Here is a 144,179-nt window from a genome sequence, read left to right as displayed (position 1 = left end):
GATTGACCGACTAAGACGAGAGCTGAAACGTATTTCGTTGTGTGTGTCTTATTTGACTGTAAAGCTTAAGTGACTTCCCCGATCCCGCACCTCAAGGGAACGAGATATAGAGACGAGACGAGATTCCCCCCTGGCAAGTGTGGAGAACCCAGAGGAGAAGAATTTCCCCCTGATAATACAGATAAGATGTTATCATTTAAACCCTTCTAAAAATAAACATTATGCAAATATGCACGAAACTGCAGTTGTATTCTTTTCTGCTACAGTTTTAAAACACTAATTTGAGCAACGTTATTTCACAATTTCGATCTTTTGAAAAGCTGGGATGATGTATCAAGGTCTAGGGTAACCGTTTTATCAATTTTTGAAAAAATCTTTCTACCTTAAAGACACGAAGGTATAGATCGGGCGTGGAAAGACAGAGTATTTGTTTTTCGTATCATGTCATCACCCAAGCACAATGTAGATGGACAATTAGCAATATCATATCAATCAATTATTTTCTTGGTTAGTTTGTTTAGGTGATATTTTACAAATATACATGTGAAAATATTGAATCTGTTGTATCTTGCACAGATCCTAGGCCAACTTTAACATTGGGCATTATATGCCTGCCGTTTCTCAATCATTAAGGGATGGTCACTTATTCTTAGCTTGCATATTCTTTTTCTTATTCCACCATCCTTAATATTATTTATATACTCCATTTTGAATAATTTACATGGACTAGAGTATATGTATATATGCATTGAACTATATCAGCTTATCAGTTTTAAATGTTCCTGCGTTACATAGGTGTCATTTCAAATTGGTTAAGAACGCGCACGCGAGGTGGAAACATTGATTATTGGGCGTTTTGGATTAATAGCTTACATTTTAGCCTTGTGACACAATAAAAAATGTTGGTTCAGTGTTTCATCACGTATTAATTACATATATGTAAACAGTTTACATATAATTAAGTTTAAAACTCTTGTTTATATGTGCCAGGCGACAGATAAATCATAGTAAATGTTTAGAATATTGCGACATGGCAGTGTTTTCATCTTCCTACAACAAGAAATTTTGGCAATCTAATGTGCAATTATATGTAACGCAGTTGACCCTTATGTGTACACCTCGTTATTCGAGTGAAAACACAGTCACGATGTCGACTGAAATTTAAAACCATTCTGCCACCAACAAATACACATATCAAATATCCACCCTAAGCGGCCACTTTGACTCCCCAAATCACCCTCCCCTCCTTCCTTCACCATCTCACCCATTATTATGATTTCGGACCCCTCCAAATACAAAGCTCTTGAACGCTCCCTTATCCTCAAGCCCAACACAACTTGCCCATCAGACATAAATTACCACCCATTACACATCCGCCAGTTCCAAAACTATGAACGATACACATGTGGGAGAATTCTTTGAACGCTCATTAGCCCTCGTCCTCTTTAGATCTAGAGGAATGTTTTGATTGCTTTGTGGATGAGTCCCTCATGGACATATCTCCAACCAACTCTCCCTCACCCTATTCACCACCATTCACTACCTTACACATAAATATCCCACCCAACTAGAACCTGACCTCCCATACCCTCTTCATCAGAACAGAACAGAGCAGAACAATCTCCTCTTCTCCAACCCCTGACCTAAGGTAAGTTTTCACTTTGCCCAACCTAATAAATTCACTACACTGCCACAGATTCCTCCCCATTTCTCCGCCTCCCCACAGAAGATGAAAGAAAAACTCTGGAATGAAAAGATTGACCCAACACCAAACTCTACAAAACACATCTCTAAGCCATCGAAAAACTGCTGGACACCAAAAACTGTTTAAACCAAGTTTTTATAGATACATACATATATATTCTGCACATATTTTATTATATTTTTATTGTATTTTATTACTGCCTCCATTACCCTTTATTCCCCTCACACTGTAATGTCAACAGTTATTTTCTTTGGCCATCATCCCCTACCATGCCAACCGCTCCCACCTCTTAGGCAAACATAATTTTACCGCTTAAAACACATCTACCCTACTCTACCAATCATATCACATTGATTTCACCCTCGCCATATCCCAGCCTTTACTCTAAGCATACCGCAACCTTTCTGACCCTCACAACTCACCACATCCGAGCCTTTACCCTAAGCATACCCCAACTTCTTTGACCCTCACAACTCACCATATCCTAGCTTTTACCCTAAGCTTACCCCAACCCCTTTGACCCTCACAACTCACCATATCCCAGCCTTTACTCTAAGCTTACCCCAACCACTTTGACCCTCACAACTCGCCATATCCCAGCCTTTACCCTAAGCATACCCCAACCTCTTTGACCCTCACAACTCACCATATCCTAACCTTTACCCTAAGCTTAACCCAGCCTCTTTGACCCTCACAACTCACCATATCCCAACCTTTACCCTAAGCATACCCCAACCTCTTTGACTCTCACAACTCACCATATCCCAGCCTTTACCCTAAGCTTACCATAACCTATTTGACCTCACAACTCAACATATCCCAATCTTTACCCTAAGCTTACCCTAACCTCTTTGACCCTCACAACTCACCATATCCCAGCCTTTACCCTAAGCATACCACAACCTCTTTGACCCTCACAACTCACCATATCCCAGCCTTTACCCTAAGCTAACCCCAAACTTTTTGACCCTCACAACTCCCCACATCCGAGCTTTTACCCTAAGCATACCCCAACTTCTTTGACCCTCACAACTCACCATATCCTAGCTTTTACGCTAAGCATACCCCAACCTTTTTGACCCTCACAACTCACCATATCCCAACCTTTAACCCAAGCTTACCCCAGCCTCTTTGACCCTCACAACTCACCATATCCTAACCTTTACCCTAAGCATACCGCAACCACTTTGACCTCACAACTCACCCAATCCCAGCCTTTACCCTAAGCATACCCCAACCTCTTTGACCCTCACAACTAACCATATCCCAACATTTACCCTAAGCATACCCCAACCCCTTTGACCCTCACAACTCACCATATCCCAACCTTTACCCTAAGCATACCCCAACCTCTTTGACCCTCACAACTCACCATATCCCAGCCTTTACACTAAGCTTACCCTAACCTCTTTGACCTCACAACTCAACATATCCCAATCTTTACCCTAAGCTTACCCTAACCTCTTTGACCCTCACAACTCACCATATCCCAGCCTTTACCCTAAGCATACCCCAACCTCTTTGACCCTCACAACTCACCATATCCCAGCCTTTACCCTAAGCTAACCCCAACCTTTTTGACCCTCACAACTCACCACATCCGAGCCTTTACCCTAAGCATACCCCAACTTCTTTGACCCTCACAACTCACCATATCCTAGCTTTTACGCTAAGCATACCCCAACCTTTTTGACCCTCACAACTCACCATATCCCAACCTTTACCCCAAGCTTACCCCAGCCTCTTTGACCCTCACAACTCACCATATCCTAACCTTTACCCTAAGCATACCGCAACCACTTTGACCTCACAACTCACCCTATCCCAGCCTTTACCCTAAGCATACCCCAACTACTTTGACCCTCACAACTCACCATATCCCAGCCTTTACCCTAAGCTTACCCTAACCTCTTTGACCCTCACAACTCGCCATATCCCAACGTTCACCCTAAGCATACCCCAACCTCTTTGACCCTCACAACCCACCCGATTCCAGCCTTTACCCTTAAGCATACTCCAACCTCTTTGACCCTCACAACTCACCATATCCCAGCCTTTACCCTAAGCTTACCCTAACCACTTTGACCTCACAACTCACCATATCCCAGCCTTTACCCTAAGCTTACCCCAACCACTTTGACCTCACAACTCACCATATCCCAGCCTTTACTCTAAGCTTACCCCAACCTCTTTGACCCTCACAACTCACCATATCCTAACCTTTACCCTAAGCATACCCCAACCTCTTTGACCCTCACAACTCACCCGATTCCAGCCTTTACCCTAAGCATACCCCAACCTCTTTGACCCTCACAACTCACCATATCCCAGCCTTTACCCTAAGCTAACCCCAACCTCTTTGACCCTCACATCTCACCATATCCCAGCCTTTACTCTAAGCTTACCGCAACCTCTTTGACCCTCACAACTCACCATATCCCAGCCTTTACCCTAAGCTTACCCTAACCTCTTTGACCCTCACAACTCACCATATCCCAGCCTTTACTCTAAGCTTACCCTAACCTCTTTGACCCTCACAACTCGCCATATCCCAGCCTTTACCCTAAGCTTACCCTAACCGCTTTGACCCTCACAACTCACCATATCCCAGCCTTTACTCTAAGCTTACCCCAACCTCTTTGACCCTCACAACTCACCATATCCCAGCCTTTACCCTAAGCTTACCCAACCTCTTTGACCCTCACAACTCACCATATCCCAGCCTTTACCCTAAGCTTACCCTAACCTCTTTGACCCTCACAACTCGCCATATCCCAGCCTTTACCCTAAGCTTACCCCAACCTCTTTGACCCTCACAACTCGCCATATCCCAGCCTTTACCCTAAGCTTACCCCAACCTCTTTGACCCTCACAACTCGCCATATCCCAGCCTTTACCCTAAGCATACCCCAACTACTTTGACCCTCACAACTCACCATATCCCAGCCTTTACCCTAAGCTTACCCTAACCTCTTTGACCCTCACAACTCGCCATATCCCAACGTTCACCCTAAGCGTACCCCAACCTCTTTGACCCTCACAACTCGCCATATCCCAGCCTTTACCCTAAGCATACCCCAACCTCTTTGACCCTCACAACTCACCATATCCCAGCCTTTACCCTAAGCTTACCCTAACCACTTTGACCTCACAACTCACCATATCCCAGCCTTTACCCTAAGCTTACCCCAACCACTTTGACCTCACAACTCACCATATCCCAGACTTTACCCTAAGCATACCCCAACCTCTTTGACCCTCACAACTCACCATATCCCAGCCTTTACCCTAAGCTTACCCTAACCACTTTGACCTCACAACTCACCATATCCCAGCCTTTACCCTAAGCTTACCCCAACCACTTTGACCTCACAACTCACCATATCCCAGCCTTTACTCTAAGCTTACCCCAACCTCTTTGACCCTCACAACTCACCATATCCTAACCTTTACCCTAAGCATACCCCAACCTCTTTGACCCTCACAACTCACCCGATTCCAGCCTTTACCCTAAGCATACCCCAACCTCTTTGACCCTCACAACTCACCATATCCCAGCCTTTACCCTAAGCTTACCCCAACCACTTTGACCTCACAACTCACCATATCCCAGGCTTTACTCTAAGCTTACCCCAACCTCTTTGACCTTCACAACTCGCCATATCCTAACCTTTACCCTAAGCATACCCCAACCTCTTTGACCCTCACAACTCACAATATATCAGCCTATACCCTAAGCTTACCCTAACCACTTTGACCTCACAACTCACCATATCCCAGCCTTTACCCTAAGTTTAGCCTAACCACTTTGACCTCACAACTCACCGTATCCCAGCCTTTACCCTAAGCTTACCCCAACCTCTTTGACCCTCACAACTCACCATATCCCAGCCTTTACCCTAAGCATACCATGTTTTGGATCTGTTGTTTGATATCAGTATTTTGAATCTGTTGTTTGATATCAGTATTTTGAATCTGTTGTTTGATATCAGTATTTCGAATCTGTTGTTTGATATCAGTATTTTGAATCTGTTGTTTGATATCAGTATTTTGAATCTGTTGGTTGATATCAGTATTTTGAATCTGTTGTTTGATACCAGTATTTTTGTGTTAGTTGATGCATTTGGAGATATTATTATATTGCATGCGCCGAGACATTGATCATGATTTAGACACAAATATATCTTAAAACGAGTGTTGATTGCTAAATTACGAGGGGTGTTCAATAAGTAATCCCACTGACCCACTTCCATTTGTCTGATCTAGATGAAATTTTGCATGTGTAATGATTCACATTTCTCTGGGTTATGTTGCAAACAATAGGTCTGAACTAATTGTGGTTTCTGATTTCCAGGTGTTTGAACTGAGTCAGTTGTGAAATAGAGCCAGTTGAGTGTCACGCAGTGATCAGGTTTTTGTATTTGAAAGGACGCACACCAAATGAGACTTTTGATGAAATGAAAGAAACTTATGGTGATTATGCCCAATCATATGACCTTGTAAAACGCTGGCATCGTGAATTCAAACATGGTCGGAAGTCTGTGGAAACAGCTCCCAGACCTGGTCGTCCCTCTTCTGTTATTGATGAGACATCTGTCCGTCAAGTTGAGGTAGCCATGTTGGAAGAGTGCTCGAGGATGAACTTGGAGATGTGCCAAGAAGATGAGTCAAAGATTTTTCAAAAGACTGATTACACAGGATGAAACTTGGATCCATCACTATGATCCAGATACCAATCAATGCAGTGGAAGCACTTGGACTAACCACCTCCAAAGAAGGCAAGGGTGCAACCCTCCACTGGCAGGGTCATGCTCACAGTCTTCTGCGACCAGGACGGAGTAGTGATGGCAGATTTACTAGCAAATGGTACCACAATTACAGGAGCCTATTACGCTTCACCTTTAATGAAATCAAGAGAAGCTATAAAAATCAAGAGGCGGAGCAAGATCAGCAAAGGTATTCTCCTCCTGCAGGACAATGCTCGGGTCCACAACTCGCCAGATCAGAAGCACGGACGTCTGGCTAATGAAACCCTCCCCCATTCCTATTACTCTCCTGACCTTGCACCCTCTGACTTTCATCTCTTCCCAGCCATGATGTTGCAGCCTTGATTTCTGAAGTTGCGACGTGGCTGGAGGACCAACCTGGGGTGTTCTACAAAAACGGTGTCCGGAGCTGCATCAAACGATGGGATAACTGCATAACTCTGGGTGGTTCGTATGTGGAGAAAAACTAATAACTGTGCCAAGTTTCATTAATCTTCTGCTATGGGAAATGGGAAATGGGTCAGGGGCATTACTTATTGAATGCCCCTCGTATATAGGTAAGTGACAGTGTGTAAATTGTTAATTAATGTGCATATAATACTACATACTCTTCTACACAAACAACGAAGTTTCAATCCATTTGAGATATTGTTGCAAACAAATCTTTTCATATGCAAATTATCCAATTGAAATGCACAAATCGTTTCAGTCATTAAACTACACTAACGGTGTTACACAAACTGTGCAGATACTTGATTTCAATTCCTTTGCGCAGAATATCACAAAACAAAAAGATAAAGTCGCTATAAAATCATCATCTAATTAAATTAAATAGAATAATCAGAAATTTGTATCAGCCAATCAACTTCCCAATATATGAGTATGTACAAAGTGTCAAACCACTGAAACAAAACAATATTGCGATACAGAATAAACAATTTGAAAACAGTTAATTTGAATGTAAATGTTCTAATGATTATTAAAAGACTAATTAAAATATATTATAATATATTAAAAAATAGCAATTGAATGTTAATACTTTTAACTTTCAATAAAGAGCGAACATTATAATTCTGGAATTTTACCAACATAAAATCAGGTCTGACGGAAACCGTCAGTATTCATTTGTGCCGTCTACTTGTGTATTTTCTGGTAATTATGATACAAGGGAGTCACACGGTGTTCCTTAGACCAGCAGTGGTCGCTCCACTTAGGCGATTGATGAGAATAGAATGAGTGGCTCATGAGAAATAAATGCATGAGTCATGTGGGTGACGTCATGAAAATCTTTTGTTCAATGCATTATTGTATTATTCACTTTTATTCTTTAGAGTTGAATAGAAAAAACACTCAGAAAATGGTCTTCAAAATATCTCATATACGAAATTCACACTTACAAAATGTAATTAAAATTTGTGAAATAAGAATTGAATATTCACAGAAACCATTCCGGACGTGACTCGAGAAATGAAATACTGCTATCGTTAAGCAAGTTGTGTCTGCCATCAACCAATCCATATCCAGTGTAGTTCATAAAAACACGACAGGCTTGTATATTTTCAATTCGTTGAATTGTTCGTATCGACAAATTTCTTCTCCACGCATGCGCTGTGACCTTGGAGTCACGAGTTGTTGAATATGCGTTTCCATGCCCATCGTGGCTAGTATTGATCGTTAACCATGGGATCAAGTCTGGAGGAAGCTCCAAACCCAGGGTCGTGTATAGTTTTTGTGTCACCTCTATCGGCTTATTTGCAAAATCCTCGTACCGTACAGCTATGTAGTTATGACGCAGCCACTCGTCCATCGATTTCCCAATAGCTATGTTTTCCATTCCCAGGGAACAGTAATGTTCGATTGACCGTAAAAGCATTTTTTCTGAAAGTTCGTCTTTAATTGTTAAAACTGACGAGGCCTTACCTCTTGGGTCCCGAACAAGGTCTATCACTTTGAGGTCAATTTTGGGGTCGCGCATCAATGGCACCACCTGACTTATCTTTTCGACTCGGATCGTTTTAACCGCTGTGATCGGATGCTGTAGACAATATTCCGTTAGGTTCATTTTGCTAATATTTGCATAATTTAAACCAAGACGCATTTTGATTGTCCACCGTACGTTAAACCTAATAGTACCACGCATCACTTCCGCAGCGTCGAAGTAGCACTGTGACGTTTCGTTTTCAAAGTCACAGGTATATAAAACATTCAAAAACCGCGTCAGTTCGGCAGACCTTGTAAACGTAGAAAACTCGTGGCTACAATTGTCTAATTCCAATAAGAAACCTGGTTCAAATATGTAGTAAGCGTCGGGATTTCTCATGAATAACTCTGAGAGGATGGTAGAGCCGGTGCGATATCCTGCCAAAATCAACACGTTTACGTTACGAGGAACCTTCGTTGTCGATTTCATACTCTGGTATTCTTCCCTCCTGGAGACAAATACATACATTCGTGTGTTAATTGGGTGAAATTGTGTAAGGAAATATATATATATATATATAACACGATAATAAGAGATCTCAAGACCCCGTGATTTATTAGGTGATTAAATCATTTATTTTTGTTTTACAAGATATTAATGGGTTTTATATTAAGACACTGTAAATAAAGAAATAATACATGTTTTCGTCAATTTAACTTCATTATATTCATTATGAAAATAAAACAATGCATTACAGTAGTTTGTAGTTTATAGACTCAGTTCGAATATGTTTATATTTATTAAAAAGCGGGACCCAGTATCTTTCAGATAACATTCAACCAGGTAACCCGTATTATTATAACCTAATTAGCATACGATATTTAAAGCGCCATACAGCACGGTTCTATCCAGCGGGTCTACGCCGACGCTGCTTTACATATTTATTTGCGGATTTCCGGGTCCGGATTGTGCACGATTCATGCTTCATTTTTATAATAAAAGTTGGTAAAATTAGTCTATTAAAATGGTAATGAGCAAATCGCAGTGTTCATTTTGATTTGTATGAACACTCGTTCTATCAAAAACAGGCAAATGATATTACACAGTTATCATAATTATTGTAATATTAGCATGTATATACATTTTCCTATATTTATGTTGCACGTAACATTTAACGTTGTTTACGTTTTATATATCAGTTCCATAGTTAGAATAAAAAATGTTATAATAAAAGTTGGTAAAATTAGTCTATTATTAAAATGATAAATATTAACACGTATATACATTTTCCTATATGTATTATATGTTGCACGTAACATTTTAACGTTTTTTTCTATAATCAGTTCCATAGTTAGCATAGAAATAATAAAAATGAAATACTTACGATGTTGTAATTGATTTAAGCGTCCCCATATCGCCTGGGTTATTCGGTGGCCTGTGTAACGTGAATTGAAATGTGACGATAGAGACTCGTAGTAGCACACCAAGCGTTATTAATAATATCACAATTGCTAACGTCCTGATCACTCTCATGATTAAATGTATCCCAACTATGAACAGTAAAGCATTTGATTACCTAAACTTTAAAAGTCCTATTGGTGTGTAGTGGCACAAACTCACAAATGGTCTCACCAAACAGATAACCATGCGTTCCAATATTAAACTTGTACTGGTGTAAAACACCTTTCTGTTGTCGGATATCCCTGCAATAAATGGTATCGCCAACAACTGCTATTTACAGTGAAAAATTAGCTGGTCGCTATAAATATAAAGATACATGAAAGTGACGGTGGCAAACGTGTGTATGTTCTTAGTGCAAATTTGTGTAGCATAATATAATACAAACATAAATGTTTCAGACCTCATGTCAATATTACTATTTCTGTTTACATATCAATTGATGGAGAGTGACATGTATTAAACAACATATCACTTGGTTATTAATAAAATTTAATATTATTAATAAACTCAACAAGAGCTTTGAAGACAATTAATATAAGTTTTAATCTAAACAATGAATGTGTTGAATAACAATGTTTAAATAAAAGTAGAAATTCATAAGGAAGGCCTGAACGTATTGTACATCTCAATTCATGTTATGTAAAATATACCATCGTTTGCAATTAGTCAAACTGGTAACTTTGGACGGCTAGTACAAATACGGCGAATGACGTCACATGCTATGTATTGACATTATGCAGTAACGTGCAATACGAGGGCGCTGTCCAACATATGAATGATGCATGCAGCACATATCGTTAAAACAGACAGTTACCGGGCTTCTAATCGTTTTGGTGATGACGCATAAACGTGTTTCGGGCACAACTTCCATTGAATCGCGCAATATTAAAGCGGAGAAGTCGTCACCTGTGCATGCGTCAGATGGCCATGGCGTGTCATTGTTTAGAAATAAGCGTCTACCCATGAGCCTTTGCGTTTTAGCGTGTGTTATCGTCGCTTGGGACCCGATTCCCGCGCGTGCGCAGGAGACGACCCTCCCACTTTAACATATCAAGCTGTCGAAGGTTACACTGTATAACATACAACTTATAAACGTGTTCGTATTCAACTAGGGATGTTGTTTCTATCACATATGATATAACAAAATATAATAGATGTATAATACCAGGTTTTTAACATTGACAAGAGTCTGAATAGATGACGATACCCCAGACCATTCGTCCCGTTGTTATCGCTATCGCCACTCGTGTGGCGATAGCGATAACACCGGGACGAATGGTCTGGGGTAAGATGACGAGTGTGAAATTTATATATTTTGTTCAAGGGGAAATGTGATCTATATTAAATAGAACCATTCAACAACCATGTCCCACGAAAAAACAGACTCGGTCACGCCAGAAGGTGGTTAGTCACACGAGTTGTATGTTTATAAACAGTCTGCAGGGCATTATTCTGTGGAGGCGCAATCTGTATGACGAGGGCGGTCAACCTGTGAGGGCGCAATCTGTGTGACGAGGGTGGTCAACCTGTGAGGGCGCAGTGAGTGACAGTCTTCAAGAATATAAACATACTGTATGGAAACTATTTATAGCACCACAATTAAATACGATTTTTAGATGCTATTGAAAACAATTTCCCTATAAATATAACTTAACATAAAATATATAAAAAAAATGTTAGACAAATACAGATAAAGGCTTCAGTACTAGTATATCAAGAACTCAACTCCACACAACTACTCATGTAAATACTACCCCAATGGAAACCAGTCAAAGCAAGTCTAAGTTCGAACAGCTGCAAGTCGTATGCACACGACCATCAGACACTGAATCATGGCATCATCCAAAATGGGTCGCTTCTTTTGTATTGGACCCCTAAGCATTTCTAATTCCCCTTTCGAACTCTTGCCCCCAAATATATCGTTCCTTTTAGAATGTATTGTCAAACATGGCCCACGCCATGAATAAATTAGCATAAATTAAACAAATGCATAAAGTGTAGGTACACTTCTGGAATTATGTCGTCATAGCAGTACAATTTAGTTATACAATGGCAGTTCTCGTTACAAGTGCAGCAGAACAATGTTCACTCACTATCACTAGTGTTCATTGTTAATGCAACGGTAGATTTTACTTAGCCATGAATGTCTCACATCATATAGTCTGTATAGTCTGCGAGTTGTCTTTTACTAAGGTAACCAAGCATACCAGACTAAGTTGCTGGCTGATTAGTTGCAAGTGTTTAGTTTAATGACTGCATGATAATAGCAACAAACATGACTAAAAGTAAGTGATTGGTGAGTATATACACAGTGTCACGCTGACATATCTCATTTGAAGTAAACATCGGAAAGATAATTACACAGTCATAAAAAGTACATATGTTGGTGGCAACCACATAGTATGACTTAATTAATTTGTTTAACGGGTTACAGAAATAATTTATAAAATGTCTACATGCTGCATCTCAATTTCAATTAGTTACAAGACTTTAAGATTTACAAAACACGTGGCGTAGTAATACATTTATTTACACTGGATGGTTGACAGACACAAGGGTCGTATTTGACAACCTTAAGACGTGCAACTACATTTACACAAAATGTATGCACAAAAAAATTACTTATACGAGAATTGTTTCACACACTTCACGCTCAGCAACAACTCAGCCAGTGGCAGGTTCTGCTGAACCCCGCCTAGAGTTATTTCAAGCAAAACCACCACGCCGGCCACACCCAGTACTCAGCCACGCAGCCTGTGTCAAATTGGCACAATACCGCTTCTTGGAAGTACTGAACTTACTTCCATCCGAATAACAGAAAATAGTTCAGAAAGCACGAGAGCGCAACACACCAACCCATGGATACAGTCACTACCTGGACAAGTTATGCTGCGGAATTTCCTCTAACAGAGTCAGCAGGGAAACCTGACTTATTACTACTTCAAGTTCCAAATCGAAGTGTGCTGCTAACTACACTGGACAGGCTAAACAAATTCCTATCATTAGCATGACAACGCCTATTGCAGCTTCATCTCAGCTATGTGGCCACCTGGGATTCCATTGAATATACAGTCGTACAACTGTCACAGAGGCCATATATAAACTGTTACCGTCAGCTACACCGATGAGTCTAAATAAAGCCTCGCACTCTGAATAGGTTCTTTTATATGACATACACCTCTTACAATACGCACTAGTCAGACTTATTTACCAAGGAACACACGAATTGATATAAATATGCATTTAATAATTATGATAACCCACAAAATGTCTTCCCAAATACGCATGGCTCGCCATGACAATGTAAGGTATATTGTAACACCTACCGCAGTCGGACATCAGCGAAAGGGAGAAACACCGCGAAACTTACATTATCATTATTGATAAATAATATAATAAACATAGGTTTAAATTAAAGGTATAAATTTATTTTCACCAGAAAAAAACAAAAATATGTATATAAGATAATAATAATAATAATAATAATAATAATAATAATAATAATAATAATAATAATAATAATAATAATAATAATAATAATAATAATAATTTACAAGTGTTTAACTGTTGTGGAACGCAGATGGTTAAAATGAATCCACACAAGAAATGTATAAATGTATAAATGTATAAATATATCTATTAAGGTACGGTAATGTAATTAATGTGACAGGCCACGTAGGGAACTTGTTAATCCAATTAACAACACAGAAACTGCACCAATTATCGAACATTCTGCCATACTCGGGAACCGAATAATCGACACCCTCTCGACCTCTCTTGTCAGCCGTCCTTGTTCACGGCTCTGCATTACTTGTAGTTTACTGAACTATAAGTAAAAACTTCCAAAGTATTTAGAATCTGGATTTTTATTTTTTAATTGCTAATAGAATTATATAGTAGTTTATTTTTTATTACCCTAAATGTACCTTTCCTTGTGCTTTATTTTCACGCAATGAAGAAAAAAAATGGAACACTATTTGAATGTCAAGTCTCGTAGCTTTCTCGCTCTCAACGAGATCTCAGCTCCATTTGCATATAAACAAGTACCAGATTAAGGTTTACTGATATATCTATCAAATTCTATCACTGATCAATCGAACCGTAACCCCAACGTTGTTAAAGTGAATATGCTTGTATTGAGTGGGAGTACAATTTAATGTAAAATAAATACATTATGGGTATTTGTATTTGTAACTAGGATTTTAACTTGAGCACATATCATATGGTGCTTTAGTCGAGTTGGTGTTTTATCTATCGTTATATGTTCTAATACACAAAACAATGTAAGTATAAATTAATCGTAAATGGATATGTAATGTCCGTTAAACATGTATATTATATTGTTTGTGTATGTTTCCTCGTGCCTACATTCATTCATTTTTTGTTTCAAAATATCAGGAGATTATTTAGTATGGCGTACTAAATGATGCGAATGCTACTTTTATATCTAGTATACAACTAAACTCACAAGGCTGAGAAAAAGTTAGAAGACGGTTACAAACATATTTTATCTTACACCTCACATTGATGGTAATATTTTGCGTATTTTTATTGCAGTGAACACAAATATAAAAGGTCATGTATCTACCACAAACAGTTCACGTAATAAATGCCTACACGATGAACTTTGGAACAATTTTGTTACAGTGTTATTTATCCTCATGCCTTGTCTGAAAACAACTTTCGAAGTCGTTAATTATAAAACCCAATGTCTTTTTACAAAATATTACGTATGTACTACAGGCCCGAGCACAATGAATGGGCTAGAATATACCACAAAGGTAAAGTTGGAGATTAGTGTAAAGCTGTAAATAATTCATGCCAGTAACGATGTTTATTTCTTTATCATACACTTAATAGAAGGCTATCCCTCAGTCGAGAGTAAAAATCAAGACATTGTATGGTGTAATATGGAGTTTATGGGTATCCAATGCAACCTGGCAATCCCTCAATTTATTTCTTTATCATACACCTTAATAGAAAGCTATCTCTCAGAGTAAAAATCAAGACATTGTATGGTGTATTATGAAGTTTATGGGTATCCAATGCAACCTGGCAATCCCTCAATTTATTTCTTGTGGAAATATGTCTCTATATGTCGTGAAATTCACGACTCATAAATGACTGATTAATAAAACGACTCCTAAACAAACAAAGCTTTTGTCAGCGGGGACAATAGTCTATATATTATATAGAAGGTTGCCATTTATGCGGAACAAACAGATTCAAGTGAATTCCACTGTTTTGTTGGCAATATAAAATATTGGTATATGACCTGATGTGTCATGTGCTGTGTAGCCTAGCAACTAATTATCGCTTACACTTCAATTATCAAATGATAAACACAAATGAGGTATTAATCCGAAGGCCACATATGTTTCATACTGTGTCACGTGTGTACTGTGTCACGTGTCGCATGTCAGCACCGCTGTACATCTATGAACAACTGACTCGTGTTCCTGTAGTTCAAGCATACACACACTTAACGTAGATAACTGAAACCAGTGACCAGGATGTCCGAGTTTCAAAGAAAAGTGTTCGGAATGAAATCCATTTTTTTGTAAAGTAAATATTAGGTACTTTACATGATGACAATCTAGTTTTGAAACACTTCATTTTATTGTTCAAAAATATATTTATAGCTGAAGAAGATATGCTACAATCCCTTCTGCAAATGCATTTAAATCACTAGGAAAATAGAGTTGGAAATAGCGCTATACAAAGGAAAGGAACAATATCACTATCGTAAATGGTGGCTCTTAAATGATTGCTTGCTTGGTTTAATACAAGTAAATTTGTTTTTGTCTCGCCACCATATACCAGTCAGGCGTTGTCATGTACTTTTGTTTTTTTCTGCTTTGTTCCTTGGGAAAAAAATGTCATTAAAATAAAAAATAAATAAATACAATTGCGTCATTTCATGGTAACATCGAAAGCGTAGTGCAGTACAGCAATAATTCACACAGGATATTTTTCATTGCAATGGATAATACGTACCAAAAATATATATTTACGAAATACGTTTGATACGTTTAGATTAGTGCCACGAAAACACTTTTGATTTGGATAACCTCGCAAAAATTAAAAACATGCACCCACTGCCGTTACATTTGTTTATGTGTTGAAGGAATCAGCTGTTATGAAAATAAAGTCTAAATAAAAATTAAATTTGGTTTAAGGATAAAAATAGAATACAAACTTCGTCACTGACGTATGTACATCAGTTGTAACTAGTTTGCATACAACGGAATACGTTGTCTTAAGCATTTCATTCATCTTTACTGACATATTCATTCATTCATTCATTTAAATATAATTGATAGTATGGTAAAATTGATGAAAAGCATTTTTCATAACATTACTAAATTTGTAATTTATAAAATAATATAAAGAACAGCACGATACCAAAGGAAAATTAGCATCAGCGCTATCACTTAATACAACCGACATAGTAAAAATATGATGCAGTCAATAACAATAATTACCTCAAAAAACAACCCCTTGCTGATTCTTGGCAAGATAGTATGTGCTAGATTATGCTTGCTGGTATTACATCGATGACCCAATACTCGAACTAATTGACATCTCTCTCTCAATATACCTATCTCCCCATTAACAACCATAGTTAAAGGAAATAATCTCAATCCAATTCTCGATTCGGGAAAGTTGTATTGTCATTACTATGCCACTGGTATAATTACTATGTTTTATGATACAGAGGAAAGCAATTGGCTTAAAATCGGAAAAGGAAAGCTACATTGAAGTTTGAGGTGGCAACTCTGGAAATGACTTATGACCTCAAAACTGATGAGGGGGACCATTGTCATCTACTGTATAAAATGTCGTCCATTGATGATATTATATGCAACTACCAGGCATACAAATTCATAGCTCTGCCAGCAATGGTCTTATCCAGATTTTTATTCAGCTCACTTCTTGATATGACAGTCAATAACTTGCACTATGTTGTAAATGCGTCAGGAGACTTTCTGCTACAGCATAATTTCAAGTTTTGGACGAGTATGGTGATATCTTTTACGACAGTGCACATATCATTATAGAGCTCGAGATCTTTCATAAAGAACACGAAGCTCGTCATTCATCTTTCATCCAATACCCTGTTCTGTCTGTGCAGTACAGTGAGAATTTGATAGTACCATCTTTGTATACAGCTGTCATCAACACAGACAAATAATTTACTATTGGAGAGAACGCAGTTGATGGTCATCTCCAATTATTTTCAGTAAACTATGATTGTTCATACAGTGAATAAACTTGAGAACTGTATACAACTCTATTCCTTGAGTTTTATTCGCAACAGCGGATTCCACTTGTTGATCAGACCAAGTCAATCGAACGGATTAACCAATAAACTAGAATTACAGACGCGTGTATAAGGGGACAGTGAACTCCCAACGCACATATGTACCAAATTAACGTGTGACTATATGCAACATAGTATTCCTGCTATAAGCCTTATCTTTGATAATTGATACACAATTCACTGCATTCGCGTGTCAAAAACCTCCTTCCATTGTTTTGTGCGTTTAAAACATCAATATCACTATCAACACCCTGTGTTTATTTGCATTTCAATTTAGTCAGTAAGCCTCTTCCAAACGGAATGTTTTAACGCTTTGCAAATGTTTGTGTAAACACGGCAGGTTGTGGTTTGGAAGAGGCTTACTGAATGAATTTAAATGCAAATAAACACAGGGTGTTGATAGTGTTATTGATGTATTATCTAAACCTATACACCCATACATATGTGTATGACCTCCCATTAACTTGCAGTGCGGCTTTATATGTTTTGATTACGGCTATGCTGAAACGTAGCTGAGGCCTTCCCGTTCTATCTGGCATGCCCTAGGGGGAAGGATATGTCCAGTTTCCTCATTGTGTATATGGATAATCCCATGAGATTATTAAATACTAGAAAGTGTGCGTATGTGGTATATGTATAAAGTGTGCGTATGTGGTATATGTATAAAGTGTGCGTATGTGGTATATGTATAAAGTGTGCGTATGTGGTATATGTATAAAGTGTGCGTATGTGGTATATGTATAAAGTGTGCGTATGTGGTATATGTATAAAGTGTGCGTATGTGGTATATGTATAAAGTGTGCGTATGTGGTATATGTATAAAGTGTGCGTATGTGGTATATGTATAAAGTGTGCGTATGTGGTATATGTATAAAGTGTGCGTATGTGGTATATGTATAAAGTGTGCGTATGTGGTATATGTATAAAGTGTGCGTATGTGGTATATGTATAAAGTGTGCGTATGTGGTATATGTATAAAGTGTGCGTATGTGGTATATGTATAAAGTGTGCGTATGTGGTATATGTATAAAGTGTGCGTATGTGGTATATGTATAAAGTGTGCGTATGTGGTATATGTATAAAGTGTGCGTATGTGGTATATGTATAAAGTGTGCGTATGTGGTATATGTATAAAGTGTGCGTATGTGGTATATGTATAAAGTGTGCGTATGTGGTATATGTATAAAGTGTGCGTATGTGGTATATGTATAAAGTGTGCGTATGTGGTATATGTATAAAGTGTGCGTATGTGGTATATGTATAAAGTGTGCGTATGTGGTATATGTATAAAGTGTGCGTATGTGGTATATGTATAAAGTGTGCGTATGTGGTATATGTATAAAGTGTGCGTATGTGGTATATGTATAAAGTGTGCGTATGTGGTATATGTATAAAGTGTGCGTATGTGGTATATGTATAAAGTGTGCGTATGTGGTATATGTATAAAGTGTGCGTATGTGGTATATGTATAAAGTGTGCGTATGTGGTATATGTATAAAGTGTGCGTATGTGGTATATGTATAAAGTGTGCGTATGTGGTATATGTATAAAGTGTGCGTATGTGGTATATGTATAAAGTGTGCGTATGTGGTATATGTATAAAGTGTGCGTATGTGGTATATGTATAAAGTGTGCGTATGTGGTATATGTATAAAGTGTGCGTATGTGGTATATGTATAAAGTGTGCGTATGTGGTATATGTATAAAGTGTGCGTATGTGGTATATGTATAAAGTGTGCGTATGTGGTATATGTATAAAGTGTGCGTATGTGGTATATGTATAAAGTGTGCGTATGTGGTATATGTATAAAGTGTGCGTATGTGGTATATGTATAAAGTGTGCGTATGTGGTATATGTATAAAGTGTGCGTATGTGGTATATGTATAAAGTGTGCGTATGTGGTATATGTATAAAGTGTGCGTATGTGGTATATGTATAAAGTGTGCGTATGTGGTATATGTATAAAGTGTGCGTATGTGGTATATGTATAAAGTGTGCGTATGTGGTATATGTATAAAGTGTGCGTATGTGGTATATGTATAAAGTGTGCGTATGTGGTATATGTATAAAGTGTGCGTATGTGGTATATGTATAAAGTGTGCGTATGTGGTATATGTATAAAGTGTGCGTATGTGGTATATGTATAAAGTGTGCGTATGTGGTATATGTATAAAGTGTGCGTATGTGGTATATGTATAAAGTGTGCGTATGTGGTATATGTATAAAGTGTGCGTATGTGGTATATGTATAAAGTGTGCGTATGTGGTATATGTATAAAGTGTGCGTATGTGGTATATGTATAAAGTGTGCGTATGTGGTATATGTATAAAGTGTGCGTATGTGGTATATGTATAAAGTGTGCGTATGTGGTATATGTATAAAGTGTGCGTATGTGGTATATGTATAAAGTGTGCGTATGTGGTATATGTATAAAGTGTGCGTATGTGGTATATGTATAAAGTGTGCGTATGTGGTATATGTATAAAGTGTGCGTATGTGGTATATGTATAAAGTGTGCGTATGTGGTATATGTATAAAGTGTGCGTATGTGGTATATGTATAAAGTGTGCGTATGTGGTATATGTATAAAGTGTGCGTATGTGGTATATGTATAAAGTGTGCGTATGTGGTATATGTATAAAGTGTGCGTATGTGGTATATGTATAAAGTGTGCGTATGTGGTATATGTATAAAGTGTGCGTATGTGGTATATGTATAAAGTGTGCGTATGTGGTATATGTATAAAGTGTGCGTATGTGGTATATGTATAAAGTGTGCGTATGTGGTATATGTATAAAGTGTGCGTATGTGGTATATGTATAAAGTGTGCGTATGTGGTATATGTATAAAGTGTGCGTATGTGGTATATGTATAAAGTGTGCGTATGTGGTATATGTATAAAGTGTGCGTATGTGGTATATGTATAAAGTGTGCGTATGTGGTATATGTATAAAGTGTGCGTATGTGGTATATGTATAAAGTGTGCGTATGTGGTATATGTATAAAGTGTGCGTATGTGGTATATGTATAAAGTGTGCGTATGTGGTATATGTATAAAGTGTGCGTATGTGGTATATGTATAAAGTGTGCGTATGTGGTATATGTATAAAGTGTGCGTATGTGGTATATGTATAAAGTGTGCGTATGTGGTATATGTATAAAGTGTGCGTATGTGGTATATGTATAAAGTGTGCGTATGTGGTATATGTATAAAGTGTGCGTATGTGGTATATGTATAAAGTGTGCGTATGTGGTATATGTATAAAGTGTGCGTATGTGGTATATGTATAAAGTGTGCGTATGTGGTATATGTATAAAGTGTGCGTATGTGGTATATGTATAAAGTGTGCGTATGTGGTATATGTATAAAGTGTGCGTATGTGGTATATGTATAAAGTGTGCGTATGTGGTATATGTATAAAGTGTGCGTATGTGGTATATGTATAAAGTGTGCGTATGTGGTATATGTATAAAGTGTGCGTATGTGGTATATGTATAAAGTGTGCGTATGTGGTATATGTATAAAGTGTGCGTATGTGGTATATGTATAAAGTGTGCGTATGTGGTATATGTATAAAGTGTGCGTATGTGGTATATGTATAAAGTGTGCGTATGTGGTATATGTATAAAGTGTGCGTATGTGGTATATGTATAAAGTGTGCGTATGTGGTATATGTATAAAGTGTGCGTATGTGGTATATGTATAAAGTGTGCGTATGTGGTATATGTATAAAGTGTGCGTATGTGGTATATGTATAAAGTGTGCGTATGTGGTATATGTATAAAGTGTGCGTATGTGGTATATGTATAAAGTGTGCGTATGTGGTATATGTATAAAGTGTGCGTATGTGGTATATGTATAAAGTGTGCGTATGTGGTATATGTATAAAGTGTGCGTATGTGGTATATGTATAAAGTGTGCGTATGTGGTATATGTATAAAGTGTGCGTATGTGGTATATGTATAAAGTGTGCGTATGTGGTATATGTATAAAGTGTGCGTATGTGGTATATGTATAAAGTGTGCGTATGTGGTATATGTATAAAGTGTGCGTATGTGGTATATGTATAAAGTGTGCGTATGTGGTATATGTATAAAGTGTGCGTATGTGGTATATGTATAAAGTGTGCGTATGTGGTATATGTATAAAGTGTGCGTATGTGGTATATGTATAAAGTGTGCGTATGTGGTATATGTATAAAGTGTGCGTATGTGGTATATGTATAAAGTGTGCGTATGTGGTATATGTATAAAGTGTGCGTATGTGGTATATGTATAAAGTGTGCGTATGTGGTATATGTATAAAGTGTGCGTATGTGGTATATGTATAAAGTGTGCGTATGTGGTATATGTATAAAGTGTGCGTATGTGGTATATGTATAAAGTGTGCGTATGTGGTATATGTATAAAGTGTGCGTATGTGGTATATGTATAAAGTGTGCGTATGTGGTATATGTATAAAGTGTGCGTATGTGGTATATGTATAAAGTGTGCGTATGTGGTATATGTATAAAGTGTGCGTATGTGGTATATGTATAAAGTGTGCGTATGTGGTATATGTATAAAGTGTGCGTATGTGGTATATGTATAAAGTGTGCGTATGTGGTATATGTATAAAGTGTGCGTATGTGGTATATGTATAAAGTGTGCGTATGTGGTATATGTATAAAGTGTGCGTATGTGGTATATGTATAAAGTGTGCGTATGTGGTATATGTATAAAGTGTGCGTATGTGGTATATGTATAAAGTGTGCGTATGTGGTATATGTATAAAGTGTGCGTATGTGGTATATGTATAAAGTGTGCGTATGTGGTATATGTATAAAGTGTGCGTATGTGGTATATGTATAAAGTGTGCGTATGTGGTATATGTATAAAGTGTGCGTATGTGGTATATGTATAAAGTGTGCGTATGTGGTATATGTATAAAGTGTGCGTATGTGGTATATGTATAAAGTGTGCGTATGTGGTATATGTATAAAGTGTGCGTATGTGGTATATGTATAAAGTGTGCGTATGTGGTATATGTATAAAGTGTGCGTATGTGGTATATGTATAAAGTGTGCGTATGTGGTATATGTATAAAGTGTGCGTATGTGGTATATGTATAAAGTGTGCGTATGTGGTATATGTATAAAGTGTGCGTATGTGGTATATGTATAAAGTGTGCGTATGTGGTATATGTATAAAGTGTGCGTATGTGGTATATGTATAAAGTGTGCGTATGTGGTATATGTATAAAGTGTGCGTATGTGGTATATGTATAAAGTGTGCGTATGTGGTATATGTATAAAGTGTGCGTATGTGGTATATGTATAAAGTGTGCGTATGTGGTATATGTATAAAGTGTGCGTATGTGGTATATGTATAAAGTGTGCGTATGTGGTATATGTATAAAGTGTGCGTATGTGGTATATGTATAAAGTGTGCGTATGTGGTATATGTATAAAGTGTGCGTATGTGGTATATGTATAAAGTGTGCGTATGTGGTATATGTATAAAGTGTGCGTATGTGGTATATGTATAAAGTGTGCGTATGTGGTATATGTATAAAGTGTGCGTATGTGGTATATGTATAAAGTGTGCGTATGTGGTATATGTATAAAGTGTGCGTATGTGGTATATGTATAAAGTGTGCGTATGTGGTATATGTATAAAGTGTGCGTATGTGGTATATGTATAAAGTGTGCGTATGTGGTATATGTATAAAGTGTGCGTATGTGGTATATGTATAAAGTGTGCGTATGTGGTATATGTATAAAGTGTGCGTATGTGGTATATGTATAAAGTGTGCGTATGTGGTATATGTATAAAGTGTGCGTATGTGGTATATGTATAAAGTGTGCGTATGTGGTATATGTATAAAGTGTGCGTATGTGGTATATGTATAAAGTGTGCGTATGTGGTATATGTATAAAGTGTGCGTATGTGGTATATGTATAAAGTGTGCGTATGTGGTATATGTATAAAGTGTGCGTATGTGGTATATGTATAAAGTGTGCGTATGTGGTATATGTATAAAGTGTGCGTATGTGGTATATGTATAAAGTGTGCGTATGTGGTATATGTATAAAGTGTGCGTATGTGGTATATGTATAAAGTGTGCGTATGTGGTATATGTATAAAGTGTGCGTATGTGGTATATGTATAAAGTGTGCGTATGTGGTATATGTATAAAGTGTGCGTATGTGGTATATGTATAAAGTGTGCGTATGTGGTATATGTATAAAGTGTGCGTATGTGGTATATGTATAAAGTGTGCGTATGTGGTATATGTATAAAGTGTGCGTATGTGGTATATGTATAAAGTGTGCGTATGTGGTATATGTATAAAGTGTGCGTATGTGGTATATGTATAAAGTGTGCGTATGTGGTATATGTATAAAGTGTGCGTATGTGGTATATGTATAAAGTGTGCGTATGTGGTATATGTATAAAGTGTGCGTATGTGGTATATGTATAAAGTGTGCGTATGTGGTATATGTATAAAGTGTGCGTATGTGGTATATGTATAAAGTGTGCGTATGTGGTATATGTATAAAGTGTGCGTATGTGGTATATGTATAAAGTGTGCGTATGTGGTATATGTATAAAGTGTGCGTATGTGGTATATGTATAAAGTGTGCGTATGTGGTATATGTATAAAGTGTGCGTATGTGGTATATGTATAAAGTGTGCGTATGTGGTATATGTATAAAGTGTGCGTATGTGGTATATGTATAAAGTGTGCGTATGTGGTATATGTATAAAGTGTGCGTATGTGGTATATGTATAAAGTGTGCGTATGTGGTATATGTATAAAGTGTGCGTATGTGGTATATGTATAAAGTGTGCGTATGTGGTATATGTATAAAGTGTGCGTATGTGGTATATGTATAAAGTGTGCGTATGTGGTATATGTATAAAGTGTGCGTATGTGGTATATGTATAAAGTGTGCGTATGTGGTATATGTATAAAGTGTGCGTATGTGGTATATGTATAAAGTGTGCGTATGTGGTATATGTATAAAGTGTGCGTATGTGGTATATGTATAAAGTGTGCGTATGTGGTATATGTATAAAGTGTGCGTATGTGGTATATGTATAAAGTGTGCGTATGTGGTATATGTATAAAGTGTGCGTATGTGGTATATGTATAAAGTGTGCGTATGTGGTATATGTATAAAGTGTGCGTATGTGGTATATGTATAAAGTGTGCGTATGTGGTATATGTATAAAGTGTGCGTATGTGGTATATGTATAAAGTGTGCGTATGTGGTATATGTATAAAGTGTGCGTATGTGGTATATGTATAAAGTGTGCGTATGTGGTATATGTATAAAGTGTGCGTATGTGGTATATGTATAAAGTGTGCGTATGTGGTATATGTATAAAGTGTGCGTATGTGGTATATGTATAAAGTGTGCGTATGTGGTATATGTATAAAGTGTGCGTATGTGGTATATGTATAAAGTGTGCGTATGTGGTATATGTATAAAGTGTGCGTATGTGGTATATGTATAAAGTGTGCGTATGTGGTATATGTATAAAGTGTGCGTATGTGGTATATGTATAAAGTGTGCGTATGTGGTATATGTATAAAGTGTGCGTATGTGGTATATGTATAAAGTGTGCGTATGTGGTATATGTATAAAGTGTGCGTATGTGGTATATGTATAAAGTGTGCGTATGTGGTATATGTATAAAGTGTGCGTATGTGGTATATGTATAAAGTGTGCGTATGTGGTATATGTATAAAGTGTGCGTATGTGGTATATGTATAAAGTGTGCGTATGTGGTATATGTATAAAGTGTGCGTATGTGGTATATGTATAAAGTGTGCGTATGTGGTATATGTATAAAGTGTGAGTATGTGGTATATGTATAAAGTGTGCGTATGTGGTATATGTATAAAGTGTGCGTATGTGGTATATGTATAAAGTGTGCGTATGTGGTATATGTATAAAGTGTGAGTATGTGGTATATGTATAAAGTGTGCGTATGTGGTATATGTATAAAGTGTGCGTATGTGGTATATGTATAAAGTGTGCGTATGTGGTATATGTATAAAGTGTGCGTATGTGGTATATGTATAAAGTGTGCGTATGTGGTATATGTATAAAGTGTGCGTATGTGGTATATGTATAAAGTGTGCGTATGTGGTATATGTATAAAGTGTGCGTATGTGGTATATGTATAAAGTGTGCGTATGTGGTATATGTATAAAGTGTGCGTATGTGGTATATGTATAAAGTGTGCGTATGTGGTATATGTATAAAGTGTGCGTATGTGGTATATGTATAAAGTGTGCGTATGTGGTATATGTATAAAGTGTGCGTATGTGGTATATGTATAAAGTGTGCGTATGTGGTATATGTATAAAGTGTGCGTATGTGGTATATGTATAAAGTGTGCGTATGTGGTATATGTATAAAGTGTGCGTATGTGGTATATGTATAAAGTGTGCGTATGTGGTATATGTATAAAGTGTGCATATGTGGTATATGTATAAAGTGTGCGTATGTGGTATATGTATAAAGTGTGCGTATGTGGTATATGTATAAAGTGTGCGTATGTGGTATATGTATAAAGTGGAATCCCACAAAATCAAGTTTGTTGACTGCTGGGGAGATCGGCTTTCGAAGCGGGCAGCGTTCGCAGTGAGTATGACTTTGTCACAGTAACTGGTTAGAGTTGACAATTAATGTTTATTATGTCGTTAAAAACTGGTATTAATTTGGAACTGTTATTTTGTCTTTATAATTTGTGCAGTTCCCCTGGCAGGAGTTCCTGAAAATGACCCATGCTCTGACATTGCTCTCTAGTTTCTTACTTAGACCAAAAAATATTTGACCGTTTATAGAATGAGCTTTTAATCACGCATTCTTGTCATACTGATTGCTGACATACTATAAGTAATTATTATAGTGTTGCAGGATAGTCTAATATTGTTAATTAAAATTATATTATATATATATAACTACATATAATGTCACAGCATGTTGGCAAATGGTTAATTAATCCAAGATCACTTTCGATAATTTTGTTTACTCTGCATGTGTACTATGGTTGTATTTGAGGTTTTTATCATTTTAATGGTGTACATATTTAAATACAAACAGGTACACTCACACAAATACCCATTAAATATTAATTTGAGAATATAATCTGGACAAAAGAAATCACTGTATATGCGAAATCCTAATAAATGACATTTAAAATTCACAATATTCGGTTTAGCAATGTTAGGGATTGTCAACTTGTCCATGGGTTGGGAGTAAATATTGTCAAGAGTGTGTCTTTACGTACGGCGACGTGAACATTATTGATACAATCAAAGACGTACTGAACAGGAAACCCATTTGCCATTGTCAAATTTTAGAGAATAGAGGATTATTTATACGGGAGACGTTCCAGTAGGGAATTGTTAAAATTGTTCGATTGACAAATCAAAATACTTTATTGGAACGGAACATAAAACATTCATAAGAAATGTTGCTATGTTTCTAGGCATACAACGAACTCGGAACAAAAGAAATCGTCCAATTCAAACGACCTGCGGAACAAATATTAGTGTTTTAATCCACGTTGGTGGGGGAATAGGTGACAAAGGTGAAAACAAATTTGAGGGTCTCCAAACACGTAATTTACGGCACGTGAATTTGACCACGTACGGTGCAATGCGACTGCAGTCTTTGAAACAAACTTGCAATTTATGGTACGCGCGACTTAAACGCAATTAAATGCACGTGAATTTCTGGAGGAACGTTTAAATGTAAATGTTCTAGTTATCTGTGGTATGGGAAAAGTCGAATACAGTTAAACTCTGTCAGGTTAAACAGTCGAGCTCGGCGAGATGTAATCGCCGTGGTATGCAGTGGTCGCCGGCTGACGGGTCAATACTTATCACCTTTACTCATGCTTGTATCATGTGTTTTTAATAGTGTCGATTTCAGATACCACGTCACTGGTATGTTGTTGATTAAAATAACGTGCATGAATGCTAGTTGTAGAAGTTTATGTTGAATAATGGTTGATGGAAAGTGATTTTAATGTATAATATCTTTGAAAATATATCCCCACTAGTGCACGAGTGCAGGTAGGTTTAGTAAGTTATTTCGCCGAAAGTTTGTAGCACGGAGCTCCACGAATGTAGCTAGCTGACTTGGCAGAGAATTACTTGGATTGTTTGCTCAGGGTTATTAAAGCGAACCTAAATGCGTCCTTAATTTATAGTTGTGTATATTCTAAACTGTATTCGAAATAATATTGCAGTGGTTTAATTTTGTTTTAATTATAACTGTAGCTTGGATATGCATTTCAAGTGATTGCAGTTTAACACCATGGAGGCCACTCATGGAGGGGAATAAATAACGAACGAACATATTTAACATCCGGATACTTTTCAAAGCTATGACGTTTTAGTATCTGATCGTATTCGTATACGCCATTGTATATAGCCGTCCATGCTACCAAGCATTGTGTACTACTAGTATAAACTCAACTTTTATATGCACTATGTGCTTTTCAGTACTTGGGTTAGAGCAATACGCGTTTGAACCACAGTATTCTGAGAGTGGAAGCCAAATTGCGTTAAAGTACAGCCCCCCTCCCGAGTATGAAGCCCATCCCTCTATTGTTACTAGGTATTTATCGAGTTGAGGGCATTCACGATTATAAGCCCAGCGTGTTTTTACTGGGCGTCGACGATATTCTTTAAAATATGCGTGTAAAAAGTGTGTTTCATTTCATAATAATCGTGATTGGCATGGTAGTTTGGTTCGTACTTTTATGAGAAACTCACATTAATTTCAGACTGCATGGCGAACGTACACAACGTGGTTCGCATCTTTTCTATTCTGTCATTTACTTAGGATGAACCCCGATGTTGCAATACTGGAGTAATCCATATTTCTTTGAGTAGTAGCTTTCGAAAAGCCAAAAATGTGATCGTTAATTCGTGTACCTGGTTATTGGGCATGGTTTACTTTGAGACTATCATGAAAGGCATAGGGTTTGAACGATGTGACATGTTGGCGACCGTGAAAAGTGTTTAAATTCTTCCTCCACCGTTTATCCACGGTTACTATTAACCGTCGTTTACTTTTCGGAAATTGCGAATCGTCAGTTTTTAGGGAAAAAATCATCGTTTTTTTCGTTGCAATCAGTGCTACAGATCGCATTTTAACATTGCGGTAATTCATTTCCGCATTGCGTTAAAAAATCAACGTCAATAATCGAAAAATTTCATCATTACGACACATCATTTTGATTGGTTAATGAAAGACATGACCTGTTAGGTCAAAGGAAGTTGTTCCAGGTCAAATCGTGCTGAAAAGCCTCATGGTGGAAAGTTGCTTTGCGGCGAGAGTTTGCGTACGATCGAAAACATACCAAAACGAACTTGAAGATAATGATAAATGCCTTCGACTGTTTCCCGACAGACCCTACCCATTATTTCACCGTAAATTCTGACGGTATGTAAATAGTATTGTAATGAAATAAGTATTATTTTCCAGAACCCGGCGTGGTGAACGAATCATTATTTTGGATAATTTTTCGTTGTTGGCAAGATGGTTACAGTGTTTAACCCCAAAACAAAATCATCTTTTCTGAGTTGGTCCTCGAGTATAAGCTCATCCCTTACTTTTACCTTACGTGTTCATGCCTCCGGGCTTATGATCAGGGAAGTACGGTATACTGTCATGAATTCGTTTTCGCGTATCTGTTGAACGACTTAATTAGTTGATTATTAGCGAATTGCTGTGTTAAGTCTGTCATCGTGTAGGCCTATTTGAAGTTTTGGACGGAACTTGGCTCAGTGATTTGGAACTGATTACGAGATAACCGTCGCTATTCTGGCTACTCATTCTGACAGTTGGTATCCGTAGTTATTAATGTAGTGAACGATTAATCAAAAGATATGACGTTTTCAGTACTTAGTGTGATTGGCTTTATGATTGAAGGTTACGCCCTAGAGTTTTTTTCTGCTTTGTAATTGGTTAGAGTTTTGAAAATGAATAAAGTTGTTTTAGTTGGTCTTGGGGAGTACAGCAGAACAGACGCAGTCCTGGAGAGCCTTGGGGCGAGCGTTGACGCAGTCTAAAAGAGTCTTGGGTCAGCCTTGCGATAGTCTTGGGGATTTTTCCCCAGGGCGCTGTGTCTTATAGAGTGCTCCACAGATCGACTAAGACGAGAGCTGAAACGTATTTCGTTGTGTGTGTCTTATTTGACTGTAAAGTATAAGTGACTTCCCCGATCCCGTACCTCAAGGGGACGAGATAGAGAGACGAGACGAGTTTCCCCCCTGACAAGTGTGGAGAACCCCAGAGAGAAGATTTTACCCCTGATAATACTGTGAAGATTCAGATCAGTCCAGTGTGAGTGAAGAGAGTATACCGTAGACAATGCCCCTTGTTCGGATGATAGTTTTATTTCAAATTACACGGAAGTCTGTGAACAATTTGCTTGGTGCCAGTGTTCCTGCGACAATTGTCTCATGATTTGCCAGTGCAGCCCCGTGAATACATGCACGAAAATGTTTCCACCACCACCCTACGAACACAAGATTGCATACTCCAGCATCCAGATTTTGAAATAATTTGCACGCACAGTGCAGTACTGGAAACTGCATTTATTAGACAGTTAGACAAAAACAAAAAAACAAAATCCCTGTCTCGATCAATCGCACATCCATAATGTTTGTATGCGGATACGCTTGTAAATAACTTTAACATAAAAGTGGAAACAATTTAGACCAGAAGTCAATTCACAAGTCCCGCCAACTATGGCTCCCTAAGTTGTGTATATTTAATCAGATACTATTTCGTCATCATGCTTTGTTACCTTTCCTGTTCATACCTCATGAGGGCGGTTTTTATGGCAAGATGGCGCAAACGGAAGTCCTTCGCAGGTTTATGGTTTCTCATATTAAAATCATCATAACTCTGAAGATAATCATTTTTTTTTAATTTTTATTTTCAAATTTATAATCAATATACATAAGTTGATAAATACAAACACCAAATTAGGCTCTATTTAGTTCTTCTTTAACATGATGAACACAGTCTTCAAACATAGATTGACAACGTGTGATCATGGCTAGGAGTTCTACGCATACATTATGACTATGATGATGATTTAAAACAAAATGTCAGAACAGAAAAATTATCAAAACAAAAAATATAATCATATAAAAAAATGACCATAAAATTGTAAAAAAAAAAAAAAAAAACGTAATATAACAATTCTAAAAACAGTCATAGAATGAATAAGTAATATAACTTAACGCTAAAAGAAACAATATCATTTTGGCACTAATCTCACACTATAGTAAATCCATAAACAACGGACATTCTATACGTAGATTTATTAATCGAAAATGCAATATGTGCTATATAATTCACTGTGCCGTTGCTTGACAGTTCCATTCACTAGTGACCCTGCACAACACATGGTGCGTTTTTATAGTAGAAGACAGAATGCACGGCGCGGATGTCCGCGTTTCAAGAACACGTGGTCATAGCAAATTTAATATTCACTCTGATGTCGGAGGTATTTGTGATAGTTTGATTTGGGCATGCGCACAAAAAGTTAATTACATTCAATGCAATGATTATTGAATTGGTAGACAGCAAGCACAGGAACAAGCCGTATCGGACTAAGTCGATGTAAGTAATCGCCATTTTATCGTAATCCTTACGGATTATTGGTAGAAAACGTTACTTTCCCTGCAAATCAAACGTTGTATATTTCAAAATTGCGTTTAGAAACATGATCCATTATTAGTACTCAGATTATTACACTAGCTTTACGTACAACTGGGTTCATTGGATAGAATATTCACCTATTGTACGCTGTTCTTAGTTATTAACACATAATGGCATAACATTTACTCTCACCATACTGCCGATATCACTGTACTTTGTATAATAAGTATGAATTTTGTAATTGAAATTGAGTCTTTCACATTGTATCAGTTTGCTAATAATATGATGGTTTACTCACGATGTCACTAAACATAATATATATAGGATGCTTCAGAACCATTACGTACCAGCCGTAGTTTGTGTCCTATTTTATCACTCAAAAATTGTTAATTATTACTTGAAATGTATTCTACTAATTAATTAATTACGTTAACCTCAAAAACTCGGAACCACAAAATACAAACGAGCTTGTCTGGAAATCGCCCGATGCACATAAATATATAATATAATCCTTTTCCATTACAACAGCTACGCCACCCTTAATCCGATTCGAAACGACAATTCGTTCAAACTACGTCATTAATTTTGATTGATAATACCAGCTCATGTTGAAAACATTGCTTGACTGTTTATACAATTAGGCTCAAAGCTATCGCGTCCACCAATTATAATGTACAAATTTAATGACAATTTTAGAATCAAAATGAAAATAAAAAGCAGTGATTTTCGTATAGAAATTGACAACAAATCGTTTTCTAAAATTTAATAACAATTATCCTTGTATACAATACCACTACCACGTCATATCCGTCTATGATTTGCATTTTATACAAGACCGACCGGATGACAGTGGCATGCCACCAACGATTATATTTGTGATCTCAACAAATTAAATGTACTGGATTAAACAATTTGTGTTGTCAACACTGACTTGTGTCCATGAATTGCATCTCGGTTTCATGACAATTACATCGTTTTCACGTGACCCGTCTCATTCGAGCTAAAGGACTGGTCATTGTCCACCGACTACGAGGGCAGTGAAAAACGTGGGGGCGCGGTATTTTTTAATACAAAAAGGAGGGGCATGCTATTTCACTAAGTACTTTGGAGGCAATATGTTGTGTAGGACACATAAAATTACTTACAATCACTGTAATTAGTACGGTTTACATGTGACCAGTTATACATGTATATATGTTTAATTTCTTCAAAAGATCCTTTTCGCCAGTAAATATAGGAACCATTGACGCTGAAAGGTATGTGGGGTGATTGGAATGAAAGTACTGGATTCAATGGCTAACTCTTGTTTTTTCAAAAGTTCGAATTTCTTTTATTTGGGAAAGATCGTCCTCGATTGTACTGTACTGTACATTGAAGTTATTATTCTTTATGACATATGTAATCAGTGTATAACGCAGTGGATGAGGAACAACAATGTACGTACGTGCGTGCAAACTAAATGTACGTACATGCATGTAAAACCAATGTACGTACATGCATGTAAACCCAATGTACGTACATGCGTGCAAACTAAATGTACGCACATGCATGTAAACCCAATGTACGTACATGCATGTAAATCCAATGTACGTACATGCATGTAAATCCAATGTACGTACATGCATGTAAACCCAATGTACGTACGTACGTGCGTGCAAACTAAATGTACGTACATGCATGTAAACCCAATGTACGTACACGCATGTAAACCCAATGTACGTACATGCATGTAAACCCAATGTACGTACGTGCGTGCAAACTAAATGTACGTACATGCATGTAAACCCAATGTACGTACATGCATGTAAACCCAATGTACGTGCATGCATGTAAACCCAATGTACGTGCATGCATGTAAACCCAATGTACGTACATGCATGTAAACCCAATGTACGTACGTGCATGTAAACCCAATGTATGTACGTGCATGTAAACCCAATGTACGTACATTTCTCTTTTTATTTCTCAAGTATTACAAATATTTACAATTCTATATATTACAACAACAATTACAACAATCCGGTAGGCTGGTTGGCGATCCGCTCCGCTCAAAAACAAGCACCATGTTTTTGGCTGTTTCCATGGTGTGACATAAACGTGAAGCTAACGTCGGTTTATAACTAATACGAAGTTCGCAAACACCATTCAGTTTTTGGGAGTCACTTAGTTCATTACTAGGACCACAATCACTCTCCTAGTCGAGTGACTGTGCTAGGACGTATTCTGCTGTTACATTTATTATTTCCAACCGTTTTGCGATAGCATTTTCTAGAATGAAGCGTTTCCTGTAAATGCTGGAAAGCGAAATAATGAAATAACGAGATGGTAAATATTTACCTAGAGTACAGTATGTTGACCTTCATAATAATATACTTCATAATGCAAAACATTAGTCACGGTGAGTTATTTAAATATACGACTCCTAATCGAAAAATATGACCACAGTCCAGAATTTCAGACGGATATTAAGAAACCTAAGAGCATATCAAAAGCATTTACTCTAAAATATAAAAAAGAACTGCAGTCAAAAGTCAAGAATGCCAGCAAATAAAGGACTCTGCCCCACAATCCTTTGTGCGCGTTATTACGGACACCCGCAAAAAACTGTACCACGCTTGTCAAATCTGGGTCAAATATACAGTACGCTACTATCTTGCCACAGTGGAGTGTTCGGTGACCATTGAATTAGCCCGTGATTCATATTTTATGTGTATTAATTTATTCATCAATTTTCGTGACTGACAGTACTGCCCAAATTTTAGTCAATTTTAGAGCATTGCCAGGCGATGGACGCAGGGCTCTTTGGCGACGACCGCATAGAGGTCAAAATACGCGTTCTATTTTTACGCGTTAAATATGGATCTTCCATTTCGCCCCCTCCGGAATGTTCTACTTTCACAGCCTAATCGCAGGTTTTTCGAAAAACGTCAAAAAAACACAAGATTTAGTAGAAATGTTCCTGTTTTGGGCGGATTATTGATGGAGAATAATGTCTTTATTACAAAAATGCTGAAAAACCGTGAGTTGTTGCCTTAGTTATTTTTTTATTGGCGAAAAACTGCGAACTTGGCAAATTTGGTTGCACAACTTCCCTTTATCATATACACCCAGCGACACCGATAAAACTGGTAGGAGGTAATACATTTGGGGCGAAAGTATTCAAAAATCAGTTTTTGGATGTTGCAATGGCAATGGTGGGCCAGGATTGTTTTCCAATTAGTGACGGCACGACCTACCTGTGAAGTATGAACAAAACCGGCCGAGCGGAAACAATCACAGAGGAGTTAAAAGCCGTTGCTGGTGAAAAGTTACCCCAACTTTAGGGTCAAATTTCTCGGTAATGAAAACAGATATCAAAAATTCAAATGGTAACTTTGTGCCCACACTCAAGCTGAGTAGAATGAGCTATGTCTGAAGTGTTTTATCCCAAATTTGTAGGAGGAGATACATTTGGCGCGAAGCTATCCAAAAATCAGTTTTTTGGCTGTTGCTATGGCAACGGTGGGCCAAAATTTTTTGCAGATTTTTCCTAATAACTAGGGTGAAGGTGTGACCTACCTGCCAAGTTTGAACGAAATCGGCCAAGCCAAAAAAATCACAGAAATCATACGTGAAAACACTGGAAATGTACACACACAGACACACACACAAGCCGGTAGGCTGGTTGGCGATCCGCTCCGCTCAAAAACAAGCAACATGTTTTTTGGCTGTTTCCATGGTGACATAAACGTGAAGCTGACGTCGGTTTATAACTAATACGAAGTTCGCAAACACCATTCAGTCTTTAGAAGTCACTTAGTTTAGTACTAGGACCACAGTTACTCTCTCCTAGTAGAGTGACTGTGCTAGGACGTATTCTGCTGTTACATTTATTATTTCCAACTGTTTTGCGATAGCATTTTTTAGAATGAAGCGTTTCCCGGAAATGCTGGAAAGCGAAATAATGAAATATCGAAATGGTAAATATTTACCTAAATTGCAGTGTGTTGACCTTCATAACAATATACTTCATAATGCAAAACACTAGTCACAGTGAGTAATTTAAATATACGACTCCTAATCGAAAAATATGACCACAGTCCAGAATTTCAGACGGATATTAAGCAACCTAAGAGCATATCAGAAGCATTTACTCTAAAATATAAAAAAAGAACTGCAGTCAAAAGTCAAGAATGCCAGCAAATAAAGGACTCTGTCCCACAATCCTTTGTGCGCGTTATTACGGACACGCGCAAAAAACTGTACCACGCTTGTCAAATCTGGGTCAAATATACAGTACGCTACTATCTTGCCACAGATTGTTTAGTAGTGGAGTGTTCGGTGACCATTGAATTAGCCCGTGATTCATATTTTATGTGTATTAATTTATTCATCAATTTTCGTGACTGACAGTACTGCCCAAATTTTAGTCAAAAAACGCAACTGGTGAAACAGAAGAGCATCGCCAGGCGATGGACGCAGGGCTCTTTGGCAACGACCGCATAGAGGTCAAAATACGCGTTCTATTTTTAGGCGTTAAATTTGGCTCTTCCCTTTCGCCCCCTCCGGAATGTTCTACTTTTGCAGCCTAATAGCAGGTTTTTCGAAAAACGTCTAAAAAACACAAGAATTAGTAGAAATGTTCCTGTTTTGGGCGGATTATTGATAGAGAATAATGTCTTTATTACAAAAATGCTGAAAAACCATGAGTTGTTGCCTTAGTTATTTTTTTATTGGCGAAAAACTGCGAACTCGGCAAATTTGGTTGCACAACTTCCCTTTATCATATACACCCAGCGACACCGATAAAACTGGTAGGAGGTAATACATTTGGAGCGAAAGTATTCAAAAATCAGTTTTTGGACGTTGCAATGGCAATGGTGGGCCAGGATTGTTTTCCAATTAGTGACGGCACGACCTACCTGTGAAGTATGAACAAAACCGGCCGAGCGGAAACAATCACAAAGGAGTTAAAAGCCGTTGCTGATGAAAAGTTACCCCAACTTTAGGGTCAAATTTCTCGGTAATGAAAACAGATATCAAAAATTCAAATGGTAACTTTGTGCCCACACTCAAGCTGAGTAGAATGAGCTATGTCTGAAGTGTTTTATCCCAAATTTGTAGGAGGAGATACATTTGGCGTGAAGCTATCCAAAAATCAGTTTTTTTGCTGTTGCTATGGCAACGGTGGGCCAAAAAATTTTTTCAGATTTGTCCTTATAACTAGGGTTAAGGTGTGACCTACCTGCCAAGTTTGAACGAAATCGGCCAAGCCAAAAAAATCACAGAAGAAATAATAGTGAACACTGGAAATGTACACACACAGACACACACACACACACACAAAACGACAAAAGTGATTATAAGGGCAATCCTAGCGGAGCGGATCGCCAACAAAAGTGATTATAAGGGCAATCCTAGCGGAGCGGATCGCCAATAATATCAAACAATAAAGTGCGAAATATGTACATACATACTTGGCCTGTGTATACTTTTGTTTTTATATAGGCACGTATGAGTACGTCTATATCTATATTTGAAATATTGTAGTGTGCAGGTCATAAAGCCAATAGGAATTTTCAATACGGTCATACACCCAGTGGTATTTTTCAAATATAGTGCTTAGGGCAATGGAAATCTGGTTTTGTTTGTTCAGTTTAAAAACCTTCCTTCAAGATTCGAGACAACTTCTCGACATCTCCGTGTAAGAAAGAGCTTTATTGTACATTGTTGGATATTATATCTATGTACCACTGATATTATACATCTAACCATCAGGAATTGTGCACAAAAGAGAAGAATTATGACAATGAGACATGGTTATATGATTGCCTTTCTTTCCGTTCTTACTGTGTCATATGCTCTGTGGAAATATGAGCTGGATCGTCCGAAACTAGTACATAAACCCCAAGACAAGGTCAGAACATACACGCACAATGAAATTGCCAAGAATCGTACAATGTATATCCAAGCTAAGTTTGGGAATTCGTGTTATAAAACACAAGTGTATGACACTTGGTGGCAGACATTCACTCTCCCACCAGGGCTGAAAAGATCCAATCAGTCTGACTGCCAGAAACGTCTACCAAACGTTATTATTATTGGTGTAAAGAAATGTGCGAGTGACGCTCTAAGGGATTTTCTAATTGTTCATCCCTCTATCGTTTATAGCCATGCTCCTAAGACATACAACGGGATAAAAGTGACTGGGTCAGGAGAAGCTCACTTTCTTGATAGACATTACGATCACGGCATTGATTTCTATAGAAACTTGTTTCCGTACAGCAAACCAGGCGACACGCTATTGGAAAAAACACCACAATACCTAAATTTCCCGGACGATGTTCCAAAGAGAATCTACGAAGATGTTGGACCACACACAAAAATCATAGCGATTGTCTGCGACCCAGTAACTAGAGCAATTTCTGATTACGTTTTCGAGAAGAAACATAGGTTTTACAAATATTTAGTACCCAACATGATATACACAATACGCTCGAATTTTTCAGATTCTGTTACAGAAAATAGCCGTCAAGGAAATATCGATGCTGGAAATGATTTGATAAACGTCGGTATATACGCATATCATTTAGTAAGATGGACTGAGTATTTCCCACTGTCACAAATACATCTTGTAGATGGAGGTGTTTTCCGTAATGATCCATTGAGTGAGCTTCGACGCCTAGAGACATTTCTTGGATTACCTGTTTTTTTCAGAAATGAACATTTTTTTCGTAATCCAGACACAAATATGTTCTGTGTTGCATTTCCTGAACATCGGTGTTTAAGCAAAGAAAAGAAAGGACAGCATCACCCGGATGTGGATGTTAAAACTATCGATCGTCTACGCGAGTTTTATAGACCATATGATCGTCAGCTGGTGGAGATGTTTGATCGCATATTCTCCTGGATGGATACCGATATTTTGCTGCCACGTGGAAGACATTGAGAAGTATAAGTAGTATATATCTTGTGTTAATAACAATAAATAGTATTCTTCTCGCAATAGCACGTATCATGCTTCACACACAGTAAACCATTATTTCACTCACTAGGATTGTTGAATATATATGACCTATTCAAAAACAAACTATGCATATTCATCCATGATCTGCACCACCATAGACTCCCTCCGATAACTGAAAATTACTTCACTTTACCTTTATCGTCAGCACTGCACCCGGTTTTCATCGCAATCCAGCTTCAAACTTCCCCCTAAGAATACTAACCTTAGCCAATTTTCAATAGACTTCCAGGGCGCTAAACTCTGGAACAATTTGCCAGCACATGTAAAATACATTGTTAGTCGAACCGGTTTTAAAAAACAACTGAAAGTATTTGATCTCACCCTATTCCATCCCTTTTATATAAGCATGTTTTTTCTGTGTATTTTCAACATTCGCTTTTTAGTTTTTATTTACTAGTATTCGGATAACAAGGTTTGGTATGGCACTGTTTTTTTTTGCCGGTGCACTATATTATATAATTTTGCTACATGCATTTCCTTCTGATATTTATTTATTTAGTTTGTTTATTATAAAGTTACTTATTTAGTTACTATTTGTGTATATAATATTTATATACACCATCCTTATTAGAACAGTATGCCCCTTTTGTCGCCCTTATATTTCATACATTTAAGATTACTTACAAGTCAAACTCTGGGAAGAAGGCTCGACTAGGTTCGCTATAGCTTCTGCTCCCCAGCCATATTATACATATTTACTTAGAATTTTGTTTATTTATTTATTTGTTTATACATGTACATTTATTCATTTACGTACTTACTTCTACTGTAACTATTTTCACTTTGTATAACATGGGAAATAAAACAATAACAATTAAATAGTATTTGAACACAAAGCTTGTTTGCGGGCCTATGACCACTTCAATGACATTATTTTCCAATAGTATATAAATGTTTTTTCTTTTGTTAATTTACGCAATGGCGTCAGCTGAATAAAATGTATGTTTACACACTGGTAATATAATCAATATAAATATTAAGAATCAGCACTGTACATGAGGTCTGAAGTATTTCGGAGTAACGATGGGATCACACATGTTGATGTATGCGTCGTGAAGCTGTAATTATCACTGGATATGACATGTTCGCAAAACCACATTTGAAATCAAAATAATCCGTTGTTTGACATTGTGAATTTCTTTCGTTTTTATGAAGGGGATTGCAGTAAATTTACCAAGTAAAATCATATTTATTAAAATTATCGTTTATACACGAGTAGTTTTACTACTTGTTTTGCCTTTGTGACGTCAAATGGTACACCAAGAAGCACAATATCACGCGTGCAAATTCGCGTTAGAACCCAAAACGGTATGGGCGCGCATACGAACTTCCGGGAAAGTAGTCTATGGTGACACCACTACGATCACGTGATTTCATAATTAAGCCGTTAGACAATTTTATTTCTTCCATTTTAAAAAATTAGCTTTCTCCTGATTTGTAATACTGACATTCTTGAGCTGTACTGTATGTGGATATCTGTTCCACTATTATCTCATGTAGCAATCCTTGCATTTCAGTATACACATGATCTAGCTGACCTGATTAGTGATGGGTTAAAATTCTTGCATATTAATTACCTAGTTTGCATACTAATTAGTCAATAGTTAACTTTTATACTGAATCTCGAAAACTAATCATCGCATTTAAATGAAACTTGGTAGATATATAATCGTGAAAATGCCCAGACTTGATTAGTTTTAGGTTAACATCTGTATACATGTATTTTAATATACTAATTTACATAATAATTAGTCATTTTTTAACTTAAATTCCCGTTCTGAGTTTATTAATCAAAAATATCGCATAGCATCTGCTTACATAGGAGAGTGACATTGTCAAGTACCGGCAATCAATCATGATTATATTGAGAAAAATAACGAGAATTCAAATCGAAAATCCAATTCACCATAATAATACTAGAGTTGACATTTCAATGAAAGTGAACAAAAGAATAAATTAACAAAGCACGTGTCATTAACAAAGGATTGCATGGACATTTGAATCACATGGCTAGAACAATAGCAAAAATGTACATACCCGTCAGTTGGTCAAACTTAGCAAATACAACACAGTCTGGTTTGCTGGAGTCACAAACTGTACTAGTGTTAAACACATTAAGTTGAAATGAGCTGCCTAAAAACATTCGCAAACAAACTCTGGACTGAGTGGATCAGTGGCCAGAGAGGTAAAAAGAAGAGATGCTTCTCAGACGATGCTTCTCAGTGCTGAGTCTCATGGGAAATATGCAAATGCTCTATTGTTACTCTTTGTACACCCTTTATTATTTCGTAATAATTAATAAGTTACGTTAATTACAATACAGAAATCACTTATCCTAAATAAATTGTTTAAACACATATCTACATTATCAAAACAGATCAGTAGATATCATCAAAAATAATACAGATTAAATAGTGCCCTCAATTGTCAACTTTACTTAGCTCACATACGTAAACGCTACACAACACACATGTAGATTCGTTGGTTCCCGGCGTCCTTTGCGAATGACAAGTATGACGCAGGAATCAAGTAATCGCCATATCGTTCCACTGGGCCGAACTGAGTGACGTAATCTGAAAACATTTCATTCATTCCTCCTGCTTCGACGTCATACTTGAGGTTGGTTCTAATATTTCTCGCTATTTTTGTACAAAGTAATACAAAAAAAAAAGTGTTATATTCGTGCAACTTTTGAGAGCGTGGGAAACCTCTGCTTTATATAAGGAACGACCACAAGGGTAAGCGCTGATGTCAGGTAACTAAGAGAAATAAAACTAGGAACGAGAACGTGATTGACCAATCAGTACTCTGTAAGCATTACTAGTGTGCCATGACACTTGAGGTGGGAACCAGCCAAACATGTAGACAACATTTTCCAAAGTGTATTTTGGTCAAGAAATAGAATGAAAAGATTGCCCATTATTCAGTCATAGCTTAGGATATAATAAGTTTTCTGATTTTTGAGAATTTGTGAAATATGAAAAATGCCCTACTACAAATTCAACTCATCTCGCGAACATTACTGCCATTTGTGTCACGTGATTCGTCTATGGTAAACATCTCAAATTGACTGCACTTTTTTTTTGCTATATTTAATGGGATGAATCAGAAATCTTGTTTTCGAAATCATTGCACAACGGCTTGAACTTGTAGCTCACCCTTCTCAAAAACGTAGTTTTATAAATACATAATATGTGGATGTATAAGTACAAGTATGTTAAAGCGGGGAGTCGTCACCTGCGCATGCGTCAGATGGCCATAGCGTGTCATTGATTACAAACAAGCGTCTACCCATGAGCCTTTGCGTTTTTAGCGTGTGTTGTTATCGTCGCTTTGGACTCAATTCCTGCGCGTGCGCAGGTAACGACCCTTCCGCTTTAAGGTGCTGTACATATCAAATATGGTGAATACGACACCAGTTTCAAAAATGAAATTGGCAGATCGAGTTATTCCATATGTACAAGTGATACAGTTATTAACGTCTCATCCTTACACCCATGGTCCCCATGCATGGCCTTTTCTCAACTGTGGATTCGCCCACATGTCGCCAGCAGGGTAGTTCACTGGTACGGCAGTCGCATTGTAGTTCCCAAGTTTTTGCAACAGCGCCATTACTATATCAGGCTTTTCTTCTGACATATCATAGAGTTCGTTGGGGTCTTCGTATACGTCAAACAACCATACCATTTTGTCCTTCCCTTCGCTCAGACGAATATTTTCCAAGCCTAGCTCCGGGGGCGCTGTCCAATACATCTGTCCTGCGAATACAGTGGCAGAATAATACATATTAGTAGTGCTATATTTCCCAAAATGCATTATGAAGGGGAAAGTTCGCAAACACTTCCGGTTTAGTATGGAATGTACTGTATATTAAATTACATTCTATTTTGGCCTTCTATTTTTGGAATAATTGTTTTTTTATATCTTTACATATGTGTATAATGGACTCAAAATACTTGGTCGGGTCGTAGTTACATTCTTGCCATCAGAACTGAACCCAAAATATATCCTGACGTTTTTTACGATATTGGTATTTGAATGCACTATCGACTTGCATAGAAGAACGCCAACTTACGTAGAACACATCATTCACTTACATCAAAAACACTAATTTACTTCAGTTAAACACACTATTGACTTACGTGGAACGCCTGTCACCAGTTTCCATTTGCCCACTCTAATGCCGCCTCGTACGCAGACATCAAAATATGGATTTGGTCGGAATTGATTGGTGGCAAGAGGGTTAGCACATATTTCCATAGGATCTATGTTGATGAGAAACTCGTTTCTTGGAGAGAACATTCCCTGGCTGCAAAAACCATGAATAAGAATACAATATTTTTAATACGTGCATTCCATCGTGGATACTATGTCGTCACTCACTTGATTATAAGTCCTGGATCCACGACGTGGTCAGAGTAGGCGATATTTATTTTTATCGCTGCATGCCCACACCGCCATGAATCCTTCTGTAGTGAAATGGGGTGCACGCGTAAAATAGAATACATGTAATACGCATGCGTACACCAGTAGTAACCTAACTTTGATTCTCCGTACTAAATTGCCGGGCCAATTTGCACGCATTTGAAGTACTAGTATAACTGAGGAAACGAGGATCTGAGAATCACTAATTAATATTTGGAGATCTTTGTTGCACAGTTACTTCTATCCATGGCGGTGTTTGAGCATCTGATGACCGAATAACAACGCCGTGGCCAACCCATGTTCCGCAAACAGGAAGGCAACATACTGACACAGCCGTTCAACTTGAAAAACGTACACAGAGTTGTTTCACATACACGGCCGCTGAACGAAGCAGTTATACCAGTTATAATTTTACTGACCTGATTGTGTCCCATTGGTTAAATCCATCCAATGGCTTCGTTCCAGAAAGATTACCCTCAGCCAGGTGAACAAACGTCGGGAACCAATCAGTGACGTGTATGAGTTGATTATTTTCAGTTCCTCTCACAGCTTCATCTAATAAAGGACTTGTGACAAACCCAACGCCCCGTATACCGCCCTCAAACATTGACCTTTTGCCACCTCGTAATGGCCAGTTATTACCACCCACACTAGTAGCACCTCCATTATCTGAGTAGAAGATAACAAGTCCGTCGTTATATCAAACATAGAGGGCGCTCTCCCAAACTCAACGTAATTAATGAATGAGATCGTGTTATACTGAATATAGGCATCGTTACATATTACCCACTTGTTCGCATCTAATGAAAGAAGGGGTGCTCTTAGATACAGTCAACCTATGCGGGTATTTGGCTTATGTCATAATACGTTATGGGAACGCCCCGACGTCGACGGAAATTGTTAAAGCGCGGTGGTCGTCGCGCAGCGCGTGTTCGAATTTCATGTAAATAAACAATGTATTTTACATGCGTTGTATACGTCGCTATGAGTCCCATATCGAACAGGACGCGGTGCGACGACCACCGCCCTTTACAAGGGAGCCCACAAGATAACATTAGCGGTGATATGTGTACTAACGTTATTGTTTTGTTAATTTTAACTTCGTGTAAAATGGGTTATTTCAACTAGGTCATAGTCCAGTTCCCCCCCCCATTGTAACAATATTGAAGACAATATTATTGAACGCCACTGAAACGCAAATAGCTCGTTCTATGACAAACAAGTCTGTAAGCCATGTGTAGTGTACCAACCAGAGGAGAGGGCGTCTAGGTCAAGTTTTGCAAAATACTGTACCTGTTGAAAATATCAGCACTGTGTTGTCCCACATTCCAGTGTCCATCAACGCCTTTGTGATATTCCAGATAGCCTCATCCATACAGGTAACCATGGCAGCCTTCTTTCGCCGTTGTTCGTCTTCAATGATACCCTCATACATGGCTTCATACTCACGTGGTACATCTAGTGGGTTGTGTACAGCGGCGAATGGCAAATACAGGAACATTGGCTGCAATGAAAATATTACGTCCTATGTTTGTCCTAACACTTCACCATTGTCGCCATTTTGTTCATTCTATTCCGTTGAAATACTAGTTCTCCAAATGTCTATAGTGCATTCACTCGATGTAAAAATGACGGGCCGGTGAGCAATGTGCCGTGAATCATTCATTTTATACGGTCATGCATGTTTGCGACGTAATTAAACATACTATATCTTTACTAGTACTGACTCTTTAATGTGTCGGTCATGTGACACACCTTGATGTACCTGAAGAGCGGTTCGATATGGGTGCATGTAGTGTACTCAAAGCGTGTTAAGTACATTGTTTGTTTTTTTCGCATGAAATCCGAACATCTACTGTACGACGACCGGCACGATGGGGATAAAAACAAGAAGGTCACATCTTTTACACGGCTCAGTCGATTGTTTCCGTTGTTAAAGTAAGAAACCAGATTAATTGATCGAATGTGCCAGATAACTGCATTAGTATATATAGTACTGACATACACCATAACATACTAGTACCCCCCCCCCACACACACACACACCCACACACTTTCTCACATCCGAGTGAATGTCCAGAAAAACTTGAAACTTAATTCATGACGTACCGTCTCCTGGTCATGGTTCCAAATCACTCGTTGAGCCTCTTCCGCAAACAAAATGGTGGAGTACTCTCCTTTGTGTTCCTTGGCAACACAGTCATGGTTTCTGAAGAGATCCCATCCAAACATAATGGTCTTGTTTCCACTTTCAGGGGTATGCCAATATCCAAAATCGTAGGTGTAGTGGTATATTAGACAGTTTAGAAATCCTACAATGATGATAACAAATTAAAACCTTATACAAGACAGACCACACTACGAGTATATATATATATATATATATATATATATATATATATATATATATATATATATATATATATATACCCGAAATTTTGACTTTATTAAAGCGGAGGGTTTTATATTATCTTACATATTTTCATAATTTACTTGTATTTATTTAATTTAGTTATTTATTTATTTATTGATTTCCTTGTACAATGTAATACTTACAATCTATGGCGAATAAATAAATAAATAAATATTAAAATATTATCAAGACTTATTGACTTTCGTATGTGAACTACATTATCATATGGTTACGTCTTTTCAGTAGCCGAGCCAATAGGAAATCATATGAGCCAAAAATGAGAAAGATCTAAATATCTACAAATCATTAAGCAACAAAGATACGTAATTATATTTTTGTATGTAAGAGTTAGTTACCGAAAAACGTGTCGAATCCTCTATTGATGGGAAGGCACTCTTTTCTGTAGAAACCAAGATGCCATTTACCAACCATATGTGTTGCATAACCGGCTTCTTTCATCTTTTGCGCAATGGTGACTTCATCGGGTGGTAGACATGCACGTTGGTCTGGTTGAATCACCAAGTGCTGCAATCCATACCGGATCTGATGAACGAAAAGATTATGTTACTGTTATTTTAATTCCATAAAGTGAATTCAACTTTTGTACGACTGTGTCAGACTGGAGAACTTGAATTCAAGAGAGGATAGCATATATTACAATGACGACGTTCATTAGCGCCCGCCATCGACTGTACACAAACTTTTGCGTTGAGAGCCATACAAAATATTTGTATAATCCGAATTCGATTTAAGGCAGCGAGAAGGGGAAGCGAGTAATAGTTTAATTGTGAATTGCTATGACAATGTATTTGTTTTTAGAAAGCTGAAACTAGGATAATACGATCGTGTATTTTTCGTGTTAATATTTGCTCAGGGGATTAAGTTACGGACATTCCCACGAATCTCCTAAAATTAGTTTTTTTATGCAGTTTCCCGTCGTTTGTTATTTATATGAGTTCGATTTTTCAATGTTGCTTTATAAGATAATAATTGTTGAAACTGGGTCTAGGAATTGTTATATGGCTCATAGTTTTCGGGATATAGGACGAAGACTAAATTTCATGAATATCTTCGTAATAGTGGATGGACATAGTAAGTAGTATCAACTACCGCAATGACTTCTTCGTATTTGATAAATTACCAGTATATTATCAAGTTGTGAATCACGTCCCCTGATACAGATTTGCTAAATATTTTTTTTCTTTACAATTTCACAAATTATGTGTACTCTTGGCAAATGGAAGTGCCCTATAAAACCACCATTCATTGGATTATTATGACGTCATCGGTGAAATTGAGGCTCCGAACAAAAATAATCATGGTTGATTTGTTTCTGGCAAAATGTCAACACCATGAGCAAGAAAATGCCGTTATCTTGATTGAGGATAACTCACATTCGTGATTGGCTAATCATCACCATTGTCTTACGCAACAATCGTACCCAACACATTTGATTTGAAGAGAACGGCAGAGGGCGCCATTTAAGTAACTAAATCAAACTACCTGTGTAAGTGATATCAGTTATTAAAATGTCGCTTTTTTGTAGTTATTTTGGGAAAGAAACCCCTAGTACTGTAAAGGCCGGTATATTAGTTATAATTATTGTACGTGAACAACGTAACGCGGATCCACCAAACAATGAACATTTGCACTTAGCATTGAACTACACAATTGGCCATCTGCTTTTCATGTCAAACAAGAATGTAAGGATGTAACAGTTGGTGCAGTAGTAACAAAGCTAATCATGCAAATATTAACAACTGTCACGATCCGTGTGTTCTGACCTGTGAATTTAATGGTGCGGGATGAATTCAAACAATAGCTAAGAATTGACATCGTCCTAAGAGAGAACTATCGTGACCAGAAATTCTTTATCTTTATTTTTTCTGAAAATTAAAATATTCACAATTCAAACTAAAACAAGACATTTCTGTTGAGCAATTGAATAGAAAATGACGTCATTGTGCACTATTCACGTTGATTGACAGGTTGGATTCAACTACTACTAATATTGTACATGTGTTCATTTCTTTTCATTTGTTACACATATAAATCTAAGAGTATTGTACAAAATTGAATTTGAAATAGGTATAGGGGAAAGAAAATAGCTGCAGCTAATCCAGTCTGTTCCCCGTTCAAAAAAAAAATATTTGGATAAATAAATTATAGGGCGAAAAGTAACTGTACATCATACTATTAATTTGTAATGAATAAATATATATATGATAGAAATATATATAAACGCATTATAGTACGCATTATAGTATATATACATAATAAAAACTCGGATGTATAAAAAGAACAAAATATATCAGGAGAAGTTAAAGACTGGAAGCAAATACTAAATATGGTCACTCCACATATTTATAAAATTCAAGTTAAAGGAATGGGTTCGTGGTAAAAATAGTAAAGATAATCTCCATGCAAATCAGGATGCTGAATACATGTTCATTGGAGGTAACATTTATTTTAGTTTCCTAATAAAATCGCACGGCCGCCGAGATCTCGTTCAGAGCGAAAGAGTCACATGACTTTTTTCTAATTCTTGCAGCTTTACGTCATAAGTCATTTTACACTTCGGCCGTTCGTTTGCATCATGCAATTATTTTGGACCAGCGTTTGTACGTACACATATTATGAAATGTTCTTTTTATCACGAATGACGTCATTACAAACTCTATTTGTCATACACGAAATATTCATGTTTTTTGATGGTTTTAATAATTTTTAGTAGATATTGTAATCTGTCGCATACGACATATTTACCTTTCCGTGTCACTGAGAATGTTCTAGAACCGTACTGTGTCTGGGTGGAATATTCTATTTTTTTTAGAAAATGGTTGAATAGGTAATAGAACACTGTAGGAGGTAGTGGAAGGTAATAAAACATTCTAGAAATTTGTAGTAAGTGCCAGACTCATTATGTATGCTGATGTAATGGTCTATTTATAGACAGTGGAGGTATACATAGGGAAGTTGTTCAGCACTGAGTTCAGATCGGAGATCTCGTTGAATGGTATTGGAGTTTAAGTATCTAGTCATTGAAGTAGTGGAGTTTTACCGCGTTATTGTACTTGATGTTTGCAGAGTATAATAATACCAGTACCAGTTGAAACCTCATCTGTTGGCTCCGTGTTCGTATTTTATCATCGCCGCCAGGGAAGTCTTTCTGTTACTGTTGCCATTTTGGTATTTGAACCATCACACCTGTACTATACCAATTACGGTAATATTACATTGCGTGTGACATAATCATTTATTTACTGAGTTTTTATAATTTGGGTTTTGAGTGGGTCATTTACGAATTCGGTCTATTGCTAGTTATTAACTAGTGATAAACTAGACTTGTAGTTGGACATACAACCTTCTATTCATAAGTGTGGCTTAAGTATGCCTACAATTGTAATCAATAAACTGAAAATTTCACACTACATTGAGCACGTGGGATATTAATTCATGTTTTGATATTTACATATAACTCTATTGTCAATATACGAAGCTGAGACGATGAGGCAACAGCCTGTACGAATACAAAAGTGACACACTAATGGGTATACATTGCAATATTATTTATTTCAGTCGAAAATAGAATACTCGTCATACCATCTGGGACTGTGAATTGTGTAAGCCCTTCAGATTCAGCATATAATCAAACTATATTAACATGAGTTGCCTCATGCATATGTCAAAATGTCGACAAAACAATTGAAAAAATGAAGCATTAACCCTGATCAAAAAAATCCATTAATACTTGTCAATGTCAATATGATACTTCTTCCTTCGTGTTACTATTAGGCAATTACAAGGTAGCAAATAAACATGCGCCAGACAACACGTGATCTTCGGTGACCCATGGTGAATAACGTATGTTCCAATAAATTGACTTCGGTGAAAATTGATTCATCAGACTTATATCTTCAAAGAGGTCTTTTTACTATCTGTGTAAGAACACACCCAGGATTTTTTTTTCTAAATCAGTCATGAAACAAGTTACGGACAACGCGCACAAGGGTTATAAGATAACGAGTGTTATAAGATAGTGAGGGTTATAAGATAGTGAGGGTTATAAGATAACGAGGGTTATAAGATAGTGAGGGTTATAAGATAACGAGGGTTATAAGATAACGATGGTTATAAGATAACGAGGGTTATAAGATAGTGAGGGTTATAAGATAGTGAGTGTTATAAGATAGTGAGGGTTATAAGATAGTGAGGGCTATAAGATAACGAGGGTTATAAGATAACGAGGGTTATAAGATAACAAGGGTTATAAGATATTGAGGGTTATAAGATAGTGAGGGTTATAAGATAGTGAGGGTTATAAGATAACGAGGGTTATAAGATAACGAGGGTTATAAGATAACGAGGGTTATAAGATAGTGAGGGTTATAAGATAGTGAGGGTTATAAGATAGTGAGTGTTATAAGATAGTGAGGGTTATAAGATAACGAGGGTTATAAGATAACGAGGGTTATAAGATAACGAGGGTTATAAGATAGTGAGGGTTATAAGATAGTGAGTGTTATAAGATAGTGAGGATTATAAGATAGTGAGGGTTATAAGATAGTGAGGGTTATAAGATAGTGAGGGTTATAAGATAGTGAGGGTTATAAGATAGTGAGGGTTATAAGATAGTGAGGGTTATAAAATAACGAGGGTTATAAAATAACGAGGGTTATAAGATAGTGAGGGTTATAAGATAGTGAGGGTTATAAGATAACGAGGGTTATAAGATAGTGAGGGTTATAAGATAGTGAGTGTTATAAGATAGTGAGGGTTATAAGATAGTGAGGGTTATAAGATAGTGAGGGTTATAAGATAACGAGGGTTATAAGATAGTGAGGGTTATAAGATAGTGAGGGTTATAAGATAGTGAGGGTTATAAGATAACGAGGGTTATAAGATAGTGAGGGTTATAAGATAGCGAGGGTTATAAGATAGCGAGGGTTATAAGATAACGAGGGTTATAAGATAGTGAGGGTTATAAGATAACGAGGGTTATAAGATAGTGGGGGTTATAAGATAGTGAGGGTTATAAGATAGTGAGGGTTATAAGATAGTGAGGGTTATAAGATAGTGAGTGTTATAAGATAGTGAGGGTTATAAGATAGTGAGGGTTATAAGATAGCGAGGGTTATAAGATAGTGAGGGTTATAAGATAGTGAGTGTTATAAGATAGCGAGGATTATAAGATAGTGAGGGTTATAAGATAGTGAGGGTTATAAGATAGTGAGGGTTATAAGTTAGCGAGGATTATAAGATAGTGAGGGTTATAAGATAGTGAGGGTTATAAGATAGTGAGGGTTATAAGATAGTGAGGGTTATAAGATAGTGAGGGTTATAAGATAGTGAGGGTTATAAAATAACGAGGGTTATAAAATAACGAGGGTTATAAGATAGTGAGGGTTATAAGATAGTGAGGGTTATAAGATAACGAGGGTTATAAGATAACGAGGGTTATAAGATAGTGAGGGTTATAAGATAGTGAGGGTTATAAGATAACGAGGGTTATAAGATAACGAGGGTTATAAGATAGCGAGGGTTATAAGATAGCGAGGGTTATAAGATAGTGAGGGTTATAAGATAGTGAGGGTTATAAGATAGTGAGGGTTATAAGATAGCGAGGGTTATAAGATAGCGAGGGTTATAAGATAGCGAGGGTTATAAGATAGCGAGGGTTATAAGATAGTGAGGGTTATAAGATAGTGAGTGTTATAAGATAGCGAGGATTATAAGATAGTGAGGGTTATAAGATAGTGAGGGTTATAAGATAGTGAGGTTTATAAGATAGTGAGGGTTATAAGATAGCGAGGATTATAAGATAGTGAGGGTTATAAGATAGTGAGGGTTATAAGATAGTGAGGGTTATAAGATAGTGAGGGTTATAAGATAGTGAGGGTTATAAAATAACGAGGGTTATAAAATATCGAGGGTTATAAGATAGTGAGGGTTATAAGATAGTGAGGGTTATAAGATAACGAGGGTTATAAGATAACGAGGGTTATAAGATAGTGAGGGTTATAAGATAGTGAGGGTTATAAGATAACGAGGGTTATAAGATAACGAGGGTTATAAGATAGTGAGGGTTATAAGATAGTGAGTGTTATAAGATAGTGAGGATTATAAGATAGTGAGGGTTATAAGATAGTGAGGGTTATAAGATAGTGAGGGATATAAGATAGTGAGGGTTATAGGATAGTGAGGGTTATAAAATAACGAGGGTTATAAAATAACGAGGGTTATAAGATAGTGAGGGTTATAAGATAGTGAGGGTTATAAGATAACGAGGGTTATAAGATAACGAGGGTTATAAGATAGTGAGGGTTATAAGATAGTGAGGGTTATAAGATAACGAGGGTTATAAGATAACGAGGGTTATAAGATAGCGAGGGTTATAAGATAGCGAGGGTTATAAGATAGTGAGGGTTATAAGATAGTGAGGGTTATAAGATAGCGAGGGTTATAAGATAGCGAGGGTTATAAGATAGCGAGGGTTATAAGATAGCGAGGGTTATAAGATAGTGAGGGTTATAAGATAGTGAGTGTTATAAGATAGCGAGGATTATAAGATAGTGAGGGTTATAAGATAGTGAGGGTTATAAGATAGTGAGGGTTATAAGATAGCGAGGATTATAAGATAGTGAGGGTTATAAGATAGTGAGGGTTATAAGATAGTGAGGGTTATAAGATAGTGAGGGTTATAAAATAACGAGGGTTATAAAATAACGAGGGTTATAAGATAGTGAGGGTTATAAGATAGTGAGGGTTATAAGATAACGAGGGTTATAAGATAACGAGAGTTATAAGATAGTGAGGGTTATAAGATAGTGAGGGTTATAAGATAACGAGGGTTATAAGATAACGAGGGTTATAAGATAACGAGGGTTATAAGATAGTGAGGGTTATAAGATAGTGAGTGTTATAAGATAGTGAGGGTTATAAGATAGTGAGGGTTATAAGATAACGAGGGTCATAAGATAGTGAGGGTTATAAGATAGTGAGGGTTATAAGATAGTGAGGGTTATAAGATAGTGAGGGTTGTAAGATAGTGAGGGTTATAAGATAGCGAGGGTTATAAGATAGCGAGGGTTATAAGATAACGAGGGTTATAAGATAGTGAGGGTTATAAGATAACGAGGGTTATAAGATAATGAGGGTTATAAGATAGTGAGGGTTATAAGATAGTGAGGGTTATAAGATAGTGAGGGTTATAAGATAACGAGGGTTATAAGATAGTGAGGGTTATAAGATAGCGAGGGTTATAAGATAACGAGGGTTATAAGATAACGAGGGTTATAAGATAGTGAGGGTTATAAGATAACGAGGGTTATAAGATAGTGGGGGTTATAAGATAGTGAGGGTTATAAGATAGTGAGGGTTATAAGATAGTGAGGGTTATAAGATAGTGAGTGTTATAAGATAGTGAGGGTTATAAGATAGTGAGGGTTATAAGATAGCGAGGGTTATAAGATAGCGAGGGTTATAAGATAGCGAGGGTTATAAGATAGCGAGGGTTATAAGATAGTGAGGGTTATAAGATAGTGAGGGTTATAAGATAACGAGGGTTATAAGATAACGAGGGTTATAAGATAACGAGGGTTATAAGATAGTGAGGGTTATAAGATAGTGAGGGTTATAAGATAGTGAGGGTTATAAGATAACGAGGGTTATAAGATAGTGAGGGTTATAAGATAATGTGGGTTATAAGATAACGAGGGTTATAAGATAACGAGGGTTATAAGATAGTGAGGGTTATAAGATAGTGAGGGTTATAAGATAGTGAGGGTTATAAGATAACGAGGGTTATAAGATAGTGAGGGTTATAAGATAACGAGGGTTATAAGATAACGAGGGTTATAAGATAACGAGGGTTATAAGATAACGAGGGTTATAAGATAGTGAGGGTTATAAGATAGTGAGGGTTATAAGATACAAGTCTCAAAAATCTCTAAAACGGACATCTTATAATAAAGTGACGTTTTCAAATTGATTCGGACCACATAATTAGCAGATTCGTCGATTTCTCTCGACTGATCACCCGTCGACTTTAATACGGGGAGAGAGTGTGAGCACAGTCACTCTAATAGGATAGTGACTGTGGGTTGAGGAAAAACGTAAACATGGTACAGAGCTTCTGTGTGATTTGATATTAACAACGGTGATATATTATTTTAATTCCAGTGAAGTTTTGAACTTCCGATATGTATCTAATTTGCCTGTTGAACATACGTCACGGAACCAATCCTGATATACAATATTTAAACCGTACACAAATCTTATTCATAACTCTTTTATAATGTTCACTTCATGGATAGACATGGTCTAAGCTAGGCATGCAAACACGAACGAAATCCTGCTATATACAGCATGCTATATAACATTTACGTGAGCATTTATTGTTATACATATCAACCAGTTTTTACCAGTAATTGAATATCTCCCACATTTACCAAGGATAGATTTATGGTCACATGTACAATACGTTCAAGACTATCGTATTTATATAAGTCAGTATTTACAGTGACTATCACTTATAATACGTTTACCTATTAACAGATGTTATTTAACGAAGCAAATATTCGGCATTTAGAAACACAGACGGATACCGTGATACACATGCATGTTTTTGTTTCATTCCACATTCTTCGAGCAGACCGAGCGTGGTTCGTTCGGCGTAGACAACCCAATATTGCGGAGCAGTAAATAGCAGCCGAGTTATACATTATAACATTTGGTGCACAAAAAGATAATCCTGTTTTAATTAATGATAAACCACTGAATGACATTTTCTATGCTGATGACTTGGTTTTATTATCAGAAAGTGCTGAAGACCTGCAAAACTGTTTAAATAAATTATCAAATTATTGCTCACAATGGAGATTAACTATAAATATAAATATAAAGAAAATATAATCTTCACACCTATCGGAAAACTTAAACTAAATCAACAAATGCTAAAAAACAAAGCATTGAAAGCACTGTTCACTATCAGACATACAGTGTTGCGTCACAAGATGGTCACCCCTAAGTATTGTCTGAAGTTGTTTGATCAATTACTTTCACCAATTCTGTTGTATGGAGCTGAGGTTTGGGCATGTGAAATTTCAAACAATGTTAATAGTCTTGAACAAGTATGCAGTCAGTTTTATCGGTTCATACTTGGAGTAAATAAAGTAACCCCAACTATAGGTATTAGGGGGGATTAGGCAGAATACCAATAAGAATTAAAAGTTGTATTTTACAAATGAAATATTGGTATAGACTTCACACCCCGCCAAATAACCACATCCTTAAGTCAGCGTTAATTGAATCAATGAAAATAAATACTTCTTGGATAAAAAATGTTGAAAACATTTTAGAGCAGTGTGAACTGGAAGATTTAAAGTCTGACAACCCTAAAATAAATAAAGCAATTATCAGATTCAATAAAATCATAAAGTATTCTTCATTCTGGAAAGATCAACGTAATAAATCAAGCGGTAAAATGGGGAGGGAAATACGCTAAGAACGTACAAGCTATTCAAAAAAGATCTTCTATTTGAAGATTATTTAGACAACATCATTAATTTCAATCTACGGGAAATGTTATCAAGATTACGACTAAGTGATCATACTCTAGAAATAGAATTAGGTCGCCGAAAAAAGTGTAAGAAATGTAATAATGATGTGATAGAGGATGAGATGCATTTCATTCTGGAATGTACATGTTTTAAAATTGAAAGACAATCTTTATTTCTAGAGTGTAACATCACTAATAAAATCGTAGGCAAGCAAAATAAAAATGTTTTTCTTAAAATAATGAAACATGATCTTGCCTTTTCCAAATTTTTTGAAAAATACATTATTCAAGGGAAATACTTAATTATGTAAATACGCATCCATGAGAGAACCAATGTCTTTTCTATGCAATGTCAATTTTAGTATTTTATCCTATTAATGTTTTACTTTTATTTAATTAGTTTTATCATTTTAGTCTTTTGTTATTTGTTACTTTTACCATACTAAACCCCTTGATAGTTTTGGTTGTGTAATAAAGTTATTATAACACTCTTGACTATGTGATCTTTAGTGCAACTTTCTTCTCGTTTTTTTAAAGAGGCGTTTTACTTCCTGTGGCGTTACCCGGATTAAAACCTGTTTTTGCGTGAATATCGACCCGGGTCGGGTTTTCTGGTAATCTGATCATCGACCTATTGTTCATCTTCAACAAAAACTGTTACATAAGCACGCAGCAGTCACGTTGGGGTTTATAGAAAATCCAGATTCGCGGTATAACACTGTCAACCAACGTGTTCTCAAACTTCATTCTCTATGAAAACGATAAACCGCCATGATTGTATTTATTGGAGATGCTTACAAACTTTTTATTGGTATCTTATATTGGGTAGAAGTTGACGTGGAGTACAAATAATCAAAAAGATGGCGAACGCACGATTTCATCAGCAACACGCAGAACCTGTATCTAACATATGTTTTATTATACACTCGACAGCTAGATTTCTAAATGCAAATCCACTTGTACTAAACACCTTATAAGGAGACTTTCGAATGTTTGTGCTTCTACTAAAGACCTTATAAGGAGACTTTCGAATGTTTGTGCTTCTACTAAAGACCTTATAAGGAGACTTTCGAATGTTTGTGCTTCTACTAAAGACCTTATAAGGAGACTTTCGAATGTTTGTGCTTGTACTAATACAATGTAACAATCATGGCGACATAATGGCTACACACAAACGATGAAACCCAGGTTTGTGGTTCATTTTTAGCCATTTTGGTTTCTGGGAGATTCTACATATGTATGGCATTAGCAATGGTTTTCATGTCTGCGCTCAACTATTATTAAAAAGTGAAAATATAATATCAACAAGTCTTGGTATGCATAGCTGTGTTTCCATATTATGTTAGGCACATGTTGTATCTATACGAGACAACACTAAATATGGTGCTCGAATCATTTTAATATGAGTTTTATATTATTCTCCCAACAAGTTATTGTTGCAAAACTGATGTATGAATATTGATGGTTCCTCCCAAGTCCCGCAACAGAATAACAGAATGATTCAGAATTAATGATAGAATTTTGTAATTTTTACTTGTTCGAGACTGCATTTACAACCAAATTATTAGATTATAATGAATATCAATGATCACTATATTATTGAGGGGTTAGATTCTACCTCAGACCACTGAAATAACAGACTGGGAACGGAAATTGTTTTAGTTGTGAATGTGGATTAAGTCTACCACGGCAAAATTTGCTGGTAGTTTATTGAATAAGCCTACTTGAAGATTTCTAATGGGTCTTGCATTTACCTGCTTCGTGTGTATTCTTTTAGTGGTTTGAGATTCTACGTGTGGGTCACTTCTCAGACTAAAATAGTAGTCTGACGTCACTTCTAAAACTTCAGTGTTTGTTTGATATATAGCTAGGTGGCACGTGTTAATCAATTCTGATTCGCTCCTCAGAATCTAGTCAATCGTGACCTCAATGTTTGTCAGTAATGTATAGCATAGTCCCGGGGCCTGGTAATTTATATTGGCGATGCTGTGACATATAAATCAATACATTGCCTGAAGAACTATCTGTTACCATCATATGAAAAAAGTAATGTACGGCTGACTGGAGTCCTAATATCTTAAAGCGCGGTGGTCGTCGCGCAGCGCGTGTTCGAATTTCATGTAGATAAACAGTGTATTTTACACGCGTTGTATACGACGCCGGCACGACGACTGCCGCCCTTTAAGATTATTTCTCGTCGGGTTTTTAGTGTTACTTTTTCATGCATGGAAATAACAGGATTGAAAATCGATGTATGGGAAAATTGCGATTGTTTTTTTTTTATACATGGTTTGTAACTACTAAACGAGCTAACCATGGAAGACAGTAGTTAGCTATCTTGCATGGCAATACACACCGCGGCGATCGTAATATCAAAGCGACCATTGGATGTATGTATCTCCATCGGAATTAGATTAGTACAGACAGTGGGCAAGTAGAGAGAGATAGTGTGTGAACTCGGACCAACGATGTAACAAATAATATAACCCTCAAAATAAGCTTCACGTAGTAACCTGTTCACAATTTATATTAACGTGATGTACAATTATTTTTTTGTTATTTAACTACAAAGACTTTTTTTTTAAATTATTCCAGTGACACGAACTTATTTTAGCAATTATTGAAATGAAATCACGCGGAACGCATAACGGACCATTTATATGTAAATATATTGTAATATTAAATATTTAAAATTAATACATTCACATTTGTCCAGTGATTTGCATCAGCTATTGTCGTGTCGTATTATCCAATTGAAAGTCAATTTTATATTTCATTCAATTCATTGTCATCTTATTAATTTCTGGTCACACATGTATAATATGTCTGTTATTTTATGATACAGTGACGGGGTCAAAGTTCATTCTAACTGACTAACATCAAAGATTGCCGTAATACAGTCTAAGAGAGACGTTTTAGTTAAAATAAATTACATACCTGATATCGGCCACTCATTAACTGTGCCCGTGTTGGTGAACACATCGGCTGTACGTAATAATTCTCCAATTTTACTCCCTCGCTGGCTAGAAAATCCATATACGGCGATCTTACAATGGAACCATGGTAACCGATGTCATGCCAACCAAAGTCATCGGCGAGGATGAAGACGATGTTCGGCCTCTTGTCTCCGCCTTCTGTAATTCTGATTAAAATGAGAAAACATACAGCACGAAACAAGGGAGTCAAATCCATGGTTTGTGTCGCTTGCTATATTTGTATTTGCATATGAGAGTCGACTTCTGGTTCTGTCCCAGCTGTGACCACGGATAAGCCGATTAGAGTCGACATAGTTGCGTCGACTTTACAACCGGTGAGGGCGGTATTCACGAAACAATGATGGCGGTATTTTTTATTCTCTCGTCGTTCGGATCTCATTATCAGTGAAAGTTAGAGCTCGCATTTAGCTGTCATCATTATCCGATCTGCAAGACAGAGACAGATTGAATCATGGGTAAGTAATTTTCGACCGCGGACTAACATCATACTTCGGAACTTCGCCGTGGAAGTCTATAGAGAGTTCATTCACTGAGGAAACATGTATAGCCAACTTAATTAAGTGTGTGGTAAGGTAATACATTCAAAGTTTAAAATAAGAATACAGATATTTTTTCACATTGTCTACGAAGGTTATGGTTTGAAATGAACTAAATTTCGTTGTACGATACCCAGGTGCTCCAAGGCCGAGTAAAAACCTCACCATTGTGACAGTAAACTGACTTATACCATAGACCTTAGAAAACAGCAACTTCTGTCTGAGACAAAGAAAAATCCAGTTTCTTGTGCAACGTGGGTTATAATCCCTTGTATAGGTAATACCATTAATACATATACCTATACATCTGAAACAGTTTTAGTTCTCACCTTTCTACTCTTTTTTATGTTTGATAAGTTATGCTGTGCCAATATTCACATTTGTCAGTGTATAACGGGTGCACTATGCTATATCGGTTATATATTTGTAATGTACATTGGAGTAAAGATCACACGTTAAGCCACATATAATTAATCATATGGGAAAGAAATGCAAGTATACTACAGAATCGTTTGAGACGCTCAAACCACTGTCGATCACCATCCCATCGTTCAGGGGATCATTCACCGGCGGATGTGACTTTAGGGTAACCTTGGTTTTGCGGGTGGTTGTTTTCGACTGGACCCGATTGTCATAATAGTCATGCATCCCTGTCGAGTAATCCCACAAATGTGTTTTATGAGGTAAAAACGCACTGCACTTACATGAAACAAGGCGGGGAACATTGCGAGTTATTGCCAGGAACTATCACTTGGTACAACAATATTTAAAAACAAAGCGTCAAGATCCATAATCCCTGAAACTGCAATTTTGTATAAAATTGTGAAATAATTTGTCGGATAAGTTAAACATCTCTTGTATTACTGGTTTTAAAATGAGTGTCAAATATCTGTCGGGTTTCTATAACTACTGATTTGTTGACTTCACGCAAGTGAAAAACGCCATCAACGTAGATGCTCTTAACTTGGTCGTTTGTATTGCAAATTGCCCGACTATCGGTGAATCCTCGTCCATTTCTCATTGTATGGCTCACATATGCGCGGTTTAACGATACAACAACATACCTACCAATATTAATATGGTGTCAATGTTACACAGACAAGTATATACAACTTTCTTTTATATATTAAATCATATAAATATATTGATACAAATATAATAACACTGAGCACTAGTACACCATTTTCAGCGACTTGCCTGTATTATTCACCGTGACTCAATGTTTCCCTAATTCAACGCAGAAAAATACAATCAAAAGTCGCCATCATAATATAGCGCCTCCAGTGTTACAGCAAATAACGTTTTGTTTATTTTATTCCACATTATTAAGCAATGCACAATGTACATTACAAGTGAAAAGCACACATTGTTACCACGCTATAAAGTAGTGGCAGTTACTGGCTTATTTGCACTTATACCATCATGTAATAAAAACGAGAAATTAGTGACTTATTAAGAATAGTCATAGAATCTATTAAATATTGAGTAAAGAGAATAATAGATTTTCCAAGTCGACTGATTGATTATCGAAACAATAATATAATTGCGCAATGTTATATTGACTGCAATGTGAAATGGGTTACAGCTTTCTTTAGCTCCATGGTTACAGTCACACTAACTACGTCACGTGTCCAAATAAGTCCCTTAACACCATAGACAGTGCATTACCACTGTTGAGCTCAGTATACTACAATAATATTGCAAAACATTAAAAAATGTCTGACAACTGATTGTTCATTATAACCTTGGTTAGACTGCATCACACAAGAGATCACGCCGATAAATTCTGGGTATTTTCAGTTATGAGTAGGTTTCCACATTGTGACGAAGATTTTATCCTGGAATAACGTTTGCCTCTACTTTTTGAACACATTCATTCCATAAATGGATTCTTACCAGGGTGGTTTTTCAGTATAGGTATTGTTTTGTGGAAACTAAGCGCTGCTTTCATGGTCCCTCGGCTGTTCAGGTGAAAGTTATCATCAACAAAAAAAGACCCGTCCATTTCACCGTTTCTTTTAAGAAACAGTCCCTCGTGGTCGATGAAAAGACAGTCGTCTTCTGCGGCTACTGCGCGGAGAAAATCGTTCATGAGACGAGCGTCGTTGCAGTAGCAGTCATTCCGTGGAAGATTACCGGAAATGACGATGTGCACATTTCGATTACGACAATTCACGTCTTTGATGATGCTGCGGAGTTCTAGCACGGCTTGTTTGATCACTTCGAACTTCCCGATGGAAACTTCATCCGACCCCACGTGGATAATTAGAGTACGTACATTCTTTAAATCGGCTTTTTTGTTCAAAAAGAAATGAATTTTCTTCATTGTAGCTTCGTTAAAAATCGTGATTTTCACGTTTCCTAGCAACGTACCGCGATTGATGTTCTTAATTGTGGAGTCTCCGACTATATAAGTGAGCTTTTGATCAGCGCCAGTTTTTTTGATCTGGTAATCCCGGATTGCTTCTATGCCCGAGCTACATATATCGGTAGGTGGGTCCGATAAAGGGTTGCCATAGAGAAAAACCGTCTCCAGGTTTTTCATCCTCATCCCGAACTGTGAAGGCAGCGATTGGATTTTGTTGTAGCTCGCATCTAACTTTTCCAATAGCTTCAATTCATAGATCTGTATTGGTAGCTGTGTAAGGTCGTTATAACTTATATCTAACACAACCAAATGCGATAATTTGAACACAACACTTGGAATCTCACGGAATTTATTACAACTAATCACCAATTCTTCGAGATTCTCCAGTTCTTTGAGTTTACCGGGTAGAGTTTTCAATGCATTGTATTGGCAGTCCAATCTCTTAAGCGACGTGTTCTCACAGGCCTCTAGCGGGAAGCTCGACAACGCACGACTTCTCAGACTCAGTTCCTCCGCCATTTGGAAGTAGTCCGATGTTGAGTCAACCTTGGTATATTATTAAGCAATAAAGTCGATATCAGTGGCGTCGATGATGTATGGTTCATGAACCTCTCAATAAATCAGTACTTTAGTGATTTTACTTTTTGGATTTTATCGATCTGCAGGCTTATCAGCGACACATTACTGACTCGTCATAGGCAACCTGTCGGCAAACAAGAATAAATAGTCTATTAATATACATTGAAATACCACTTCGGTATGCAATTCGTGGCCATGTTGAGGGTTCACCATTTGAGTCGAAAGAAAAGCTTAATACATTTCTTCCTTGTATTAGCGGCATTTAATTAATATATACGGGTGTTTGGGTTCGAGAATTTAGATAAATGTGTCAGGAAATTGGTCCACTCTGACGCCGTCATACCGTACTAACTCATAGTATATCAGCCATGCGTAGTTCAACAAAATAGAGCGGGCCCGGGTGCCTCTCGAAATACTACGTGGTACATGAATACAATTAGAAGCCTTTACGGTAAAATATACTATTTCTTTAAAGGGCATATATCTGTGGCATGCATGACTTGTCTTACCATTGTAGCAACCAATACTCGCATCTTTTAAATTTAAATCTTGAGGATTGTCGGCTTAATTTAGTAAGTTTATTTACTTTGATGGTAATGATCTGACCCGTGTTTAACAAGTATGCTGAACGTAATATTGCACGTCGGTGTTATGAGGGGCTGGTGCATTGTGGGACGGGCATCAATCACTTCTGACAATCGATCACTAATGACTGAATACTGGTCAATAACGCCATTGTTGTTGGCACAATAACACGGTCGTACAAAAGTTAACAAGTTATGGAATTTGTCGGCAATGTAAATAGGATAAGGAGCTTTCATGTTTATTTCGTTGTGGGCTTCATTGTAGCAACATGCGTGCTATTGACCAGATTAACATGGTATTCCAGAATCAGTTTTCGTTGCTTGGGCGTGAGTGATTGCAAATTACTTCACAGTTAATCAGTTAGTTTTGATGTATAGGCGAGGTGTTCATGCTGTTTCGGCAAAGCACGTAAATGTGCAAATTTTTTGACAGTTTTGTAAGCTATTTGGATGACAACAACGCCATGTCCTCGGGGAACCGCATGTATTGTATTATGTTGTATTGTGTGTGTTACAAATTGTGACATTCTTTATGTCTGACTCCTATATCTTTGTTCTCCACGAGGATAAAACGCGCTGGCCTGATTTAGCAGCGCCACGACAAAGACTCCCGGTTACCGTATCCACATACATATACATAAACGGCGTAAAACAAAGAACATGTATGTATAAGGCAAGTCTCGCTCATACAGACACAGTACGCCCCAACAAACACTGCACCCAGTCGCAATAATCGTGTAATAAACTATTTGTTCAAAAGCAATACGCACCACAGAACACCTTTCAAACATTGATACCTGAAAACACACAAAGTAATGTTTCTGTATCTGCAGGGCACATCCCGACGCATGCTTTTCTCCACGAATCCGTCGCCATGTGAATTGGAACGAACCGTCCCCGATTGCACATCGCTACTTTAAGCGCACACAAAGGGAATGATTGAACGAACCCGTCTTACCTTATTTAATTGCTGATGCGCCAGAAGACATTACTCAAATCAAGCTTCAAGTTCTCTTTCCTAGAAAAAAAACATGAACAGCGGCCTTGGAGATCTAGAAAACCAGTCTGTAGTTCGATGGCGTTGTTAAGAGCCGCCTATGCCACGCAACAGGTTGCTGTTTGAGAGCACATCAATAATTAAACCGCCTAGTTGCGTACGAATCTCCTCGGGCTGGGCGTGATGTTAACCAAACAATACGAGTGTTTTGACCTTTGGTATCGTGGGGATTAACACGAATCTGCCGTGGGGCGTAGTGATTTGAAAGGGCTAAATTCAGGCGAACAGGTGTACACGGCTTCAAAATAGGCAGTACATTATAATATCACAACAGAAATATATTGTGACATATGATTATCGAATTGCACACGCGCATCTTAAGTTGGATGACGTAGAACTAACAATAATACGCTAGCGGAATCTCAAATGAATTCTGTTATTCAACTGACACCATTATTTAAATAATTGAGTATAAGGTTGTAATAAACGCTTTTAAAATTCAACGATTGTGTCAGTTTTAGTCATATAATTTTGTTTCATGTTATATATTGATTTAATCGATCGAGAATGTGAGGAAAATGCACGCCCACATTGCCATGGTTCGATCTGATATACTCAAGATTGCTATTCTTGTTCGCCATCCACTATCATAGCAAATATGAAATCATACAATGAAGTAACCTAGCAACAGCAATGTACACACTGGATCATCTAATTATCAGCGGTATTGTACTGAGAACGCAAAGAGACGTGGATTATGATCCCATCGCTATTCAATATCGACCAACTGTTCGCGTCAACACATATGTTTAATTGAACGTAGGTTCGTTGCTGTTTGCAGGAAAACGTACAATATGATTAAAATATCAGTTACATCGATGCAATTATGAATGAAACTCCAAATGACCATTGTGGTACTCCCATGGTGCATTGTGGTGCTCCCATGGTGCATTGTGTTACTGCTACGGTGAATAGTGTTATCCCCAGGGTGCATTGTGGTACTCTCAGTGTGCATTGTAGTACTCCCAGGGTACATTTCATGTATATCATAAAGAACGAGATAAATTTACACTTTTTAAAAAATTCAATCTTTGATCTATTTTTTTCAACCTCATGAGTGCAATCTTACACACGAATTGATTAACTTTTATTTTAAACTCTGCGAGTTTGTGTGTTATTACTCACGGTGTTATTTCTACTTAAGAACACATGTGGGGCTTTATTTGACGAACCGTAAATACTACTCAACGCTTCTATTATAAAATGCGAACAATGTGATTTATCGTGTTGTCTTCACATTGTAATAGAATTATACGACTTGGCTAAATCGAATTCTTTAACTGTAGGACTGTAGTCAGGGGCGCCGAGAAACCTAGCAATCGAACAGATTCAATACAGTATCACGTTTTGAGCCAATCTTTTTAATTTAAAATAGTGTATCTTTTTTCTGATTATTACATCTTCTTATCTAATCAACACAGCTATATGAACTCGGCATGGGGCGTACGTCAATAAAACCAGCTTTTTGTAATGCTTTAAAACCGTCAAATTAGTCGTAAAATCGTTTATTTCGCAATAAATGGACTCCTCTAATGAGAGCAGGTCATATACAAGTCAATAAAACTATCATTCACCTCACACAATGGCCATGTACGTGTTGTATACACCGATACATTATGTACACTATGTACGCATAAGAGTCGATTATTTGCAGTCAATAGTGACGTCGGAATATAACAAATATTATAATGTAATTGTTGCATATATTTAAAATCATTTAAAAGTAAACACTCAGGAAAAGACTGATGTCTGCAGAGGTAACATGCATCATGAACCATTATTATTATTATACATATTTTCTCGCAAACGTGTATTTTAAGCGAATGATTTCGACGTGATTAAACATCGATATCTTAGAGAGACCTTAACAATAACAGCAACCCTAGGTTCATTTAGTTCATTTCTGACTTTTTCCTTTTTCCACGGTTATTTGCGTTTATTGTGTAACAACAACAACAACAACAACAACAACAACAAACCACTATAGACATATCATACATGTAATATATTTGTTATGTTCTACCTAACATCCGGCAAATGTCTGCTACCATAACGTTGCCATAATATAAACTACTAAAAAAAACATGTTTGCAATATTTCTAAATGTCTGATTGGTGGTTGACGTGAGTTATGTTACATAGTTTGGCCTATCGGCTCTCTTGCTTCAACGAAATGAAAAATGATATTGTGAAAGTGAGCGTTGGCAACAATATTCGGGAGCGAACATCCGGGCACTTTCATCGCTTAACAACAATCACTGATGAAAACTCTCAGAAAACTGTACTTTGGGCTAGTTGTTGGAACTCTCCGAGTCCGACACATTGTAACCAGACGAGTCCTTCATGTGAAACATATATTAATTTGGCCGTTTAGTGCTGTTTCTACTTTCGCTCCACAGCTGTTTTTTTCGAGAATAAAAAGGCTAAACAGTTGTTAACAAAGAAATAGTCACGGTGCACTGTTGTCATTCCATTATTTAGCATTTTTGCTATTTTAATTTTTTTAATTTCTCCATTTTTTATTTTAAAATAAACAATGACACTTGTAGGCAAGAAAGTAACATATAATCTTCTGTGACGTAGCTCGGTCCGATAAAAAATAAAACAAATGACGTACAAAAACAACCACTGGTGGCGCAATATTACATTGATAGATTAATTGCTTTGGTGGAAGTTTGTACAATTGTAAATAATAATTATGTGATGTTATTCCCAGTTTAAATTACCGGTGTATAATCACTTTACAGTATATTCATAATGGGTTAACAGAACGTAAGACAAATAGCCCAATATTCATTTATGCTGCATATCATTTGGTACAATGTTACAATGAGTAAGTAATGCACTCCCAGTGCAATCGTTTACATATTGAAAATATGTGGGCAAGTGTAAGACCACGAGTACATTATTTGGCTTATAACCCGTCAGCCGCATCTGAAGTTTATACTTACCAATCACTTGATATTTAACTGATTATGACGGTTAAATATGTATACGTACTTCGGGTCATGTTTCCTGATTAGGCTGAAATCATTTAAAGGCTACAAGACAGTGGCCCACGCATGACAAGCATCACACACAGCAGCCTTTCATCGAAACCAAACTATCGCTCCTCTGCCAATTAAAATAGCCTGGTTCGGCCGGTTCATTCAAAGGACTCGACAAACAATGTATATATTTCAAGACTAGTTACTTTTTAACCGACATTGTATTTGGTTGTAAATGAGAAGCCATCTCGATACAACGTTGAGCCTTCCTGTCGGGGCTCATTTCACTGTGTGATTTCTATTGTTAGGAACCCATGTCTGTCGGGGATCATTTCACTGTGTGATTTCTATTGTTAGGAACCCATGTCTGTCGGGGCTCATTTCACTGTGTGATTTCTATTGTTAGGAACCCATGTCTGTCGGGGATCATTTCACTGTGTGATTTCTATTGTTAGGAACCCATGTCTGTCGGGGATCATTTCACTGTGTGATTTCTATTGTTAGGAACCCATGTCTGTCGGGCTCATTTCACTGTGTGATTTCTATTGTTAGGAACCCATGTCTGTCGGGGCTCATTTCACTGTGTGATTTCTATTGTTAGGAACCCATGTCTGTCGGGCTCATTTCACTGTGTGATTTCTATTGTTAGGAACCCATGTCTGTCGGGCTCATTTCACTGTGTGATTTCTATTGTTAGGAACCCATGTCTGTCGGGGATCATTTCACTGTGTGATTTCTATTGTTTGGAACCCATGTCTGTCGGGGCTCATTTCACTGTGTGATTTCTATTGTTAGGAACCCATGTCTGTCGGGCTCATTTCACTGTGTGATTTCTATTGTTAGGAACCCATGTCTGTCGGGCTCATTTCACTGTGTGATTTCTATTGTTAGGAACCCATGTCTGTCGGGCTCATTTCACTGTGTGATTTCTATTGTTAGGAACCCATGTCTGTTGGGGCTCATTTCACTGTGTGATTTCTATTGTTAGGAACCCATGTCTGTCGGGGATCATTTCACTGTGTGATTTCTATTGTTTGGAACCCATGTCTGTCGGGCTCATTTCACTGTGTGATTTCTATTGTTAGGAACCCATGTCTGTCGGGCTCATTTCACTGTGTGATTTCTATTGTTAGGAACCCATGTCTGTCGGGCTCATTTCACTGTGTGATTTCTATTGTTAGGAACCCATGTCTGTTGGGGCTCATTTCACTGTGTGATTTCTATTGTTAGGAACCCATGTCTGTCGGGGCTCATTTCACTGTGTGATTTCTATTGTTAGGAACCCATGTCTGTCGGGCTCATTTCACTGTGTGATTTCTATTGTTAGGAACCCATGTCTGTCGGGCTCATTTCACTGTGTGATTTCTATTGTTAGGAACCCATGTCTGTCGGGCTCATTTCACTGTGTGATTTCTATTGTTAGGAACCCATGTCTGTCGGGCTCATTTCACTGTGTGATTTCTATTGTTAGGAACCCATGTCTGTCGGGCTCATTTCACTGTGTGATTTCTATTGTTAGGAACCCATGTCTGTTGGGGCTCATTTCACTGTGTGATTTCTATTGTTAGGAACCCATGTCTGTCGGGGCTCATTTCACTGTGTGATTTCTATTGTTAGGAACCCATGTCTGTCGGGCTCATTTCACTGTGTGATTTCTATTGTTAGGAACCCATGTCTGTCGGGCTCATTTCACTGTGTGATTTCTATTGTTAGGAACCCATGTCTGTCGGGCTCATTTCACTGTGTGATTTCTATTGTTTGGAACCCATGTCTGTCGGGGCTCATTTCACTGTGTGATTTCTATTGTTAGGAACCCATGTCTGTCGGGGCTCATTTCACTGTGTGATTTCTATTGTTAGGAACCCATGTCTGTCGGGCTCATTTCACTGTGTGATTTCTATTGTTTGGAACCCATGTCTGTCGGGGCTCATTTCACTGTGTGATTTCTATTGTTAGGAACCCATGTCTGTCGGGGCTCATTTCACTGTGTGATTTCTATTGTAAGGAACCCATGTCTGTCGGGGCTCATTTCACTGTGTGATTTCTATTGTTAGGAACCCATGTCTGTCGGGCTCATTTCACTGTGTGATTTCTATTGTTAGGAACCCATGTCTGTCGGGGCTCATTTCACTGTGTGATTTCTATTGTTAGGAACCCATGTCTGTCGGGGCTCATTTCACTGTGTGATTTCTATTGTTTGGAACCCATGTCTGTTGGGGCTCATTTCACTGTGTGATTTCTATTGTTTGGAACCCATGTCTGTTGGGGCTCATTTCACTGTGTGATTTCTATTGTTTGGAACCCATGTCTGTCGGGGCTCATTTCACTGTGTGATTTCTATTGTTTGGAACCCATGTCTGTCGGGGCTCATTTCACTGTGTGATTTCTATTGTTTGGAACCCATGTCTGTCGGGGATCATTTCACTGTGTGATTTCTATTGTTTGGAACCCATGTCTGTCGGGGCTCATTTCACTGTGTGATTTCTATTGTTTGGAACCCATGTCTGTTGGGGCTCATTTCACTGTGTGATTTCTATTGTTAGGAACCCATGTCTGTCGGGGCTCATTTCACTGTGTGATTTCTATTGTTTGGAACCCATGTCTGTCGGGGCTCATTTCACTGTGTGATTTCTATTGTTAGGAACCCATGTCTGTCGGGGCTCATTTCACTGTGTGATTTCTATTGTTAGGAACCCATGTCTGTCGGGGCTCATTTCACTGTGTGATTTCTATTGTTAGGAACCCATGTCTGTCGGGGATCATTTCACTGTGTGATTTCTATTGTTTGGAACCCATGTCTGTCGGGCTCATTTCACTGTGTGATTTCTATTGTTAGGAACCCATGTCTGTCGGGGCTCATTTCACTGTGTGATTTCTATTGTTTGGAACCCATGTCTGTCGGGGATCATTTCACTGTGTGATTTCTATTGTTTGGAACCCATGTCTGTTGGGGCTCATTTCACTGTGTGATTTCTATTGTTTGGAACCCATGTCTGTTGGGGCTCATTTCACTGTGTGATTTCTATTGTTAGGAACCCATGTCTGTCGGGGCTCATTTCACTGTGTGATTTCTATTGTTTGGAACCCATGTCTGTCGGGGCTCATTTCACTGTGTGATTTCTATTGTAAGGAACCCATGTCTGTCGGGGCTCATTTCACTGTGTGATTTCTATTGTTAGGAACCCATGTCTGTTGGGGCTCATTTCACTGTGTGATTTCTATTGTTAGGAACCCATGTCTGTCGGGGCTCATTTCACTGTGTGATTTCTATTGTTTGGAACCCATGACTGTCGGGCTCATTTCACTGTGTGATTTCTATTGTTAGGAACCCATGTCTGTCTGGGCTCATTTCACTGTGTGATTTCTATTGTTAGGAACCCATGTCTGTCGGGGCTCATTTCACTGTGTGATTTCTATTGTTAGGAACCCATGTCTGTCGGGGCTCATTTCACTGTGTGATTTCTATTGTTTGGAACCCATGTCTGTCGGGGCTCATTTCATTGTGTGATTTCTATTGTTAGGAACCCATGTCTGTCGGGGCTCATTTCACTGTGTGATTTCTATTGTTTGGAACCCATGTCTGTCGGGGCTCATTTCACTGTGTGATTTCTATTGTTTGGAACCCATGTCTGTCGGGGCTCATTTCACTGTGTGATTTCTATTGTTTGGAACCCATGTCTGTCGGGCTCATTTCACCGTGTGATTTCTATTGTTAGGAACCCATGTCTGTCGGGGCTCATTTCACTGTGTGATTTCTATTGTTTGGAACCCATGTCTGTAGGGCTCATTTCACTGTGTGATTTCTATTGTTTGGAATCCATGTCTGTCGGTCTCATTTCACTGTGTGATTTCTATTGTTAGGAACCAATGTCTGTCGGGGCTCATTTCACTGTGTGATTTCTATTGTTAGGAACCCATGTCTGTCGGGGCTCATTTCACTGTGTGATTTCTATTGTTTAGAACCCATGTCTGTCGGGGCTCATTTCACTGTGTGATTTCTATTGTTAGGAACCCATGTCTGTCGGGCTCATTTCACCGTGTGATTTCTATTGTTAGGAACCCATGTCTGTCGGGGCTCATTTCACTGTGTGATTTCTATTGTTTGGAACCCATGTCTGTCGGGCTCATTTCACTGTGTGATTTCTATTGTTAGGAACCATGTCTGTCGGGGCTCATTTCACTGTGTGATTTCTATTGTTTGGAACCCATGTCTGTAGGGGCTCATTTCACTGTGTGATTTCTATTGTTTGGAACCCATGTCTGTCGGGGCTCATTTCACTGTGTGATTTCTATTGTTAGGAACCCATGTCTGTCGGGGCTCATTTCACTGTGTGATTTCTATTGTTTGGAACCCATGTCTGTCGGGGCTCATTTCACTGTGTGATTTCTATTGTTAGGAACCCATGTCTGTCGGGGCTCATTTCACTGTTTGATTTCTATTGTTTGGAACCCATGTCTGTCGGGGCTCATTTCACTGTGTGATTTCTATTGTTAGGAACCCATGTCTGTCGGGGCTCATTTCACTGTGTGATTTCTATTGTTTGGAACCCATGTCTGCGTTCTTCATCAGTCAAATTACCCCATTATCCATTCAACGTACGATGACGTTAATACCCTGATAAGATCGTCATCGTTTAGTATCCGGGAAATGTTGTTAATTAATGTTCCAATTACCAATTTCAGTGGCGGATATATTGCGTGTCTGTAACCCAGAAACTGCTTCAGCTCTTCATGGAAGAAAGAACACGTCTCAGCACCTTGACCACTTTATTGATTCTTATCTTCCGTGTCTTTAAACAGTTTATTCCAATTCTGTTACCGGTAAGTCTGTTCACTTGTTTGATAAAAACGAAGTTGTAGCCGCTTAATCCTGTACATCTAGTCGAAATTCAATCTTCATTCATTGTTGTGGGGGCGTACATCCTGGTCAAGCCAAAACAACTAAAAATAACGCGACGTAATGAAAGGTAATTTGAAGACGGCGATAGAGAGCGTGATTTGGGCCCGATGCGTTTATAAGTCCAGGACCTTGTCGGGACACAGTCTTATCTGAGCTCAACCTCGAGATTCATCAGAGCCGAGCTTGGATTGAGTTGGCTCAAGTCGAACGCGTTTACAAGTCGATTTTGTGCTGATTTTTGCTGGCTGTTAAGTATTTGGTTTTTGTTTCTAGATGTCTCATGGATATTAGATATTGCACTTGACAGGGTTGCAATCTTACAGATATATACTAGGTTTACATAGTGGCATTTCATTGGAGCCGAACTATAACTCCTCCCAACAATTAACAGAAGATTATCTCTTGAGCGTTTATCTGGATCGGGCCGAACGCAAGCAAAGTTCAAGCCGGCTCATTCAGAGCCGAACGGAACAGCTGCCCCAATCACTTGAGAATCAATATATTAGTATTCCCAATATTTGAGAATTCGTTTTTAATCTAGACGGCATCACCTCCGCCTTTCTTATTGATGTCTCTCGTTGACAATCCCAATTATTGGATTTTCTGTCGTGACAGAACCTACATTCCTTGGGAAACAGGTAAGCTCTGAGAAGAAAAGTAGTTTACAGCGAACGATTGATCCATCAATATCGGACTCCCCAGAAGCCACGATTTGAATGGAATGTAATTAGAAAAAAGTGATAGAGGGCGTGGTCTCGACCCCGATGCGTTCACGCTACCAGGACCCAGTCCTATAGCAGCTCAATCCCGATATGTACACGGTGATTTTGTTGGTTTGAGCAGTGAGACTCAGATAAATTCATTGTCATTGAAAGGAGGTAAATGTCATCTGTGAACAAAGCAGTCAAGAGCGCTGTAAACTGGAGTAAAATGTCTTTCAGGGCACTTAATATTGCGCTATGGTCCGTTACTTACTTTTTAGTATGAATACATGAGTGTGTTTAACGTCCCGATGAATTAGTTTATAATGATACCTCAAATTACCGCATATGTCAGGGTTGTCTATAAAACACAAACCAGAGTTATGTAACTGGAAATTTAATATTCAAGTAAATTTAAAGAACCTGTCTTGTCGCTATGTTTTAAGTTTAGTTTGGTATACAGTAATAGAGTATACCTATCCATACCCTCAACGTTAAATTCAAAATAACTTAGGTTTAATTTGAATATTAATGAATTGAATTTATTTTAATTGGACACAGTAAACTATAATTTAATTCCATTCCTACTGCATATGATTGCAATTTAATTTAGTTGCCCTGTAGATTCAGTTTACGGTTCTCTTGGTATGTTTTACAGATAACTATATTTCAGTATTTTTGTGCTCATAAACTTGTATTTGTATGCGACTTTTGTTTTGGTGATGTACGCACGATTGTATCCCATTGATGTGTTTTTAAACAGTTTAACTTCACGTTATGCGTTATTCTCTAAAACTCCCTAGAATGTATTCAGAAACACTTTAGTAAAAAATTGCAAGCCTATAACAAAGTAAACTGAACACACTGTCTCATAACTAGCAACATCTTGCTGATTAATTTAGTTATTTTATTTCAGCTGATTAATATGATTGTGCATCTATTATTTTTTTTATATATTATAGCTTAATATGGCTGTGTTCATATTTTGATGAATATGGTTATTATAGTTGATAGTTCTATTTTCGAAAAGAGTATTATAGTTGTATAATATTCTTGCTGATTAAAATTTACATTCAAATTAGCAATTATTATATTAGTAAACATGCATCTAAAGCTCCATCACTCGTATATTACTGGTACCCCCGGTAAATCTGTTTACTTGTCCGTTCAAATCACAGGTCACGAGATATGAAGTGTAATTTGAAGGTGGCGATAGAGGGTGCGATTTCTCCCGTTGCGTTTAAACGTTCTGGACCATGTCGGTTCACAAGTCTTATTTGAGCTCAACCTCCAGGTTTATCTGAGCCGAACTTGGCATGAGTTCTAATGTTCCATCACTCATATATTAGCATAACAGTTAACTGTATTGAAACTGCAAAATAGGTCAATGACTTGTACGTAAAGCACATATGACACTATATGACACTAAAACGTCATGTTTTACTGTTTTTGACATGTGTATTGTTTCATTATAATGTGATTCAAAATAGTTTAAAGCAGAAAAAACACATTTAAAATAAAACAACATGCCAGTAATTTGAATTTATATACAGAAATCCATTAGTGAGTGTACATTCTACCACATATTTCCATAACCAGACTGTGATGGATTTGATTCACATACTAACTGAAACAGTTTCACAAAAGGTCTTGAATAAACTACAGTAGTTGCTTGATATGCCATACTATTCAAGTTAACATTCACTGTCAATGAAAGTTGCTCAGTTTTGACGGTCAGTTTCTGGGAGACAGTCAATCATTTATCCACAGAACAATAATCCTCATTAATCAGATACTTTGTATTTATAAAGTATGATGACTATGGAATACATTTAACTGAGCCAATTATACAAGGCCAAATAGATTTTATTGTATTGTTATGGAAACTAATTATGTAAGAATTAGGTCTGATTTTGAGTTACGTCCAAACGATCACAGACGTGTCTATGGAACCGAGTCTGGGCTATTTGACTATTTTCCCCAAAGTAGGAGGCTAATACAAACTCCTAGACAGCCATCAGCAGCAGCCTACGTTTGGCTCTATTATAAACACATCTCTGATAGGAGCAGACATGAAATTTTGATTTCATTGTGTTCCTAAAATTAGATTTATTTTGACCAGACGCAGCTCTGTCATTTACATAAGTGCCATGTTCTACTGATAGAGCAAATACCATATGATGGTTCTTTATTATTTTCATCTCAATTGCTGAACCCTTTCTAGCAAATAACTATATTTATGTATATATTCCACTGCAATGGTTCGTCAGGGAAAGTTTTTTAAAAAACAAAACAAAAACGATAATCCTTATCAACTTATTTATTTACAAACTTGGTATCACTTCAATCCAGAACATGGAACAAACCTACTACTATATTTCATTCAGACAAGTTGTCTCATTGCTTACTAGCAATCAACTAAATTCAGAAAGCAGTGCTGTGAAGTTATGCACTCCAATTAAATATGTTACCTTCCCTGCCAAGTCATAACAGGTTGATCTAAAACAATAATAGAGAAGGTAGCAGATTACAAGCAGGTACTGATTTGAGGACTTTATCACAGGGACTCATGCAATATTGGGACTAAAGTCTCATTTGTTAAATTTCCTTTTGGATACAGCAGCAAAACTACTTAGGTAATATCAAAATTCTGCTTCAGTGACCACTCTGCTTCTGTTCTTGCTTGTAGTCCAACCAAAACTTCTCAGCAACAACAGCCCCAACGAATAACACAGCTCCATACTGGAATCCTCGTAATAAAATTCTAGCCATGCCAATCTTTCTAACTGGGGGTTGATACCTCCATACTTCATTTCTGATAAGAAAAAAAAAAGATCTGTATTAGCAGATATAATTCAGAGTGAAGGTTGTGATGAATTGTTTGGGGGTACCTTGTGTCATGGTGTGCAATCATTTCTGTAATTAAATGCTGTAATCTAGTTAGGAACTAACAAAGCATGTGACCACCCTTCTGTGTAAGTGACAACCCATGTATAAATACCACCTGTCTTATGTGACCACCCTTCTGTGTAAGTGACAACCTGTGTATAAAGACCACCTGTCTTATGTGCCCACCCTTCTGTGTAAGTGACAACCTGTGTATAAAAACCACATATCTTATGTGACCACCCTTCTGTGTAAGTGACAACCTGTGTATAAAAACCACATATCTTATGTGACCACCCTTCTGTGTAAGTGACAACCTGTGTATAAAGACCACCTGTCTTATGTGACCACCCTTCTGTGTAAGTGACATCCTGTGTAAAAAGACCACCTGTCTTAAGTGACCACCCTCCTGTGTAAGTGACAACCTGTGTATAAAGACCACCTGTCTTATGTGACCACCCTTCTATGTAAGTGACAATCTGTGTATAAAGACCACCTGTCTTATGTGACCACCCTTCTGTGTAAGTGACAACATGTGTATAACTATAAAGACCACATGTCTTATGTGACCACCCTTCTGTGTAAGTGACAACCTGTATATAAAGACCACCTGTTTTATGTGACCACCCTTCTGTGTAAGTGACAACCTGTGTATAAAGACCACCTGTCTTATGTAACCACCCTTCTGCGCAAGTGACAACCTGTGTATAGACCACCTGTCTTATGTGACCACCCTCCTGTGTAAGTGACAACCTGTGTATAAAGACCACCTGTCTTATGTGACCACCCTTCTATGTAAGTGACAATCTGTGTATAAAGACCACCTGTCTTATGTGACCACCCTTCTGTGTAAGTGACAACCTGTGTATAAAGACCACCTGTCTTATGTGACCACCCTTCTGTGTGACAACCTGTGTATAAAGACGACATGTCTTATGTGACCACCCTTCTAAGTGACAACCTGTGTATAAAGACCACCTGTCTTATGTGACCACCCTTCTGTGTGACAACCTGTGTATAAAGACGACATGTCTTATGTGACCACCCTTCTAAGTGACAACCTGTGTATAAAGACCACCTGTCTTATGTGACCACCCTTCTGTGTGACAACCTGTGTATAAAGACGACATGTCTTATGTGACCACCCTTCTGTGTAAGTGACAACCTGTGTATAAAGACGACATGTCTTATGTGACCACCCTTCTGTGTAAGTGACAACCTGTGTATAAAGACCACCTGTCTTATGTGACCACCCTTCTGTGTGACAACCTGTGTATAAAGACCACCTGTCTTATGTGACCACCCTTCTATGTAAGTGACAACCTGTGTATAAAGACCACCTGTCTTATGTGACCACCCTTCTGTGTGACAACCTGTGTATAAAGACGACATGTCTTATGTGACCACCCTTCTGTGTAAGTGACAACCTGTGTATAAAGACCATCTGTCTTATGTGACCACCCTTCTATGTAAGTGACAACTTGTGTATACAGACCACCTGTCTTATGTGACCACCCTTCTGTGTAAATGACAACCTGTGTATAAAGACCACCTGTCTTATGTGACCACCCTTCTGTGTAAGTGACAACCTGTGTATAAAGACCACCTGTCTTATGTGACGTGACCACCCTTCTGTGTAAGTGACAACCTGTGTATAAAGACCACCTGTCTTATGTGCCCACCCTTCTGTGTAAGTGACAACCTGTGTATAAAGACCACATATCTTGTGACCACCCTTCTGTGTAAGTGACAACCTGTGTATAAAGACCACCTGTCTTATGTGATCACCCTTCTGTGTAAGTGACAACCTGTGTATAAAGACCACCTGTCTTATGTGACCACCCTTCTGTGTAAGTGACAACCTGTGTATAAAGACCACATGTCTTATGTGACCACCCTCCTGTGTAAGTGACAACCTGTGTATAAAGACCACATATCTTGTGACCACCCTTCTGTGTAAGTGACAACCCGTGTATAAATACCACCTGTCTTATGTGACCACCCTTCTGTGTAAGTGACAACCGGTGTATAAAGACCACCTGTCTTATGTGACCACCCTTCTGTGTAAGTGACAACCTGTGTATAAAGACCACCTGTCTTTGTCTTATGTGACCACCCTTCTATGTAAGTGACAACTTGTGTATACAGACCACCTGTCTTATGTGACCACCCTTCCGTGTAAGTGACAACCTGTGTATAAAGACCACGTGACTTATGTGACCACCCTTCTGTGTAAGTGACAACCTGTGTATAAAGACCACCTGTCTTATGTGACCACCCTTCTGTGTAAGTGACAACCTGTGTATAAAGACCATCTGTCTTATGTGACCACCCTTCTGTGTAAGTGACAACCTGTGTATAAAGACCATCTGTCTTATGTGACCACCCTTCTGTGTAAGTGACAACCTGTGTATAAAGACCACCTGTCTTATGTGACCACCCTTCTGTGTAAGTGACAACCTGTGTATAAAGACCATCTGTCTTATGTGACCACCCTTCTGTGTAAGTGACAACCTGTGTATAAAGACCATCTGTCTTATGTGACCACCCTTCTGTGTAAGTGACAACCTGTGTATAAAGACCACCTGTCTTATATAGTCGCTATACACAGGTTTGTTAGCATGTTATTCAGTATACGTGATAATGTAAAATGCATTGGTGCTTTTTTTAACAAGCAGCCTCTCGGCTGAGATAGCTCCGCTGTTAGCAATGCACATTTCAATAAAAGAACAGAAGATATCATTAGAAAATGAACAATATGCATAGTATCAATGCAATGGGACTTTGCAATGGGCTGTTTTCAACAAGAATTCAAAAATATCACTTGTCACCAAAAATGACAAAAATATTCATCAAAATTGGAGAATTGAAGATATCATCATACAAATGAACAAATTTGAGAGTGGTCCACATGTAGTACCTATTATATGTAATATCAAAGCAATTGGACTTGCGATTTTTAACAAGAAGTCAAAAATATCAGTTTTTACCAAAAATGACAAAAATATTCACCAAAATTAGAGAATTGTAGATATCATTACAAAATGAACAAATCTGAGAGAGGTCCACATGTAGTACCTATATATGTAATATCAAAGTAATAGGACTTGCGGTTTTTAACAAGAAGTCGAAAATATCACTTTTTACCAAAAATGACAAAAATATTCACCAAAATTAGAGAATTAAAGATAACATTACAAAATGAACAAATCTGAGAGAGGTCTACCCAAGGCACATATACACCAATTATCAAAGCATTCAGGCTTGTAGTTTTCAAGAAGAAGTCAAAAATATAAAACATTGACACGGACGACGGACAATCACTCATATGATAAGCTCCGCTCGACAAAGTCGACAACGGAGCTAAAAATGTTTTTGTGGCAAATGACAGTTTCTAACACATAATACAAATTTCCATTTTTAAGTATAAATTACAAGTACTGATATGTAATGCATTTTGTCACAGAAACCATATAAGTGACAAGGCTATACGACTTCATACCACTTTTGGTCATGTGACCCATTGTTTTGGCTGCAAGTTTATTCCTGTAAATCCACACATTTCTTTGTCTGTATGCTAGTTGTAAACTAACCACACTTGTTTTCATATACAGAGTGTAATTTCTACAGTTGTATTCATATCATTAAATGTAATTACTACAGATAACTGTGGCATATTTTGTACTAAACTGGCATTGTCTTAGCTACATAACTGTGGCATATTTTGTAAACCGACTACGGACAATACTTATTTATTTTCTTTATTGTAGTTAATTGTTCTTCATATGGAATATAACAGAATCAAGGATGAGAGAAACACATTTATGTAACTGACCTAGATGTAAGCTGAGTGGGTGAGTAACTACATGTATTTCTGGGCTAATAAACGAACAGACTGTGGAGTCGTACATTAGTGTTTCATTATATTAGCCTAGGAGTTCATTTGTAGCCACTACAACAAGCAGTCTTGGTTGGCCGTACAGTACTGTGTCATGTTTATAAGCTTTCAACTTTTGAATGCAACACAAAAGCTTCATTCTTCTGTGTTAATTACCATTAATTAATTAATGAACACCACAAATACTGCATATCAGATTGATAATAGTTGTGTTCACGTTACACGAAGTACGGGCTAAGATTTAAGCTGATTTAGGCTTATCTAGCATATTTGAATTTCGGCTCGATCCAATTGTGTCCACGCACAGGGAGGGGCCAGTCGTTAGCACGGGCTAAGGGGTGTCATTAGTCGGTGATCTTTGGTAAGCCACTATTTACAAACGAAAAATGGATGACACGCGCAAGGTTCTATTTCTGCTGCTGGCATGTTTCGTTCTAATTTTTAAGCGACATGCACAGAAACGCGAGAGAAGACTGACCCAACTTATTTGGATGCACAGAAACAGTATACAACGGGCGTAACAGAATACAGAGTTTTATTAATGCATGTCGTAGACAGCGAACCAAATTTATTTTGTCTACAATTGGAGCTGATGTACTCTCTACTACAGCGATCCGATCAGTGTGGAAGCGAGCGCGGAGTAATGACTGGTGGAATAGAGTCGTTATGCGAACATGGGACAATTTTCCAAAGGCTGCTGCAGAGGGAGCTTAGCCCTGGGCTAAGCGTTCGCGCATACTTCGTTAGCCCGTGCTAAGGGTCTAGACCGCGTCTTAAATTCGGATCAGATTTAACCTGTACTTAGCATTCCTTAGCCCGTGCAAAGCATTCACGCACGTTTTTTTAGCACGAGCTAAGGAATTTGACCTCTCAGCCCGTGCTAATAACATTTAAAGATTAGATCAGTGGCTATTTTTTTATGATTTGTAAGCAACATTTTCATTAAAAATGGATCACTAAGCTGTAAGTATTATTCTATTTTTTTTTTCTATGCCATGCAATGTACTTTGATCGTCAGGCCCCTGTGACTGATCCCTAGTAAAGCTAACCCAACTCTAGCTGCAGTTCTGTAGCTCTGGATTTCACTGGTGTCCGCTTTTTGGCGTTTTCTGTTGCATCGGTTGTCTGATTCGGTCGTCTATTGGTAATTGCCAAACCCTAGAGCTACAGTACGAGACGTAGTCAGTTACCATACCGGACGACACAAATCCGTGTCGGCCAGGTTATTGACACTTAATAGCAAAATTGGCTGTCTACGCTCTTCTGTATATGATCTATCGTTATCTAAACACATTTGACAACTAGGGTTTGGCAATTACCAGTAGACGACTGAATCAGACTACCGATGCAACAGAAAACGCCAAAAACGGACACCAGCAAAATCGAGAGCTACAGAACTGCAGCTAACCCAACTCTAGTCCCATAGTTCTGAAGCTCTAGGTTTCATTGTACATTTTTGTTTGTACCTTTTGCAATTTTTCAATGGCGAGAGAAATATAAACACAATGCCAGTGAAATAATCTATCAGTGTCACCGTGTACAAATTACTATTTTTACGTGATCGATCACACACACGTTTACCCCATGGAAAACTTTACATAAAAATACTAATATTGTTACAATATCGCCGGCATTTCTGCTGCTCGTTTTTACCTCAACCAGGGGTCTTTTAGTCCCTTTTCTGCAAGCATTTTCTGGACCTTTACTAAATCAGGTACATCTTCTACTTTCCATTTCCTCCAATCAGGAATTTCGTATGGTATTTTCCCCATAATCTTCCAAAATCACTTCAGTCAAATTGACCAGCAGACGTGCACGTAATGGCGACTAGTAAGTGGGAGAGAGGTTAGCAAGAGGGCGATATACGATTTCGAGAGCAAATCAAAGATGGCGCTGTCGCGGGGAATACCCTTGCAGATATTTGGGGAAAAAACCTAATACGACATTCTGCTATTTCGGAAGATTCATGGCTTACTTCGTCACTATTAGGGATTTCCAAATAAGGGCAGCGTTTTAGATACCCGAATGACACAAATAATTTGCGTTTTTAAGGTATGTAAACATTATAAACATGTCATTTTGGGGCTGCGTGTTTTAAAACTTTAATTAACTTCCTGTCCCTTTGGCAACGACATTTTGACTGTTAAAAATATATTCAGGGCGCCAATTTACTCGTTTTTATTTTAAAATATGGAAAGAGTTCCTTAAGCACCCCACTAACCTGAACACTAATCTTAACACTCCAGCCCCCCTAAATGTTATTAATTATGCCCTTCCATAATAATATCCCCATTTGAGGGCGGTGGTCGTCGCGCCGCGCATGTGCGACATTTGTGTTGATAATCATCGATTTTCCACATTCCAATGCGTCCTCTAATTGTAATAGTAACATTTTATTGCATCTTTAGAAAAATAACATTTCTATCAATTGTTAGCAATAAATATATATAGGTAACAAAAAGTATATGTACAAGTAACATCAGAAGAAAAAAATTGCAATTTCGTGTTTTGAAGCGCCTGTTTACAATAATACAAAACTTACAATGCTTTTGATCATTTCCTCATTTCTATTTTTAAATAGATATATAAGTTCCTGGAATAAATTGGTGATTTTCCCTTGGAATTCAATATCTGTCAACATTTTTTGTCGGTCTAAATGATATTTAGGGCAAAGTAGTAAAAAGTGTAATTCATCTTAAATCTCATTTAGCAATCATTCAATGTTTACAAATCACAGTCACTTGTGGGCTGAAAATCAATAAAAACTAATTTTCAAAAAAAATCATCCGCTATACGTATATAAATAAACAAGTTGTGAAACACAGCACCTAGTAAATCGACACCCTGTCGGTTTCAAATGTCGATTTCTTACCTTAAAATGCGAAACAAAAATTTTAGAGGGGATCAGGTGTTACATTAATAACCATTGTTCATAATCGCTAACTTGGTTTTATTCAAAACTGCACAAATCCCGCGTTTTCTGATGATATCCGACGATTTCATGAACGAAAATGGCCAGCAGCCAGAATCAAGAGGGATTCGCACAGAATTTCAGCATATGTGTGCAGAGTTCAATAATAATAGGGTAGCATCCCAACTCTGCTCTGACAGCATTATTGCTTTCTTTCTTATGTACACCCAAGACCTGCTTACAGAATTTGATGTGAAGCTGTTCAAATTGGGTTTTGTCACTAAACAATTTTTCAATGAATGCTTCATTAGTAATAATACTATTTTGTTTTGTTTTGTACAGTTTAAAAGTGAAAGCACCCCATACTTCTGACCCATACATGATAATTGGTAACACTGTACTTTTAAAAAGATGTATGGCATTTTGGGGGAAAACAGTGAGATTCCCTAAATTTAAAGTTTGTCTAAATGCACCCAATGCACGTAATGATTTTTTAGCTAAGCAGTCTATCGCTATTGTGAAATTTCCACTGCTTTGAAATGTAATTCCCAGATAAGTATATGAAGGTACTATTTGAATTTCCTGATCACCAAAATAGAAACCATTGTCAAGAGTTCTCCCCCTTTTATTAAAAATAATTATTTTTGTCTTATTAATATTTACATTTAATTTCCACATCTCACAATACGTACTGAGTTTGTCTAGGTTATTTTGAAGCCCTTTGCTTGAATCTGATAACAATACTATGTCATCAGCAAAAAGCAGACTGTTTAAATCTGAGTTCCCTAGACTTAACAGGTTTGAATTAACACTATCTGATAAGTCATTAATGAAGACATTGAATAGAAGGGGACTCAAATTACACCCTTGTTTTACTTCACTACTAGATAAAAAGGAATCAGTGCGGCCTGGTGTCTAAATACATAGTCTTAATCAAATGGAAACACTTTCCTGTTACACCAGCTTTGAATAACTTATATAACAGACAATTTCTCCAAACACTATCGAATGCTTTACGCAGGTCAATAAAACAAGCAAATAAATAAATATGAAGATTTACTTGCCTGATTTATATACTTATTGATCAGTGATTTTAGAATGAAAATGTTATCTGTTGTACGATGATTTTCACGAAATCCAAACTGATTATTTTGAAAGAATTTCGTACTTTCAAGAAAACTTTTTAACCTGTTGTTCATGATCGAATAAAATATTTTTGAAATACAGTTTGAGAGGGCAATGCCCCTATAATTATTTACATCTGAAATGTCCCCTGCTTTATGGATGGGTACTAGATAGCTTGTGTTCCACTTAGTAGGGTAGCTTCCACTTGACAATATTTGGTTGAAAAGTTTTAACACGCATAATAATAATGTGGGAGTACAACTCTTAAACATCTCATTAATAATAGTCAGGACCAGATATTTTCCCCACTTTTGTCTTTTTGATAACATGAATAACTTCTTCTTTACTAATTTCTTTATCTAGCATTGGGTTATCTGTGGAAGTCAAATCAGTGTTTTGTATATAGCTATTTACTTTTAACTCAATATCTGACCTTGACTGTCCATTACTGACATTATATAAGGATGAAAAATGATTTGTCCACTCTGTTGGTGAAATTGAAGGGGCTTGTTTTTTGTTGCCAGGGTTGGTGAAATCATTAATTTCTTTTATGATGTCCCAAAAACCTGAAGGATTATAAGTTTCCATGTCAACTAACTTTTGAAGCAATTTTTCTTTAAACTGATTTTTTCTATTTTTTATGAGTTTCTTGTATTGCTTATTCAGCCCCATTCTTTTCATTCTAAGGTGTGGGTCAAATGGGAATTTGTCCACTTGCCTTGAAATATCTTTAAGTTTTTTACGTACAATCTCAAAATCATTGTCAAACCATTTTTGTTTAACCCTTCTCTTATTATTCCTATTGCTTCTTTTTCACTTAATTCTAATAAATTTCAAAGATTTGTCAGCTGCATTATAAATGATCTCATTAAAAGCTAATAAAGGACTAACAATATTGCTTTCATCTAAATCAAACTTTTTTGTTAGAAAGTGATTCATTTCATTCATAGTTTCTGTTGATTGCAGTTGAGTGATGAAATTTGATTTAGATGAGGCATCCCAAACATACTTTTTGAATGGAATTAATGGGATGTCATTGCTCTTGTTAACTGTATAATTTGCATTAATAGCTAATGACAGAGAACAATGGTCTGATATGTGACTTAATTCATTAACTTTAAAATACTTCATATGTGACAAAAATGTTTTCTGTACTATGCAGTAGTCAACTTGACTAACACCACTGTACTGGAAACAAGTAATTTTTCCTGAAAGATCACCCATTATTCGCCCATTTGCTATTACCATGTCGGTAGTTATACACAGATTACATAAAAGTTTTCCAAAACTATTATTTATACTGTCCATTGAATATCTTCTATTGTCATTTAGTTGTGTATATGGCACTTCAATGTCAGCTGTATTTATATTGTTCTCTAGAATGTCACTTAGTTCAGCTGTTCTAGCATTCATGTCGCCTAATATACACACATATACACATATAGTTTTCTGTTAATGTTTTATAAATAACTTTAGAATTTGATAAAGATAAAACATCTTTTTCTTGTGGATTCTCTTCTTTCAATATAATTTGCACAGATAGAACCAACAATGAATTTGAGTTTTTTGCACAGGGAGCCCAAGAACTATGATCAACTGTACGCATAATGGAGAGGGGGGGGGGGGTTACCCGTTGGTATCTAGTGTAAGAAATAGACAAGGGATGAAGCTCATATTTTTTAAATTGGGAAAAACAGACGAACAGAATGAAAAATAAAATCTATAAAAAATACCAGGTTGAAGAATATTAGTTGCTCTTTCAAATTTCGCCAAAGCCTTACCTATATTTTAACCGATATCTGCAGAATACATCAAGAAAACCACAAAAATTTACTCCGTTTATGAATAATTAACGGTTTCCCCGGAAGCAAGGCTAAGTTGAAGGCGTGACAGACAAGACTGGTTACGAACCAGTTGAGCGAGGCTACCCGAGTCGTGGTTCGTAACCTGTCTTATGATTGGCTGTTGAAGGTTTTTAATTTGTGATTAGTATTTCAACAGATTAGTTTGGATGTCAATTAATAATCGTGACTCCTTCAATACCTTCCAATCACCTTAAAATTAAAGTCAATTTATATCAAATTAAGTCGCCATCTATGTTCATATGAGACCCTATGCGTGGTGCGCTAATCCATCTCAAACTAGTTGATAGCATGGTTAAACCAATTCTATATTCCAGTAATGAAGTTTAGACTGATGATTTTTTTCAACAATCGAATGATATATTCACAACCACAATGGAGAAGCTTCCCATCAAGTTTTTCAAATACATTTTACATGTAAATTATGAAGCTAGTAATTTAATAATGACTGTTGAAATTAGGCAGACAGCCCCTTATACTATCAAGTACAAAACATATGATAAACTACTGGCTTAAAATCAGAAACAACAAAGAAAATCTATTGGTCCATGTAGCATACAAACTTGGCATCGAGATGGATCACAATAAACTACTGGCTTAAATCAGAAACAACAAAGAAAATCTATTGGTCCATGTAGCATACAAACTTAGCATCGAGATGGATCACAATAAACTACTGGCTTAAATCAGAAACAACAAAGAAAATCTATTGGTCCATGTAGCATACAAACTTAGCATCGAGATGGATCACAAACTGGGTTGAAACAGTCTCACTAAAATTATTAACATAACTGCTGAGAAACTAAAATAATAGGTTTGAAATTAATAGTAAACTAAAAATCTATGATTATAAATGGGTCAATCATAAAAACAAATTGTGCACATACAGAATGTTGTAAAAAGATTACACATATGGAAAGTACCTGTCTATAGTTGAACATACAAACCTCATATTAAAAATAGATGCCTATACTTATATAATAGATGCTTCAAACTTCAAGATATAAGATAAAATTTAAGTCGTATTGATTTGTTAACTTTCCAATCTTTCAAAAATGTGAAATACAAACTTGGCAAAAATAGCTGTGCATATCCAAGTACTGTGAAATCTGTATTAGAAACCGCGGCTTCTATTAAAATGGTACAATGCAACAGATAGGATGCTGCTTCTATTAAAATGGTACAATGCAACAGATAGGATGCAGCTTCTATTAAAATGGTACAATACAACAGATAGGATGCTGCTTCTATTAAAATGGTACAATACAACAGATAGGATGCTGCTTCTATTAAAATGGTACAATGCAACAGATAGGATGCTGCTTCTTTTAAAATAGTACAATGCAACAGATAGGATGCAGCTTCTATTAAAATGGTACAATGCAACAGATAGGATGCAGCTTCTATTAAAATGGTACAATGCAACAGATAGGATGCTGCTTCTATTAAAATGGTACAATGCAACAGATAGGATGCTGCTTCTATTAAAATGGTACAATACAACAGATAGGATGCTGCTTCTATTAAAATGGTACAATACAACAGATAGGATGCTGCTTCTATTAAAATGGTACAATACAACAGATAGGATGCTGCTTCTATTAAAATGGTACAATACAACAGATAGGATGCTGCTTCTATTAAAATGGTACAATGCAACAGATAGGATGCTGCTTCTATTAAAATGGTACAATACAACAGATAGGATGCTGCTTCTATTAAAATGGTACAATACAACAGATAGGATGCTGCTTCTATTAAAATGGTACAATGCAACAGATAGGATGCAGCTTCTATTAAAATGGTACAATACAACAGATAGGATGCTGCTTCTATTAAAATGGTACAATACAACAGATAGGATGCTGCTTCTATTAAAATGGTACAATGCAACAGATAGGATGCTGCTTCTTTTAAAATAGTACAATGCAACAGATAGGATGCAGCTTCTATTAAAATGGTACAATGCAACAGATAGGATGCAGCTTCTATTAAAATGGTACAATGCAACAGATAGGATGCTGCTTCTATTAAAATGGTACAATGCAACAGATAGGATGCTGCTTCTATTAAAATGGTACAATACAACAGATAGGATGCTGCTTCTATTAAAATGGTACAATACAACAGATAGGATGCTGCTTCTATTAAAATGGTACAATACAACAGATAGGATGCTGCTTCTATTAAAATGGTACAATACAACAGATAGGATGCTGCTTCTATTAAAATGGTACAATGCAACAGATAGGATGCTGCTTCTATTAAAATGGTACAATACAACAGATAGGATGCTGCTTCTATTAAAATGGTACAATACAACAGATAGGATGCTGCTTCTATTAAAATGGTACAATGCAACAGATAGGATGCTGCTTCTATTAAAATGGTACAATACAACAGATAGGATGCTGCTTCTATTAAAATGGTACAATACAACAGATAGGATGCTGCTTCTATTAAAATGGTACAATACAACAGATAGGATGCTGCTTCTATTAAAATGGTACAATACAACAGATAGGATGCTGCTTCTATTAAAATGGTACAATGCAACAGATAGGATGCTGCTTCTATTAAAATGGTACAATACAACAGATAGGATGCTGCTTCTATTAAAATGGTACAATACAACAGATAGGATGCTGCTTCTATTAAAATGGTACAATGCAACAGATAGGATGCTGCTTCTATTAAAATGGTACAATACAACAGATAGGATGCTGCTTCTATTAAAATGGTACAATGCAACAGATAGGATGCTGCTTCTATTAAAATGGTACAATACAACAGATAGGATGCTGCTTCTATTAAAATGGTACAATACAACAGATAGGATGCTGCTTCTATTAAAATGGTACAATACAACAGATAGGATGCTGCTTCTATTAAAATGGTACAATACAACAGATAGGATGCTGCTTCTATTAAAATGGTACAATACAACAGATAGGATGCTGCTTCTATTAAAATGGTACAATACAACAGATAGGATGCTGCTTCTATTAAAATGGTACAATACAACAGATAGGATGCTGCTTCTATTAAAATGGTACAATACAACAGATAGGATGCTGCTTCTATTAAAATGGTACAATACAACAGATAGGATGCTGCTTCTATTAAAATGGTACAATACAACAGATAGGATGCTGCTTCTATTAAAATGGTACAATACAACAGATAGGATGCTGCTTCTATTAAAATGGTACAATACAACAGATAGGATGCTGCTTCTATTAAAATGGTACAATACAACAGATAGGATGCTGCTTCTATTAAAATGGTACAATACAACAGATAGGATGCTGCTTCTATTAAAATGGTACAATACAACAGATAGGATGCTGCTTCTATTAAAATGGTACAATACAACAGATAGGATGCTGCTTCTATTAAAATGGTACAATACAACAGATAGGATGCTGCTTCTATTAAAATGGTACAATACAACAGATAGGATGCTGCTTCTATTAAAATGGTACAATACAACAGATAGGATGCTGCTTCTATTAAAATGGTACAATACAACAGATAGGATGCTGCTTCTATTAAAATGGTACAATACAACAGATAGGATGCTGCTTCTATTAAAATGGTACAATACAACAGATAGGATGCTGCTTCTATTAAAATGGTACAATACAACAGATAGGATGCTGCTTCTATTAAAATGGTACAATACAACAGATAGGATGCTGCTTCTATTAAAATGGTACAATACAACAGATAGGATGCTGCTTCTATTAAAATGGTACAATACAACAGATAGGATGCTGCTTCTATTAAAATGGTACAATACAACAGATAGGATGCTGCTTCTATTAAAATGGTACAATACAACAGATAGGATGCTGCTTCTATTAAAATGGTACAATACAACAGATAGGATGCTGCTTCTATTAAAATGGTGCAATGCAATAGAGGGGATGCTGCTTCTATTAAAATGGTACAATACAACAGATAGGATGCTGCTTCTATTAAAATGGTACAATACAACAGATAGGATGCTGCTTCTATTAAAATGGTGCAATGCAATAGAGGGGATGCTGCTTCTATTAAAATGGTACAATACAACAGATAGGATGCTGCTTCTATTAAAATGGTACAATACAACAGATAGGATGCTGCTTCTATTAAAATGGTGCAATGCAATAGAGGGGATGCTGCTTCTATTAAAATGGTACAATACAACAGATAGGATGCTGCTTCTATTAAAATGGTACAATACAACAGATAGGATGCTGCTTCTATTAAAATGGTACAATGCAACAGATAGGATGCTGCTTCTATTAAAATGGTACAATGCAACAGATAGGATGCTGCTTCTATTAAAATGGTACAATGCAACAGATAGGATGCTGCTTCTATTAAAATGGTACAATGCAACAGATAGGATGCTGCTTCTATTAAAATGGTACAATGCAACAGATAGGATGCTGCTTCTATTAAAATGGTACAATGCAATAGAGGGGATGCTGCTTCTATTAAAATGGTACAATACAACAGATAGGATGCTGCTTCTATTAAAATGGTACAATACAACAGATAGGATGCTGCTTCTATTAGCATCTACACATGAGAAATTATGAATTTTTGGTTCTCAATTATACAAAAAGAATAGGTGCGGCTTCTAATACAAATTTTATGGTAATTAGATTATTGTAACTCTTACAATAAATAATAAATACCACACAGTGCAGGTTTAAAGTGCATTAAATCGTTCGATTTAACATTCCATTTTCTTGACTTAAATTGTCTTTCTTAAAGTATCACATTCCGGTTTGGGTGCACACTCGCAGCCCAAAAAGCATGTTTGTAATTAGATGTAGACATTGTTGGCTTCACACTGTTAAAATTTAGGAACTCTACCACAAGTGAAACACACTAAACAAATGTGCTCAAATTACTATGAAAAGTACACAAATATAGTTTTGAATGATCTACATAATGAAAGTATAATCTGGCTATAAAAGGTGATTTTGGAATCTCCATTTAATTCACTATTCTTTTGATTTTTTATTTGTTTTTTATTTGTAAGATTTGTTTTGTGGCTATATCTTCAATTCTCTATTTTTGGTGAATATTTGTGTAATTTTTGGTAAAAATGCTATTTTCGGCCTCTTCTTGAAAACTATTAGCTCAATTGGTTTGATACTTGGTATGTAGGTACCTTGGCAGAATCTCTGCCAGATTTGTTCATTTTGTGAGGATATCTTTAATTTTCTATTTTTGGCTTTTTTGGTAAAAAAATGCTATTTTTGACGACTTCTTAAAAACTACCAGCTCAATTGTTTTGATACTTGGTATCAAATTGAGCTGGAAGTTGCCAAGAAGAAGTCATTTGGGTGTGTGTTGCTCAACCTAGCTACCACAATGTTCTTGTAGGACAGTGGACCCTCAGGTCACTTGTCTTAAGGTAGAAGCCTACTCATATTTGTTGAGAAATCTGGTCATAAATCGCATGACAATGTTCATTGGTTTATTATGTAAAATCATGAAACTATTGTCCCATGGCACCATAAAATAGCATTCTATTGTGTTACAGTGACGTATTTTGAGAAACTTGCACTAAATTTTTTCAAAAATAGCTATTTTTAGAACAATTCCATAGAGCGCAATGTTAAACAAAAATTGTTTTTTTCAACACTTTTTAAAACCCAGATTTTTGAAAACATTCAGGAAAACAAAAAGTAGGCCATCATTAACAATATATTATTTTTTCAGCCTATGTCACCATCCTACAATTTGAGATATGGCATAATATCTCTGCCATAGGAACCTATGGTAAAAGCACTATAATACTGCCAAAATGGCCGCTATCCACTAAAATACAACCATGATTTTCTCGTAAATTAACCTGGTGACCCCCATTTTTTCAAAGTCAATATTCTTATATTGCCTGGAAGTACAATATATTAAAAAATTAAGAAATTCTGGGTTTTTGAAATCATGAGTAGGCATCTACCTTAATTTGTACAATTGTCCAGAGTACCACACTGAGTCAAACACTTTTGTGAAGACAATTAACACTTTCAAAAATGTATTTCTTGTTGTTAAGATATTTTAAATATGTGGTCTCTTGTTCCAAATTTTGGCAAAAACACAATTTTTTCTTTAATTATTATTTTATACTGTATATAGTTGGTCAAACATTGCTTGATGTGAACAGTTTACTTAATGTGCTTGTGAAGGGTGATTCCCCTGTAGTTGCTAGGGTCTGATTTGTCACCTTTTTTTATAGATGGGTTTAATGATACCTGTATTCCAGCTGCTTGGATTCTTGCCACTAGATAAGATGTTGTCAAATGTTGTCAGGATTTATTCCTACTGAGATTAGAAGACAATTTAAATACTTCATTTAAAAACCATTTGGCTTGTTATGGTTTGTGATTTAACATGTGCATTGTTTTGTCGAATTTTTCAGCTTTTTGTCAGCTGCTCCAATGTAGTGTTTGATATTGTTTTACATGTGTTGTCAGTTGACTCTATATTTTGATGTATGTAATAGAAAGTGTACAGAGTGTTATTGAAACTGAAGATGAACAGCTCTTTCTATTGAAATAAATGAAAGAAATCAATTATCAATCAATCATTTAAAGAGACAAATATAACTTTGTGAAACATTTCAGATGAACAAAGTATGATAGCAATATGGAATAATGCCAACAGTGTATCAAAGAAAACATTATTAAACATTTTTTTTTCACCGTTTGGTTATTTCAACAGCATCCTTTTTATTGTACATTCGAAGTAAGACATCATCCTAATAAAAACCTGATTACCATATTACTACATGTCCCTGAAAGGGGAATCAACAATTGAGACGGGGGAAGGGCAGAGGTGGTATTAGATTTATGAGTGAGGGGGCCTAAGGAATTCTTACTGTTAGATGTAAAAATGAGATAAACAAGTCAGGACATGGTACATGTATGTCCCCAGCTAGGTTTCTTTTTAACAAAACCTGGTTAATAAGTAAGCTTTTCTGTGATGCCTACATTGTATCACCAAAGGTATGTCTGACTGTACTTTATTGAAATGGTGTTTTAAGAGTTGAGTGAGTTGCTTGTTTGGTCTGTTTCACTTTGGTGCTTGGCGGATTTTATAATGTGCTCAGAAGGCAGGGGTCAGAAGGATATATGTAAATTTTGGTCAACAATAAGTTGGTTGCTGCCTGTTAGTGAGTTGTACTGTTTGTCGCATGATAATTTTAATATACAGAATTGGATATACAGTTTTGATGACCCTCACAGCATGTTAACCTCTGCATTACTTAATTTGGTTGAAAAGTCAAGGCTGCTACTACTGTATACATTATTCTTATTTATTCTTATTGTATTCTAATCTAGATCCCAGAAGGGATACGATATCAATAAAGGTTGTTATTATATTGTAAAGTGTGACCCTATGGTATGTGAGTGCATTATCAGTGCTGCCTGACAGGGTCTGTTTTATAGCAATGTTTCTTAATATTAGTATACTAGTATATACTTTTGGTCTTTTCTTTGGATGTCCGACAGATGCCATGTCCATTTTAATAATTAACTCAATTAAATCTGGCACAATCTGCTTCTGATATACCTCACACATTCACATTCATAGGACTGTGGAATCTCCCAACCCTTCTACATTGAACTTTGTCTACAACAGATATCTATAGTTATAATACTTAGACTTGTCTTGTATTTTAATATGACTATTATTAATGCGCCCATGGAATCATCGTCTGGGAAGGACGAAAAAATTCTTTTATTATCACGTCGTCGAAAAAGGAGAGCTAGGGCAGCCTGTCGAAAAACATGGACCAAAAGCTGGATTCAGAGAAGACACGGACAAGGTGCCTACTTGAACATTGTACAGGAACTGAACACTGAGGACCCAGAGTGTTTCCTTAGATATTACAGGGTAGATCGAGAGTCATTTAATGACATTCTAACGATGATTGGTCCATCTATTACCAAACAGGAGACCCATCCATTTTGAACTGTCATGTGATGTCGTCCGCAGGCATGCGCAGTTCCGCAAAAGTTGTAAGCAAGTTGCTTTCATCCAGCACACACTGTGAGACAAATTCCACGAGTGGCAGAAATTATCAAACACGTTGGATATTTTGCTTTATGCCCAGAACAGCGTAAATCAGGCCCAAAACAAGCCCGCAGACTACAGCAACATGCTTAAGCAAACTGCCACGAATGAATTTACAGAATTAACACCCCCTCCCCTGTTGAAATGATAACATCTGTGGACTAAGTAGACATTTGCGCGGACCATGCAAATTACATTTCCCATGATGCACTAGTGTAATTCTGGGATTTTGTTGTTGAGAGTCAACAAAGCTCATATGCAAATAACATCCAAAAAATCATTCAATGTGGTACACAATATCATAATTTTGCATATCAGTTTACAAATACAATACAAATTGTTTTGTTATGGTTTTGTTTTTGGGAAAAAATGGCCTCAGCATAGATGAGAATTTGTTTGCAAATCTCCCCACGGATTATTTTTATTAGTTTTAATTTAAAATAAAACACACATAATCAATCAGATTAAATATCATAATACACTTAGAGACTTTATTTTAATTCAAGCTGCCTGTATTAATTATAATAATGTTTTATTGCATCAGTGTACAGCAGTAAAATGGAATATCTCGGTAAAATGAAATTTGAAATAGTTTTAAATGAAAAATAGTCAGTGCAGTCTCTCTGAATAAAAAAAAAATATTAATATATAAATATTCTCCAATCTGTGTGACCTACGTTGTCTTCAGTTGTACTTATTAGATAAATAAATTTCTGCTCTTTTGTGTTTTTGACTCCCATGTGCGAAGCACATAATGGGAGTCTTTGCAGTTAGTGTGTCTGTGTGTGTGTGTGTATGTGTGTGTGTATGTGTGTATGTGTGTCCGACTGTTCCACTACTATCTCAAGAACCATACATCGGTTTTTGATGAAACTTGGTGCATAGATGCTCTGGGCCAATGCGCAGATTTGATTAGGTTTTGGTAAAAATCCATGCTCGTTAATTACCTAATTTGCATGATAATTAGCTGATTTTTAGCTGTTCTATGACTGTTCCACTGATATCTAAAGAACCACTCATTGGATTTTGATGAAACTTGGTACATAGATGCTCTGAACATATGCGCAGATTTGATTAGTTTTTGGTAAAAATCTGTGCATATTAATTACCTAATTTGCATGATAATTAGCTGATTTTTAGCTGTTCCATGATTGTTCCACTGATATCTAAACAACCACTCATTGGATTTTGATGAAACTTTGTACATACATGCTCTGAACTAATGCTAGGTTTTGATTAGTTTTTAGTAATAATCCGTGGATACTAATTACCAAATTTGCATAATGATTAGTCAATTTTCGGTTTTTCCACTGATATCTCAAGTACTAATCATCACATTTCAATGAAACTTGGTACATAGATGTCATATGACACTGCACAGACCTGATAGTTTTTATGGTAATATCAGTACATATTAATTACCTAATTTGCATAATTAATTAATTTTCAGCATTTGATATAAGTACTAATCATCACATTTCAATGAAACTTGGTACATAGATGTCATATGACACTGCACAGACCTGATAGTTTTTATGGTAATATCAGTACATATTAATTACCTAATTTGCATAATTAATTAATTTTCAGCATTTGATATAAGTAGTGAGCATTACATTTCAATGAAACTTGGTACTTACATACTCAAGGACTATGCAGAGATTGATTGTTTCTGATAAATATTTGTGCATATTAATCACCTAATTTGCATAATGATTAGTCAATTTTCGGTTTTTCCACTGATATCTCAAGTACTAATCATCACATTTCAATGAAACTTGGTACATAGATGTCATATGACACTGCACAGACCTGATAGTTTTTATGGTAATATCAGTACATATTAATTACCTAATTTGCATAATTAATTAACTTTCAGCATTTGATATAAGTACTAATCATCACATTTCAATGAAACTTGGTACATAGATGTTATATGACACTGTACAGACCTGATAGTTTTTATGGTAATATCAGTACATATTAATTACCTAATTTGCATAATTAATTAATTTTCAGCATTTGATATAAGTAGTGAGCATTACATTTCAATGAAACTTGGTACTTACATACTCAAGGACTATGCAGAGATTGATTGTTTCCGATAAATATTTGTGCATATTAATCACCTAATTTGCATAATTAACCAACTTTCACACTGATATCTCAGGTACTAAACATCACATATCAATGAATGTACATGGATGCTGTAGGACAATAGACAGACCTGGATAATTGTGGGTTAAAAATTGTACATATTAATTACCTAATTTGCATAATTAACCAATTTTAAGCTTTCACACTGATATCTAAAGTACTAATTATTCCATTTCAATGAAACTTAGTACAAAGATGCTCTAGGACAATGTATAAACCTAATTAGTTTGGGTTAAAAATCTGTTCATATTAATTCCCTAATAAGCATAATAATTCATAATTTTTTGGTTCTAATCACATTTCAATTAAACTTGGAAACATAGATTTTCTGTTACATTGCGCAGACCTCATTAGTTTTACACTCAAATCTGTTCATATTAATTTTCTGATTTGCATAATTAGTTTTCAGCTAAGTAATTTCGAATTATATTTAATGTGTCTCCAATACTCTCAGCACATGGGAGTCCTTTCTAAGCTTTCTTTGATTACTTTTTGTATTTTCACATTTAAATGTGTATTTATTATGTTCATTCTAGGACTGTTAATGATCCAAGATGTATCATACTGACGCCCAAATGGATCTTTCCTATCGGAAAACACTTAAAAACATTGATGAGAACCTTGTGTCTCGAGATCATAATGCACTGAAATTCCTGTGTCGTGACTTCATCGCTGGAGGCAAACTAGAACGTGCAAAGAGACCCAGAGATATTTTCCAGGAATTAGAATACAAAGGATTCCTAGGACCTGGAGATAAGCTTCTATTCCTTGCTGAGCTGTTGCAAAGGATACATCGAGTTGATCTTATAAAGAAATTGGGACTTGGGAACGCACGAGTTGTTGACCAAAAAATTAAAACAGAAGGAAGACCTGGACCTCTTTTTAGTAAATTTAGGTAAGGTTATTGTTTTTTGGAACATTCAAATTGCCTTATATGTTGATTTTCTACCCACATGTCAGCATTTAAACCAAGGCACTAATATTAAAGCACGGTAGTCGTCGCGCTGGGTCGCATATAAACAAAGATGGCGACTTTGACTGTTGCGCAGATCAATGAGTACGAAATGAGATGTTTCCAAGCTTTAATTAAGCAATTTTCATGTTATTGGAAGGTATCGAAGGAGTCATCGCGGTAATCAGTGCAAGTCACGCCAAGGTCAAACCTCATACTTGTGATTTCCATTTGAAGAGCACATTGGATTGTGGGAAAATCAATGTTTATCAACACAAATGTTGCACATGCGCAGCGCGACGACTACCGCACTTTAACCAGTACCATGTCAATTAGTTATGACTTTATATAGGTACCAGTGTATTAGAAAGAGTTCAATTTCATTTTAATATATACTTAAAATGTATTAGACTTGGAAACTTGGTAGAATGATGGGCGTAATTATGACTTTTTAAATGACCTGAAGATCTGAAAAGGTGTCAAATCAAGTCTTTTGTTATTTTACTATCATGCAGGTTACTGTTATTAAAGATCTGTGATGAGCTAACACAAGATGACTTCAAGAATCTCATGTTTTCTTGTCAATCATTCATAAGCAAGAGTTCTAGGGAGGAAATCTGTGATACACCATCCTTGTTGTCATTTCTGGAGCAAACTGACCGGATCAGTGAAGAAGATGTGACCTTTTTAGAAGAAATGATGGATATGTTAGATAACCATGAGTTGGTACGCTTAGTAAAGTTATATAAAGGTAAGTTTACAGTTCAAGCATAACTTGACATTTAGCTGGCTGAAGCTGGATTGGCTTTAAAACCACCATAAATTGCAAAGTACCGGTAGTAATATCTTGGTAAAGAATACAACAAAGAATAAATTATTACACCAGTGACATGAAACATATTCAGTCACTGACATGCTGTCATTTATGTTTATGATTCCCCAAGTAATCATGAAATAATGGTTATATAGTCAGGATAATGTTTTCTTGTTGAGTATTTTCAAACATTGCCAGTGTCCGTCGTCTGTCATCCGTCAACAATTGCATTTTTGAGTTCTTCTTGAAAACTACCAGCTCAATTGCTTTTGATACTTGATATGTAGGCACCTTGGGTGGACCTCTGTCAGATTTGCTTTTTTTGTTACATAATCTTCAATTTCAATTTTTGGCAAATATTTTTGTCATTTTTTGTAAAAAATTAAATTTATGGAGAGTGGACACTTCCAGCCTAATTGCTTTCATATTTTGTGGCTAGTGAACAATTTGTTTGATGAAGTTAAGTTTGCATGCTCTCAACAGCCAGAACCAAATTTTTTGTGGGTTAAGTCTGTTTTGTCTTATGGGTGTGTATTGCTCGACTTGGCTACTACAACTTTCTTGTAAGACAGCAAAGCTATTTAAACTGTCAAAATTTTGTTATAGTTTTTAATGGTTACCAACTACCTTATTTATAGCTACTGACTGATCAATGCAAATAATGACAAATCATATTTATACATTGTATATATTGCTATTAATGATAAACTTGATTTTTTTTAGGATCAGCATCATCATTACCAACAACATCACATGGACAGGAGATCAATATAAATATTGGTCAAGCTGCACAGCATCAATTTCTACCTAGTGGTGGTAATCCATATAATCTTCCAGGACCACACATCACTCCTTCAACTTCAAAGGAACCCCTTCTATCCCCGGCACATTTTATGAATTCTTCTTCCCTTTGTACATTTGGGAATAAGCCCCTTGAACAGCCCGGGTCAGCAACAAAGCAGTACATTGGTGGAACAGCAGCTGAGCCTGATGCACGGGTATCATCGGCTGCAGGAGCGAGACAACCAGGTAAACAAGGTTTTCTTTTTTATCTAAAAATCTATATTTAATACTGTGTGGTAAAGGGTTTTAGTGGCTTCTCTGTGATAACGCCCTCTTACATATCTTGTCTTATGTGACATAGCCCCCTCATAGTCCAGTATTGTGAGTTGACATATCGATTCACAGTCAATTTGTCCCAATACATTCGTCCCCAGTTACATTCGTCCCAATTCACTTTCGTACCAATTCACATTCGTCTCAACACATTCGTCCCAATTCACTTTCATCCCAATTCACTTTCGTCCCAATTTACATTTGTTCCAACATATTTGTCCCAATTCACATTCGCCCCAATTCACTCTCGTCCCAATTCACATTCTTCCCAATTCACTTTTGTCTCAATTCACATTCGTCCCAATTCACATTCATCCCCATTCTCATTCGTCCCAATTCACTCTCGTCCCAATTCATATTCGTCTTAATTCTCATTCATCCAAATTCACTTTCATCCCAATTCACATTCGGCCCTATTCACTCTCGTCCCAATTCACATTCGTCCCAATTCACTCTCGTCCCAATTCATATTCGTCTTAATTCTCATTCATCCAAATTCACTTTCATCCCAATTCACATTCGGCCCTATTCACTCTCGTCCCAATTCACATTCGTCCCAATTCACATTCGGCCCTATTCACTCTCGTCCCAATTCACATTCGGCCCAATTCACATTCGCCCCAATTCACATTCGGCCCAATTCACTCTCGTCCCAATTCACATTCGTTCCAATTCACTCTCGTCCCAATTCACATTCGTCCCAATTCACATTTCGCCTCAATTCACATTCTCCCCTATTCACTCTCGTCCCAATTCACATTCGGCCCTATTCACTCTCGTCCCAATTCACATTCGTTCCAATTCACTCTCGTCCCAATTCACATTCGCTCCAATTCACTCTCGTTCCAATTCACATTCGTTCCAATTCACATTCGTCCCAATTCACATTCGGCCCTATTCACTCTCGTCCCAATTCACATTCGGCCCTATTCACTCTCGTCCCAATTCACATTCGGCCCAATTCACATTCACCCCAATTCACATTCGGCCCAATTCACTCTCGTCCCAATTCACATTCGGCCCTATTCACTCTCGTCCCAATTCACATTCGGCCCAATTCACTTTCGCCCAAATTCACATTCGTCCCAATTCACATTCGTCCCAATTCACTCTTGTCCCAATTCACATTCGGCCCTATTCACTCTCGTCCCAATTCACATTCGGCCCAATTCACTCTCGTTCCAATTCACATTCGGCCCAATTCACTCTCGTCCCAATTCACATTCGCCCCAATTCACTCTCGTCCCAATTTACATTCGGCCCTATTCACTCTCGTCCCAATTCACATTCGTTCCAATTCACATTCGTCCCAATTCACATTCGTCCCAATTCACATTCGGCCAAATTCACATTCGGGCCTATTCACTCTCGTCCCAATTCACATTCGTTCCAATTCACTCTCGTCCCAATTCACATTCGCCCCTATTCACTCTCGTCCCAATTCACATTCGGCCCTATTCACTCTCGTCCCAATTCACATTCGTTCCAATTCACTCTCGTCCCAATTCACATTCGCCCCAATTCACTCTCGTCCCAATTCACATTCGTTCCAATTAACATTCGTCCCAATTCACTCTCGTCCCAATTCACATTCGCCCCAATTCACTCTCATCCCAATTTACATTCGGCCCTATTCACTCTCGTCCCAATTCACATTCGTTCCAATTCACATTCGTCCCAATTCACATTCGGCCCAATTCACATTCGGCCAAATTCACATTCGGCCCTATTCACTCTCGTCCCAATTCACATTCGTTCCAATTCACTCTCGTCCCAATTCACATTCGCCCCTATTCACTCTCGTCCCAATTCACATTCGGCCCTATTCACTCTCGTCCCAATTCACATTCGTTCCAATTCACTCTCGTCCCAATTCACATTCGCCCCAATTCACTCTCGTCCCAATTCACATTCGTTCCAATTCACATTCGTCCCAATTCACTCTCGTCCCAATTCACATTCGCCCCAATTCACTCTCGTCCCAATTTACATTCGGCCCTATTCACTCTCGTCCCAATTCACATTCGTTCCAATTCACATTCATCCCAATTCACATTCGTCCCAATTCACATTCGGCCCTATTCACTCTCGTCTTAATTCACATTCGTTCCAATTCACTTTCATCCCAATTCACATTCGTTCCAATTCACATTCGTCCCAATTCACATTCGGCCCTATTCACTCTCGTCCCAATTCACATTCGTCCCAATTCACTTTCATCCCAATTCACATTCGTTCCAATTCACATTCGTCCCAATTCACATTCTCCCCTATTCACTCTCGTCCCAATTCACATTCGCCCCTATTCACTCTCGTCCCAATTCACATTCAGCCCTATTCACTCTCGTCCCAATTCACATTCGTTCCAATTCACTCTCGTCCCAATTCACATTCGCCCCAATTCACTCTCGTTCCAATTCACATTCGCCCCAATTCACTCTCGTCCCAATTCACATTCGTCCCAATTCACATTCGGCCCTATTCACTCTCGTCCCAATTCACATTCGTTCCAATTCACTCTCGTCCCAATTCACATTCGTCCCAATTCACTCTCGTCCCAATTCACATTCGCCCCAATTCACTCTCGTCCCAATTCACATTCGTCCCAATTCACATTCGGCCCTATTCACTCTCGTCCCAATTCACATTCGGCCCTATTCACTCTCGTTCCAATTCACATTCGTCCCAATTCACATTCGTCCCAATTCACTTTCATCCCAATTCACATTCGGCCCAATTCACTTTCATCCCAATTCACATTCGTCCCAATTCACTCTCATCCCAATTCACATTCGCCCCAATTCACTCTCGTCCCAATTCACATTCGGCCCTATTCACTCTCGTCCAAATTCACATTCGTCCCAATTCACTTTCATCCCAATTCACATTCGGCCCAATTCACTTTCATCTCAATTCACATTCGTTCCAATTCACTCTCGTCCCAATTCACATTCGCCCCAATTCACTCTCGTCACAATTCACATTCGTTCCAATTCACATTCTCCCCTATTCACTCTCGTCCCAATTCACATTCGGCCCTATTCACTCTCGTCCCAATTCACATTCGTCCCAATTCACTCTCGTCCCAATTCACATTCGTCCCAATTCACTTTCATCCCAATTCACATTCGGCCCAATTCACTTTCATCCCAATTCACATTCGTCCCAATTCACTCTCGTCCCAATTCACATTCGCCCCAATTCACTCTCGTCCCAATTCACATTCGGCCCTATTCACTCTCGTCCCAATTCACATTCGTCCCAATTCACTATCGTCCCAATTCACATTCGTCCCAATTCACTTTCATCCCAATTCACATTCGGCCCAATTCACTTTCATCTCAATTCACATTCGTTCCAATTCACTCTCGTCCCAATTCACATTCGCCCCAATTCACTCTCGTCCCAATTCACATTCGTCCCAATTCACTTTCATCCCAATTCACATTCGGCCCAATTCACTTTCATCCCAATTCACATTCGTCCCAATTCACTCTCGTTCCAATTCACATTCGTCCCAATTCACTCTCGTCCCAATTCACATTCGGCCCTATTCACTCTCGTCCCAATTCACATTCGGCCCAATTCACTTTCATCTCAATTCACATTCGTTCCAATTCACTCTCGTCCCAATTCACATTCGCCCCAATTCACTCTCGTCCCAATTCACATTCGTCCCAATTCACATTCTCCCCTATTCACTCTCGTCCCAATTCACATTCGGCCCTATTCACTCTCGTCCCAATTCACTCTCGTCCCAATTCACTCTCGTCCCAATTCACATTCGTCCCAATTCACATTCGGCCCAATTCACTTTCATCTCAATTCACATTCGTTCCAATTCACTCTCGTCCCAATTCACATTTGCCCCAATTCACTCTCGTCCCAATTTACATTCGGCCCTATTCACTCTCGTCCCAATTCACATTCGTTCCAATTCACATTCGTCCCAATTCACATTCGTCCCAATTCACATTCGGCCAAATTCACATTCGGGCCTATTCACTCTCGTCCCAATTCACATTCGTTCCAATTCACTCTCGTCCCAATTCACATTCGCCCCTATTCACTCTCGTCCCAATTCACATTCGGCCCTATTCACTCTCGTCCCAATTCACATTCGTTCCAATTCACTCTCGTCCCAATTCACATTCGCCCCAATTCACTCTCGTCCCAATTCACATTCGTTCCAATTAACATTCGTCCCAATTCACTCTCGTCCCAATTCACATTCGCCCCAATTCACTCTCATCCCAATTTACATTCGGCCCTATTCACTCTCGTCCCAATTCACATTCGTTCCAATTCACATTCGTCCCAATTCACATTCGGCCCAATTCACATTCGGCCAAATTCACATTCGGCCCTATTCACTCTCGTCCCAATTCACATTCGTTCCAATTCACTCTCGTCCCAATTCACATTCGCCCCTATTCACTCTCGTCCCAATTCACATTCGGCCCTATTCACTCTCGTCCCAATTCACATTCGTTCCAATTCACTCTCGTCCCAATTCACATTCGCCCCAATTCACTCTCGTCCCAATTCACATTCGTTCCAATTCACATTCGTCCCAATTCACTCTCGTCCCAATTCACATTCGCCCCAATTCACTCTCGTCCCAATTTACATTCGGCCCTATTCACTCTCGTCCCAATTCACATTCGTTCCAATTCACATTCATCCCAATTCACATTCGTCCCAATTCACATTCGGCCCTATTCACTCTCGTCTTAATTCACATTCGTTCCAATTCACTTTCATCCCAATTCACATTCGTTCCAATTCACATTCGTCCCAATTCACATTCGGCCCTATTCACTCTCGTCCCAATTCACATTCGTCCCAATTCACTTTCATCCCAATTCACATTCGTTCCAATTCACATTCGTCCCAATTCACATTCTCCCCTATTCACTCTCGTCCCAATTCACATTCGCCCCTATTCACTCTCGTCCCAATTCACATTCAGCCCTATTCACTCTCGTCCCAATTCACATTCGTTCCAATTCACTCTCGTCCCAATTCACATTCGCCCCAATTCACTCTCGTTCCAATTCACATTCGCCCCAATTCACTCTCGTCCCAATTCACATTCGTCCCAATTCACATTCGGCCCTATTCACTCTCGTCCCAATTCACATTCGTTCCAATTCACTCTCGTCCCAATTCACATTCGTCCCAATTCACTCTCGTCCCAATTCACATTCGCCCCAATTCACTCTCGTCCCAATTCACATTCGTCCCAATTCACATTCGGCCCTATTCACTCTCGTCCCAATTCACATTCGGCCCTATTCACTCTCGTTCCAATTCACATTCGTCCCAATTCACATTCGTCCCAATTCACTTTCATCCCAATTCACATTCGGCCCAATTCACTTTCATCCCAATTCACATTCGTCCCAATTCACTCTCATCCCAATTCACATTCGCCCCAATTCACTCTCGTCCCAATTCACATTCGGCCCTATTCACTCTCGTCCAAATTCACATTCGTCCCAATTCACTTTCATCCCAATTCACATTCGGCCCAATTCACTTTCATCTCAATTCACATTCGTTCCAATTCACTCTCGTCCCAATTCACATTCGCCCCAATTCACTCTCGTCCCAATTCACATTCGTTCCAATTCACATTCTCCCCTATTCACTCTCGTCCCAATTCACATTCGGCCCTATTCACTCTCGTCCCAATTCACATTCGTCCCAATTCACTCTCGTCCCAATTCACATTCGTCCCAATTCACTTTCATCCCAATTCACATTCGGCCCAATTCACTTTCATCCCAATTCACATTCGTCCCAATTCACTCTCGTCCCAATTCACATTCGCCCCAATTCACTCTCGTCCCAATTCACATTCGGCCCTATTCACTCTCGTCCCAATTCACATTCGTTCCAATTCACTCTCGTCCCAATTCACATTCGCCCCAATTCACTCTCGTCCCAATTCACATTCGCCCCAATTCACTCTCGTCCCAATTCACATTCGTCCCAATTCACATTCGGCCCTATTCACTCTCGTCCCAATTCACATTCGGCCCTATTCACTCTCGTCCCAATTCACATTCGGCCCTATTCACTCTCGTCCCAATTCACATTCGTTCCAATTCACTCTCGTCCCAATTCACATTCGCCCCAATTCACTCTCGTCCCAATTCACATTCGTTCCAATTCACTCTCGTCCCAATTCACATTCGCCCCAATTCACTCTCGTCCCAATTTACATTCGGCCCTATTCACTCTCGTCCCAATTCACATTCGTTCCAATTCACATTCATCCCAATTCACATTCGTCCCAATTCACATTCGGCCCTATTCACTCTCGTCTTAATTCACATTCGTTCCAATTCACTTTCATCCCAATTCACATTCGTTCCAATTCACATTCGTCCCAATTCACATTCGGCCCTATTCACTCTCGTCCCAATTCACATTCGTCCCAATTCACTTTCATCCCAATTCACATTCGTTCCAATTCACATTCGTCCCAATTCACATTCTCCCCTATTCACTCTCGTCCCAATTCACATTCGCCCCTATTCACTCTCGTCCCAATTCACATTCAGCCCTATTCACTCTCGTCCCAATTCACATTCGTTCCAATTCACTCTCGTCCCAATTCACATTCGCCCCAATTCACTCTCGTTCCAATTCACATTCGCCCCAATTCACTCTCGTCCCAATTCACATTCGTCCCAATTCACATTCGGCCCTATTCACTCTCGTCCCAATTCACATTCGTTCCAATTCACTCTCGTCCCAATTCACATTCGTCCCAATTCACTCTCGTCCCAATTCACATTCGCCCCAATTCACTCTCGTCCCAATTCACATTCGTCCCAATTCACATTCGGCCCTATTCACTCTCGTCCCAATTCACATTCGGCCCTATTCACTCTCGTTCCAATTCACATTCGTCCCAATTCACATTCGTCCCAATTCACTTTCATCCCAATTCACATTCGGCCCAATTCACTTTCATCCCAATTCACATTCGTCCCAATTCACTCTCATCCCAATTCACATTCGCCCCAATTCACTCTCGTCCCAATTCACATTCGGCCCTATTCACTCTCGTCCAAATTCACATTCGTCCCAATTCACTTTCATCCCAATTCACATTCGGCCCAATTCACTTTCATCTCAATTCACATTCGTTCCAATTCACTCTCGTCCCAATTCACATTCGCCCCAATTCACTCTCGTCACAATTCACATTCGTTCCAATTCACATTCTCCCCTATTCACTCTCGTCCCAATTCACATTCGGCCCTATTCACTCTCGTCCCAATTCACATTCGTCCCAATTCACTCTCGTCCCAATTCACATTCGTCCCAATTCACTTTCATCCCAATTCACATTCGGCCCAATTCACTTTCATCCCAATTCACATTCGTCCCAATTCACTCTCGTCCCAATTCACATTCGCCCCAATTCACTCTCGTCCCAATTCACATTCGGCCCTATTCACTCTCGTCCCAATTCACATTCGTCCCAATTCACTATCGTCCCAATTCACATTCGTCCCAATTCACTTTCATCCCAATTCACATTCGGCCCAATTCACTTTCATCTCAATTCACATTCGTTCCAATTCACTCTCGTCCCAATTCACATTCGCCCCAATTCACTCTCGTCCCAATTCACATTCGTCCCAATTCACTTTCATCCCAATTCACATTCGGCCCAATTCACTTTCATCCCAATTCACATTCGTCCCAATTCACTCTCGTTCCAATTCACATTCGTCCCAATTCACTCTCGTCCCAATTCACATTCGGCCCTATTCACTCTCGTCCCAATTCACATTCGGCCCAATTCACTTTCATCTCAATTCACATTCGTTCCAATTCACTCTCGTCCCAATTCACATTCGCCCCAATTCACTCTCGTCCCAATTCACATTCGTCCCAATTCACATTCTCCCCTATTCACTCTCGTCCCAATTCACATTCGGCCCTATTCACTCTCGTCCCAATTCACTCTCGTCCCAATTCACTCTCGTCCCAATTCACATTCGTCCCAATTCACATTCGGCCCAATTCACTTTCATCTCAATTCACATTCGTTCCAATTCACTCTCGTCCCAATTCACATTTGCCCCAATTCACTCTCGTCCCAATTTACATTCGGCCCTATTCACTCTCGTCCCAATTCACATTCGTTCCAATTCACATTCGTCCCAATTCACATTCGTCCCAATTCACATTCGGCCAAATTCACATTCGGGCCTATTCACTCTCGTCCCAATTCACATTCGTTCCAATTCACTCTCGTCCCAATTCACATTCGCCCCTATTCACTCTCGTCCCAATTCACATTCGGCCCTATTCACTCTCGTCCCAATTCACATTCGTTCCAATTCACTCTCGTCCCAATTCACATTCGCCCCAATTCACTCTCGTCCCAATTCACATTCGTTCCAATTAACATTCGTCCCAATTCACTCTCGTCCCAATTCACATTCGCCCCAATTCACTCTCATCCCAATTTACATTCGGCCCTATTCACTCTCGTCCCAATTCACATTCGTTCCAATTCACATTCGTCCCAATTCACATTCGGCCCAATTCACATTCGGCCAAATTCACATTCGGCCCTATTCACTCTCGTCCCAATTCACATTCGTTCCAATTCACTCTCGTCCCAATTCACATTCGCCCCTATTCACTCTCGTCCCAATTCACATTCGGCCCTATTCACTCTCGTCCCAATTCACATTCGTTCCAATTCACTCTCGTCCCAATTCACATTCGCCCCAATTCACTCTCGTCCCAATTCACATTCGTTCCAATTCACATTCGTCCCAATTCACTCTCGTCCCAATTCACATTCGCCCCAATTCACTCTCGTCCCAATTTACATTCGGCCCTATTCACTCTCGTCCCAATTCACATTCGTTCCAATTCACATTCATCCCAATTCACATTCGTCCCAATTCACATTCGGCCCTATTCACTCTCGTCTTAATTCACATTCGTTCCAATTCACTTTCATCCCAATTCACATTCGTTCCAATTCACATTCGTCCCAATTCACATTCGGCCCTATTCACTCTCGTCCCAATTCACATTCGTCCCAATTCACTTTCATCCCAATTCACATTCGTTCCAATTCACATTCGTCCCAATTCACATTCTCCCCTATTCACTCTCGTCCCAATTCACATTCGCCCCTATTCACTCTCGTCCCAATTCACATTCAGCCCTATTCACTCTCGTCCCAATTCACATTCGTTCCAATTCACTCTCGTCCCAATTCACATTCGCCCCAATTCACTCTCGTTCCAATTCACATTCGCCCCAATTCACTCTCGTCCCAATTCACATTCGTCCCAATTCACATTCGGCCCTATTCACTCTCGTCCCAATTCACATTCGTTCCAATTCACTCTCGTCCCAATTCACATTCGTCCCAATTCACTCTCGTCCCAATTCACATTCGCCCCAATTCACTCTCGTCCCAATTCACATTCGTCCCAATTCACATTCGGCCCTATTCACTCTCGTCCCAATTCACATTCGGCCCTATTCACTCTCGTTCCAATTCACATTCGTCCCAATTCACATTCGTCCCAATTCACTTTCATCCCAATTCACATTCGGCCCAATTCACTTTCATCCCAATTCACATTCGTCCCAATTCACTCTCATCCCAATTCACATTCGCCCCAATTCACTCTCGTCCCAATTCACATTCGGCCCTATTCACTCTCGTCCAAATTCACATTCGTCCCAATTCACTTTCATCCCAATTCACATTCGGCCCAATTCACTTTCATCTCAATTCACATTCGTTCCAATTCACTCTCGTCCCAATTCACATTCGCCCCAATTCACTCTCGTCCCAATTCACATTCGTTCCAATTCACATTCTCCCCTATTCACTCTCGTCCCAATTCACATTCGGCCCTATTCACTCTCGTCCCAATTCACATTCGTCCCAATTCACTCTCGTCCCAATTCACATTCGTCCCAATTCACTTTCATCCCAATTCACATTCGGCCCAATTCACTTTCATCCCAATTCACATTCGTCCCAATTCACTCTCGTCCCAATTCACATTCGCCCCAATTCACTCTCGTCCCAATTCACATTCGGCCCTATTCACTCTCGTCCCAATTCACATTCGTCCCAATTCACTATCGTCCCAATTCACATTCGTCCCAATTCACTTTCATCCCAATTCACATTCGGCCCAATTCACTTTCATCTCAATTCACATTCGTTCCAATTCACTCTCGTCCCAATTCACATTCGCCCCAATTCACTCTCGTCCCAATTCACATTCGTCCCAATTCACTTTCATCCCAATTCACATTCGGCCCAATTCACTTTCATCCCAATTCACATTCGTCCCAATTCACTCTCGTTCCAATTCACATTCGTCCCAATTCACTCTCGTCCCAATTCACATTCGGCCCTATTCACTCTCGTCCCAATTCACATTCGGCCCAATTCACTTTCATCTCAATTCACATTCGTTCCAATTCACTCTCGTCCCAATTCACATTCGCCCCAATTCACTCTCGTCCCAATTCACATTCGTCCCAATTCACATTCTCCCCTATTCACTCTCGTCCCAATTCACATTCGGCCCTATTCACTCTCGTCCCAATTCACTCTCGTCCCAATTCACTCTCGTCCCAATTCACATTCGTCCCAATTCACATTCGGCCCAATTCACTTTCATCTCAATTCACATTCGTTCCAATTCACTCTCGTCCCAATTCACATTCGCCCCAATTCACTTTCATCTCAATTCACATTCGTTCCAATTCACTCTCGTCCCAATTCACATTCGCCCCAATTCACTCTCGTCCCAATTCACATTCGGCCCAATTCACTTTCATCTCTATTCACATTCGCCCCAATTCACTCTCGTCCCAATTCACATTCGTCCCAATTCACATTCTCCCCTATTCACTCTCGTCCGAATTCACATTCGGCCCTATTCACTCTCGTCCCAATTCACATTCGTCCCAATTCACATTCGGCCCAATTCACTTTCATCTCAATTCACATTCGTTCCAATTCACTCTCGTCCCAATTCACATTCGGCCCAATTCACTTTCATCTCAATTCACATTCGTTCCAATTCACTCTCGTCCCAATTCACTTTCGCCCCAATTCACTCTCGTCCCAATTCACATTCGTTCCAATTCACATTCGTCCCAATTCACTCTCGTCCCAATTCACATTCGCCCCAATTCACTCTCGTCCCAATTTACATTCGGCCCTATTCACTCTCGTCCCAATTCACATTCGTTCCAATTCACATTCGTCCCAATTCACATTCGTCCCAATTCACATTCGGCCAAATTCACATTCGGCCCTATTCACTCTCGTCCCAATTCACATTCGTTCCAATTCACTTTCATCCCAATTCACGTTCGTTCCAATTCACATTCGTCCCAATTCACATTCGGCCCTATTCACTTTCATCCCAATTCACATTCGTTCCAATTCACATTCGTCCCAATTCACATTCTCCCCTATTCACTCTCGTCCCAATTCACATTCGCCCCTATTCACTCTCGTCCCAATTCACATTCAGCCCTATTCACTCTCGTCCCAATTCACATTCGTCCCAATTCACTTTCATCCCAATTCACTTTCGTCCCAATTTACATTTGTTCCAACATATTTGTCCCAATTCACATTCGCCCCAATTCACTCTCGTCCCAATTCACATTCTTCCCAATTCACTTTTGTCTCAATTCACATTCGTCCCAATTCACATTCATCCCCATTCTCATTCGTCCCAATTCACTCTCGTCCCAATTCATATTCGTCTTAATTCTCATTCATCCAAATTCACTTTCATCCCAATTCACATTCGGCCCTATTCACTCTCGTCCCAATTCACATTCGTCCCAATTCACTCTCGTCCCAATTCATATTCGTCTTAATTCTCATTCATCCAAATTCACTTTCATCCCAATTCACATTCGGCCCTATTCACTCTCGTCCCAATTCACATTCGTCCCAATTCACATTCGGCCCTATTCACTCTCGTCCCAATTCACATTCGGCCCAATTCACATTCGCCCCAATTCACATTCGGCCCAATTCACTCTCGTCCCAATTCACATTCGTTCCAATTCACTCTCGTCCCAATTCACATTCGTCCCAATTCACATTTCGCCTCAATTCACATTCTCCCCTATTCACTCTCGTCCCAATTCACATTCGGCCCTATTCACTCTCGTCCCAATTCACATTCGTTCCAATTCACTCTCGTCCCAATTCACATTCGCTCCAATTCACTCTCGTTCCAATTCACATTCGTTCCAATTCACATTCGTCCCAATTCACATTCGGCCCTATTCACTCTCGTCCCAATTCACATTCGGCCCTATTCACTCTCGTCCCAATTCACATTCGGCCCAATTCACATTCACCCCAATTCACATTCGGCCCAATTCACTCTCGTCCCAATTCACATTCGGCCCTATTCACTCTCGTCCCAATTCACATTCGGCCCAATTCACTTTCGCCCAAATTCACATTCGTCGCAATTCACATTCGTCCCAATTCACTCTTGTCCCAATTCACATTCGGCCCTATTCACTCTCGTCCCAATTCACATTCGGCCCAATTCACTCTCGTCCCAATTCACATTCGGCCCAATTCACTCTCGTCCCAATTCACATTCGCCCCAATTCACTCTCGTCCCAATTTACATTCGGCCCTATTCACTCTCGTCCCAATTCACATTCGTTCCAATTCACATTCGTCCCAATTCACATTCGTCCCAATTCACATTCGGCCAAATTCACATTCGGGCCTATTCACTCTCGTCCCAATTCACATTCGTTCCAATTCACTCTCGTCCCAATTCACATTCGCCCCTATTCACTCTCGTCCCAATTCACATTCGGCCCTATTCACTCTCGTCCCAATTCACATTCGTTCCAATTCACTCTCGTCCCAATTCACATTCGCCCCAATTCACTCTCGTCCCAATTCACATTCGTTCCAATTAACATTCGTCCCAATTCACTCTCGTCCCAATTCACATTCGCCCCAATTCACTCTCATCCCAATTTACATTCGGCCCTATTCACTCTCGTCCCAATTCACATTCGTTCCAATTCACATTCGTCCCAATTCACATTCGGCCCAATTCACATTCGGCCAAATTCACATTCGGCCCTATTCACTCTCGTCCCAATTCACATTCGTTCCAATTCACTCTCGTCCCAATTCACATTCGCCCCTATTCACTCTCGTCCCAATTCACATTCGGCCCTATTCACTCTCGTCCCAATTCACATTCGTTCCAATTCACTCTCGTCCCAATTCACATTCGCCCCAATTCACTCTCGTCCCAATTCACATTCGTTCCAATTCACTCTCGTCCCAATTCACATTCGCCCCAATTCACTCTCGTCCCAATTTACATTCGGCCCTATTCACTCTCGTCCCAATTCACATTCGTTCCAATTCACATTCATCCCAATTCACATTCGTCCCAATTCACATTCGGCCCTATTCACTCTCGTCTTAATTCACATTCGTTCCAATTCACTTTCATCCCAATTCACATTCGTTCCAATTCACATTCGTCCCAATTCACATTCGGCCCTATTCACTCTCGTCCCAATTCACATTCGTCCCAATTCACTTTCATCCCAATTCACATTCGTTCCAATTCACATTCGTCCCAATTCACATTCTCCCCTATTCACTCTCGTCCCAATTCACATTCGCCCCTATTCACTCTCGTCCCAATTCACATTCAGCCCTATTCACTCTCGTCCCAATTCACATTCGTTCCAATTCACTCTCGTCCCAATTCACATTCGCCCCAATTCACTCTCGTTCCAATTCACATTCGCCCCAATTCACTCTCGTCCCAATTCACATTCGTCCCAATTCACATTCGGCCCTATTCACTCTCGTCCCAATTCACATTCGTTCCAATTCACTCTCGTCCCAATTCACATTCGTCCCAATTCACTCTCGTCCCAATTCACATTCGCCCCAATTCACTCTCGTCCCAATTCACATTCGTCCCAATTCACATTCGGCCCTATTCACTCTCGTCCCAATTCACATTCGGCCCTATTCACTCTCGTTCCAATTCACATTCGTCCCAATTCACATTCGTCCCAATTCACTTTCATCCCAATTCACATTCGGCCCAATTCACTTTCATCCCAATTCACATTCGTCCCAATTCACTCTCATCCCAATTCACATTCGCCCCAATTCACTCTCGTCCCAATTCACATTCGGCCCTATTCACTCTCGTCCAAATTCACATTCGTCCCAATTCACTTTCATCCCAATTCACATTCGGCCCAATTCACTTTCATCTCAATTCACATTCGTTCCAATTCACTCTCGTCCCAATTCACATTCGCCCCAATTCACTCTCGTCCCAATTCACATTCGTTCCAATTCACATTCTCCCCTATTCACTCTCGTCCCAATTCACATTCGGCCCTATTCACTCTCGTCCCAATTCACATTCGTCCCAATTCACTCTCGTCCCAATTCACATTCGTCCCAATTCACTTTCATCCCAATTCACATTCGGCCCAATTCACTTTCATCCCAATTCACATTCGTCCCAATTCACTCTCGTCCCAATTCACATTCGCCCCAATTCACTCTCGTCCCAATTCACATTCGGCCCTATTCACTCTCGTCCCAATTCACATTCGTCCCAATTCACTATCGTCCCAATTCACATTCGTCCCAATTCACTTTCATCCCAATTCACATTCGGCCCAATTCACTTTCATCTCAATTCACATTCGTTCCAATTCACTCTCGTCCCAATTCACATTCGCCCCAATTCACTCTCGTCCCAATTCACATTCGTCCCAATTCACTTTCATCCCAATTCACATTCGGCCCAATTCACTTTCATCCCAATTCACATTCGTCCCAATTCACTCTCGTTCCAATTCACATTCGTCCCAATTCACTCTCGTCCCAATTCACATTCGGCCCTATTCACTCTCGTCCCAATTCACATTCGGCCCAATTCACTTTCATCTCAATTCACATTCGTTCCAATTCACTCTCGTCCCAATTCACATTCGCCCCAATTCACTCTCGTCCCAATTCACATTCGTCCCAATTCACATTCTCCCCTATTCACTCTCGTCCCAATTCACATTCGGCCCTATTCACTCTCGTCCCAATTCACTCTCGTCCCAATTCACTCTCGTCCCAATTCACATTCGTCCCAATTCACATTCGGCCCAATTCACTTTCATCTCAATTCACATTCGTTCCAATTCACTCTCGTCCCAATTCACATTCGCCCCAATTCACTTTCATCTCAATTCACATTCGTTCCAATTCACTCTCGTCCCAATTCACATTCGCCCCAATTCACTCTCGTCCCAATTCACATTCGGCCCAATTCACTTTCATCTCTATTCACATTCGCCCCAATTCACTCTCGTCCCAATTCACATTCGTCCCAATTCACATTCTCCCCTATTCACTCTCGTCCGAATTCACATTCGGCCCTATTCACTCTCGTCCCAATTCACATTCGTCCCAATTCACATTCGGCCCAATTCACTTTCATCTCAATTCACATTCGTTCCAATTCACTCTCGTCCCAATTCACATTCGGCCCAATTCACTTTCATCTCAATTCACATTCGTTCCAATTCACTCTCGTCCCAATTCACATTCGCCCCAATTCACCCTCGTCCCAATTCACATTCGTCCCAATTCACATTCTCCCCTATTCACTCTCGTCCCAATTCACTCTCGTCCCAATTCACATTCGTTCCAATTCACATTCGTCCCAATTCACTCTCGTCCCAATTCACATTCGCCCCAATTCACTCTCGTCCCAATTTACATTCGGCCCTATTCATTCTCGTCCCAATTCACATTCGTTCCAATTCACATTCGTCCCAATTCACATTCGTCCCAATTCACATTCGGCCAAATTCACATTCGGCCCTATTCACTCTCGTCCCAATTCACATTCGTTCCAATTCACTTTCATCCCAATTCACGTTCGTTCCAATTCACATTCGTCCCAATTCACATTCGGCCCTATTCACTTTCATCCCAATTCACATTCGTTCCAATTCACATTCGTCCCAATTCACATTCTCCCCTATTCACTCTCGTCCCAATTCACATTCGCCCCTATTCACTCTCGTCCCAATTCACATTCAGCCCTATTCACTCTCGTCCCAATTCACATTCGTTCCAATTCACTCTCGTCCCAATTCACATTCGCCCCAATTCACTCTCGTTCCAATTCACATTCGCCCCAATTCACTCTCGTCCCAATTCACATTCGTCCCAATTCACATTCGGCCCTATTCACTCTCGTCCCAATTCACATTCGTTCCAATTCACTCTCGTCCCAATTCACATTCGTCCCAATTCACTCTCGTCCCAATTCACATTCGCCCCAATTCACTCTCGTCCCAATTCACATTCGTCCCAATTCACATTCGGCCCTATTCACTCTCGTCCCAATTCACATTCGGCCCTATTCACTCTCGTTCCAATTCACATTCGTCCCAATTCACATTCGTCCCAATTCACTTTTTCCCAATTCACATTCGGCCCAATTCACTTTCATCCCAATTCACATTCGTCCCAATTCACTCTCGTCCCAATTCACATTCGCCCCAATTCACTCTCATCCCAATTCACATTCGGCCCTATTCACTCTCGTCCCAATTCACATTCGTCCCAATTCACTTTCATCCCAATTCACATTCGGCCCAATTCACTTTCATCTCAATTCACATTCGTTCCAATTCACTCTCGTCCCAATTCACATTCGCCCCAATTCACTCTCGTCCCAATTCACATTCGTTCCAATTCACATTCTCCCCTATTCACTCTCGTCCCAATTCACATTCGGCCCTATTCACTCTCGTCCCAATTCACATTCGTCCCAATTCACTCTCGTCCCAATTCACATTCGTCCCAATTCACTTTCATCCCAATTCACATTCGGCCCAATTCACTTTCATCCCAATTCACATTCGCCCCAATTCACTCTAGTCCCAATTCACATTCGGCCCTATTCACTCTCGTCCCAATTCACTCTCGTCCCAATTCACATTCGTCCCAATTCACTCTCGTCCCAATTCACATTCGTCCCAATTCACTTTCATCCCAATTCACATTCGGCCCAATTCACTTTCATCTCAATTCACATTCGTTCCAATTCACTTTCGTCCCAATTCACATTCGCCCCAATTCACTCTCGTCCCAATTCACATTCGTCCCAATTCACTTTCATCCCAATTCACATTCGGCCCAATTCACTTTCATCTCAATTCACATTCGTTCCAATTCACTTTCGTCCCAATTCACATTCGCCCCAATTCACTCTCGTCCCAATTCACATTCGTCCCAATTCACTTTCATCCCAATTCACATTCAGCCCAATTCACTTTCATCCCAATTCACATTCGTCCCAATTCACTCTCGTCCCAATTCACATTCGTCCCAATTCACATTCTCCCCTATTCACTCTCGTCCCAATTCACATTCGGCCCTATTCACTCTCGTCCCAATTCACTCTCGTCCCAATTCACATTCGTCCCAATTCACATTCGGCCCAATTCACTTTCATCTCAATTCACATTCGTTCCAATTCACTCTCGTCCCAATTCACATTCGCCCCAATTCACTTTCATCTCAATTCACATTCGTTCCAATTCACTCTCGTCCCAATTCACATTCGCCCCAATTCACTCTCGTCCCAATTCACATTCGGCCCAATTCACTTTCATCTCAATTCACATTCGCCCCAATTCACTCTCGTCCCAATTCACATTCGTCCCAATTCACATTCTCCCCTATTCACTCTCGTCCCAATTCACATTCGGCCCTATTCACTCTCGTCCCAATTCACATTCGTCCCAATTCACATTCGGCCCAATTCACTTTCATCTCAATTCACATTCGTTCCAATTCACTCTCGTCCCAATTCACATTCGGCCCAATTCACTTTCATCTCAATTCACATTCGTTCCAATTCACTCTCGTCCCAATTCACATTCGCCCCAATTCACTCTCGTCCCAATTCACATTCGTCCCAATTCACATTCTCCCCTATTCACTCTCGTCCCAATTCACATTCGTCCCAATTCACATTCTCCCCTATTCACTCTCGTCCCAATTCACATTCGGCCCTATTCACTCTCGTCCCTATTCACTCTCGTCCCAATTCACATTCTCCCCTATTCACTCTCGTTCCAATTCACATTCGTCCCAATTCACATTCGGCCAAATTCACATTCGGCCCTATTCACTCTCGTCCCAATTCACATTCGGCCCTATTCACTCTCGTCCCAATTCACATTCGGCCCTATTCACATTCGTCCCAATTCACATTTGTCCCTATTCACTCTCGTCCCAATTCATATTCGTCCCAATTCACATTTGTCCCTATTCACTCTCGTCCCAATTCACATTCGGCCCTATTCACTCTCGTCCCAATTCACATTCGTCCCAATTCACATTCGTCCCAATTCACATTTGTCCCTATTCACTCTCGTTCCAATTCATATTCGTCCCAATTCACATTTGTCCCTATTCACTCTCGTCCCAATTCATATTCGTCCTAATTCTCATTCATCCCAATTCACTTTCATCCCAATTCACATTCGTCCCAATTCACTTTCATCCCAATTCACATTCGTTCCAATTCACATTCGTCCCAATTCACATTTGTCCCAATTCACTCTCGTCCCAATTCACATTTGTCCCAATTCACTCTCGTCCCAATTCACATTCGCCCAAATTCACATTCGGCCCTATTCACTCTCGTCCCAATTCATATTCGTCCCAATTCTCATTTATCCCAATTCACTTTCATCCCAATTCACATTCGTCCCAATTCACTTTCATCCCAATTCACATTCTTCCCAATTCACTTTCATCCCAATTCACATTCGTTCCAATTCACATTCGTCCCAATTCACATTTGTCCCAATTCACTCTCGTCCCAATTCACATTCGCCCAAATTCACATTTGTCCCTATTCACTCTCGTCCCAATTCATATTCGTCCCAATTCTCATTCATCACAATTCACTTTCATCCCAATTCACATTCGTCCCAATTCACTTTCATCCCAATTCACATTCTTCCCAATTCACTTTCATCCCAATTCACATTCGTCCCAATTCACATTTGTCCCAATTCACTCTCGTCCCAATTCACTCTCGTCCCAATTCACTCTCGTCCCAATTCACATTCGCCCCAATTCACTCTCGTCTCAATTCACATTCGCCCAAATTCACATTCGTCACATTTCGCCTCAATTCACATTTGGCCCTATTCACTCTCGTCCCAATTTACATTCGCCCCTATTCACTCTCGTCTCAATTCACATTCTCCCCTATTCACTCTCGTCCCAATTTACATTCGCCCCTATTCACTCTCGTCCCAATTTACATTCGCCCCTATTCACTCTCGTCCCAATTTACATTCGCCCCTATTCACTCTCGTCCCAATTTACATTCGCCCCTATTCACTCTCGTCCCAATTCACATTCTCCCCTATTCACTCTCGTCCCAATTTACATTCGCCCCTATTCACTCTCGTCCCAATTCACATTCGCCCCAATTCACTCTCGTCCCAATTTACATTCGCCCAAATTCACATTCGTCCCAATTCACATTCGCCCAAATTCACATTCGTCCCAATTCACATTCGCCCAAATTCACATTCGTCCCAATTCACATTCGCCCAAATTCACATTCGTCCCAATTCACATTCGCCCAAATTCACATTCGTCCCAATTCACATTCATCCCAATTCACATTCGTCCCAATTTACATTCGCCCAAATTCACATTCGTCCCAATTCACATTCGCCCAAATTCACATTCGTCCCAATTCACATTCGCCCAAATTCACATTCGTCCCAATTCACATTCGTCCCAATTCACATTCGTCCCAATTTACATTCGCCCAAATTCACATTCGCCCAAATTCACATTCGTCCCAATTCACATTTCGCCTCAATTCACATTTGTCCCAATTCACTCTCGTCCCAATTCACATTCGCCCCTATTCACATTCGTCCCAATTCACATTCGCCCAAATTCACATTCGTCCCAATTCACATTCGCCCAAATTCACATTCGTCCCAATTCACATTCGTCCCAATTCACATTCGTCCCAATTTACATTCGCCCAAATTCACATTCGTCCCAATTCACATTTCGCCTCAATTCACATTCTCCCTTATTCACTCTCGTCCCAATTTACATTCACCCCAATTCACTTTCGTTCCATTGTCTTTGTTCAGGCAAATTACGATCTTGTGCAGGGTGATGTCTATTTCTATGTTGATGTGCAAGGAGACATATACATGCTAGGTCTTGTTGATTTCTATCAAGGGTTCAGCCAACTGAGTTTATTAGTTTCTGACACGCTTGCTATATACCGCAAAATATAACAACCAACATACCTACTTGTATACTGTAATGAAGAAATATGTATGTACACTTAATTACACTATAATCTTGAAATATGAATAACTTGATTTGATGATTGACATATTAACATATTACAAAGTGTGATTCAATAAACGACTGGGGTTCAGTCTTCGGGGTGTTTTCATATGCATGATGAGTGCGTGACCATGATTACATCTCGGACCACTTACACGTATTGAATGAGTTAGTATCAGGTCTGCCTCCACATAATAACATTCCACACAAACAGGAAATCTTGGATTACAAGGAAGTCTGGTAAATTTACTTGTCTCCACAAAACAATTAACATACTGAAAACTCATAGTTGCTGTTGACATAGGAAGTAAAGTAAGCAAATAACACCGAATATATGGCAAGGTAAACTTGAAGGTGACTTTGAGTCACGAGCGCCCGTACACGAGCGCCGGTTCGAGTCACGCACGCAGTACGTGTTTACTATAATTTGACATAGTATTTACCTTGCCGTATATTCGGTGTTATTTGCTTAATTACCATACTGGACTTGAAGCACAGTAACCTCTCCTAATCTCAACACGTTCTCTCAAACAACCTCCAAACGTCAAAGTTAGTGATTCAAATATCCATCATGATAATAACATATACATGCAATACAGAATAAAGAGACCTTGATAAACTGACATCCATGTCAACAACAGCCAAGCTATTTCATGCATCCGAACAAAACAGGAGGGTTGCAGGATGCAGATACTAACAAATTCTTTTCCACTGTCATAATACATCTGATGCTTACATGATCAACAATGGAACATCACGCAATGTATAGTGTTCTTCACTGTTACATCAAATTTACTGCCCTCATTGTTTTATGTAATATAGCTAGCGCCCTCATTGTCCTAGGTGATGTGTCAACATATCTTTTGTTTATTGATGTATGTATACTGTCTGTATGCATTTATCCATGCTGTACTTTTGATACACACCATCTCACCTTTGACCTTTTACATATTACACTACACTTAAGTTGTACCTATAGACCACCTTCTGCATTTGTAGTTCTTTCTCAGCCCATGTGTTTCTGATTAAAGGGACTGTGCTGCCCATTATGCCCACTGTACTGGGTATGCGTGTTGTGTCTTCGTTATGGATTGTCACACTTGTTCATGTTCTGTGCAGATGCACGTACTCAGTCACTGGTTGGCAAGAACCGATCCTTCATATTAAAATAAGGGCATTGTTTGCTGATGGTGTTATTAAATATACATACCGGGGTATATGTGTTCCTGTTAATAAAACTACTTACGGGTAATGTTATCACAGCAAATATTGAGTTGATCAGCGAGCGTTATTTGTTATCACACATTCACATGCTGATTAGTAAAAATATAAACATATGTCGCCACAGTCCGACGACTTATAGCCGCTAAATGTGACCCATATATTGAATATGATGTGATTTATCTATTTCAGCTATTTTTATCCTAATAACATGAAAAGTCTCTAAAATTTAATACAAGTGTGTGCTTTGTAAATTGCAGTTATTTAAATTATGTTGTTGATTGACAATTTTAATTAAATATTTATGTTGTGTTATAAGTGTAATCCTACTCACAGGGGTATATTTGTGACCTTAGAGATCTATAAATGTATTTTCATAAAAGCTGAAGGATACCAGGACATTTAAACCTTCACATGCGACAAACAACCATGTTTACAAACAAGCGTCTACCCATGAGCCTTTGCTTTTTTAGCAGGCATTATTATCTGTGCTTAGGACTAAATTCCTGCACATGCGCAGCCGACGACTCCTTCATTTTAATAAATATTGTACCCTGAATGGTGTATGATTTTTAGTTTTTGTCATGCCACAGTGGAGTAAATAAACAACAGCTGATAATTGAGAGTTTAGTATATTGTTTTTGCAATAATTTAGTTACCAGCACCACATTGCGTTTCATAACTTTGTGTCTAAATTGCAATGTTTTGGTGTTTGTTTTTCTTTAGGTCAAGGTGGATCACCAAATTTTGCTGTGAATACAGAAACTGAGCGTCAGCCACACAGCCAACCACAGGAAAATGTGGAACAAGGTAATCCTCATTAATCTATTAATATTATGGAATATATTATATGTATTTTTGTTTCTTAGAATAATCATGGATGTAATTTTAAAATGAGCATATGTGATATGACAGTAATTGTTATCTGTGATTCAAAACACTCAATAAATATACACATTACATTCTTAAGATCCATTGATGAGAACAGTTTGTCTCAGCAAGATATAAACTATTCTTACTAAGATGTAATATGATTTACTAAGTTCAATCAATTGTAGAGCTCTGGGTTTTTCTGCCCTCATCCCCCTGGATTTGAACAAACAATTAAAACATGTCTTTGTGGACGAATACATTGCGAAATAAAGTTGCCTAGCCTGGAATCCAGTTATTCAGAGTACACTTAAGAATGGCCTGGTAAATTGCTCTGTAACTACGTAGTCTGCCAGTTTCATCACTGATTGGCTGTCTCCATGACCATGGGACTCACATGCCCAGCCATGTAACGTCCACCCACAACCCACCACTAGACAAATTCACTAGTCTATTATGATCATAGATTGCATTAAGTCTATGAAGTCACCTTGTTTATCCTAAAATTTACGTAGCAGATGTCACATATATGTCGATGCCTGCATTGGGTGACATGCTATTATAGACTGACCTATGATGTAATGCAGTTATTTCTCAGGTTCATTTCATGTTTGTGAACAGAAATTAAAATTGTTATGTTCTGGGTGATAAATTTGCATTAAGATAGAAGCCTACTCATAATATATCTCAAATTAATTGTTGGCAGGTTAATGATGTTGTGAGTACCGGTATGTAGCCTTTCTGGGTTCTTGTTATGTTCCCATGTCTTTATAAGTTAAAATTACGACTATCTGAGTGATGAAGCAGCTAATCTAATTTGTTTTGTTTTTTCACTGAAGGAGAAGAGGCAATGGTTCAACAGACTGCTCGAGTTATGGACGAAGAAGCTTTGCAAAGACAAAACCAAGTTCGAAGAGAGTTAGAGATGCCTTCGTATCCCATGACAACCAGTCCATGTGGTCTTTGCGTGATTATTAACAATGAACATTTTTATTGTGATAGGCAGCAAGAAAACAGCAAGAACTTAGAAGACCGAACAGGAACAAGAAGGGATAGAGGTATGCATTGTTATCACATATGGTGTATATAATCAGTCAAAGCATGTGCATATTATTCATAGTGACATTTAGTGTAAACTACATATTGGTGAATGTCACAATATTACTTTTAAACATTATCACTGTTTTATGCATGTATGGACATTATGTAGAAAAAAACAAGTTGTGCAGCGATAGACAACAACTGAGTATCTGCAATATTCACTATTTTAATGGCGACAATGCATTCATGTATTATCTTTCAACATCGTTGTCATCAAGTATTTGCAAACAGTTTTATGATTTTCGTGCTGATGCAGTTGCATATGAGAGGTCATTCACAGCTAATACCAGAGATAATGTGTTGTATTGCTAGTAGCAATATGGGCAGCCGTACCCACAGTTTGTCACATATCTGTCCACACACACCCTTAGTATCCACAGTGTGACACATACCTGTCCACACACACCCTTAGTATCCACAGTGTGACACATACTTGTCCACACACACCCTCAGTATCCACAGTGTGACACATACCTGTCCACACACACCCTTAGTATCCACTGTGTGACACATACCTGTCCACACACACCCTTAGTATCCACAGTGTGACACATACCTGTCCACACACACCCTTAGTATCCACAGTGTGACACATACCTGTCCACACACACCCTTAGTATCCACAGTGTGACACATACCTGTCCACACACACCCTTAGTATCCACAGTGTGACACATACCTGTCCACACACCCTTAGTACCCACAGTGTGACACATACCTGTCCACACACCCTTAGTACCCACAGTGTGACACATACCTGTCCACACACACCCTTAGTACCCACAGTGTGACACATACCTGTCCACACACACCCTTAGTACCCACAGTGTGACACATACCTGTCCACACACACCCTTAGTACCCATAGTGTGACACATACCTGTCCACACACCCTTAGTATCCACAGTGTGACACATACCTGTCCACACACACCCTTAGTACCCACAGTGTGACACATACCTGTCCACACACACCCTTAGTACCCATAGTGTGACACATACCTGTCCACACACTCTTAGTATCCACAGTGTGACACATACCTGTCCACACACACCCTTAGTATCCACAGTGTGACACATACCTGTACACACACCCTTAGTACCCACAGTATGACACATACCTGTCCACACACCCTTAGTACCCACAGTGTGACACATACCTGTCCACACACACCCTTAGTATCCACAGTGTGACACATACCTGTCCACACACACCCTTAGTACCCACAGTGTGACACATACCTGTCCACACACACCCTTAGTATCCACAGTGTGACACATACCTGTCCACACACACCCTTAGTATCCACAGTGTGACACATACCTGTCCACACACCCTTAGTACCCACATTGTGACACATACCTGTCCACACACACCCTTAGTACCCACAGTGTAACACATACCTGTCCACACACCCTTAGTACCCACAGTTTGACACATACCTGTCCACACACCCTTAGTACCCACAGTGTGACACATACCTGTCCACACACACCCTTAGTACCCACAGTGTAACACATACCTGTCCACACACCCTTAGTACCCACAGTTTGACACATACCTGTCCACACACCCTTAGTACCCACAGTGTGACACATACCTGTCCACACACCCTTAGTACCCACAGTTTGACACATACCTGTCCACACACCCTTAGTACCCACAGTTTGACACATACCTGTCCACACACACCCTTAGTACCCACAGTTTGACACATACCTGTCCACACACACCCTTAGTATCCACAGTGTGACACATACCTGTCCACACACCCTTAGTACCCACAGTATGACACATACCTGTCCACACACCCTTAGTACCCACAGTGTGACACATACCTGTCCACACACCCTTAGTACCCACAGTGTGACACATACCTGTCCACACACCCTTAGTACCCACAGTGTGACACATACCTGTCCACACACACCCTTAGTATCCACAGTGTGACACATACCTGTCCACACACCCTTAGTACCCACAGTTTGACACATACCTGTCCACACACCCTTAGTACCCACAGTGTGACACATACCTGTCCACACACACCCTTAGTACCCACAGTGTGACACATACCTGTCCACACACCCTTAGCACCCACAGTTTGACACATACCTGTCCACACACCCTTAGTACCCACAGTTTGACACATACCTGTCCACACATACCCTTAGTATCCACAGTTTGACACATACCTGTCCACACACACCCTTAGTACCCACAGTGTGACACATACCTGTCCACACACCCTTAGTACCCACAGTGTGACACATACCTGTCCACACACACCCTTAGTACCCACAGTGACACATACCTGTCCACACACCCTTAGTACCCACAGTTTGACACATACCTGTCCACACATACCCTTAGTACCCACAGTGTGACACATACCTGTCCACACACCCTTAGTACCCACAGTTTGACACATACCTGTCCACACACACCCTTAGTATCTACAGTGTGACACATACCTGTCCACACACACCCTTAGTACCCACAGTGTGACACATACCTGTCCACACACACCCTTAGTATCCACAGTGTGACACATACCTGTCCACACACACCCTTAGTACCCACAGTGTGACACATACCTGTCCACACACCCTTAGCACCCACAGTTTGACACATACCTGTCCACACACCCTTAGTACCCACAGTTTGACACATACCTGTCCACACATACCCTTAGTATCCACAGTTTGACACATACCTGTCCACACACACCCTTAGTACCCACAGTGTGACACATACCTGTCCACACACCCTTAGTACCCACAGTGTGACACATACCTGTCCACACACACCCTTATTGCCCACAGTGACACATACCTGTCCACACACCCTTAGTACCCACAGTTTGACACATACCTGTCCACACACACCCTTAGTACCCACAGTGTGACACATACCTGTCCACACACCCTTAGTACCCACAGTGTGACACATACCTGTCCACACATACCCTTAGTACCCACAGTGTGACACATACCTGTCCACACACCCTTAGTACCCACAGTGTGACACATACCTGTCCACACACACCCTTAGTATCCACAGTGTGACACATACCTGTCCACACACACCCTTAGTATCCACAGTGTGACACATACCTGTCCACACACCCTTAGTACCCACATTGTGACACATACCTGTCCACACACACCCTTAGTACCCACAGTGTAACACATACCTGTCCACACACCCTTAGTACCCACAGTTTGACACATACCTGTCCACACACCCTTAGTACCCACAGTGTGACACATACCTGTCCACACACACCCTTAGTACCCACAGTGTAACACATACCTGTCCACACACCCTTAGTACCCACAGTTTGACACATACCTGTCCACACACCCTTAGTACCCACAGTGTGACACATACCTGTCCACACACCCTTAGTACCCACAGTTTGACACATACCTGTCCACACACCCTTAGTACCCACAGTTTGACACATACCTGTCCACACACACCCTTAGTACCCACAGTTTGACACATACCTGTCCACACACACCCTTAGTATCCACAGTGTGACACATACCTGTCCACACACCCTTAGTACCCACAGTATGACACATACCTGTCCACACACCCTTAGTACCCACAGTGTGACACATACCTGTCCACACACCCTTAGTACCCACAGTGTGACACATACCTGTCCACACACCCTTAGTACCCACAGTGTGACACATACCTGTCCACACACACCCTTAGTATCCACAGTGTGACACATACCTGTCCACACACCCTTAGTACCCACAGTTTGACACATACCTGTCCACACACCCTTAGTACCCACAGTGTGACACATACCTGTCCACACACACCCTTAGTACCCACAGTGTGACACATACCTGTCCACACACCCTTAGCACCCACAGTTTGACACATACCTGTCCACACACCCTTAGTACCCACAGTTTGACACATACCTGTCCACACATACCCTTAGTATCCACAGTTTGACACATACCTGTCCACACACACCCTTAGTACCCACAGTGTGACACATACCTGTCCACACACCCTTAGTACCCACAGTGTGACACATACCTGTCCACACACACCCTTAGTACCCACAGTGACACATACCTGTCCACACACCCTTAGTACCCACAGTTTGACACATACCTGTCCACACATACCCTTAGTACCCACAGTGTGACACATACCTGTCCACACACCCTTAGTACCCACAGTTTGACACATACCTGTCCACACACACCCTTAGTATCTACAGTGTGACACATACCTGTCCACACACACCCTTAGTACCCACAGTGTGACACATACCTGTCCACACACACCCTTAGTATCCACAGTGTGACACATACCTGTCCACACACACCCTTAGTACCCACAGTGTGACACATACCTGTCCACACACCCTTAGCACCCACAGTTTGACACATACCTGTCCACACACCCTTAGTACCCACAGTTTGACACATACCTGTCCACACATACCCTTAGTATCCACAGTTTGACACATACCTGTCCACACACACCCTTAGTACCCACAGTGTGACACATACCTGTCCACACACCCTTAGTACCCACAGTGTGACACATACCTGTCCACACACACCCTTATTGCCCACAGTGACACATACCTGTCCACACACCCTTAGTACCCACAGTTTGACACATACCTGTCCACACACACCCTTAGTACCCACAGTGTGACACATACCTGTCCACACACCCTTAGTACCCACAGTGTGACACATACCTGTCCACACATACCCTTAGTACCCACAGTGTGACACATACCTGTCCACACACCCTTAGTACCCGCAGTTTGACACATACCTGTCCACACACACCCTTAGTACCCACAGTGTGACACATACCTGTCCACACACTCCCTTAGTATCCACAGCGTGACACATACCTGTCCACACACACCCTTAGTATCCACAGTGTGACACATACCTGTCCACACACACCCTTAGTACCCACAGTGTGACACATACCTGTCCACACACACCCTTAGTACCCACAGTGTGACACATACCTGTCCACACACACCCTTAGTACCCACAGTGTGACACATACCTGTCCACACACACCCTTAGTACCCACAGTGTGACACATACCTGTCCACACACACCCTTAGTACCCACAGTTTGTACCAATAAAATGAACTTTGCCCATGTAGGACTTTTTGCTTTATTTTGGTTAGAGCCTAATTATATGGCACGTAGTCCAAAAACTGGGACTTGTGTTTGTGTCTGTGTGCGTCCAGACCTATATCTTATACATGTCTTAGTTTTAGTGAATGCGGTTCTAGAGCCTGACATGCTTAGACTGATTTTGTTCAAAATTACATATATACATCATGTTATAGATACAGATATATTCAAAATGGCAGATCAGTGGCAATTTTTTTTTTAATTTACGCTGGTCCAGAACAATATCTCTTAATATGGACAAGTACTTGTTTGATGATCAGATACAAGATGGCTGAATGTCAATTTTTGTTGAAAAATCATCACAATCAAGCCTCAGCTTCTAGATCCATATATCTGACATGTTTATGTTTCAACAGGGACTGTGCCATGCATGGCTTGTTCATTATTGGAATACAAAAATATCTTAGGATTACTCAATTTGTGATGATATTTCACAGAGCTGTCACAGTAGACTGACAAAAAAAAACTAGTGCACAAACAGGGTGTAATTTACTAAATACATTTTAGAATCAATCTTGGGCTGCTTGTTAGTCCCCGAAAACGGGGACTTATGTTTTGACCATTGTGCGTCCGTGTTTCCGTCCGTGTGTGCGTGCGTCTGGACCTGTATCTTAGAAATGCCTGGACGAATCATAATTAAAATTTACACATACATCATACATGATATTATACATATGCACAACAATTTGTTTCACGATCTGATTCAAGATGGCCGAATGACGGCCATTTTTGTGCTAAAAAATCATCCAAATCAAGCGTTTCTCAGTTGTTTACAGATAGATTTTGTTCAAACTTGGTACATACGTTGGAAATTATAGGACCTTGATGCACATCATTTTCTTTTCATATAAGATTCAAAATAGCGGACTGTAGGCCATTTTGTTTTAATAAATGTGGTTCCAGTGCCATATCTCTGACTTGTTGTGACTGATTATGTTCAAATTTTTCATATACATTATACATCATGTCATAGATATACAAATATATTGGTTTGACGATCCTATTCAAAACGGCCGAATGGAGGCCATTTTTGTGCTAAAAAAATGATCAAATATCAATATTTCTGGCATTTATGGATGGATTTCGTTCAAACTTGGTACATATATTAGACATTACGGGTTCCTGATGCACGTTATTTTATTTTTCAGATCGAATTCAAAATGGCTGACTGGCGGCCATTTTGTTTTAATGAATGGGCTTCTAGACCATATCTTTGACTTGCTTTGACTGATTATATTCAAATTTGTAATATTCATTATACATCATGTCATAGTGTACAGATATATTGGATTGATGATCTTATTCAAAATGGCCGAATGTTGACCATTTTTGTGCTAAAAAATCATCAAATATCAAGCATTTCTGGCATTTATGGATGGATTTCGTTCAAACTCAGTACATATATACATTAGACATTACAGGTTCAAAATGGCTGACTGGCGGTAATTATGTTTTAATGATTAGGCTTCTAGAGCCATATCTCTGACATGCTTTGACTGATTATGTTCAAATTTTATCCGTTATACATCATGTTATAGATATGTACATGTATTCAAAATGACTGATTTTGTTTTAATTACTGACGTTCCTGAGCAATATCTCCCTATATGGACAAGTACTTGTTTGACGATCAGATACAAATGTCAATCATCATAATCATGTTCCTGACATAGTTATATTCCAGCTATATTACTATAAACAAAACTATATATCTTAAATTTGATAACTAACGAAGACTGTGCCATGCATGGCTTGTTTGTCATATTTTAATCCATAAAATGCTGAGCTAACATTCCCTTAATGATACGAAATGAGTGGTGGAAATATGAAGAAACAGTTTAGGATATTCATGCTACTAGTATACACAGCTGAAAAAGAATCATATGTCTTTGTAAATAATTTGTTTTCCAGTTATATGAAATATGAAAAAATATATATCAAAATTGCAGCTTGTGTCTTTCAAACGTTGATCAGCATCTTTATTGTGCATAATAAAAATTCTTTTATGATCTTTGTTTTTGCAGATAATCTTGTACACATTTTTGAGAAACTTGATTTTGAGGTAGAAGTTCATGATGATTTGACTGCTCGGGACATGTACACCTGTCTTGGTAACATAGGAGAAAGGGACCATATGCCATACTCATGTTTTGTGTGTTGCATTCTTAGCCATGGTACAGCTGGTAAGGTATATGGTGTTGATGGGATTCCTATTGAAATTTCCCATCTAACAAGCTGTGTGAAAGGAATACCTTGCCGTTCACTTATTGGAAAACCAAAGTTATTTTTCATACAGGCTTGCCAAGGACAGAGAGCACAAAGAGGTGATATTGTGATGGATCATGATGGAGATCAAGATGAAATACCAATGAGTATTCCTAATGAAGCTGATTTTCTTCTTGGTTATGCCACAGTACCAGGATTTGTTTCGTATCGAAGTAAGACACAAGGATCATGGTATATCACCAAGTTAGTTGAATGCTTGGATCGATATCATAATGAATATGAATTGCTAGATATAATGAGAAAGGTAAATGAAGAAGTTGCTAAAGCTATTGCAGCTACAAAAGATGGTGAAAGAAAGCAGGTGCCAGCACCTCAATTCACTTTGAGAAAGAGACTCTTTCTTAAACCTGTTGAGATTTTCTAAAGTAATACAAAGTTTCATTTTGATTTCTTGTTTTAATAGAAGAGAAATGAGTAGAACTAGTTATTTAGATTGTCTAGTTTTTTTCGTCAGGACATTGTGCCATCTTGCTTCAAGTTTTGCTATGAACAACCTTTATATATTAATGTATGTCATTTCATGATGATCAGTATAATATTAACCAGTATTCAAACCAGTGCTGGATATATCTCATATTACATAATAATAATTGACATAACATGCAAACTGAACATATTATCACATCAATTATGGTATTCTTGAAGATGGCCGATGAATTGTGAACATGATGCATCCTGTATGCCCTGTACTGTAAATGATAATGAGTTGACAAAGGAGAGACATGTTTAAATAAACAAAGGCTAAAGTGTGTTTTTGGGTCAATCTGTTTTTTGATTTGCAAGAACTTTAGTCAAGACCAAAAAAAGTAAACATCAATTAATTATACATGGTTTAATACAAATTTTATAACTAATTTTCCTGTGATTACATTCTATTTAGTTATAATTTACTTACAAATATAGGTTCACATTATTGTGAGACATTGTAAAGCTATGACATAAAAACCTTCAGTACAATATTAAATATTAATACAATATTAATACAATAATTTGCAGCACATCATTCTTCATTTATTAGGTAATACATGTACCATTTCATGTATACCGTACATGTATGCAGTCATTCAGAGGACAACTATGGTCCTGTGTAATAATGAACAATGATTGTAATTTCTGTGGATAGACCTAAAAAATTATGTTTATATTTGGTTTAAAAAACATTATTTGTGATTAACAGCTAAAATATTGTTAGCAAGCTGATCTTAAAAAGATTGTAACTTGACTAATGCTATTTGTTTTTATTGTTTTTAGAAAGTACCGTAGTCATATTCTGGTGAATATATTTATAAAACTTAATCTATTACTCAATTTCTTTATAGTATATTTTATTTCATTATTGCTTGTAATCATTATTTCCAGTGAATTAAATACAATTTGTAATGTCTTGTGTTTTTTTTAAATGCATATTAGTTTGCACAGAGTTGTTCATTGCAACTAGTGAACAAAGAAAAAGAACGTTTATCTAAATCTTGTCCCCACCGAAATCTAATCTATTGTTGTCGCCTCACACATACATTGTATGTCATTATATTATCAAAGTTTTCTTGGGGGGGGGGGGGGGGTAAGTGTCTGTCATTTCAAAATACCAATGTTCGTTGTACATATGTCTAACAATGTCTAAAAGTGACATTATACCATTATATGTTAAGAATTGGTAACATAATCCAATTCAAGGCTAACTTGTGACCATTTTGTTGTACAACTGCACTCAAATCAATCATTTGCACCATTCCAAATTTATAGTATCTGGGTGGGTTGATTGCTGTCAATCTTTGTACAAACGACCTAATGAGACCTCATGCACATCATTGATTGTATGGATTTGACTACAAACATTGATGAATGAATTTGGCTTAAAGTATGACTGCACTATTGGACATTATCAGCAATTGGGCTGGTGATTTTCAAAAAAAGTTCAAAATATATTGTTTTGCCAACAATATCCACCACAATTAGAATGTTTAAATTATTGAATAAATCTGATATATAAGTATCAAAACATCTGAACTGGTAGTTTCAAGAAAAAGTTGATATTTGCTGAACATAAAGATTTGAAGTTATCATCATGAAATATAAAAATATAGTGAGATTGCAATCGTTGGTATGCCAAATTACTGAGTGATGAGTATACTATGTATAATTCATTGTAGTAAATGTTGGTTCTAAGCCTATATAATATATTCAAATATGTTACTTTTAATGTAATGTAATTAATAATTTGACTTGAGCAATGTATTTTGTTTTGTATAGCAAGTTGAATCCAAATAAAGTTTGCTGCTTTTGAAATCTGTTTTAGTATTATGAAAGCAATATATAATTGTGCTAATAGTACAGAGAAATGTAGTAAAATTTGATTTTTCAAAGTTAACTTTCGACATAGTGTGCACCTAACAGGCTGCCACTCACAGTTGCTCTACAAATTGATCTGGTTTATTGATCATCATCGATTCTAAACCACTCATTTTTACCAGTCATCCTTTTATGAACTATTAGTGACCGTACTGGGGTCGTCTATGCTACGGTTTTCACTAATTTCTGCAAGTTTTGCTTCAGTGACTCAAGAAAGTTTTTTCAATATCAACCATCACTGTCTATTATTATGGGAATTCAAGCTTACATGGACAATGGACTTATTGAGCACCTTTACAAATATTAGTGTACCTGGAATTAGTAATGATCTACTCAACATTCCAAATGCAGGGTTTTCTCTGTTTAAATGAAAAATCAACCAATTTATGCAAGAAACCAACTACTCCATCTAAGGAACAATAGTAATCAAGATAAACTCAAATGCTCCCCCCTCTGCCCAGGCAAAGCAATACATCACTCGGTATTCAATCAAAGCCTTCAACTCTTAGAGGTAAAAGGGCTGGCAGTCGGAAATTGCAACCTATCTCTCAAAGATCCATACCAAGAAATCAACATTTTCAACTTTGCTGCTGGAATGTACAGTCATTTCGAAATAAAGCCTCGAACATTTCTGACTATATTGTTGAACATAACATCGATGCACTAGCAATTACTGAGTCATGGCTAAAACCTACTGGTGATGAACCTATCACCTATGAAGTGGAGGTGGGATTGCCTTCATATGTAAATCACAAATTAATTTCATCACCTGGAAACCGCTACGTAATTTCACTACCTTTGAGGCTGTTGAAATCACACGTCGTCATCATGATATTACCTTTAAAATTATCATTATCTATAGACCTCCTCCAAATTCAAAGATTAGATTCACCGTTTCCAAATTCTTAGATGAATTTGGGTCTCTCCTGGAAACATCCTCTGTATATTCTAGCAGTCTGATTATTACTGGGATTTCAATTTCCATTGGACAACCTTATCATCCTCCACTGATCTTCATAGATTTAAGGAATTAACCAACTCTTGCAACCTCATTCAGTGGGTCAGTGCACCTACTCACAACCGTGGCCACATTCTGGATCTGGTTTTCACTAATATAGACACCATCATTTGTTCAGTTGTCATTGATAACATCTATGTCTCTGACCATTTTCCTATTCGCATAGAACTTGTATTACCCAAGCCTCCCCTTGTACAAAAAGAAATAACTTATCGTCGCATTCAAGCTATTTTCAAGAATTTGCCAAAGAAATTGAATCAGTATTACGGAAGGAACCCCTAACAGATGTAAACAAAGCAATTTCACATTATAACTCTTGCCTTAGAAGATCTCTAAACAAACACGCACCACGTATGAAACGCATGATCACTGTGCGTCCAGATAAAAATTGGTACACTCCTGAACTACTTGCAGCTAAACAACTTCGCCGCTCGCTTGAGAATACCTGGCGTTCAACCAAACTTGAAATTCATAGACAAATTTACCAATCTCAATGTTGTACTGTTAATAAGCCATTTCGCAATGCAAAGTCTAAATACTACTCGAACATAATTGAAGATAACTCCATGGATCTGAAAGCACTGTTTAGGTTCACATCAAATTTTACCACCAATATATCATCATCATTACCTACTCATTCTACTACTAGTCAATTGACAGAGACATTTAGCATCTTCTTTGTCGATAAAATCACCAATATTCGCAACAGCTTGGATGCCGACAATTAGGACACAAATCTGCTCTTTAAACCCTACATCAGCAACACTCTGTAATTCCACGTCCACGACCACAGATGAAATCAACAAAATAATCACAAAAGAGCCATCCAAGTCTTGCTGCCTTGATCCAATTCCAACACATCTACTTAAGAAGTTTAAAATCCAGCTCATACCTTGGATCACCATTGTTATCAACCTCTCTTTTCTGCATGGAATCGTCCCAACCTCTTTCAAGTTAGCAGTTGTTACACCTCTACTTAAAAAACCATCACTTGATCAGGAAATTCTCAAGAACTACAGACCTATATCAAATTTACCATTCATCTCCAAAGTGCTTGAAAAAGTTGTAGCCCTCAGATTAAACCACTGCAATCGGCTCACAAAAAGTATCACAGTACTGAGACAGCACTTGTCAAAGTCCATAGTGACATCTTAAATTCTCTCGACTCTGGCCATTATGGCATTTTAATACTGTTGGACTTACCTGCGGCCTTTGATTCGGCCATCGTATGTTGCTGACACGACTAGCCAGCCTGTATGGCGGGCCATTAGTGCAATAAATAGCATGCGTCGATATCGACTAAGCGATGGCAATAACGACGAAAATGTAAGACGATATCGACTAAAATTACCCAGTCAGAATGCCCAAATGTCGTTATCGATGTGTATTTGTCGTTATCGTTGTCCTAACATCGTTATCGGTATTTATGCGCCGTTAGTGCAAAAAATAACACAGCGTTTTGAGAAGCGTTTGGCGATAACGCTGTTAATTAGGCGATAACGACATCACTGGGTCGTTATTGACATGGTGGGGTAACAAGTGTTTAGACTGAAAGTCGATATCGACATGGAGTTGTTACTAAATGGCGATATCAACGTTAACAATTAAACAGTGTTTAGCTGGGAAGCGATAACGATTGCACAAGTGTTTAGCAAGAAGCGTTATCAATAGATCATATTTGGTTTTAGGCGATATCGATATAAACGTGTTATAAGTGTTTAACCATGAAGAAATAACTAACCGAGAAGTAGTCAATGGTGTTTAGAATTAAATCAAATCATCGAGGCTTTATCAATGGCGATTTGTCGATAACAAAGTGTGTTGGATGATATGTTCAATGTAATTTTTCCTTTTTATATCAAACGTAAATGTCAGTAACGTCACGCATGTAAAGGATTTCGGCATAAATAGTGCGGCAAACATTAAATTCGTGATCCACATAGGCAATTAGCATAAGTTATTGTCTTAACTATCTAAAAATGCCAAGAACGCCATTCATTTAAGCGATAACGCTGTAGCGTACGGCGTTATCGATGTAAAGATGTCAATAACGCCATTCATTTAGGCGATATCGCCGTAGCTTATGGCGTTATCGATGTAAAATTGTCAATAACGTCATTCATTTAAGCGATATCGCCATAGCTTATGGCGTTATCGATGTAAAGATGTCAATAACGCCATTCATTTAGGCGATATCGCTGTAGCGTATGGCGTTATCGATGTAAAGATGTCAATAACGCCAATTGTTTAAGCGATATCGCTGTAGCGTATGGCGTTATCGATGTAAAGATGTCAATAATGCCATTCATTTAGGCGATATCGCTGTAGCGTATGGCGTTATCGATGTAAAAGTGTCAATAATGCCATTCATTTAGGCGATATCGCTGTAGCGTATGGCGTTATCGATGTAAAGATGCCAATAACGCCATTCATTTAGGCGATATCGCCGTAGCTTATGGCGTTATCGATGTAAAGATGTCAATAACGCCATTCATTTAGGCGATATCGCTGTAGCGTATGGCGTTATCGATGTAAAGATATCAATAACGCCAATTGTTTAAGCGATATCGCTGTAGCATATGGCGTTATCGATGTAAAGATGTCAATAACGCCATTCATTTAGGCGATATCGCTGTAGCGTATGGTGTTATCGATGTAAACATGTCAATAACGCCATTCATTTAGGCGATATCGCTGTAGCGTATGGCGATATCGATGTAAAGATGTCAATAACGCCATTCATTTAGGCGATATCGCTGTAGCGTATGGCGTTATCGATGTAAAGATGCCAATAACGCCATTCATTTAGGCGATATCGCCGTAGCTTATGGCGTTATCGTTGTAAAGATGCCAATAACGCCATTAATTTAGGCGATATTGCTGTAGCGTATGGCGATATCGATGTAAAGATATCGATAACGCCATTCATTTAAGCGATATCGCCGTAGCTTATGGCATTATCGATGTAAAATTGTCAATAACGCCATTCATTTAAGCGATATCGCTGTAGCGTATGGCGTTATCGATGTAAAAGTGTGAATAATGCCATTCATTTAGGCGATATCGCCGTAGCTTATGGCGTTATCGATGTAAAATTGTCAATAACGCCATTCATTTAGGCGATATCGCTGTAGTGTATGGCGATATCGATGTAAAGATATCGATAACGCCATTCATTTAAGCGATATCGCCGTAGCTTATGGCGTTATCGATGTAAAATTGTCAATAACGCCATTCATTTAAGCGATATCGCTGTAGCGTATGGCGTTATCGATGTAAAAGTGTCAATAATGCCATTTATTTAGGCGATATCGCTGTAGCGTATGGCGATATCGATGTAAAGATATCGATAACGCCATTCATTTAAGCGATATCGCCGTAGCTTATGGCGTTATCGATGTAAAATTGTCAATAACGCCATTCATTTAAGCGATATCGCCATAGCTTAAGCGTTATCGATGTAAAGATGCCAATAACGCCATTCATTTAGGCGATATCGCCGTAGCTTATGGCGTTATCGTTGTAAAGATGCCAATAACGCCATTAATTTAGGCGATATTGCTGTAGCGTATGGCGATATCGATGTAAAGATATCGATAACGCCATTCATTTAAGCGATATCGCCGTAGCTTATGGCATTATCGATGTAAAATTGTCAATAACGCCATTCATTTAAGCGATATCGCTGTAGCGTATGGCGTTATCGATGTAAAAGTGTGAATAATGCCATTCATTTAGGCGATATCGCCGTAGCTTATGGCGTTATCGATGTAAAATTGTCAATAACGCCATTCATTTAGGCGATATCGCTGTAGCGTATGGCGATATCGATGTAAAGATATCGATAACGCCATTCATTTAAGCGATATCGCCGTAGCTTATGGCGTTATCGATGTAAAATTGTCAATAACGCCATTCATTTAAGCGATATCGCTGTAGCGTATGGCGTTATCGATGTAAAAGTGTCAATAATGCCATTTATTTAGGCGATATCGCTGTAGCGTATGGCGATATCGATGTAAAGATATCGATAACGCCATTCATTTAAGCGATATCGCCGTAGCTTATGGCGTTATCGATGTAAAATTGTCAATAACGCCATTCATTTAAGCGATATCGCCATAGCTTAAGCGTTATCGATGTAAAGATGCCAATAACGCCATTCATTTAGGCGATATCGCCGTAGCTTATGGCGTTATCGTTGTAAAGATGCCAATAACGCCATTAATTTAGGCGATATTGCTGTAGCGTATGGCGATATCGATGTAAAGATATCGATAACGCCATTCATTTAAGCGATATCGCCGTAGCTTATGGCATTATCGATGTAAAATTGTCAATAACGCCATTCATTTAAGCGATATCGCTGTAGCGTATGGCGTTATCGATGTAAAAGTGTGAATAATGCCATTCATTTAGGCGATATCGCCGTAGCTTATGGCGTTATCGATGTAAAATTGTCAATAACGCCATTCATTTAGGCGATATCGCTGTAGCGTATGGCGATATCGATGTAAAGATATCGATAACGCCATTCATTTAAGCGATATCGCCGTAGCTTATGGCGTTATCGATGTAAAATTGTCAATAACGCCATTCATTTAAGCGATATCGCTGTAGCGTATGGCGTTATCGATGTAAAAGTGTCAATAATGCCATTTATTTAGGCGATATCGCTGTAGCGTATGGCGATATCGATGTAAAGATATCGATAACGCCATTCATTTAAGCGATATCGCCGTAGCTTATGGCGTTATCGATGTAAAATTGTCAATAACGCCATTCATTTAAGCGATATCGCCATAGCTTAAGCGTTATCGATGTAAAGATGTCAATAACACCATTCATTTAGGCGATATCGCTGTAGCGTATGGCGTTATCGATGTAAAAGTGTCAACAATGTCATTCATTTAGGTGATATCACTGTAGCGTATGGCGATATCGATGTAAAGATGTCAATAACGCCAATTGTTTAAGCGATATCGCTGTAGCGTATGGCGTTATCGATGTAAAAGTGTCAACAATGTCATTCATTTAGGCGATATCGCTGTAGCGTATGGCGATATCGATGTAAAGATGTCAATAACGCCATTCATTTAGGCGATATCGCCGTAGCTTATGGCGTTATCGATGTAAAGATGCCAATAACGCCATTCATTTAGGCGATATCGCCGTAGCTTATGGCGTTATCGATGTAAAGATGCCAATAATGCCATTAATTTAGGCGATATCGCCGTAGCTTATGGCGTTATCGATGTAAAGATGTCAATAACGCCATTCATTCAGGCGATATCGCCGTAGTTTATGGCGTTACCGATGTAAAGATGTCAATAACGCCATTCATTCAGGCGGCTTCGCCGTAGCTTATGGCGTTACCGATGTAAAGATGTCAATAACGCCATTCATTCAGGCGATATCGCCGTAGTTTATGGCGTTACCGATGTAAAGATGTCAATAACGCCATTCATTCAGGCGGCTTCGCCGTAGCTTATGGCGTTATCGATGCAAAATTGCCAATAACGCCATTCATTAAGGCGATAACGTTGTAGCTTATGGCGTTATCAGCGTTATCGATGTAAAAGTGTCAATAACGCCAATTGTTCAAGCGATATCGCTGTAGCGTATGGCGTTATCGATGTAAAGATGCCAATAACGCCATTCATTTAGGCGATATCGCCGTAGCTTATGGCGTTATCGATGTAAAGATGCCAATAACGCTATTCATTTAGGCGATATCGGCGTAGCTTATGGCGTTATCGATGTAAAGGTGTCAATAACGCCATTCATTTAGGCGATATCGCCGGTAGCTTACGGCGTTATCGGCGATTTCGTTGTTGTCGACGTATGTTTACTATGGTGGCGCTGTTTATGTGTATTGTTGTCTTCCATTTTTTACCGCGCTTCTGACATGGCTGCCATGGATTCAAGGATGTCCAATTCAGGTAAGACATTCTCTGTTCACTGACTGGTTTTGCATCTTTTCGCCATGTACAATTTGTTCATGACTGTTGGTCCAAAGCAGCAGGTGTTCGACCGGCCATCTAGCGACAATTTATGGATTGTCCAACAATTTTATGGCGAGCGACTCGTGTTTAGGTAGAGCATGGACGTACGTCCATGGGTAGAGTCTAGTGAGGTAGCGAGATGGTTATTTGCATAATCATGTTCATCTGGAGATTGTGACAATCTGGATATAAAAACACCCAGCAAAGTATATATTTTAAGAATTTGAAGATTTCAAGTATCTTATTTATGTGATTTGTAAGTCCTTATCTACATTTTTTCTCAGTTAAACAGTTACATTACTATTACTTATAAGTCTCTTCGCGATGAGTACATTTTGCAATCAGTGAAATTTGTCAAAAACTATATTTTCATGTATTTATAATTGGATCTTTTTGTAAATACTCACCATTAAGTGGATTTTTGTAATCATGCTGCAACGTGAAAGATTTGTTTACGAAAATAACTTCATGTATATTTTTTACTGCTTCCAAATTATAAAAAAATAGGATCTCGTAAATAAATTTTGGTAGTAAAGTTTAAAGGGGACAGTGAAGCACTGTTATATCACAATGGGTATTAAGATACCCTTCATTGGCCAAAACAGACTAGTGTTTATTTTTATGTAGATGATTTCTGGCAAAATACTAATTGGTTAACACAAATTTAATACATTTTTCCATTGAACAGTGAAACTAAACAGAGCTTTACGCCAGCTTTAATGAGGAGGAACAGGTTTATGTACCTTAATTTTCAATGAATTAACTGATATAAACCTTGTGATTGTTTCCTCTAGAGCCAAGTAGTGATGATGAATATTTGCCAGGCAAATGTCGAGACAAGTTTAATGAAATTGTTAACAAAACAGTTGCCTCAGCTAGAAATATTCGAGAAGTATTTCCAAAGAAGAAGACATATCCTGGAAATCGTAAAAAAAAGAAAGTTCAGAAAGTATATTTAAGAAAACTGTTCATTATGAAAGAACCATCAGGCCATTTTCCTGTAAATGAACAGGATGCATTAAACAGGATTGACTTAGGTAAGATAAAAGGTTTGAGTTATTCCTTTTTTCATGAAAATCATTGCAATATAACACTTTTAATTTTAATGTAATATTATTGGATTACATGACGCATTCATCTCTACTGTCAATTTGAATGGTTCATGTGTAATAACTGCATCCTGTACATGAATGTACTTTTTAACTGGGCATGTCTCATTAACATTGTATTCCTGCTTTGCAAATACTTAAAATATATACAAATAAAGGCACAGCTATTTCACATAATCAGTTCAAACCTAGTCTGTCCAGCGTGAATGCAGCTCATATCAAAACTCTAACAAGCTAATGGTGCAGTTTTTTATTTTTGTCAATCCTGTGACAGGAAGGTTATGTCTTATAGACTAAAATCTTTTTTTATTCTAGTACACAGAATATAGTTTGATTGACAATTAATGTATACAATTGAAGTTATTATTTTTTTTTTTTTATGTAGGGCATGTTGGAAAGATTGAGTTCAATACAACAAATGAAGAGGAATTCATTGACTCAATCAAAAGTACATTTCCTTTTTTGGAAAATATAAATTTTAAAATCTGTAAACGGGACTATAATAACAAGTTACGTTATTTTGAAAATGATATTCCTTGTTCAGTAGAAGTGCGAAACTATCATGGCTTGTTTGTCCTTGTACCTGATCAGCTACTCAGCACTCCTGTAAGTATATATATCTAACTATAACATTTTTTGATTGTTCATTGTAACTCTTTTGTATGTGTGTCTTAAAAGATAGTTATTATAATACTGTCTGTCTGTCTGTCTGTCTGTCTGTCTGTCTGTCTGTCTGTCTGTCTGTCTGTCTGCCTGTCTGTCTGTCTCTCTCTCTCTCTCTCTCTCTGTCTCTGTCTCTCTGTCTGTCTCCCTCCCTCCCTCCCTCCCTCCCTCCCTTCCTCCCTCCCTTCTTTTTTGTTCCACGTTTATCTGACTGAAGAAGTCACTGTACATCATCTTTGTTGTTGTTTTTAGTCAAAAAATGAAGAGAGTGTTATTGATTTAGTGTCTGAAGCGACATCAAGCATCTCATCTCAAATGGAAACTAGTTTAAAGGTATTAAAGGTTATTTATTAGATATGTGACATTCATTTACTTTATATTCATTTTTTTTGCAATTCAAACAAATCTCCATCCTTGTGTCATAGTCATTGTCATCATTATCCATTGGTCCTACTGTCTTTAATTTTAAAAGACATATTTTTTTCTGATATATTAATCTTGAAATTTTAGTGATAATTTTTTTTGCTTTCACCCTTGTCCATAATACTTTAAACATCTCCTCCAGAATGACTAGAATGACTGCCTAGTGTGTTTATGTTTGTTTATATAATTTTCACCCCCTATAACACTTTTAATCTAATGTTTATTGCATTATTAGTTAGTGGGCAATTTGATATGTAATGATCGTGATATCAATTTTATTTCAATACATAGCCTGATAATGATGAAAGTGTTATCGACTTAGTATTTGAAGATTCAAACATCTCACTTCAAAAGGAAGCTGGTGTGCATGTATTACAGGTTAGTCATTGGAGAAATCAAAGACACTTGATAACACAGAGATGCACAAGTATGGTAAACATCAAAAAGATCGCCAAGCAAAATCTCATGGTGCATTATGTTCTATTGTGTAAGCGTTCAGCTGCTACATGTTCCCAAACACCATATTATACTACACTTTAAAATATGTTCTGACTAGTTTAGATACTACTGTTCATATACTGTGCTTTATACTTGTGTTTGTATGAGAATTTATGGATTTAATCCTTTTATATATCCTGGTATCTTATCGTACAAGTTTACTTTGACTAACATAGTTTTTACCTTGCCCTGTAATGGATGTTTTTTAGTCTCACTGTCTCATCTACTTGAGGGAAATTTAAATGAATTGTCTGTCCCCTTCTGCAATATAGATTTGTTTGATGGAGGCGTAACCACAAGGTCATATCACGAGTTTCGAACACAATCAGTTTAGTCAAATCCCAAACAGTCAGCCAATTCGTGAGGGAGATGGCAAATTGACTGCCTCAATACTTCTGAGTTTCGCTGTAACAATTTATATATATACTAGGTGCCAGTAAATGAAGACAGTGGAGTGTGGACTGGAACTCCTACAGTAAGTACAATATAACGGTTATCTTGTATTACCTATATGTACTAGTATATGTGTATTAGATGAATGTCAGTAGGGAACTAAAATTATTAAATTTTATATGAAACCTACTTAAAACATTTAATATTGTTTGATAATGTATTAAACTTTATGTAAGTAATGCATCTGCACATTTTGGGTTTTTTCTTCAAATTTATTCAGAATTTAGAATTTAGTCAGAATTTTTACAGTACCATGATAAGTAGCATGATTGAGTCTATCTCAAACCGGTTAAATTTATGTTAAAATCATAAATTTGGTAAATATGTTTGTAACTTTTGGTCCCCATTTCTCTTATTGCCATGTTTTGTGTCATAAAAAACATCTTAGGCACACATATCAGAGCTGCATTTCTACTAAAGAAAATATGATACTTCAATTCTACAACTATCTTGGCATTTCCATTTATTTTTTAAGTTGAAGTATATTTGTTGTAAAATGCAAACATTTGTTGGCTCCATGTAGGTATTCTACTACTGGACATTCTTTTTATCTCCACAGTCTTTTAAGATAACAGATCAGATCTGTTCATATATTAAGTGATTGTCCATATCGTCCGTTTGTCAAGAATTGTATTTTGATTCTTATTGAAAACCAGTAACCCAAGTGTATATCCTAAATACCTTAGGTGGACCTTAATCATTTTTTAGCTCACTAGTCAATCAGACTGATGAGCTATAGGGATCATGCGATGTCCTACGTCCGTCCGTCCGCCTGTCTGTCTGTTCGTCAAGTGTACGTGGACGACTTCCTCTCTAAAACTGCTGAATCGTTTGCCTTGGTTTTTGGTGTGAAGGTGCATTAGGGGTAGGAGAATGGAGATTTGTTCATGAGAATACGGTATGACAATAATTCTGCAAATTGGCTCAGAAATGGTTAAAAATAATATTTTTGACAATTTCTTCAAAACCGTTAGCCGGATTTATTTAATGTTCACTATGTGGTTACTTGGGCTGGACCTCTATCAGCCTAATTGATTTGGGGACATTATCTTCAAAATTGTATTTTAGTGAATTTTTTTATTTTTATTTTTTTTTTGTACATTTTTGTCTAAAAGCGTTGTTGTTGTTCTTCTTCAAAACACTTTTTACTTCATCAACATTTTCAACTGGTTTTTAAAATCCAGCAAAAAATGCTATTGACAAGCATCTACTATAGTTGAATTCCCCATTTGGTGGTGACAGGCCATTTGCCTATTTTTTCATTTTACAGGCGTATCTTAACTTCTCTATTTTTAGCAAATATTTTTGTCAGTTATGTTATTTTCGACTTCTTCTTCAAAACCAGGAATCTAACACCCCTATAGGACCTACATGTTGTGTGTTAGTATGATTTGTATGCTGCTTTGTATGGATCACACTTTTTATGCATTAAGGTAGCGAGACTATTATTTGTGTTGAAAATTACGATTTTCACATTTATTTATTAATTGATGAAATGCACTATAAACTTTCATGTGATAAAGTCAACATAACATAGAATGTCATGTAAGTTGGTTAAAATGTAGATTTTCTGAAGGGAAGAAAAGCAGCCTCAGTAGTGTTTTCCAAAATCAACAACACAGGTTTAATCTGTGTGCCTATAAGTTTCAAAGATAAACTCAAGACAAAGCAATGTTAGGATGTGTTATCAGTAGTTATCTGACACACAATTAGTGTTTCCAAACATTTGAGTGGTTTGTCTCCGCCCCTATTTGTTTCACAGATTAGTCATTTGCATATGAATGTGTCAGACACAAGGTCACACAGCCACTGAAAAAAAATCATTGATTTTGGTGTTTTCATATGCCGAATTTATCCAATTATAGCTATCCCATTCCTTTATTATTTTGGTTTCCAATAGCCTTACACATTTGGATGTCCCTACACATGTTAAAACAAACCTTGATGGGAAAACAAATTGATTGTGCCGATAAACAAGCTTGAAAATCTTTGCTGTTACTTCATGGACGTTTTCTAGGAGTTTATGTTTTTCAAAATACAAGGTCTTTAACAAAAAATAACGTATACTTATTATCGTCAGATTAACACCAAATTTTCACAGCTTTAAGGAGACAGTGAGAGGAACTTGAATGTGTCCAGACAAACTATTTCATTGATTATTTACCAACGAGTTGTGGTTTGAGTTGGAGGCAATGCGACTAAAACAGTAATTGAAATTCAGCACACTATTTTTTAAAACGCGTTGCTTGAATAAAACTGACCAGACACATTCAATTTACCAGATTATTGAACAACTAGGTAAAGTGAAAAAATACTTCTTATCGCCAGCATAAATGCGTAATTATTTTTTTTACAGAAAAAGTAATTTTTCACCTTTGATTGAGTAACGTGTCGTAGAATGCAGATACGGGCATGCAAAATACACTTGTGAAAAGCTTGAAGTCTGGCGATTCTAAAAATATATACTTTCCCGGGTCTATTTGTAGTCATTTAGTCACAATTAGAAGATGAAAACAAGTATGCAAATAATAGTCCCGCTACCTTAACACAAACAGTGGAACTATATCAGCTTGTTATATTCAAATTATTCATCACTTACAGGTTGTTTTTAATCCAGGTTCAGTTGATAGAGAAAATGTAAGTTTGATTTTCTTTTGTTACGTTATTTAAGTTCTCCTTTCTGGTATAATAAGCTATTAATTATTTTGTACCTTATTAATCTCTGAAATAGTGCATACATTGTTGTGAGAAATTTGCATGTGATAGCGATATAAGACTAACATAACACGATTTAACTGCAACGCCTTTATAAATAATTTATATTCCTATACCAAGCTTTTTTTTTAATTGAACAGCTTTTACATACTCCTGACATTCAAAACTGGAGGACACTGCGAGAGGAACAAGACTTAGAGTATCAGGAGAGTTTGCAGGTAGACATAGAGAAGGTAAACATTCTGAGATAAATAATTACATTATATCTCCATTTATACAAAAATTAAAACAAAAATCTACAAATCTATACCCCCCTGCTTGTAACTATTTAGCTAAAATGCTTCATTAGTTTATCTCTCAGAATTGTTATAACAAAATCTTAAATTTTCAGTGTGTGAATATATTAGTAATGTACATGTATGTATATTTTTTACAGGAAAATAAGGTTGAAGAAGATCAACAAAGGAGACAAATTGAAGAGGCAGTATTACGCAGTTATGGTGAACACATGAGACAGGTGATATTTAGTAGTTTTTAGTGGTGATTAAAGTGAACTAAAAAGGAGTCTGACATATCAAATCAAACCTCAATTTTTATTTTGAGCATTTTTGTGTTAAATAATAACCACCACAAAGATTTTCCAAAATCATACTGCAATACTGTTTTAATTGGATTGCAAAGTGAGCATACACAAAACAAAAAATAACACAAAATTAAAGCTGCAGAGGAGCTTTGTCGGGTCCAAATTTGAAGGCTGATGGCAGACTATTTTTGAAAGGTCTTTGTCTTGAAATGGTATATACAAAGTTTCAAGTCAATTGGCATATCCATTCAGTAAAAGATGTTTCAGTAGTTTTACTGTTTTTCATCAAAAACAAAAATGGCGGCAAAGGTCATGTGACCAGTGAAAAAATGTATTCATGAACTTGTAGTAGTAAATATTTCACTAATGTTATGATGTATTCTGAAATGGCTAGACCCCATGTCAGTG

At 38.2% G+C, this 144,179-nt stretch overlaps 6 protein-coding genes and 1 long non-coding RNA gene across 7 annotated transcripts; 3 read left to right on the top strand and 4 right to left on the bottom strand.

Annotated features, from left to right (window-relative positions):
• Positions 1–7,906: 7,906 nt before the first annotated feature.
• LOC102809916 (carbohydrate sulfotransferase 1-like) lies at positions 7,907–9,925 on the bottom strand. The gene is made up of 2 exons (XM_006818658.2): positions 9,777–9,925; positions 7,907–8,900 (listed from the first exon to the last, which is right to left on the bottom strand). The coding sequence occupies exons 1-2, from the start codon at positions 9,923–9,925 to the stop codon at positions 7,907–7,909; spliced, it is 1,143 nt and encodes a 380-aa protein (XP_006818721.2).
• Positions 9,926–36,648: 26,723 nt separating this feature from the next.
• On the top strand, positions 36,649–37,794 carry LOC100376171 (heparan sulfate glucosamine 3-O-sulfotransferase 2-like). Its single transcript, XM_002736494.3, has one exon. It carries the CDS (start codon positions 36,649–36,651, stop codon positions 37,792–37,794), a length of 1,146 nt encoding a protein of 381 aa, XP_002736540.2.
• Positions 37,795–39,627: 1,833 nt separating this feature from the next.
• On the bottom strand, positions 39,628–57,514 carry LOC100376019 (arylsulfatase B-like). The gene is made up of 8 exons (XM_078010765.2): positions 57,207–57,514; positions 45,067–45,253; positions 44,407–44,609; positions 43,591–43,801; positions 42,717–42,966; positions 42,015–42,181; positions 41,366–41,630; positions 39,628–40,511 (listed from the first exon to the last, which is right to left on the bottom strand). The coding sequence occupies exons 1-8, from the start codon at positions 57,459–57,461 to the stop codon at positions 40,499–40,501; spliced, it is 1,551 nt and encodes a 516-aa protein (XP_077866891.1). The 5' UTR covers positions 57,462–57,514; the 3' UTR covers positions 39,628–40,498.
• A 1,390-nt stretch (positions 57,515–58,904) lies between these two features.
• LOC144355695 (uncharacterized) lies at positions 58,905–61,281 on the bottom strand. Its single transcript, XM_078010766.2, has 2 exons — positions 61,258–61,281; positions 58,905–60,715 (listed from the first exon to the last, which is right to left on the bottom strand). The coding sequence occupies exons 1-2, from the start codon at positions 61,279–61,281 to the stop codon at positions 59,675–59,677; spliced, it is 1,065 nt and encodes a 354-aa protein (XP_077866892.1). The 3' UTR covers positions 58,905–59,674.
• A 12,000-nt stretch (positions 61,282–73,281) lies between these two features.
• Positions 73,282–79,608, bottom strand: LOC146729490 (NADH dehydrogenase [ubiquinone] 1 beta subcomplex subunit 3-like). The gene is made up of 2 exons (XM_085495611.1): positions 79,414–79,608; positions 73,282–73,791 (listed from the first exon to the last, which is right to left on the bottom strand). Exons 1-2 carry the CDS (start codon positions 79,530–79,532, stop codon positions 73,632–73,634), a joined length of 279 nt encoding a protein of 92 aa, XP_085351737.1. The 5' UTR covers positions 79,533–79,608; the 3' UTR covers positions 73,282–73,631.
• Positions 79,609–79,644: 36 nt separating this feature from the next.
• Positions 79,645–130,241, top strand: LOC102808132 (caspase-8-like). The gene is made up of 7 exons (XM_085495659.1): positions 79,645–79,812; positions 94,437–94,795; positions 95,368–95,603; positions 96,390–96,695; positions 119,215–119,298; positions 120,198–120,416; positions 127,694–130,241. Exons 2-7 carry the CDS (start codon positions 94,455–94,457, stop codon positions 128,317–128,319), a joined length of 1,812 nt encoding a protein of 603 aa, XP_085351785.1. The 5' UTR covers positions 79,645–79,812; positions 94,437–94,454; the 3' UTR covers positions 128,320–130,241.
• A 9,570-nt stretch (positions 130,242–139,811) lies between these two features.
• On the top strand, positions 139,812–143,707 carry LOC144358862 (uncharacterized). Its single transcript, XR_013421908.2, has 5 exons — positions 139,812–139,900; positions 140,451–140,495; positions 143,075–143,110; positions 143,329–143,421; positions 143,625–143,707. It is a non-coding gene; the product is annotated as an uncharacterized LOC144358862 (long non-coding RNA).
• The last annotated feature ends 472 nt before the right edge of the window (positions 143,708–144,179 follow it).

Source organism: Saccoglossus kowalevskii, chromosome 22 (assembly GCF_978046115.1).
Source record: "Saccoglossus kowalevskii chromosome 22, keSacKowa6.1, whole genome shotgun sequence".
Lineage (NCBI taxonomy): Eukaryota > Metazoa > Hemichordata > Enteropneusta > Harrimaniidae > Saccoglossus > Saccoglossus kowalevskii.
This window is presented reverse-complemented; position numbering and strand designations above follow the sequence as displayed.

Excerpts from the sequence above, each read along its gene's own strand:
- LOC146729490 (XM_085495611.1), bottom strand. The coding sequence starts at position 79,532 with ATGGGGAAAATACCATACGAAATTCCTGATTGGAGGAAATGGAAAGTA. Across the intron at positions 73,792-79,413 it reads CTAAAAGACCCCTGGTTGAG|AAATGAAGTATGGAGGTATC; the intron begins GTAAAAACGAGC and ends TTTTCTTATCAG.
- LOC100376171 (XM_002736494.3), top strand. The coding sequence starts at position 36,649 with ATGACAATGAGACATGGTTATATGATTGCCTTTCTTTCCGTTCTTACT.
- LOC102809916 (XM_006818658.2), bottom strand. The coding sequence starts at position 9,925 with ATGAGAGTGATCAGGACGTTAGCAATTGTGATATTATTAATAACGCTT. Across the intron at positions 8,901-9,776 it reads CTTAAATCAATTACAACATC|GAGGGAAGAATACCAGAGTA; the intron begins GTAAGTATTTCA and ends ATTTGTCTCCAG.
- LOC102808132 (XM_085495659.1), top strand. The coding sequence starts at position 94,455 with ATGTATCATACTGACGCCCAAATGGATCTTTCCTATCGGAAAACACTT. Across the intron at positions 96,696-119,214 it reads TGCAGGAGCGAGACAACCAG|GTCAAGGTGGATCACCAAAT; the intron begins GTAAACAAGGTT and ends GTTTTTCTTTAG. Across the intron at positions 120,417-127,693 it reads AGGAACAAGAAGGGATAGAG|ATAATCTTGTACACATTTTT; the intron begins GTATGCATTGTT and ends TTGTTTTTGCAG.
- LOC144355695 (XM_078010766.2), bottom strand. The coding sequence starts at position 61,281 with ATGCGAGTATTGGTTGCTACAATG. Across the intron at positions 60,716-61,257 it reads GAGTATTGGTTGCTACAATG|GTTGACTCAACATCGGACTA; the intron begins GTAAGACAAGTC and ends TAATATACCAAG.
- LOC100376019 (XM_078010765.2), bottom strand. The coding sequence starts at position 57,461 with ATGGATTTGACTCCCTTGTTTCGTGCTGTATGTTTTCTCATTTTAATC. Across the intron at positions 43,802-44,406 it reads GGAACCATGACCAGGAGACG|CCAATGTTCCTGTATTTGCC; the intron begins GTACGTCATGAA and ends TTTTCATTGCAG. Across the intron at positions 41,631-42,014 it reads ACTGGTGACAGGCGTTCCAC|GACAGATGTATTGGACAGCG; the intron begins GTAAGTCAATAG and ends CTGTATTCGCAG.